General features: G+C 42.9%; 5 protein-coding genes and 1 long non-coding RNA gene across 8 annotated transcripts in view; 4 read left to right on the top strand and 2 right to left on the bottom strand.

Moving 5' to 3' along the window:
* nme4 (NME/NM23 nucleoside diphosphate kinase 4) overlaps positions 1–4831 on the top strand; it is a 28703-nt gene extending 23872 nt beyond the window's left edge. For both annotated transcript variants that reach the window (XM_029726983.1, XM_029726984.1), the window contains exons 4-5: positions 3902–4014; positions 4257–4831. In XM_029726983.1, coding sequence (XP_029582843.1) covers positions 3902–4014; positions 4257–4377 — 234 coding nt within the window. In that variant the 3' untranslated portion in view covers positions 4378–4831. The remainder of the gene's footprint in view (positions 1–3901; positions 4015–4256) is intronic.
* An 18598-nt stretch (positions 4832–23429) lies between these two features.
* ccdc137 (coiled-coil domain containing 137) lies at positions 23430–33777 on the top strand. Its single transcript, XM_029726980.1, has 6 exons — positions 23430–23606; positions 25445–25578; positions 25781–26024; positions 28711–28793; positions 28889–28968; positions 32755–33777. Exons 1-6 carry the CDS (start codon positions 23536–23538, stop codon positions 32953–32955), a joined length of 813 nt encoding a protein of 270 aa, XP_029582840.1. The 5' UTR covers positions 23430–23535; the 3' UTR covers positions 32956–33777.
* An 11253-nt stretch (positions 33778–45030) lies between these two features.
* Positions 45031–51970, bottom strand: LOC115170730 (G-protein coupled receptor family C group 5 member C-like). Of its 2 annotated transcripts, XM_029726977.1 has the most exons (5): positions 51616–51970; positions 49448–50451; positions 46055–46155; positions 45803–45925; positions 45031–45538 (listed from the first exon to the last, which is right to left on the bottom strand). In XM_029726977.1, the coding sequence occupies exons 2-5, from the start codon at positions 50442–50444 to the stop codon at positions 45506–45508; spliced, it is 1254 nt and encodes a 417-aa protein (XP_029582837.1). In that variant the 5' UTR covers positions 50445–50451; positions 51616–51970; the 3' UTR covers positions 45031–45505. The 2 variants fall into 2 exon arrangements, with proteins under 2 accessions (XP_029582837.1, XP_029582836.1); XM_029726976.1 differs by lacking the exon at positions 51616–51970 and having other exon boundaries at positions 49448–50521.
* Positions 51971–60852: 8882 nt separating this feature from the next.
* amdhd2 (amidohydrolase domain containing 2) lies at positions 60853–71726 on the bottom strand. Its single transcript, XM_029726978.1, has 12 exons — positions 71390–71726; positions 69354–69494; positions 69040–69176; positions 68683–68822; positions 67157–67211; positions 66722–66934; positions 66169–66257; positions 63413–63557; positions 63070–63177; positions 62928–62996; positions 62375–62476; positions 60853–61948 (listed from the first exon to the last, which is right to left on the bottom strand). Exons 2-12 carry the CDS (start codon positions 69434–69436, stop codon positions 61875–61877), a joined length of 1215 nt encoding a protein of 404 aa, XP_029582838.1. The 5' UTR covers positions 69437–69494; positions 71390–71726; the 3' UTR covers positions 60853–61874.
* A 6633-nt stretch (positions 71727–78359) lies between these two features.
* Positions 78360–82956, top strand: LOC115170740 (uncharacterized). Its single transcript, XR_003871085.1, has 7 exons — positions 78360–78771; positions 78881–78974; positions 79075–79159; positions 79423–79500; positions 81250–81360; positions 81652–81695; positions 81902–82956. It is a non-coding gene; the product is annotated as an uncharacterized LOC115170740 (long non-coding RNA).
* Positions 82957–137562: 54606 nt separating this feature from the next.
* LOC115170737 (noggin-2-like) lies at positions 137563–139449 on the top strand. Its single transcript, XM_029726985.1, has one exon. It carries the CDS (start codon positions 138440–138442, stop codon positions 139058–139060), a length of 621 nt encoding a protein of 206 aa, XP_029582845.1. The 5' UTR covers positions 137563–138439; the 3' UTR covers positions 139061–139449.
* The last annotated feature ends 4730 nt before the right edge of the window (positions 139450–144179 follow it).

The raw sequence follows: 144179 nt of genomic DNA on the forward strand, positions 1-144179 counted from the left end.
ATAAGCCACTTGACCCAATTTCTACTAGATTACACAGCCACAAAGTCGAAACAGCTTTCCAGTTTGACAACAGATGCCGCTATAAATCAATAGGCGAATATCACAGCCAATCACAACACTGGCGGGTAACTAATACTCTGAAACACTATAATTTTAGTATTACTGTAGATATATTATGGACATTTCCTGAAATTACAATGCAAAAATTATTTTTTTAAATCCTATGTGTAGAACCTTTAACAGAAAAAGTGTTGAGTTCACTTCTTGGCGACCCACCTGAATCAAAATCCAACAGTTCAAAATGTAGCTAGCTGTCTTGTCCTCTGACCAGTGATATACATATTATTCCCAGATTCTGTGTGGTTTTTGAGCTGTGTTCGTTTTAACAGGACATGTAACCTCATCTCTCCCCCTCTTGCACAATTTACTTTAATGCGATATCGATATGAGTGATTGACAAATAAGTGTTGCATTTCTCTTTCCGTTTTGGTGACCCTCAAATCAAAATACATCACCCCAAAATGTAACTGACTGTCTTCAGCGGGTTATTCTCTGACCAGTGATGTAAAAAATATCTCCAGTTCCCATGTGTTTTTTTTTAGCTGTGTAAGTTTCAACAGCGTGTAGAACCTGATTTCCCCCTAATCGATATCTGATTTATTACCAGGAAGATTTTATTTATTCACGGTACTGTACCTATGTGTGCACTTCTGTACACCCCCAAAAATATATGGGCCCTGGACTTTCTACCACCCTACGGAGTGGTACAGAGCCCAAAAATTGCCACTGCCTCCTATCCCCGCTAAACTAGAATCGTGTACAACAGTAGGTTTGGACTTGGGCCAACTTTTTCTCAGCTAATAGTCGGTAGCCCAATTTATAGGCCTTTACTACAAATTAAACACACTTTTGAACATCTGGTTAGTAGGCTATGCAATCAGTTCAACGTCAATACCATATCCTAATATGTTCAATCTGATTACACTGATAAAACACCCATGTCTGTATTAAATTCGTTTTTTTATATTTCTTTGTGCATTGATTGAGGAAAAACAGCTTGCAATCTAGAGAAAATGTCGCTCTGAAAAAGTCTCAAAAGAAAGGTGGATAATGAAAATAGAAGTTTCAGCAAAGAATGGGCAGAGAAATTTGCATTCTTACCATATTTCTCCAATGGCAAACCAGAGTGTCTTGTTTGCAACAAAACAGTTGCTGTTTGCAAAAAATGTAATATTAGACATCTTTATGAATCTATGCATGGCACTTTCAAAAGTTACCTTTCCATTCAGACAGAAGCTCAACCGATGCAGAAAAATGTAAGCTTCAACTGCTGATGACTCATCCATTGCTTAACCCAGAAAGTGAAAAGATAAATTAGTAGGGACAGAATAGCAAAGTCCAATTTGTGTCCTGCAGAATGTCCTAGAGACGAATCAATATATCCCCATATGCATCAGTCACGTCTTTTGTGGGCATTTTAAAGCTTATTTCTAGCATAAGGCATTAAGCATTGTAATAGATTGCTTTATATTATCTGGATACTTTTCATTTATTTATTTCAAAATATAAAGCTACAAATAGGTATCCTTTCTGCCGTTTTCTTTAACAAAGGGTGTGGCATAGGCTACCCTCACTCAATTTGAGCACTATTTTTAACACACCAAACCCTTCCTAGACATGGAGGTATTTAAGGAGTGCATGGTGACAGTATTGGAGGATTTGGCTACACTGAGAAATCTATGGATATTGCGTCTGTCAAACAGGTAGGCCTACCTCTTATTTTTTTTAGTAGGAAGAAATGGGCTCCAACAAAGCCCTGTTGTTAGTGAAGTCAAATAAAAATTAAGACTATTGTTGAAATGAATTACTTTCAGCACCATTTGCTGTCCACCTCTGTTTGATTATGCCGCAGCAGCTCTGATGTCTTGCCCGCTTGACTTTTTAGTTGACTTTCTCCCGCACCCTCTCATTAATAAGTTAATGATTTAAAAAGTGTCTGTCTCATGATATTGTAATATATTTGGTCCCCAGTCTATAGGCTACAGAAAAACCACATAGGCTACTACTCTTTCTACCGTAGGCTACATCATTTTATGAATTTGATGGAACTTTGGTGGAGGGCCGCAGCACTGCGTCTCTCCAACAGCACCTGGGAGAGGCGAGTTGGACAGGGACAAGCTAAATATAGTCGCAATCACTTAATTGCATGATTAAGTGATTGATTTACAATTTAAAAAGTGTGGTTTGAGCTACAGTGGCCGCCATCTTAGATATGCCATCTTGTCTGCAGATGTGTTACTGTTCTTGCTGGTAACACCAGCGACAGTCAATAACACCACAAACCTTTTTCTCAACGTAAGATTTTATAAAACCCTCAACAATTATATTAAAAAAGACTTATTCACTTAGCTGTCCGTGTCGGGGTGCCCAGCTCCGGTATTCGCAGCAGAGGGAGCAAACGTCGCCTCACGTACCTCCCCTCTATTACCATCCCCCGGGGTAGACCTCCTGGGATACCACAATAGATATGGCCGAAATTAGGTGCTGCTGAAAAGCAAAGACTCTACAGACAGTGCAGGGATGCTGACCCACACCGCAGAGCAGCCTCCCTTAAACAAAAACACCAGACTTACTTAAAGGATTTAGAGGATTTAAACAATTTCTTAGAAAAGGTTAATGACAATACTGTCTTTGATTATATATACAAATTAAAGACTGAAATGACATTCTAGAAAGCCTGAATTGTCATCTAAAATATAGGTAACACCAGTGACAAAAAGGCAGCACAAGCATTTTTTTAATGTAATGTAGTAAAAATAAAAAATGTTAAGCTGTCATTTGTTGATTTATAATGTTAAGCGCTTAACTATTATCTGGTTAAGTTTTGATTTAACTTTTTTATTTAACTTTTCTTTTTTTAAGTTGGCTGTTCAAAAAGCCACCATTTTCATAGAATGACCCATAAGTATTGACACCCCTGAGTCAATACTTTGTAGAAGCACCTTTGGCAGCGATTACAGCTGTGAGTCTTTCTGAGTAAGTCCCTAAATGGGTCAAATAATGGATTTTGTCTGAAAAACTGAAACTCCCCAGTCCTTAACGATTACAAGCATACCCATAACATGATGCAGCCACCACTATGCTTGAAAATATGGAGAGTGGTGCTCAGTAATGTGTTGTATTGGATTTGCCCCCGAACATAACACGTTGAATTCAGAAAAAAAGTAAATTGCTTTGCCACATTTATTGCAATATTACTTTAAGTGCCTTGTTGCAAACAGGATGCATGTTTTGGAATATTTGTATTAGTATTGTGGAGTATCTACAATGTTGTTGATCCATCCTCAGTTTCTCCTATCACAGCAATTAATCTCTAACTGTTTTTAAAATTGGCTTCAAGTAGGTGCCCTTTTTTGCAAGGCAATTACCTTACAGATAATTGTGTGGTGTACAGAGATGAGGTAGTCATTTAAAAAATAATGTTAAATACTATTATTACACACAGAGTGAGTCCAACCAATTTATGGATGAACTCCTGAACGTATTCTGGCTTGCCATAACAAAGTGGTTGAATACTTATTGACTCAAGACATTTCAGATTTTCATTTTTTATTAATTTGTAAAACAAAATTCCACTTTGACATTATTTTGTCACTTGCCTACACACAATACCCATAATCTAAATGTAATCCATTTTATATTCAGGCTGTAACATAACAAAATGTGGAAGAAGTCAAGGGGTGTGTATACTTTCTGAAGGCACTGTATCTGTTAAACTCCAAAACACCTAACCACTTGTGTATATCTGATTGATTCACTTTCAATTCATTTGCTGAATTGACTGATTTAAAATAGGATTTCCCTAATCCTGGAAAGCACTACATCCATTATTGTTGTCCAGGTGTGGGAGGGTCATAATGTGGTCCGGACATCCCGGATCATAGTTGGAGACACCAACCCATCCGAGGCCCAAGCAGGCACCGTCCGGGGGGATTTCAGCATTCACATCAGCAGGTGAACCTTTTCAATAAAGATTCAAATGAAAAGATCTTTCACTTTACAATAATTTTCACAATACCCTTTTAAACAAATATTTAAATAATTGAATTTTACAATATTAATTGAGGCATAAAAACAAATTAATATATAAACATGAAATTGATCATTGGTGAAAGTGTTTTGAAATTGGGTGAATAATTTCAATGCAAAATACTAAACTGGACTTTAATGAATGTAGGTTTGTATTTATTTTCCAGAAATGTGGTCCATGCCAGTGATTCAGTAGAGGGGGCTCAGAGGGAGATCCAGTTGTGGTTTCATCAAAAGGAACTGATGGATTGGGACTGCTATAACCACAATAGCACCTACGAGCTTTGAGAAAGAGATGGAAGGCAGAGATTGAAAGAGAGCGTGAACAAGGTAGAATGACCATCAGGAACAGTGGCACCATACCTAACTCTGGGTCCTGCTTGCAATACTCAGCCTTCTCCATTATGGGAGGCTCCAATACCCAAGAGCCCCTCGCCTACTCTTATACAGTAATGTATCGTCCTCAACATACGTTTTTGGATTTAAGATCAAATTATCCGTCTGACACATCATTAGTTTATTTGAGGCTGATTTAATGAATATCCATTTTACCATTTAGACATAAAAGCACTTTATATATTTAGTCCCTCCATTTGAAGAAATCACAAGTATTTGGTCCCATATTGCTTGGACCTAATGACTTCAAGTTTGCAACTCTACAAACTCATTGGCTGCATTTGCAATTAGTTTTTTTGTGTATTATGGGATGTCTTATCTAATAGTAACTAAATGGTGTCTGGAATCTTTTTCTTTCTAAATGAGTGGAGATGTTTCTGAACCCATCCGAATTGTCACACCCTGATCTGTTTCACCTGTCTTTGTGCTTGTCTCCACCCCCCACCATCTCCCCTCATTATCCCCTGTGTATTTATACCTGTGTTCTGTTTGTTGCCAGTTCGCTTTGTTCGTCAAGCCTAAGAGCGTTTTCACCCTTGACCCTTCTAAAGTTCCTGTTTTCTAGTTTTCCCGGTTTTGACCATTCTGCCTGCCCTGACCCTGAGCCTGCCCGCCGTCCTGTACCTTGTCCCACCACACTGGATTATTGACCTCTGCCTGCCCTGAGACTGCCTGCCGTTCTGTACCTTTTGGACTCTGATCTGGATTATTGACCTCTGCCTGCCCTTGACCTGTCGTTTTGCCTGCCCTCTGTTCTAGTAATAAACTTTTGTTACTTCGACACTGTCTGCGTCTGGGTCTTTCCTAAAACGTGATACTAATGCTGCCATGACTCAAAAAATTCATAATGATGAGTAGGAAAGTCACTTAGGAGCCGATTCAGAAGTCGGAAATGTACGCCTTTCTTACGCACTTCTCAGTGGTAGGTATTCAGACTAACCTTATGCAGTTGAGTAACGTGCTCTGCAGGTGTGGCTACCTTGCAAAAAAGTGTCTGATCTTGTAGATTATTTAGGGTTAAGAATGTATATGAATCATAAAAAAACAGGGTAACAAAGCATCTTTCACTCATGCTGCCAAACATACCGTAGTAAAACTAACCATCCTACCGATCCTCGACTTCGGCAATGTCATTTACAAAATAGCCTCCAACACTCTACTCAACAAATTGGATGCAGTCTATCACAGTGCCATCTGTTTTGTCACCAAGGCCCCATATACTACCCACCGCTGCGACCTGTACGCTCTCGTTGGCTGGCCCTAGCTTCATACTCATCGCCAAACACACTGGCTCCAGGTCATCTACAAGTCTCTGCTAGGTAAAGCCCCGCCTTCTCAGCTCACTGGTCACCATAACAGCACCCACCCGTAGCACACGCATCTCACTGGTCACCCCTTAGTCAATTCTTCCTTTGGCCGCCACTCCTTCCAGTTCTCTGCTGCCAATGACTGGAACAAACTGCAAAAATTACTGAAGCTGGAGACTCATATCTCCCTCACTAGCTTTAAGCACCAGCTGTCAGAGCAGCTCACAGATCACTGCACCTGTACATAGCCCATCTGTAAACAGCCCATCCAACTACCTCATCCCCATACTGTATTTATCTTGCTCCTTTGCACCCCAGTATCTCTACTTGCACATTCATCTTCTGCACAACTACCATTCCAGTGTTTAATTGCTATATTGTAATTACTTCGCCACCATGGCCCATTTATTGCCTTACCTCCCTTATCCTACCTCATTTGCACATACTCTATATAGACTTTTTGTACTGTATGTTTGTTTATTCCATGTGTAACTCTGTTGTTGTATGTGTCGAACTGCTTTGCTTTATCTTGGCCAGGTCGCAGTTGCAAATGAGCACTTGTTCTCAACTAGCCTACCTGGTTAAATAAAGGTAAAATAAATATCAGCTATATAACACATAACATTTGTCATAAGGACTGTTCATCCTGTTGTCATATGCTCTATCAACTGCTATTACAGTCTGCATGACAACTTATGTCATATGCTTCATAAGTGTCTGCATACCAGATGTTATAACGGGTTTTATCATTTATTAAACTCTGTCACTTAACATTGAATGGAATGATGCGCTACATAACCATGTCATATGCCATTATAGAGTGTGTACAGACACCTTAAGTAAAGTGACATTAATTTGTTATAAAACAGCTATGAATGTGCATAATACCACAGGATGAGTTGAGTATCACAAAACCATTCAGGATCTCCAAGAAACATGGGCAAATGAGAGGGGGTGTATCATCTTTGTGACTCCAACTTTCTCACTCGTCATTATTCATTCATGTTCATTTTTTTCTTATCATGACAGCATCCAAATTTATTAAGATTTTTCAACCCGAAAAAGTGATTAAAAAATGACACAACATTCACCATTCAGTTACTATTGGGCAGATATGACCCAAATCAAACTGCAAATACATCGAGTTCGTAGCCACAAGCTTGATGTGGTCATTACATGTGGGGGACAAGATGCGTAAAGTGCTTTTGTCTAAAGGGTAAAATAGACAATATTGTCAAATAAAAAGGTGACATTCTGTACTGTCGCCTCATATGAATCATTTGATTTCAAATCCAAACTGCTGGAGTACAGAGCCGAAATAAACATTTTTGGGGGCTTTCCCCTGACATGCCTAGTATATTGGTCCTGGATGTGTTGGGGTTCGTTCCTTGTCAATCATTGGCTCATTGGTGAAATTAGCATTTAGACAATATTTTTTATTAAATCATCAGAAGTTGACAACAGGAACATAGCAGTGCTGCAGAGACTACGTTCTCAGCTGTGGCCCTTGCTGGGTGAGCGGCTGCGGTGTCCCCCGCTCTCTCTCCCTCTCGCTGCGGTCCCTGGAACGGGAGCGATGCTTCTCCCTGGGGGGTGAGCGGGAATGCCTCCTCCTGTACTCTCCAGAGCGAGACCTGTGGGTGATCACATAGAGAGGAGGAAATATCTTAGGGGGACAGCATGTGAACACGAATGGTGGTTCGCTAAGTACTCGTTTAGCAACAAACTCGCACACAACCAATTTACACTTATGCATACGACCCCGTGGCACACAAAACCAGTTCCTCACCAACGCTTCTCTCGGCTCCAGTAAGCTCTAAATAATTAGTCCAGTACACATTTAAAATGTTTGCTTCAAAATGTAAGGTACCCTGTGAACATCCACACCCAGCAAAACTGTGCTCCAACATTTTCTTGTGAGATTTAGTCCTGATTAATGTTGGAAAGAGTCAAGGGTAAAAGAGAAAAATATGACTTGAGTTTCAGCAACAGCCTTCATCAGAACTTGCCCTGTGCATACTATTTTTGCATGTCCTGCTCAAACACACATGTTAACTGGCAACACATGCATTGACAAGTGACATGAGTTGATTTGATCAATCATTAACTGTTTCAACAACATTAAGACTATAGCTAACACGTTTGAACATTGCCAATGGCTTTGCAAAGTACATGGTCGGCTAATCCCTATCCACCCCCACCTCTTTTTCAAACGCTTCTCTCTCCTCCCTCTTCAGGTGATCCTGGTTTCTCTTCTCTTGCTTCTCCAGGACTGTTTTCTGAATCCCATTAGCATGCAAAACACACTGATTTTGCACACTCACGCACACACACACTCATTCACAGATAAAAGCCTTTTCAAATAATGTGGCTGAATCAACTATTTCTATTTGGAGTATTTTCCTATAAATACTATTTGAAACTATTTCCCAAAACTTGTTTCCAAATACATTTCAAATACCCCTAGGACAGACCAGGGTACAAATGCATGGGAGTACTTGTTGTGCATTTTAGTATTTTCAAATACATGCCAATACTTGCAATTGTATTTCCAAAGGCATTCTAAAAAAAAAAGAGAATGAAAACGGGAGAAAGATGTGTTGCATGCCTAAACCTCCAAGTACAAGGTCCATCATACGTCTACAAGAAACTTAACACTAAGTGATGGCATAAACAATGGGAACCAATGATGCTCGTGCATGACCTGACCAAGTGATGTAAATGCCTTTAAATCAACAATAAAACAATTATCATGCACGTGACCTTTTACTAAACGCTGCTTTGAGCGTTATTTGGCCAGTGTAAGTACAGATGTAGGATCTTAATTTGATCACCCTATTGCAGAATAACGTTAGTAAAACCTGTACTGTATTTAAGGTTTGAAAGGTCTTCTGAAGTTTGCCATTTCCACTTTGAAATTTCATTCTTGATTTTCCCCTATAAAAAAGGCCATTATAATCCATTTATAGTTTTAAATCATGTTTTTAGCCTATATAGTGTTTGTTTACATTTACTTTGTTTAAAAACATTGGAGTAAAACAAGCTTATATTTTGGGTTCTGATGGGGTATGACATTTAAAGCAAACTCATGAAGCCTTAATAAGTAATATTCTTCAAGAATCAATGGGTACATATAATTCATTTATAAATCCAAAAATAGTTGTAGCACCTGCTGATTGTCCCTTTAAGGCTGAACCTAGATGTTAGACATACTTCCCTACTCCCCCTGGTCTATAACCATTTATTCCCACCATCCCTTGCAGACAAAGCTTTTTCTATAAGGAAACAAGGCAGCAGTACACGGCATCCCAAATGAATGATGCAGCGCCCCCCCCCCTTGGGCCATTTGAGATATCACGTGTGAGAAACAAATTCTGTTATCGTGTGTGAAGATCTGCTGAAGATAACAGATTTTGGGCACAGTTATGCCTCTCGTTTCATCTGTTCCTCTCTGGTGACTCACACATTTCACTTATTAACCATAGCTCCCGCTTTTGGCTAATCAGTGTAATTTTGTAAATGCCAGATATCTATGGCAAGACACATCATTCATGCAAGTGCCAGTGATGTCTGAGATGTCGCATGTGACTTAAGTACGTGAGTGGGACAACTTGAGGACCTTTATAAAGATCGCACCTTTGAAACATTTGAATCTCTCAAGTAGATTCAAGATTCTAAATTCCCCAATTCTTTAGATACTTACAAGCCTGAGACTGGGCCCCAAAAAAGTACAAATGACTTCCCACTGGTACCATCTCACACCATTTTTTTTAACGATATATTCAAAACCAATCTGACTGCTATTTATTCAAAATTGACTGTCACTTCCTGCCTACAAACATTTAAATCAACTTGTTAACAGGATTTAGGAATTTCAATTTCAATTTCAATTTATAGTTTGGATTGTATTCTGGGAAAAAATGCTTTCTATTTATGTACCAGGCCTATGGTTACACTTTTCAAAGTGATACATAGAAGTCACTATACAAATGGCAAACTTGCTAGGTTGTTGGTAACTTACATGGAGTATAAAAAAAAACAAGGCACACCTGCTATTACCATGACAGACTGAGCAGCTGAAAGCTTTGAACCCTTACTGACATCACTTTTTAAATCCACTTCAAATCACTGTAGATAAAGGGGAGGAGACAGATTAAAGAAGGATATTTAAGCCTTGAGACAATTGAAACGTCAAATCAAACTTTATTAGTCACATATGTGTGTTTAGCAGATGTTATTGCGGGTGAAGCAAAATGCTTGTGCTTCTACTTCTGACAGTGCAGCAATATCTAACAATTTCACAACAAATTCCTAATACATACATATGTAAGTAAAGGAATGGAATTAAGAATACATGGACGAGCAATGTCAGAGCGGCATAGACTAAGATACAGTAGATAGTTTATACAGTTGAAGTCGGAAGTTTACATACACTTAGGTTGGAGTCATTAAAACTTTTTTTCAACCACTCCACAAATTTCTTGTGAACAAACTATAGCTTTGGCAAGTCAGTTAGGACACCTACTTTGTGCATGACACAAGTAATCTTTCCAACAATTGTTCACAGACAGGTTATTTCACTGTATCACAATTCCAGTGGGTCAGAAGTTTAATAAGTTGACTGTGCCTTTAAACAGCTTGGAAAATTCCAGAAAATGATATCATGGCTTTAGAAGCTTCTAATAGGCTAATTGACATAATTTGAGTCAATTGGAGGTGTACCTGTGGATGTATTTCAAGGCCTACCTTCAAACTCAGTGCGTCTTTGCTTGACATCATGGGAAAATCAAAAGAAATCCCAAGGATGAACCAGACTTGGCTGAGCAATTTCCAAACACCTGAAGGTACCACGTTCATCTGTACAAACAATGGTACACAAGTATAAACACCATGGGACCACGCAGCCATCATACCGCTCAGGAAGGAGACGCATTCTGTCTCCTAGAGACACAGGTTCAAAAGTATCTATATCCACAGTAAAACGAGTCCTATATCGACATAACCTGAAAGGCCGCTTAGCAAGGAAGAAGCCACTGCTCAAAAACCGCCATAAAAAAGCCAGACTACGGGTTGCAACTGCACATGGGGACAAAGATTGTACTTTTTGGAGAAATGTCCTCTGGTCTGATGAAACAAAAATAGAACTGTTTGGCCATGTTGACCATCGTTGGTGGAAAAAGGCGGAGGCTTGCAAGCCGAAGAACACCATCCCAACCGTGAAGCACGGGGGTGGCAGTGTCATGTTGTGGGGGTGCTTTGCTGCAGGAGGGACTGGTGCACTTCACAAAATACATGGCATCATGAGGAAAGATTATGTGGATATATTAAAGCAACATTTCAAGACATCAGTCAGGAAGTTAAAGCTTGGTCGCAAATGGGTCTTCCAAATGGACAATGACCCCAAGCATACTTCCAAAGTTGTGGCAAAATGGCTTAAGGACAACAAAGTCAAGGTATTGCAGTGGCCAGCACAAAGCCTTGACCCTACTCCTATTGAACATTTTTGGGCAGAACGGAAAAGCATGTGTGAGCAAGAAGGCCTACAAACCTGACACTACAATGCAAAATAAAAGCACTTTAATTTGTCCTTGTGAGAGAAGTGTCACATTTTAGTCATTTAGCAGATGCTCTTATCCAGAGCGTCTTACAGTAGTGAATACATACATTTCATTTTCATTTTATGCATTTTTTATTTTATTTATTTATTTTGTACTGGATCCCCGTGGGAATCGAACCCACAACCCTGGCGTTGCACACACCATGCTGGTGTTGCAAACACCATGCTTTACCAACTGAGCCACAGGCAGGCTACATACACATGTACTGTAGAGGAAAGTAGCAAATATTTACATCCAGCTCAAAAGAACAGATCTCTCTCCTTGGAGGCAATGTCATAGTCTGCCCAGAGAGCAAGGGCATGGGTCTTGGCGCCCAGGTCTATGAACTGAAAGGTAGATTAAATGCAAGATATCAATAAACTATTTGTGTACTGCGTAGACTTAGACCACTAAGTATTATCATTTTGGCCTACATGTAGAAAGCACTTTTGGATGCAAGTATTGTATTAAAGTACAGTGCATTCGGAAAGTAATCAGACCCCTTGACTTTTTTCACTTGTTACGTTACAGCCTTATTCTAAAATAGATTTTTTTATTCCCCTCAATCTACGCAATACCCCATAATGACAAGGCATAATATATAATATATATTCAGACTCTTTAAGTACTTTGTTGAAGCAGCTTTGGCAGCAATTACAGCCACAAGTCGTCTCGAGTATGACACTAAAAGCTTAGCACACCTGTATTTGGGGAGTTTCTCCCAGTGTCTGCAGATCCTCTCAAGCGCTGTCAGGCTGGAGGGGAGCGTAGCTGCACAGCTATTTTCAGGTCTCTCCAGAGATGTTCGATCGGGTTTAAGTCCAGGCTCTGGCTGAGCCCCTCAAGGACATTCAGAGACTTGCCCCGAAGCTCCTGCTGCGGTGTCTTGCACAGTAGTAAATAATGGCTACTTCTCAGAAAGTATAACTGTCAAGAGGAGTAAAACAAGGTTGTCGACTATCAGCATATCTATTTGCTATGGCCATCGAAATGTTAACTATTTAATTTAAAAAATAAACTCTCAAGGGGCTAGAAATCCAGGGTTTAAAAACAAAGGTGTCATTGTATGCCGATTCATGTTCTCTTTTTGATCCCTCCATTGCCTCATAGAGGATCTATAAGTGTATATATTACGTATTGAGCAACAACAACAAAAAAATTTACATTATCGTGTAGTTTTCCAATAAAATTGTCTGACGGTGAAGTGGACAGAAAGATATTCTCACTACAATACATTTAATAGAAAGTTACCAAATAGATCAAATCTTGCTACCATGGAAAAGAAAATACCTGTATTTGTGGGAAGAAAAAAATATCACCCTGATTAACTAGTTATATCACAGTTTACCTATTTGCTTATGGTTTTGCCTACACCTAGTGACCTGCTTTTAAAATTATATGAGCAAAAAAATATTCCATTTTATTTGGAATGGCAAGCCAGACAAAATTAAAAGGGCCCATTTATATAATGAATATGGAGGGCAGAAATGATTAAATAGAAAACGTTAGACCTCTCACTAAAGGCTTCAGTCATACTTAAATCCGGACTGGTTCTCTAGCAGATTAGTAAGAATGGCTCACCCCGTGTTCAAGCATGGATTTTTCGCCTTTGTTCAGATTACAACCTCACTTTCGGTTATTTGAAAATGAAATCTCCAAAATATTGCTATTTTGAAACAAGCCATAGAAAGTTGGTTGCAATTTCAGTTTAATCCACCAGAAAATACAGAACAAATATTATGGTTAAACTCAAATATACCAATATTATTTTTGGAAAAAAGTTGAAAGAAATCTGTATAATCTTTGTAAATGACATAAAGAGGACTGGTGGAGTTGTCACACATGCAGCTAACAAACATATGGAAATGTATACTCTATCCAAAATTACAACCAACTAGTTGCATCAGTACAGCACAAAGAGGCAAGTGGAAGGGGGAGAGAGTAAGGAACTTCTGTCGTCCCTGCATTAAAGACCAAGATTGGTTAAAGAAAAATGTTGATGAGTAAGAGTACACAAGTTTCGTTTAAGGACCAAAATAGTTGGAGATTTGTGATGTACTGATTCCATGGCACATGGTTTATGAACTGATAAACAAAACACCGGAGTTTTTCAATTTAAATTTTACAAAATTCTTGCACCCAACAGAATCTTATATATGAGGGATACAACCATCCCAGCTCTGTAGATTTTTCTGCAAAGAGACAATCATTAGATCCTTTGTTTTGGTACTGTCCATATGTAGCTTGTTTTTGGTCGCAGGTTCAGGAATGGCTGAAGTATTGCAACAGAGTATGTATAACCTGGAAGTAGAAGCATAAGTGTTGTCCATTAACTTACTCCAATTAGAGCAGGGGTGGTAGGGTTAGGGTAAAATAAAGGAATATACACTACATGACCAAAAGCATGTGGACACCTGCTCATCAAACATCTCATTCCAAAATCATGGGCATTAATATGGAATTGGTCCCGCCTTTGCTGTTATAACAGCCTCCACTCTTCTGGGAAAGATTTCCACTAGATGTTGGAACATTGTGGAGACTTGCTTCCATTCATCCACAACAGCATTAGTGAGTCAGGTAGTGAGGTCAGGCACTGATGTTGGGCGATTAGGCCTAGCTCGTCAGCAGTCCAATTCATCCCAAAGGTGTTCGATGGGGTTGAGGTCAGGGCACTGTGCAGGCCAGTAAAGTTCTTCCACACCAATCTCAAACCATTTCTGTATGGACCTCGCTTTGTGCACGGGGCATTGCCATTCTGAAACAGGGAAGGGCCTTCCCCAAACTGTTGCCACAAAGTTGGAAGCACAGAATCGTCTAGAATGTCATTGTATGCTGTAGCATTAAGATTTCCCGTCACTGGAACTAAGGGGCCTAGCCCGAACCATGAAAAACAGCCCCAGATGATTATTCCTCCTCCACCAAACTTTACAGTTGGCACTATGCACCAAACCTAGATTCATCTGTCGGACTGCCGGGTGGAGCATGATTCATCACTTCCGAGAACGCCTATGGCGGCAAGCTTTACCACTCCAGCCGACGCTTGCAATTGTGCATGGTGATCTTAGGCTTGTGTGGCTGCTCGGCCATGGAAACCCATTTCATGAAACTCCTGAACAGTTGTGCTGGTGTTGCTTCCAGGGGCAGTTTGGAACTTGGTAGCGAGTATTGCATGCTATGCTTTTCAGCACTCAGCAGTCCCGTTCTGTGAGCTTGTGTGGCTTGCCACTTTGTGGCTGAGCCATTGTTGCTCCTAGATGTTTACACTTCACAATAACAGCACTTAGTTGACCAGGGCAGCTCTAGCAGGGCAGAAATAACTGACTTGTTGGAAAAGTGGAATCCTATGACAATGCCACATTAATAAGTCACTGAACTCTTCAGTAAGGCCATTCTCCTTCCAATGTTTGTCTATGGAGATTACATGGCTGTGTGCTGGATTTTATACACCGGTCAGAAATGGGTGTGGCTGAAATAGCCAAATCCACTCATTTGAAGGGGTGTCCACATACTTGTGTGTATACACACACACCAATTTTATTTTTACATTTACCAGACATTCATCTTAAGACAGCTAGGTGGGACAACCACATATCACAGGAATAGAAAGTACATTTTTCATCAATAACGTAGCTTCGCAAGTCCTCAACTGGCAGCTTCAATAAATAGTACCCGCAAAACACCAGTCTCAAAGTCAACAGTGAAGAGGCGACTCTGGGATGCCACGCTGATCCTCAACACAGAGGCCCATCAGGGTGCGTGCTCAGTCCCCTCCTGTACTCCCTTGTAACGCTTTTGGTTTGGAGAGTTCAAAACAGTCTTGTTTACTCAAAAAACAAAGTCAAAATCTCCAACAGCAAAATAACAGGGTGAGGAGAAACACCTCCAACAACCACTGACAAAGAACAATCACGGACAAAACAGAAATGGAAGCCAGAGGCTTAAATAAGGAACATAATAAGGGAATTGAAAACAGGTGTGTATAGTTAAGACAAAACGAACAAGGAAACATGGATTGGTGGCGACTAGTAAGCCGGTGACGTCGACCGCCGCCCGAACAAGGAGAGGGGCCGACTTCGGCGGAAGTTGTGACAGTACCCCCCCTTGACGCGCGGCTCCAGCAGCGCGCCGACACCGGCCTCGGGGACGACCGGAGGACGGGGCGCAGGGCGATCCGGGCGGAAGCGGTGAAACTCCTGGATTAACGATGGGTCCAGGATGTCCCCCACCGGTACCCAGCATCTCTCCTCCGGGCCGTACTCCTCCCACTCCACGAGGTACTGAAGGCCCCTCGCCCGACGTCTGGAGTCCATAATGGCTCGTACTGTGTACGCCGGGGCCCCCTTGATGTCCAGAGGGGGCGGAGGAACCTCCCGCACCTCAGAGTGCTGGAGCGGACCAGCCACCACCGGCCTGAGGAGAGACACATGGAACGAGGGGTTAATATGATAATCAGGGGGGAGTTGCAACCTATAACAAACCTCGTTCAGTCTCCTCAAGACTTTAAATGGCCCCACAAACCGCGGACCCAGCTTCCGGCAGGGCATGTATTTGATCCCTCTGAAAAACATGACTTAGTACTTGGTGGCAAAACCCTTGTTGGTAATCACAGAGGTCAGACGTTTCTTGTAGTTGGCCACCAGGTTTGCACACATCTCAGGAGGGATTTTGTCCCACTCCTCTTTGCAGATCTTCTCCAAGTCATTAAGGTTTCAAGGCTGACATTTGGCAACTCGAACCTTCAGCTCCCTCCACAGATTTTCTAGGGGATTAAGGTCTGGAGACTGGCTAGGCCACTCCAGGACCTTAATGTGCTTCTTCTTGAGCCACTCCTTTGTTGCCTTGGCCGTGTGTTTTGGGTCATTGTCATGCTGGAATACCCATCCACGACCCATTTTCAATGCCCTGGCTGAGGGAAGGATGTTCTCACCCAAGATTTGACGGTACATGGCCCCATCCATCATCCCTTTGATGCGGTGAAGTTGTCCTGTCCCCTTAGCAGAAAAACACCTCCAAAGCACCTCCATGTTTGATGGTGGAGATGGTGTTCTTGGGGTCATAGGCAGCATTCCTCCTCCTCCAAACACGGCGAGTTGAGTTGATGCCAAAGAGCTCCATTTTGGTCTCATCTGACCACAACAGTTTCACCAGTTGTCCTCTGAGTCATTCAGATGTTCATTGGCAAACTTCAGACGGGCATGTATATGTGCTTTCTTGAGCAGGGGGACCTTGCGGGCGCTGCAGGATTTCAGTCCTTCACGGCGTAGTGTGTTACCAATTGTTTTCTTGGTGACTATGGTCCCAGCTGCCTTGAGATCATTGACAAGATCCTCCCGTGTAGTTCTGGGCTGATTCCTCACCGTTCTCATGATCATTGCAACCCCACGAGGTGAGATATTGCATGGAGCCCCAGGCCGAGGGATAACAAGCAGTTCTTTTGTGTTTCTTCCATTTGCGAATAATCGCACCAAATGTTGTCACCTTCTCACCAAGCTGCTTGGCGATGGTCTTGTAGCCCATTCCAGCCTTGTGTAGGTCTACAATCTTGTCCCTGACATCCTTGGAGAGCTCTTTGGTCTTGGCCATGGTGGAGAGTTTGGAATCTGATTGATTGCTTCTGTGGACAGGTGTCTTTTTTACAGGTAACAAGCTGTGGATAGGAGCACTCCCTTTAAGAGAGTGCTCCTAATCTCAGCTCCTTACCTGTATAAAAGACACCTGGGAGCCAGAAATCTTTCTGATTGAGAGGGGGTCAAATACTTATTTCCCTCATTAAAATGCAAATCAATTTATAACATTTTTGCCATGCGTTTTTCTGGATATTTTTTGGGGGGTTCTGCACGTTTGGGGGGGTTCTGCACGTGACGCCCGTTCGATGTCCGCGTCCACCTCCCATGCCACCGGTGCCACCAGGCAAGAAGCTGGAATTATGGGAGTGGGCTCTGTGGACCGCTCCTCTGTATCATACAGCCGGGATAGTGTGTCTGCCTTCACGTTCTGGGAACCTGGTTTGTAGGAAAGGGTGAAAACAAAGTGTGTGAAAAACATAGCCCACCTAGCCTGGCGAGGGTTCAGTCTCCTTGCTGCCCAAATGTACTCCAGATTTCGGTGGTCAGTCCAAATGAGGAAAGGGTGTCTAGCCCCCTCAAGCCAATGTCTCCACGCTTTCAGAGCCCCGACAACAGCCAACAACTCCCTATCCCCCACATCATAGTTTCGGTCCACCGGGCTGAGCTTCTTCGAAAAGAAAGCACAGGGGCGGAGCTTTGGTGGCTTACCCGAGCGCTGAGACAGCACAGCCCCTATTCCAGCCTTGGATGCGTCCACCTCAACTATGAACGCTAAGGAGGGATCAGGATGCGCCAGCACTGGAGCCGTGGTAAACAGAGCCTTCAGGTTACCTAAAGCTCTGTCCGCCTCAGCCGACCACCACAGTCGCAACGGTCCCCCCTTCAGTAAGGAGGTAATAGGAGCCGCCACCTGCCCAAAACCCCGGATAAACCTCCGGTAGTAGTTGGCAAACCCTAAAAACCGCTGCACCTCCTTTACCGTGGTTGGAGTCGGCCAATTATGCATGGCTGAAATGCGGTCAGTCTCCATCTCCACCCCTGATGCGGACAAACGGTACCCAAGGAAGGAGACGGACTGTTGAAAGAACAGACATTTCTCCGCCTTGACGTGAAGGTCATGCTCCAACAGTCGACCAAGCACCATGCGTACAAGGGACACATGCTCAGCGCGGGTAGTGGAGTATATTAGAGTGACATCTATATACACCACTACACCCCACCCGTTCAGGTCCCTGAAGATCTCATCCACAAATGATTGGAAGACGGATGGAGCATTCATTAACCCATACGGCATGACGAGGTACTCATAGTGCCCAGAAGTGGTGCTAAATGCCGTCTTCCACTCATCCCCTCCCTTGATACGCACCAGGTTGTACGCGCTCCTGAGGTCCAATTTTGTGAATAAGTGCGCCCCGTGCAATGACTCTGTCATACTAGCGATAAGAGGCAGTGTCACGTCCTGACCAGCAGAGGGAGTAATTGTATTAGTTTTGGTCAGGACGTGGCAGAGGGTTTGTGTTGTGTGTAGGTTCTAGGTAGGTTTTCTATGTGTAGGTTGGGTGCTGGACTCTCAATTGGAGGCAGGTGTTTTTAGTTGCCTCTGATTGGGAGTCCTATAAACAGGTGTGTGTTTTTCTTTGTGGTTGTGGGTAGTTGTTTGTGAGCACTGCTTTTGTTTAGCCTGCTACACTGTGCTTGTCGTGAGTATTGTTTATTGTTTTTTCCTGTGGATGCTTTGCTCGTGTTTTATTAAAAAGATGAGTATCCACATTCCCGCTGCGTATTGGTCCTCCCTTCAACACAACAACATTATTTGTGACGGAACTACCCACCATACCAGGACCAAGCAGCGGAGGAATTCTGGCGAGGACTGGGGAACACGGCGGGTAAGGGAGCCCGAGAGGCAGCCCCAAGAAAAAAAATGTGGGGGGCACAAGGGCTGTTTGGCGGGGAGAGATTGGAGACCCAGGCCAGCTCCCCGTACCCTTTTTGGACAGAAACAGACTGGACAGGTCCCGTGCTTTGGGGTAGGGAATGTGGTGAGGCCTGGTATTTTCAGGCCGGTACGCGCAGTACCAGCGCCCCGCATGTGCCAGGGGAGAGTGGGCATCGAGCCTGAAGGGGTGATTCCAACCCTGCGCTCGAGACCGCCAGTGCGCCTCTACGGTCCAATGTTTCCCGCTACACGCACTAGCCTTGAGGTGCGTGTCTCCAGGCTGGCACATCCTGTACCAGCCCCACGCATCAGGCATCTAGTGCGTCAGCCCAGCCTCGCCAGTCTGGGGCCGCCAGAGCTGCCCGCCAGTCAGGAGTCGCCAGAGCTGCCCGCCAGTCAGGAGTCGCCAGAGCTGCCCGCCAGTCAGGAGTCGCCAGAGCTGCCCGCCAGTCAGGAGTCGCCAGAGCTGCCCGCCAGTCAGGAGTCGCCAGAGCTTCCCGCCAGTCAGGAGCCGCCAGAGTGGCCCGTCTGCCCGGATCTGCCAGAGTGGCCCGTCTGCCCGGATCTGCCAGAGTGGCCCGTCTGCCCGGATCTGCCAGAGTGGCCCGCCGCGCCGGATCTGCCAGAGTGGCCCGCCTGCCCAGAACCGAGGGGGTCTGCCTGTGACCCGGAACCGAGGGGGTCTGCCTGTGACCCGGAACCGAGGGGGTCTGCCTGTGACCCGGAACCGAGGGGGTCTGCCTGTGACCCGGAACCGAAGGGGTCTGCCTGTGACCCAGAACCGGGTGAGTCTGCCTATGATCCGGAACCAAAGGAGTCTAGCAGCAACCCGGAACTGAGTAAGTCTATTAATGATCCAGAACTAAATATAAGTAACTGTGTTTCAAATGAGTCTGCCGACAGTGTGGAATGGAAGAGGTCTACCTACGATCCGGAACGAGGGGAGTCTGCCTACGGCCCGAAATGGATTAAGTCTGTCTGCATTCTGGAGGACAGTAGGCCGGCGCCTGAACCACCACCTGTATAGGTGGGTTGGGGAGGGGGGGTGTAGCACAAGTGCCGTTGGTGACGGCAGCCACCCTCCCTTCCCTCCCTTTAGTTTAGGGGGATTTTTTTGGGGAGGGGGGGTTTGTTTATTTATGAGGTGCATCCGGGGTCTGCACCTTTAGGGGGGGGGGGGGTACTGTCACGTCCTGACCAGTATAAGGGTTATTTGTTATTGTAGTTTGGTCAGGACGTGGCAGAGGGTATTTGTTTTATGTGGTTCGGGGAGGTGTTTTTGTAGAAGGGTATTTGATTCATGTATTCCGGTGTTTTTGGGCACTGTTCCTTGTTTATGTATTTCTATGTTAAGTCTAGTTAGTTGTATTTCTATGTTTAGGTAAATGGGGGGTTGGACTCTCAATTGGAGGCAGGTGCTTTCTCGTTGCCTCTGATTGAGAGTCCTATATATGGGTATGTGTTTGGTTTAGTGTTTGTGGGAGATTGTTTCTTGTTTTGTGTGTGTGAGCCTTACAAGACTGTTTTGTTGAGCGTTCGTTCTTTGTTTTGTTGTTTTTGGTGTTCTCTTCATTTAAAATAAATGATAAGAGGAGCATCCACATTCCTGCTGCGTTTTGGTCCTCCATTCCAGACGACAACCGTGACACTGTGTTGGGACCTGATTTAGAATGAGATTTTTACAGAAAAGCAGGTTGATTTTGTTAAGTTAATTTATTTTTTGTTAGTTTTTATGATATTTTATTTGTACCCAAATGTTTTCCTTTTTGTGTATCTTTATTATCCACCGCACAGTAGGTGGCGGAATGCACATTTAATTGTTGCCAACGCCATTATACCATAGAAGAAGAAGACGACGAGGACACTTTCCGAGGTGAGCAGGATGCGTATTAGATGGAGTTACTGTACGTTGAGCAGTGGTGGAAAAAGTACCTAAAGTAAAGACACCGTAATAGAAAATTACTCAAGTTAAAGTCACCCAGTAAAATATTACTTGAGTAAGTCTAAAAGTTTTTTTTATATATATACTTAAGTATAAAAAGTAAAAGTATAAATCATTTTCAAATTCCTTATATTAAGCAAACCAGACGGCACAATTTTTGTAACTTTTTTTTTTATTGACGGTTAGCCAGGGGCACACTCCAACACTCCAACATAATTTACAAACAAAGCATTTGTGTTTCATGACACTGCCAGATCAAATGCAGTAGGGATGACCAGGGATGTTCTCTTGATAAGTGTGTGAATTGGACCATTTTTCTGTCAAAATGTAACTAGTACTTTTGGGTGTCAGGGAAAATGTATGAAGTAAAAGGTACATTATTTGAGAAAAATATAAATAAAGTACAGATACACCCCAAAATACTTAAGTAGTACTTTAAAGTATTTTTACTTAAGTACTTTACACAACTGACATTGGGATGCCACCGTACTGCAGTCAAAGTGGGGGGAAGAGGAATATTGGGACAGGGAGGAATGGAGGGGAAAAAAGAGGCTGATGAAAATGAGGTTGAATTTAAATTTGAGGAAAATGGGGATAAAAAAATGGAGAGATGGGGTGTTGAATAAGATTGGTATTAAGTGCAAACATAGTGAGCCGAGCTTCATACCTTATTCTGGAGGTGAAATGGAAGTGAATGAGGTGGAAGGTGTGGTGAAGAGCTCGGAACCCGAGCCTGGCATCAATGGATATGATAAAGAAGAATTTGATAAAGAGATGCATTTGTGGTTTCAGGGTGGGTGGGAAAGCAGTTGAATCAGTGAAGGTAACCTGTAGTGGACTTGTGATATTTGTTTTTGTATTTCTTCTCACCAAAGGGAGCGAGTGCCACATGTTCGCAACTTGGGTCAAGATATGTTTCTTGCTTTGCTCTTAGAAACATGGCACCATTGAAAGGAGTGATTTCTGGGGTAGCGTTAAGTATGGAGGTGGAGCAATTGAAGTTGAAGATTCCTGGTGTCTGTGATGCCCACCGTTTGGTGCAACACAAACCCGGTGGTGAGCGTGGTTAAACAGAGGAATCACTGTCAGTCGTTTTGAGTCGGAGTCTTTACCCGACAAAGGCATGTTAGGATATATCAGTTATCCTGTTAGAGCTTTTGGGCCGAATCTACTACACTGTTTCAGGTGCAACGTTTATGGTCATGTTGCAGCAGTTTGAAGGAGGGAGATTCCAATATGTGCAGGAGGGCATGGGATAGAGGCCTGTGTAGTTTTGGTGGATAAAGTTGTGTGTGTCAACTGTAGGGGTGCCCATGTTGCTAAGGATCGGAAGTGTCCGGTGCGAGAGAGGTAGGTTGAGGTGGCTGTAGTCAGAGTAGTGCACAAGGTGTCGTATGCTGAGGCAGTGAACAAAGTAGAGGAGGATAGGTCAAAGGATCCTGAGAGAATCCCTGTGAGTAGTAGTTGGCCTATCAGAGTGATAGGCCAACGAGTAATATATGCTTCAGTAATGTTGGATTCTTAGAGTTCATAGCAATGGTTATCAACTGTACTGCAAAAATGGAATGTAAATCACAGAAAATAGATTTAATAGTCCTGATTCCTGTGACTAATACATTTTTGGCTATTTAACCTCTGAATATCAGCTAACCAACTTTATCAGGAGTTATTGCGAGCCTATTTGCAATGTGTTTACACAGTGGGAAATGCAGAAGTATTTTATTTTTCGCTATGATCAGCTTGTCAAAAATTGACGGATACAAACTTGAATCCACTGATCATGACAATGGGGTGAAACTCCTGGACAACAGTTGTGATTGCCCATTCTATATTGTCCATTTTACTTTGACCTGTCCTGTTTTTAGGATATGTTGTTTGTTAACATGACAGCTCATTAGTCAGGTTAGGCTATTTGATCAGAGAAACCTGCATGATGTAAAAAGTGTCCATCTCATTACATTGTCATACATTTTATCTCCAGGCTGTAGGCTACAGAAAAGGCCACATACTATTTTTTTTTTTACCATATCCTATATGTTCTACATTTTTGTTAGAGAATTTTCGGGATGGAACGTTGGTGGAGCGCTTCAAAGATGCATCTCACCAACAGCACCCTGGAGAGGCGCGCTGGGAATGGCAAAATATTTTGCGCCCCTGCTTTTGACAATTTGGGCACTGCTTATCAAAGGGCGACATCAGCGCTCACCTAAAAAGCCCATATGCAACTGGTTGAGAGAAATTGTCATTGTTTTGGGCAGAATTATGTGAGGTTTTATGTGTGTTGCTGGAAGTGCGTCTTGGTCAGTTTAGCTCAGAAAAGGCAATCTGCCGCCACCGGCAACTGCCTAATGAGCGGGCCGGCAGTGGGTATATGAGATTTGACTTCAGAAAAGTTAGAGGGTGTGTTGAGTGTCCCGTCCTTCCAGGCCGTTGGCATGGTGCAAGAGCAATAGGGTCAAAGTAGTGGAATAGGGTAGTGGATTTTTAATAAGTGTAGGGTTAGTTGGAAGGTTTTTCTTTTCCCCCTTTTGTATCACATGTACAATGGATTTATATTATAGTCCAGTTGGGGGCGGTAATGCAACATATTTGATGCCAACTGCAGTTTAACTCCAAAGAAGAAGGATTCCTCAACCTTAGCTCACGTGGGTTGTTGTTTCGAAGGAATCCGCGCTAGTTTAGCACCAATAACAAGAAAATCATGGGGAAAAATAAACAGACGAAACCCGCAGAGGCATTTAAACAAGGAGCTACGACTGGGCAATATCCAAGGTAACGCTGACCAGCTGGTTCGCTCTTCTTTGTCCTACAGGCTTGCTAGCTATCTAAGTTAGCATGCTAACTATCTTGAGAGTTAGTTACCCAGTTAGCAATGAGCACTCGGGAGGCCGGCGTCCCTCCAGTCCAGAATGGTCGCACCCCAAGCGACCGCTTTCTTGCCAATCGCCTTATTAACTGGGCGACCGCGATAAACCGCATTGTCAAGTGGCAGCGGTGCTAGTGCAGTTTTCCTCATCCGGCGACACTACAGCTGCCAGTCGGAGGCAAGACCCCTTTTCAGCAGCATACCTACTCCCTCACCACTTTTTTAATTAATATATATATATATATTTATATATCACACTCACACACACAGGGTTGGGTAGGTTACTTTATAAATGCAATCCGTTAGTTGCTAGTTACCTGTCATTGTAATCAACGTAACTTTTGGATTACTCAAACTCAGTAACGTAGTCTGATTACATTCAGTTACTTTTAGATTACTTTCCACTTAAGAGGCATTAGAAAAATACAAAAATGTATGTTACCAATTGAACCACATCTATTGCTTTTCAATGTTAAAGTTTATATAGCTGGCCATATATGGATGTTATGTAGGTTTTTTCTAACCCATGGCTTAATACTACATATAATAATCCGATTAAATTAGATTTGGTTTTTAATGTAAAGATATATCAGAATTCCAATAAATGTTATACCCCCTTGATCTTCAAGAATAGGACTTGGAAATGTGGAAGTATAGCATAGCTGAATTGTTTTACCTGCGCATAACCTCAAAACTATGGATTTATTACGCAGCCCTACTCTGTTGTTTATGATTTTGTCATGGAGGGCTGATTGGGCTTATTGATTCGAGTTGAAAAATAAATGCTGCGCTCATGGAAATGGCATGCTTGAGCACTACTGGAAAAGGCCATATGCTGCATTTGCTATAGGCCTAATGTTAAACATTTTGTTGGTGGCACTTTAATGTCTTGATAATCCACAGATGAAACAATAACAACGGTCGCCCTGTCTCTGTTTTGGTAAAAAAGCTGAGTGATGGGCCTGGAGAAATGTAACCACTCTCAGATTAATAGACAGAGCTGCAGTCAAAAGTTTGGACACACCTACATATTCCAGGGATTTTCTTTTTAATATTTTCTACATTGTAGAATAATAAGACATCAAAACTATGAAATAACACACATGGAATCATGTAGTAACCAAAAAAGTGTTAAACAAATCAAAACAAATTTGAGATTCTTCAAAGTAGCCACCCTTTGGTTTGATGACACCGTTGCACACTTTTGGCATTATCTCAACCAGCTTCATGGGGTAGTCACCTGGAATGCATTTCAATGTGCCTTGTTAACAGTTAATTTGTGAAATTTCTTTCCTTAATGCGTTTGAGCCAATCAGTTGTGTTATGTTGTGACAAGGTAGGGGTGGTATACAGAAGGTAAAAGACAAAGACCATATTATGGGAAGAACAGCTAAAATAAGCAAAGAGAAACAACAGTCCATCATTACTTTAACTCGCCAAAGTAAAGATGTTGCTAGAGTGCTGACACATTTTTATCTGTATGCTCAAGCTTCTATTTCTCACAAATATATCAAATATTTTGAGGACTTTGTTTAATGGCAAACTAGTTATGGTCCATGCAAATGCTGATGCACATTCCGCTCGTAGTGCACATTCAACGCAGGCGCATGTACCCGAGATGGCCAAAACATAATGCTGCCACAAATGACCATGTGACCAAATATTGTGATGACTTCTTGTTTACACATTATTTTACTTAGAATAAATAAATCTTTATTTTTCCATAAATGAATTGCCCCTCTAGCAAGAAGCCTAAACGAGATGGCAAGCCCAGACAGAAGGAACATCTTGAGCAGATTCCCTTCCGCCTTCGAGAGATTATGAAAAGCAAGGAGAGGATGAAGATGGGGCCCAGCAAGACCAAGAAGATGAAGAAAGGTCAGTCATCATGGAATTCTAACCTTTAATATTGTTCTAAATCCTTGATTAGGCCTATACATGAATGCCCGTAGTATTAGCGAAGGTATTTGATACTAATAAAAATTGACTTGTCTTTCTTAAAAGTTGAATTGACGCTCTGTCTTCCAGTACTCCTCATTTTCTGTCCTGTTCCTTATATTCTTTACTTGGATCCCATTAGCTGACGCCATCGCCCTCACTCCCAAACCCAAGCCAGGGGACGCTACAATCGGAGATATCCCTGTTCCACACTTCCGTAGAAAGAAGAAAGAGAGTGAGAAGGCATACCTGCGGAGGATGGGCAACGAGGCGCAGCACGTCCTCTTCCTCACCAAGAACCAGATAGAGAGACAGCCGGAGAGGGAGCTAGAGGAGCAGGAGAAACCTGCTGGCACCGGGAAATGCAAGTCTGACAAGAAGAAAGAGTGAGTGGAGCCAGACAAACATTCTGTCCCTCAATTCCACCCCAACCCCTAGCCCCTCCTTTCACATAGGCCTACACTTTTGTTTAAATTTTTTTGGACTTTGTTGTTTATTGGTTTAACGCAGAGTTTCCCAAACTAGGGGTCGCAAGAGAAACACTGAAATAGAAGGGGGGGGGGGGGGAATGCTTTGGTTCATAGAACCGGGGTTACATCAGTAGCAGCTAGATGCAGTTGTAATAAACAGCAGCTTATTTTTTTCTTCCGACACGTGGCTCTATCTATTGAACGGTTTAAGCTACATCACTGAAAGTTAAGACTCTAAGGAACGTGTATGTGTCTTCTGTTTCCCACTACCATGCCCACAATCCGGGCAGGACTCATTAGAACAGAGTATACAAGACCAGGCACTACATCAGACTGGAGAAAAAAGAACATCAATGTTCTTTTTCTGCACAGAAGATCATACAAAATGATTGCCTGATGATCTTTTGAACTTCCCAATGCCTTTCTAATGCATTTGTCACTTCAAACCATACTTTCTTCAGATTGAAATACTGTCAAGGGTAGAGGTCGACCGATTATGATTTTTCGACGCCGATTATTGTAGGACCCCCAAAAAAAGCCAATACCGATTAATCGGCTGATATTTATTTGTAATAATGACAATGACAACAATACTGAATGAACACTTTTATTTTAACTTAATATAATACATCAAATACATTTTGCCTCAAATAAATAATAAACCGTGTTCAATTTGGTTTAAATAATGCAAAAACAAAGTGTTGGAGAAGAAAGTAAAAGTGCAATATGTGCCATGTAAAAAAGCTAACGTTGAAGTTCCTTGCTCAGAACATGAGAACATATGAAAGCTGGTGGTTCCTTTTAACATGAGTCTTCAATATTCCCAGTTAAGAAGTTTTAGGTTGTAGTTATTATAGGACTATTTCTCTCTATTCCATTTGAATTTCATATACCTTTGACTATTGGATGTTCTTATAGGCACTTTAGTATTGCCAGTGTTACAGTATAGCTTCCGTCCCTCTCCTCGCCCCTACCTGGGCTCGAACCAGGAACGCATCGACAACAGCCACCCTCGAAGCATCGTTACCCATCGCTACACAAAAGCCACGGCCCTTGCAAAGCAAGGGGAACAACTACTTCAAGGTCTCAGAGCGAGTGACGTTTGAAACGCTATTAGCGCGCACTCCGCTAACTAGCTAGCCATTTCACATCGGTTACACCAGCCTAATCTCGAGAGTTGATAGGCTTGAAGTCATAAACAGCGCAATGCTTGAAGCATTGCGAAGAGCTGCTGGCAAACGCACGAAAGTGCTGTTTGAATGAATGCTTACGAGCCTGCTGCTGCCTACAGTCAGACTGCGCTATCAAATATCAAATCATAGACTTAATTATAACATAATAACACACAGAAATACAAGCCTTAGGTCATTAATATGGTCAAATCCGGAAACTATCATTTCGAAAATAAAACATTTATTCTTTCAGTGAAATACGGAACCGTTCCGTATTTTATCTAACGGGTGGCATCTATAAGTCAAAAAATTCCTGTTACATTGCACAACCTTCAATGTTATGTCATAATTACGTAAAACTCTGGCAAATTAGTTCGCAACGAGCCAGGCGGCCCAAACTGTTGCATATACCCTGACCCTGCGTGCAATGAACGCAAGAGAAGTGACACAATTTCCCTAGCTTAATATTGCCTGCTAACATGAATTTCTTTTAATTAAATATGTAGGTTTAAAAATATATACTTCTGTGTATTGATTTTAAGAAAGGCATTGATGTTTATGGTTAGGTACATTCGTGCAACGATTATGCTTTTTTCGCAAATGCGCTTTTAAATCATACCCCGTTTGGCGAAGTTGGCTGTCTTTGTTAGGAAGAAATAGTCTTCATAGTTTGCAACGAGCCAGGCGGCCCAAACTGCTGCATATACCCTGACTCTGTTGCACAGAACGCAAGAGAAGTGACACAATTTTCCTAGTTAAAAGAAATTCATGTTAGCAGGCCATATTAACTAAATATGCCGGTTTAAAAATAAATACTTATGTATTGAGAAAGGCGTTGATGTTTATGGTTAGGTACACATTGGTGCAACGACAATTCTTATTTCGCGAATGCGCTTGTTAAATCACCTGTTTAGCGAAGTAGGCTATGATTCAATGAGAAATTAACAGGCACCGCATCTATTATATGCAACGCAGGACAAGCTAGTAGTTAACTAGTGATTGTGTAGTTAACTAGTGATTATGTTAAGATTGTTTTTTATAAGATATGTTTAATGCTAGCTAGCACCTTACCTTGGCTCCTTGCTGCACTCGCATAACAGGTAGTCAGCCTGCCACGCAGTCTCCTCGTGGAGTGCAATGTAATCGGCCATGATCAGTGTCCAAAAATGCAGATTACTGATTGTTATGAAAACTAGAAATCGGCCCTAATTAATCGGCCATTCCAATTAATCGACCTCTAGTCAATGACCATGTTAATTTTCTCCGTGTGATAATAAAGTTGACAAACTAGCCAACCCCTTCAGATCTACAGTAGTGTCTAGGAAGGAGGGGTTAGGGGTTGATTTGAAATTAAGCCTTTGTATTTAGTCTAAAATGTAGTGGTCTCAAATTTCATCCATAGTCGTTTGTCCTCTCCTGTGTGACTGCAGATATGATAAAAGCCGGCTGGACAGGCTACATAAGAAGAAACTGGACAGGCAGGAAGAGAAGGCAGAAAACGACATGTTCATAGGTATGTATGGATTCTCAGCAGAGCATGCTGTATATCAGGTAATTAGATATGTATACATGCTGCCACCATCTTATTCTCTATCCCTTAACTTGTAGATGAAGTTGCCTTTGGAGAAGTTGCCATGGCACCACCGACTCTGAGTATCAAGCCCAGGAAGGCACTGATCAAGCCCCAGGTAAGTGTGTGCATGTGAGTATGTAAAAAGAGCTATCCTCATTTTAATTATATCACTCCCCAGAGGGGTATACTACGATGCAAGCTAGATTACTCGGGATTTGCTGAAGCTAGCTTGCTTCGGTTAGCTAAACATTCCAGCTCAGGCTTTATCCATGTTACAAAGGTGGATATTGATCGTGCACCTGCCGCCTGCTCAAGCCGAGCTTGTTACTGTGTGCTCATGCCGCACAAGGCTAAGTCATACAAAAGGTTTACTTTGCGTGAAGTTTCAAGTGCATCTTGTCATTATTAAGTGTATAATGGGATACCTTTTTTTATTAATAAAATATTTTAATTAGTCCTCTTCCTCAAATGACGAGCATGATGACGAGAGGGAGGGAATCTGATTTAATTGTTCCTCAACTCGCGGCTCAGGCACTGGGCTCCCCAGTGGCGCAGCGGTCTAATGCACTGCATCTCGGTGCTAGAGGCGTCGCTACATCCGGCCGTAATTGGGAGTCCCATAGGGCGGCCCGCAGTTGGCCCAGCGGCGCCCAGGGTTGGCTGGTGTAGGTCGTGATTGTAAATAAGACTGTGTTCTTAACTGACTTGCCTAGTTAAATAAAAAAAAAAGTTAAATAATTAAAATTTAAAAAGAATTCAGGTTAAGTGGAGTTAGCCCTGACTTAGACTGACGCGGAGCAGGTTAATTCTGAAGGATTCGTTGCCTGGTTAAAAGGTGAGCCACTTTAGTGTCACCGGTTATCCCGAGTTGAACTCTGAGTTGACCAGTGTTAGCTCGCTAACTCCTCTCTCTCATGTCGTAGTACACCACTCTGGCATCTTAGAGTAGTGCTGATCTAGGATCAGTTTTGCCTTTTAGATCCCAATGAATAAGATATATATTTCACCTTTATATTGACCGGGAAGTCATACTGAGACTAGGGTCTCTTTTACAGATGAACCCTGCATAAATACTATACATCAAATGTATACAAAATTACGAACCTTTTAAGAAATAGACACATTTATCAACATTGAGGTCTCCGATCATTACTCTGAATGGTCCAGGGGTGGACCAGAACATCTCATTTCAGTGAGTCCTGTAAGTTATTCCACACAAAGGGCGCAAAAAAAAGATAAACGCAGCTTTACCCAACTCTATGGAGAACGACGGGGCCAAACCCAGTCTTGGGCTTGGTTTATCTACAAAGCCCTCATGGAGACATTTCGTATCTATCGTCGTTAATTCAATTTAGACTTACAAATGACCAAACCCAGTCTTAGGCTTACTCTCTCCTTACATACAAAGAGGCCCAACCCACTTTTTGATACAAAAGACAATGGTGAGTTCTATAACCATCACCAGTAATAAACCTAAGGGCACAATGGAAAACAGCATCTAGTAGTTTAAGTGTAGATTATGCTGCATGCATATAGATAATATTATAGGATTTAGATGCACTATTGTAAAGTGTTTGTTCTACTGGATATTATAGGTGAATGCACCAATTTGTAAGTCGCTCTGGATAAGAGCGTCTGCTAAATGACTTAAATGTAAATGTAAATGTAAATAATATCCCCAGAATCTATAATAGACATAAGTGTCCTGGACAACTTCCTTCCTATTAACAAAAGTCAGACATGCTTTGTTTCTGTAAGAGAACACAACCTTGAACATTAACTTTATCAGCTCATTGACATGTTTTTATAAATGACAGTTTGTCATCAAGCCAGATACCAAAATATTTGTAGGAAGGAACTCGCTCAATTTGTGTACTGTTCAAACTAGTCATTTACACATTGTATTTAAATCTGGGTTATGGGAAAAAGCATGTTTTGTATTTAGCATTTAGTTTAGATCCAATAATAACCTCTGCAGTGCTTGAAAATCAGACTTCAAATGTGAAAAGGCTTGGCCAACTGATGGAACAATGCAATAAAACACAAATATATGTATTTTACAGCATTACCAATGTTATTTATATATACAGAACAAAAATATAAACACAACATGCAACAATTGGAAAGATTTTACTGAGTTCATATAAGGAAATCAGTCAATTGAAATTAATTAATTAGGCCCTAATCTATGGATTTCACATGACTGGGCAGGGGCGCAGCCATGGTGGGCCTGAGAGAGCATATGCCCACCAATCAGAATGAGTTTTATCACACACAAGGAATTTATTATAGACAAAAATATTCATCAGGTGTCCAGGTGGCTGGTCTCAGACGATCTCGCAGATAAAGAAGCCAGATGTGGAGGTCCTGGGCTGGCGTGGTTACACCAGGTCTGCGGTTGTAAGGCCGGTTGGATGTACTGCTAAATTCTCTAAAATAATGGAGGTGGCTTATCGTAGAGAAATTGATATTAAATTCTCTTGCAACAGCTCTGGTGGACATTCCTGCAGTCAGCATGCCAGTTGCACACTCCCTCAACTTGAGACATCTGTGGCGTTGTGTGACAAAATTGCTAATTTTAATGGCCTTTTATTCTCCCCAGCACAAGGTGCACCTGTGTAATTATCATGCTGTTTAATCAGCTTCTTGATATGCCGTAACTGTCAGGTGGATGGATTATCTTGGCAAAGGAGAAATGCACACTAACAGGGATGTAAAGAAATGTGTGGACACTGAGAGAAATAAGCTTTTTGTGTGTATGTAACATTTTATTTCAGCTCATGAATCATGGGACCAACACTTTACATGTTGCATTTATATTTTTGTTCAGTATAGATTGTAAACAGTATTGGGCTGAGTATCGAAACTTGGGCCACCTCTTTATGCGGGGCTTCCCGAGTGGCGCAGTGGTCTAAGGCACTGCATCTCAGTGCAATCCCTGGTTCGAATCCAGGCTGCATCGTGATTGGGAGTCCCATAGGGCGGTGCACAATTGGCCCAGCGTTGTCCGGGTTTGGCTGGGGTAGGCCGTCATTGTAAATAAGAATTTGTTCTTAACTGACTTGCCTAGTTAAATAAAGGTTAAATAAAAAATTATTATAATAATTATGTAACTCAAAGCTCTCAGATTTGACCCTCAGTACCCGACGCTATGGAGGACAGCTTATTCAACAGAATAACATGGTCTACAGTATCAAAAGCTTTTAACAAGTCTACAAACATGGCAGCACAATTCTTTCTATCTAAGTCATTTGTAAGATCATTTACAACAAGCATGGTAGGCGAAGTGGTGCTACGTTTGAATCCGGATTGATTAACATAGAAAATAACTTGGTTTGTTGACCAATGATTTTTGTAATTTTGCAAGATAAGGGAGCCTGGAAATGGGTCAATAATTATTATTATCGAGATCACCACTAGCCCCGCCCTTATGGAGTGTTATCACAAAAGCTGCTTTCGACACTTATGGAATATTTCCTGATAGTGTGTTACTGTGCCAGCAATGAGGGGCACTGCATACTTAAGCAAATACGGGTCAGCCCCTAATGATTTCTTGGTGGCAATAGCTAATAAGGCAGCAATAACTTATTTCTGTGATTTGCCAAAAAGAAAAACCCTGACTACCATTTCCCAAGTCACGTGTGATTGACTGACCAATGGTTCTAATATTTTCGCAAGACAAGGGAGCCTGGAAATGGGTAGATAATTATCAAGATCACTACTCTCCCCGTCCTTATGGAGTGGTAGCACAAAAGCTGCATACCACACTTTTGCAATAATTCCACGGATGATCCTAGATCAGCACTCCTACCTTGAGACGCTTTATGAATACAGGCTCAGATGAATGGCTCTAGACTATTGAATAATGTTAGTCCTTCTTCTCTCTCTCTCTCCCTTCCAGGGTGTGTGTAAGGGTCTCCTGCTGAACTCTCTGCTGGGCCAGACCCAGTTCTCCACAGCCAAGCCATCCATGGCCAGGCAGAGGATGATGGAGGAGGAGAGGCAGCGGGTGGTGCAAGCCTATCGCCACCTGAAGAAACAGAAGCAGCATCAGCAAGAGGCCAAAGCAGCTGGGATAGAGAAGCTAAAGAACCTCCAGTGAGACTCCAGTGGTCCTATTCTCTGCCTTGCTCCCCCAAGGTGTGCACTTCTCACTTACACTGTCCAAATAGAGTGATGCAACATTTTTTTATGTGGCTCTATACTCCAACTATTTTTATTTGAGATCAGGTGACAGTATTCCAATATTCCTTGTACACAATGACTACATCAAGCTTGTGACTCTACAAACTTGTTGGATGCATTTACAGCTTGTTTTGGTTGTTTCACATTACATATTGTCCAATAGGAAGTGATTGGTGAATAATGTATTTTGTTTGACTCACTTTTATTGTAAGACTAGATTACGTTTGTGAACACTTCTGCATTAATGTGGATGCTACCATAATTATGAATGAATGATCAGTGAGAAAGTTAGAGAGTCAAAGATCATACCCTCCAAATATGTTTGTCACCCATTATTGGGAATGGTGAGAGCTTGACATGCTTTGTTTTAGCCTCTAACTTTCTCACTCATCATTATTCATGATTAAATCATGTTTTTTCTTAATCGTGGCATTATCAGGATTGATTTAGAAGTGTTCAGAAACATCTTATCTACTCACTTAGAAGATAAAATTACTCCTTTCAGTAAATCAGATAAATATGAAAATACCCTCAAATTAGAGGTGACATTCTGTACTGTCACCTGATATGAACATTTTATCTCAAATCCAAAATGCTGGAGTATAGAGACAAATTTTAAATTGTGTGGACTGGTGTAAGAAATATGGTGGAAAGTCTGTAAACCCCTGTAGCCTATGCTTAAATCAATGATTTTTTATTAAATGGAGGTGAGTGAGGAAGTGCACATTTCAGGGTGAAAGATGGGGAATTTGGCTGCATTGAAGATGAAGCACCAAATCTAAGTGGAACCACATGGAGGGGACAAGGGTTAGCTCATCTGATCACCAAGCAGTTCATATTCCTTTCCCAATCAACAGTGAGTTTTTGTGGACACTGGGATGGATTCTGGCTAGTATTGAAAGGACCAGACCTCCTGCACATATGGATTGATTCACTGTTTCTCCTTGAATAAGTAGCTTTCTTACCTGCAGGCCTTGCCATTTATGTCAGGTACTTCTGACTGTCAGTGCCACTGTTTTCTGTATTAACTATCTTCTCTTGTGGCAATGCATGACTGCTATGACATGGACTAAATTATGACTCTTTGGGGACTTTAAAACCTCAAACTTTTCCATGCAGTTTGGATAGAATGAACCACATACAGTGCCTTCAGAAAGTATTCAGACCCCTTGATTTTTCCATATTTTGTTACGTTCGAGTTTTTCTAAAATTGATTAAATTGATTTTCCCTCATCAATCTACGCACAATACCCCATAATGACAAAGCAAAAACAGGTTTTTAGAATTTTTTGCTTATTCTAAATATCACATTTACATAGATATTCAGACTCATTACTCAGTACTTTGTTGAAGCACCTTTGGCAGTAAATACAGCATCAAGTCTTCTTGAGTATGACGCTACAAGCTTGGCACATCTGTATATGGGGAGTTTCTCCCAGTCTTCTCTGCAGAACCTCTCAAGCTCTGTCAGGTTGGATGGGGAGCGTTGCTGCACAGCTATTTTCAGGTCTCCAGAGATGTTCGATCGGGTTCAAGTCAGGGTTCTGGCTGGGCCACTCAAGGACATTCAGAGTTGTCCCGAAGCCCCTCCTGCATTGTCTTGGCTGTGTGCTTAGGGTTGTTGTCCTGTTGGAAGGTGAACCTTTGCCCCAGTTTGAGGTCCTGAGTGCTCTGGAGCAGGTTTTCATCAAGGATTTCTCTGTACTTTGCTCCATTCATCTTTGCCTCAATCCTGACGAGTCTCCCAGCCCCTACCTCTGAAACACATCTCTACAGCATGATTCTGCCATCACCATGCTTCACCGGAGGGATGGTGCCAGGTTTCCTCCAGATGTGACTCTTGGCATTCAGGCCAAATATTTCAATCTTGGTTTCATCAGACCAGAGAATCTTGTTTCTCATGGTCTGAGTCTTTAGATGCCTTTTGGTAAACTCCAAGCGGTCTATCATGTGCCTTTTACTGAGAGTGGCTTCCGTCTGGCCGCTCTACCATACAGGCCTGATTAGTGGAGTGTTGCATAGATGGTTGTCCTTCTGGAAGGTTCTCCCATCTCCACAGAGGAAGTCTAGAGCTCTGTCAGTGACCTTCGGGTTCTTGGTCACCTCCCTGACCAAGGCCCTTCTACCCTGATTGCTCAATTTGGCCGGGCGGCCAGCTCTAGCATGAGTCTTGGTGGTTCCAAACGTCTTCCATTTAAGAATGATGGAGGCCACTGTGTTCTTGGGGACCTTCAATGCTGCAGAAATGTTTTGGTACCCTTCCCCAGATCTGTGCCTCAACACAATCCTGTCTCGGCGCTCTACGGACAATTCCTTAGACCTCATGGCTTGGTTTTTGCTCTGACATGCACTGGCAACTGTGGGACCTTATATTGACAGGTGTTTGCCTTTCAAAATCATTGAATTGACCGCAGGTGGACTCCAACCAAGTTGTAGAAACATCTCAAGGATGATCAATGGAAACAGGATGCTCCTGAAGCTTAATTTTGAGTCTGACAGCAAAGAGTCTGAATACTTATGTAAATACGGTATTTCTTTGTTTATATTTAATAACTTTTCAAAAATGTAACTTATTTTTGTTTTGTCATGTTGGGGTATTGTGTGTAGATTACAGGATTATATTTATTTTATTTTAAATCCATTTTAGAACAAGGTTGTAACAAAGTGGAAAAAGTCAAGGGGTCTGAATACTTTCCTAAGGCACTGTATTATTTACGGCCCTGCTGTTCCGAGCAACAAAAGTTTGCATTCCCACTAGGTGGTAGTCAGGCCAGAAACATCATCGGGTGCTTCTTGTTATGTTATTAGTAATAATAATGATTATTTCTCGAGCGAATGTGGTATTGTTTTGAATAAAATGTAACATTGTAACTGCATACGGTTCCCAAATCATTAGGCTATAGCCTGTGTCATTTCTGCAGGTGCTGTTTATGTTATATTTGTTGCCAGTATGGCAGGTGGCTCAAATAATGCATTTCAATTGTATTTGTCAATATTTGTACAGAGATGGCAGTTTCACCACTCTTTAGTTCTAAAATCACATCAGACAGGTGTGGTTTTGTGTCAATGCAGAGGAGCTAATAATTGCATAGCCAATATTAATCTATAGGGGAGCTAATTGTAGAGGTTGGGCAGTAGGTAAGGCAGGGGTTTTCTTTTGTTAGACCTACGTAACAGACTCCCTCCACATATCTTAATGATGTCCCCAAGCCTAAACAAATCAGCCCGGGGCCCTCTGTTTACATCTGCAATCCCAAAAAAGGTTGATTTTACAAGACATGAAAGGACCCATTGTCTGAGGATCTTTGGCCTGGGGAACAACTAATGCAGCCGGCCGGACCTAGATATTTCTAGCTGGTTTGTTTAGAGCTTCTGCTGTGTAAGAATCTACAAACATCTCAGGTTACATGGACTTGTTGATATACTTTCTTTAAACCGAAAACAAATATTTACAAATCTTTGTTGGCCCTTTTTTTCCCCCTCCCCGCTTTATCATCCCTGTGACAAAGTGACCGTGTACAGCTATACAGAAATAATAGATTATTGAACAACACACTCTTCTACTGACTGTGGATGGATGAACTCTGCTGTTTAATCAGTTTGACTGTGGCCACACCTTTGAACATGCCTGATGTTGTGTAGGTCTGTCGAGTGTGTTGTCATGGTGACAGTAAATCCCTGTTGCCCAGTGAGAGAGACTGGACAGGTGGTTGTGATTTCTAGTGAAGGCTGGCTGACTGGACTGTATCTGCTAAGCTCAATGACCAATATCTTCATTGCTCATAGTTTCAGGGGGGTACTGTACCATAGAATTACATGTGAATAATCTCTATGTACCTTTTCAAGCCTTCATGTACCTTAGTCATTCAAGGGTAACTTTGAACACTAGTAGTGATTCACATGAAGTTTCTGTTCTGTAGATCAAGACTCAGCCTTTTATTTTCAGTTGAAGTTATTAAGCAGGGACGTGTTTGCTCAGGAAGAAGTAAACGGTAACATATGGAATGTTGCAGATGCAGTGGAAATGTCATGAATAGAGCTGACATGATTCCTTGTACTCTGTCAGAAATGCATGTCTGTTCTGCACAATCTATTTCTATCTGAATGGACTACTGCGCATGAACCAGGAATTCCCCATTGCTCCTTGTCTGTTTGGAATCTGTCTCCATGGAAATAACTCATCAGTTATGGGTTAGGGCTGTAATCTATGACCCATCATATTGGTGTGGTCAGGAGGTTCAACCACACTGTTGATATTTTTTTAATCAGAAAACAAGAGGCAAGGTGTGTCCCAAATGGCTCCCTGTATAGTGCACTACTTTTGACATGGGCCCCGGTCAAAAGTACTGCACTATTAAAAGGAATATGAGCCATTTGGGACATAACTGCAGTCTTTCTAGAGGTAATCTAGAGTAACTTTTTGGTCTTTATCTATGACATGTATATACTCTGTGTTCTTGAAGTGTTGACCTAGATGTAACAATGAGATACATGGGGACTCGCTAGGTAATGATTTGCAGGTGGTCTGTCCTATTCCTAACCATGTCTCATTTGTGTAAATGTAATTATGTATACATTCAAACAGGGCACACACGTCTTCACTGGGGTTCTAGTCCACAGAAACCTGCTGTTTATCACTGAGTTATGTAACTAAAAAGCTATTGTGAAGTTTTTTTATTTTAACCTTGATTTTAATATTTTTCCTATACTCTGACCATTTGCAGCACCAGTTTCTTGCTAATCTAAAACTCTGCATCCAAAAACAGTCATGCTATTGAAATGACAGATTGGGCCTTTAAGCGTTCAACATAATGCTGACTCATGTCTGCATGCATCTGACCAGTTTGTTTGTTTGCTATTAATGACCCCTAGAGTCTTCTCAATTCTGCAGCCTACTTGTCTCCTCTGTGTTTCCATGTGTTAACGATCCCAGGGCTGCTGACTGACTGAACAACACAGCCCAGCACAGGTCATGAGGACATGAGTGGGTGGGTGAGGAAGAGGTTTCTCAGCCTGCTGCTGCTAGGCAGCCATAGCTCAATGAGAGTCATTTTGTGTGTTTGTGTACGCCTGTGCATGCAGTGACAAATTACACATTAATAAATATCTTATAGTTACTTCTCCCAGTGGGAAGGGAGAACTCATTTTAATGAAGCGAACAAGAGGGCAGCTGCCTCAACCCAGACTGGGCCATGTTTAATGAAAAATCTAATAATACTGTGTGAATAGAATATGGCTCTGAACTTGTATTTTTTTACACAGCTGCTACTCTATTCATACAGCTGTTACCATTACCCATACACTTTTACATCCTGTGTAATATAGAAAATATAACAAACGTTCTTGTGTAGGTTGGTTGTGAGAGCGCTCTACTCGCAGCCCACTCAATTCCTTTTATATAACATGTATTCCTGCCTTCTAGCCCTGGATACCTCTGGATGGAAGACTTTTCTTGATGAATACACTGACATGACTCACCAGTTTCATAACCACAAGGACTTACCGCATCTTGAATTGATGTTTTCATCTCATTTACATTTTAGTCATTTAGCAGACGCTCTTATCCAGAGCGACTTACAGTAGTGAATGCATACATTTCATACATTTTTTTTTGTAATCTCAAATGGCACCCTATTCCCTTTATAGTGTACTACTTTTGACCAGAGCCCATAGGGGATATGCTGCCATTTGGGATGGACACTATCTACTGCATTAATGTACTGCATCATTCCACTGCCCAACAAAACTCGTATTATGAATCCTGTTCTCATATCCTTCTGGCTTGATTGAGGGGGATACACATATTCAGGTTCTTAGTTTCAGCTACTTCATTCAAGGAGAGTCTGATCTCCTCTATCAAAAGCAGTGTGGTTGGATAGTATACACGAGTGGACATGCAGTGTGTATCTGTGCAGTATTTATTTCATTTATGTTTAACCTTTTATTTTAACAGGAAAGACCTATTGAGACCTAGGTCTCTTTTACAAATGCACCCTGTGTATACAACAAATATACACATTATACCTAACATGTATAATACAAAAACACAGTCACAGGCTCCCCAAATCACCCAGAAAAACATTCCTCCACAACTATGCAGTGTGCCTGTGTGTAAAGTTGTATGTATCTGTGTAGTATGCAGTGTAGAGCTCTGCTATCTGAGCCCGATGGGCCCCGAGATTATGCTTTGGCTTGTTTTTTATATTTTTATCAATTACTAGGTTTACAGGTAGGACTCGGATATCACAAAATTGATCATTAACATTTGAAGCTTGTGCTCTGCTGCGCAGTACACATCATGATGTCAGAAGTGCGTCAACCTCGTCAAATATAATACCAGAACATTGTCCACAGGAGAGATTGTTCCAAGTGAAATACTTTTTATTTTATGATCATGTTTAGTATTGTGTTTTTTTATTGATGTGTGTGTTGTATTGTGCAGTGCTCATTTGAAAAAGAAACTTGGTCTCAATGACATCCTGTTTTAAAGGTAAATAATTACAATTGTGTGTAATGTGCAGTGGTCTGTTTAGTAGCAGTGGCGGCTCCTCAGAGGAGGAAGGGGAGGACCATACTTAACTTTGTTTCACTATTATTATGAAATTCATTATAATTTTTAGATAAAAGCATGCTAAATATATTATTTTGGTTTTATTAATTTATTGCCACGGGGCCTGCCGTAACTGCTAGCTGCTGACTGTACAATGTACTGCATGATTGTAGCGAGTTTACTAATGTGTTAGTTCTAGTAGCTATGTTGACTGACGTAGCAGCGACGTAGGCTGTGTGTACCGGTTAGGGTTTTTTATTTGCCTGGTTAGACAGCTGATGTGTTGTGCACTGAAGTTCACTTGCGAAGAGAAAAGGTGAGAGGAGGAGAGCGTGTAGATGCGAGAAGGAATTTTACAACGATCAAAGGGATCATGCTGTTTGTATGTGGCTGCTATGAAAGTGAACTGTGTTTGCGTGCAATTTGTAAGTCGCTCTGGATAAGAGCGTCTGCTAAATGACTTAAATGTAAAATGTAAAAATCAGGGGTGTATTCATTCCACAGATTCTGTTGAAAAGCCTTTCTGAAACGGTGATAAACATACCTGAATTTGTCCAAACTCTTGTTTGCAACTGTTGGACTAATGATTACAGCCAGTGGCATGGATGCCAAGGGAAGCCAGGCTTCTCCCCCAAAATGTAACAAGAAAAAAAAAGTTTCATCTCTGTGTTTCATAAATTTCCTTCAGTTTGCAAGAGGCTGAATATATCTCACCGGAGAAAGCATCTGAGCGAATGAAACAGCGCCCCTCTGTCTCAGTATGTGTAGTATATTTAGCTGATGCGGTCTAGTCAGAAAGAGTATGACATTGTTGCTGCCAATAGCATTGAATGCAAGGGAAGCCAGAGAGCATTTGGCCTCTAAAAATAAAATAATGGCCAATCAAAGTTGACCTAAACAGTGAGCTCAACTGTGAATGGTCCTGGCGCAATAAAAAAAAAAGTGTCAAGGGGAGCCAGTTTGAATTTGGCTTCAGACCAATCACATCACAGGTCAAACGTCGTTATTGACAGAAAAAAAATTGAATTGTTGCATCTCGTTGTGTTGTGCTCCGGTGGCTAGCTAGTTAGCTAAAATCGTCCCTTTCCTAAATTAACTATTGATGGAGATAGGGATTTGGACGTGGTTTTACTTAATTCTCCTTACTGGCCAATGATTTATAGCGGCGATTCTGATCCAACCATAAATTTATACATTGTGCCCCTGGCCTGAGGCTGGAGGTTCAACATGTAGCTAGATGTAGTATGCTAATGTTAATTAGCTGGCCTGGTGTATCGTTGCCCATGAAAGTAAGTTAGGCTAGCGAGCAAGTATTTTAGCCAGGTAGCCTAGGACAACACAAACTAAAAGTGTGTACTGTATGACAGAGTCATAGACAGTTTAGGCAATATGAAAGAGGATAGTATTGGCGTTGAGGGTGAGTCAACATGTTTTTTTTTTACTTGCGCGCAAGAAATCAGTACTATGGACAGCCACATATTTAGCTTATGTTGATTGGACAGTAGTTTTTGGTATCTTTTAGTTGTTACTATATTAGACTAAGCATAGGTGATTAGATGGTGCTGGAATAGCAGATCCTGTTTTCTTTGTGACTTGCGATAACTCTGGTTCTAAATCAATACCTTTAGTAGTCCGAAAATGTCTGAAACATTACTTTACTTGACCATGCTATAGGTCATGTAACTGACAAGCAATATGTTTTGTGGACTTCACCGGAGAGATGATGTTCTCCGGTTTTGTAATGAAACAAATGTGGTTGAATTTATTCTGCCACTGTGTCATCTTATTGTCTCGGTCTTCTATATCACGGTATATGAACTAACAGGTTATAGAGCAAACAATGCAATTATCACAACACATCGGTTGTAATATGGCTTTTTTCCTGGATTGGCTTCCCCAGGGATTTTACGCACGCACCTCTACTGATATCACCCTAGATCAGCTAGATGCAGGCAAGTGTTTCTCTCGACCTGTGCACCTACATTGTAAACATTCATAGGCTAGGTTGTAGCAACCTCATGATGGGTATAGAGAGAATTTGAGTATCATGTAGTAATTTAAACCTATCGATGTTACATTGAACTGGGTGAATAGAATATGAATGACTCATCCAATATGCTGTAATAGAAATAAGGCCATGTTCATTTAAAAAAAAAAAAATCATCCCTCATCTTAAACGGCACAGACCTGTGTGTGTGTGTGTAGTGTGCTTGTGTGTAGTATGCATGTGCTTGTGTGTGAATCAGGAACACTGATGCACACACACACACATCTCTGTCGGAGGCCCCAGCAGGCAAAGAAGCTTATCAGAGCTGTATGTAAATAACTCCTCAGAGGTGTATTTTCATCCCAAGGACACTTCCTCTTGCAATGTTCCCTACTACACTGTCTACAGTATCTGCCTCTTTTCCAGGTACAGTATTGGAGCTATTCCCACCTTTACCATTTTATCCAAGGGATGATATCAAACAATACTTGTAGTGTGAATTAGTTATTTAATGTTGAATGTTTCTATTGACAGAAAATGACAAGTTAGCAATATTTTCTATTATGGCTGATATGGTTAATAATTTAAACAGATTTAGTTATTACACTTCTGAACAGTAAAGTAAATACAGAAGCACCCAAACAAGTCCCTATAGAGAGAGGAATTCATAACCAATAAAATAACAATTTACAGTAGATACATGTGACAAATCAAACTAGAGGGAGAATATATACAGTCCTGTATATACATTTAAAGTTCAAGGTGAAAATACAATAAGTGATAATTTCCAAAATATGTAAAGACCTATATTTGGTGTATGGATCAGTGCCTTGGTGTTTTAAGCACAGAGATACAGTGTAAGACCAGTTTCTTAAACAATATCACTGTGTTTAGACAGGCAGCCCAATTATTATTTTTTTCACTAATTGGTATATTGAACAAATCTTGCTGCTGTGAAAAGATCTGATTTGATTGGTCCCCCCCAGAAAAATGGCAGAAATGCAGCTTAAAAGCCCTAGTTTGTTGATAAACTTGTTTGAATCCCTTACCTCCATTCCCTGTCCAATTTAACAGATCTAAAAGGAGACTCATTGCCATCCTGTGAAAGTCTGTCGATTTATAATAGGACAGCAGTGACCCCAGAGAGAACAGAAACGAAACACACTAGTCTTAGGGGTCAGGGGTGAAAGTGGATGCTAATAAAACAGGTAAGCGTAAGATAACAGACAACGTGAAAGAATCCATCCTCTCTCTGTCCATCTCTCGCCTTCCCTTTCTCTTCATTATGTGATTCTCAGTCACATTAATTTTACCCCCTAGATTCAATGTCCGTTTTAAGCTAGAGATATCTTGAATTGGATGCATCTCAATCCCCCACATCAGCCGATGTCGCACTTGCGGTGAAAGGTGACAGAGTGGTGTTTGTCAGACCATGAGACGTCCCGAAATACAACATTGTCTGTAGCATCCAAACGGATTGGCATACAAACTATTATAAAAGTTGAGACTCACGAACACGATGGTGGTCTCCGTTTTGCTCTATGACCCCCACAAGCGTCTTGGGACTTATCTGAAGTAGTTACAGCCGATCTGCCAATTTCTGTCTGTAGCGTCCGAAAAGTTTGGGCTACACACTAATAACCCCTCTGTGGAAAGGTGAGTCTCTCACAAACACGTATATGTTAGTCATACAGTGCCTTGCAAAAGTACTCATCCCCCTTGGCGTTTTTCCTATTTTGTTGCATTACAACATGTATTTAAATGGATTTTTATTTGGATTTCATGTAATGGACATACACAAAATAGTCCAAATCGGTGAAGTGAAATGAAAAAAATTACTTGTTTCAAACAATTCTAAAAAATAAAACATGGAAAAGTGCAAAAATGCATATGTATTCACCCCCTTTGCTATGAAGCCCCTAAATAAGATCTGGTGCAACCAATTACCTTCAGAAGTCATATAATTTTAAATAAAGTCCACCTGTGTGCAATCTAAGTGTCACATGATCTCAGTATACACACCTGTTCTGAAAGGCCCCAGAGTCTGCAACACCACTAAACAAGGGGCACCACCAAGACCAAGGAGCTCTCCAAACAGGTCAGGGACAAAGTTGTGGAGAAGTACGGATCAGGGTTGGGTTATAAAAAAATATCAAACTTTGAACATCCCACGGAGCACCATTAAATTCATTTTTTTTAAATGGAAAGAATATGGCACCGCAACAAACCTGCCAAGAGAGGGCCGCCCACCAAAACTCACAGACCAGGCAAGGAGGGCATTAATCAGAGAGGCAACAAAGAGACCAAAGATAACCCCGAAGGAGCTGCAAAGCTCCACAGTGGAGATTGGAGTATCTGTCCATAGGACCACTTTAAGCCGTACACTCCACAGAGCTGGGCTTTACGGAAGAGTGGCCAGAAAAAAAGCCAATGATTAAAGAAGAAAAATAAGCAAACACGTTTGGTGTTTGCCAAAAGGCATGTGGGAGACTCCCCAAACATATGGAATAAGGTACTCTGGTCAGATGAGACTGAAATTGAGTATTTTGGCCATCAAGGAAAACGCTATGTCTGGCACAAACCCAACACTTCTCATCACCCCAAGAACACCATCCCCACAGTGAAGCATGGTTGTGGCAGCATCATGCTGTGATGATGTTTTTCCATCAGCAGGGACTGGGAAACTGGTCAGAATTGAAGGAATGATGGATGGTGCTAAATACAGGGAAATTCTTGAGGGAAACCTGTTTCAGTCTTCCAGAGATTTGAGACTGGGACGGAGGTTCACCTTCCAGCAGGACAATGACCCTAAGCATACTGCTAAAGCAACACTCGAGTGGTTTAAGGGGAAACATTTAAATGTCTTGGAATGGCCTAGTCAAAGCCCAGACCTCAATCCAATTGAGAATCTGTGGTATGACTTAAAGATTGCTGTACACCAGCGGAATCCATCCAACTTGAAGGATCTGGAGCAGTTTTGCATTGAAGAATGGGGAAAAATCCCAGTGGCTAGATGTGCCAAGCTTATAAAGACATACCCCAAGAGACTTGCAGCTGTAATTGTTGCAAAAGGTGGCTCTACAAAGTATTGACTTTTGAATAGTGAATAGTTATGCACGCTCAAGTTCTGTTTTTTTGTCTTATTTCTTGTTTGTTTCACAATAAAAAATATTTTACATCTTCAAATGTTGTGTAAATCAAATGATACAAACTCCTGAAAAATCAATTTTAATTCCAGGTTGTAAGGCAATAAAATAGGAAAAATGCCAAGGGGGTGAATACTTTCGCAAGCCACTGTACATTTGCTCTAGGATGCCCAGAGGCTTTTACAGGACTCGTCTGAAGGTCCCCCAGTACCAAATGAATGGAAGTATATATGGAGACTGTTTAGTTCCAAAAAATAAGGGGTTAAATACAAGATTAAAAAAAAATAAAGTATTTCTTAGATATAGGACAGACACTTCAGAACAAACTTCCTTTAGATTTTTTACAGGGCTTAGACTGAAAGGCTTTTTCTTGAAACTGCCTCATTGTCCATTCCCTCTGGCCACACTGCTGTAAGTTGCTGTGTTGGTTGGATCTCCCATCAGTGCATGGCGTTGTGGCCTGGGTGTGGGGAATGCTGGCTTGGGAGATGGGTAGGTGGAGGGTGGCTAGTACTGCCACTGGGACAGACTGGATGAGACACAGGGAGATACACTTGTTCTGGGTGCACAGCACCAAGACTGTGGCCTCTCCTCTGACACTGGCTCCCTCCAGCCCTACTGTATGTACAGAAGAGCCTGGCCTCTACAGTGGTCAAAGGCTCTGGGTTTTCTCAGGGTCCAATCCTGACAAACACACCCAGGGGCTGCAGGGGAAACTAGAGCACAGAGTAGAATAGGGGAAGGGTCTAGAACAGGAACCAGGTTGTAGTAGCGTAGGGTAGATTCACCACAGAGGCTTCTTATACACACCATTTCCCTGAGAAAGACAAGGCAGAAGAATTAGATTTGAAATCCTTCCCCTTCCACTTATATACTTTTCACACTGTCGTGCCAACCCAAACTGTCCTGTGCAGGCTCAGATATGTTCTTTTCACATTGACTTTTCCAGCAACTATGGTGGATGCATAACCAGGCCAGCATAGTACAGCTCGGCTCAGTAGTTTTAAAAAGGGAAAGAAGACAGCAAAAACACCATGGATGCACAGTATCCTGTTGTGTATGATGGCAGTGAAGTGCTTACACTGACTGCTGGGGACAGTCCTGTGGTGGGTAGGGGCTCTAGAGAGCGAGGCAGGGAGCTGCTGCTCTGGTTTAGAGGGGGGGCCGTGGCCCTGGGGAGGCCAGTCTCATCGGACTGGTCCCTCTGTTGAGAGGACACGCACACACAGAGAATTAAAAAACGGATGGTTTCGGTATGTATTTCTTGGAGAATAACACTAGTGTAATAATGATATGAGAGTTTAAGTTCATGTATTGGGTAAAACCCACTCACATTTGCCAGGCTCTTGGTGATTAGAGCTAGTTCTGTGGGCTGGTACACACAGCTGCGGAGCTGACAGCTATAACCACCGTATGGAAATACAGGCTTGTTGGCTGCTAGAGAGAAGAGGGAGAGAGGAATGGAAGAAAGAAATTAAAATTAATTAAAACTTAAACTCAGCTGCAAGTGCTTCAATTGCTTTGGATCGCTGAGGGCTGAATGATCAAATACACACTGGGATTTTATAATAATGGGATTACATTTCTGACCAGTTCCCTTAAAGTTAAAAACTACCAGTTCATTACAAATAATTATAGTTTCAACTTTATCACCTGCGATAAGTACATGTCATAGACAAAGATAATATTCCATTTGGATATGTCACATACATCAAACACCTTTTACCCACCATCTGACATTATTTTAAAAGAATGCGTGAGCCACCGTCTCTATGGCAACATCATGGTGCGAATTACAGGGGAGAGGGGGGGCTCAGCTCCCCTAAATGAGACGTTAGCTCTCCTAAACACATGGTAATGGGACACATGGAAAAGCTATTCTCCATCTAGGGTCAGTTTGACCTATTCTAGGGTCAGGTTTACCTGTTCTGTTTGTAGAGCTTTACAGTACCTAATAGCATAATAACCTGTTATTTAAGAGGCTGGCTGCCTCACAAATGGCACCTTATTTCCTGTATAGTGCACTAGTTTTGACTGGGGCTCTGGGGGATCCATTTGACACGACGAGGGGATGTGCGGGCTGGGTTGTGAACTTTGACCCCAGTCAGATCAGGGACCATGTGATTGTCTGTTTCCATCCTAATCGGCTGTGATTAAACACACACTTTTATGTTTCTGTTGCCCAGAGTGAGAATTAACCCATGCCATTCGGGGTGGGCTCTGTATTTGAGTGCATGCGCTTGCAATTTTATGGGAATGTATGGAATAGGGTGCAATTTGGGACACAGCCCTATGTTGTCTGACAACTGAGATCAGTGGAAAGGCACATGCTCTCCTGTGTGTTTTAGTGGGCAGGTGAACAGGAAACAGAACAGTGTTACATTGGAAACTAGAGGCGGTTTAACGTGTCAGTCAGGAGATGGCATCCTCAAACAGGTTAAGCTGGCGTGGGATGACAGAGGGGCACACTTTTCTTACTCCATATCTACTACTGATATACACTGAGTATACCAAACATTAGTAACATTTGTGTGAATGGTTAGATATTACTGCACTGTTGGAGCTAGGAACACACGCATTTCGCTGCACCCGCAATAACATCTGCTAAATATGTGTATGTGACCAATAACATTTGATTAGACATACACAATCCATGTCTCAAGGCTTAAAAATCTTTCTTTAACCCGTCTCCTCACCTTCATCTACACGCGATTTCGGATTTAACAAGTGACATCAATAAGGGATCATATCTTTCACCTGGATTCACCTATACAGTCTGTCATGGAAAGAGCAGGTGTTCTTAATGTTTTATATACACTCAGTGTCCAGTCTATTAGGTAACGTTACACCACCAGATTCACGAAAATGGTTCACTCATACAGTCACATTGCCGTGGCTTGCTATATAAAGACAAACATCGAGTCATTCAGTTACTGTTCGATTGAACGTTAGAATGGGCAAAACGAGTGACTTAAGCAACTTTGAGCGTGGTATGATTGTCGGTGCCAGGCACTCCGGTTCCAGTATTTCAGAAACGGGTGGCCTCTTGGGCTTTTCACGCACGATCCGGTACTAGATGGGTGTACTTAAGAAATGTATATTTAAGTGATAATGCCTAAGAAGCCGGTGTTTGGAGGATATATTGGCATTGGTGGTGTTAGGCCTGAGACGGCACGGGTGTTGTTAGGCCAGTGTCAATATATCCTCCAAACACTGGCTTCAAGGGCATTATCACTTTTATACAACGGGTTACCAACATATTCAAATAATGATTGGAATATCTTCATTAAAAACGTTATTTTGATTAATTTATTCATACTTCAACAAGATATAGTCCCGACACAAATCTAGGCTTGCTAGAGACGCGACCCAGGCGTTCAGACTTTTTGTTCTGCATCTATGGACGCGACCCAGTCGTTCTTTCTTAATGTTCCATTGCCGTACTGGCTGGCAACGTTCTTATCCCTTGCATGCTAGCTCGCCAACTACGGCTAATGTACAGTCGCGTCAAAAAGTGCAGCCAGAATAACAGCAAAGTAGCCGCATTTGCATTTGTTTAAGATGTTTTCGAGTGACATTTATTTGGATACATCCATAACAATGAGCTAATGAGTCGCGATTTCGCCTGGAATAGAAAATGTGCTCACTCGTCAGGAAACTGTTGTTCAGAGGAGCTAGCCAACAACACAGCCACATTAACACAATCACTTTAAACTGAAGCTGCAAAGACTGCAAATTAGCTGTGTTTCGTTACACCTTTTTTCAATTGAATTTTTTTTGTATATATCCATTAAAATGATGCCAGCTGATTCATGATTTCGACTGGCTGAGAAACACTGCCTGTCTCGTCCCAGCTCCTGACACGTACATTACAATGGGACAGATGGAGATTGAATTTGAATATTGAAACAATGTTGCAAATGTTGGAGAGACAGACAGCGAGGTTTATACAAATCTCCGCTGTAAAAAAAGAAATGTTGGTCTAAAAGAAATGTGAGATAATGTCTAGATGCTTTTTATAGTGGATATCAAGTGTATAGCTGGGCTGATGAGACAGTGGATTACGCAGTCAGATGGAACAGGGTAAATAGGCATTTTAAATCATAGATTTAGCCGTGGAAATTTGTGGAATTGGCACGGGCTGGAATGCGGTTTTAACCAATCAGCATTTAGGATTAGACCCACCCGTTGTATAACATCATTTACATTACTGTAGGGTGAGAATGGGCAGATAATTGCTAGGACCAGAACAGATCAAACCTAGAAGAGCGCAAAACTATTTAACCAAGATTCATTTTTGTTTGTCCGCTTTGAATTGATCTCTGTCCAATCTATCCATAATAACACTGTGTTACTGCGTAGACCCGTTATGTAACTTGTCACTCTATACGAATACGGGAAAATCAATAAGAGCGTGAGAGACTGATAGTATTATTAGATAATGATTAAGCCCTGTGATAAATAAACATGGATACCGATGTAACAGAAAATATTCCAGGAAATCAGATGGAACAGATTCAAATTATTAAACCTACATGAAATACATTTCTAGTGGATGGAAATGTATTCATGATGCTATGATGGCACTGGCGTCACTCTCTCTTATTTTAAACGTTTGTATATTTTGTTGTTTTTATCCTGACTGCACTACACATTTCCAAAATGGGACAACAAAGATATTGATTGATTGATTGGTTGGTTGGTTGGTTGGGCCTTCCTACTGTACCTGTGTTGGGTTCGTCCATGGAGAAGGCCTTGTTCTCCATGTACATGTTCTGATGGGCTGCTGCAGTGTTCTGCTCCTTCAGAATGTTATCATAGACCAAGCTCCTGATCGGGTAGATAATGTGTTCCCCATCGCTGGGCTGCTCATCCCCCTCCTCCTGCTCCTTGGTGAGGGAGCAGATTTCTGGGATGGTGTATAGGACCAAGAACACCCAGGCATTGCTGACCAGGGCAATGGCCAGGGTGGGGTCGTCCCAGCTGGGGTCCCCGGCCACCTGGTTCCCATAGATGTACATGACGATCCAGACCACCCACACGGCCATGGAGCAGACCCCGGTGGCCAGGATGAAGGCTCCGTCCCGCCGCCAGGCCTTGTGTTTGTGTGTGAGTGAGGGCACGGCCATCAGCACCACGCCCAGCAGCAGGGCCATGACATAGATCAAAGCCATTACAAAGTCCTGGTTGGTGATACTGCAGGAGATGTCAGGGCTGCCACTGGCCGTCATTGGCCTCCTCTCCACCGTGATGATCAGCCACTCTGTATTGATGATGATCTCAACCAGCCAGAAGGCCAGGGCCCCCAGACACAGCATCCAGCCCCGGGGGCCCTGGCCCTGCTGGTTCAGGAGCACCAGCCACAGCCCATGCATCAGGAGGCAGGCAAGACCACCCGCAAACAGTACACCAAACAGGAAGCGGCGAGCGATGCAGCTTGTGAATTCCTGGCCCACGATAAAGGCAAAAGAGAGGCCAAAGAGACCAAGGGTGAAAACCAGAAAGCTGGCCTGCAGGGCCACCATACCTTTCCTCTTCCTGTCTGTCACGAAGGGAAGGCTGGCCATGAGGATGACGATGAGGACGAAGGCCGTCACCACGCCTAAAGCCGCCAGTGACTCTACCACGATGCCCCACACTGCAGTCAAGTCACACAGGTTGAAGTACAGGGAGCCCACAGAGGAGCCACAGCCTTTAGGAACGCTGGTGGTGGGGGCTGCCATGGCACTGCTGGGACACACACACACACACACACACATCAGAAATACATTCAGTACATCTAAAGCCTGAGCCCCCCTTTATCCCTTATTATGATTGAATCAGTCAAGTACTGGGGATGGCAGGTACTCAATGTGATACTTATCCATCTCATGGTAACCACTTAGCGACATGCAGTAACCTGGTCACTGCATCCTATAGGTTATACAGAATGTTCTCAGTGATTCCAACAGGTTATATTGAATCCTAGTGCTACCTATTCAACATTAAATGAAACACTGTGTGTCTTACATAAGCTGGTACATGACAGAGTGGCTGGCTGGATCAGAATGGCTTTAGTCCTTACAGTGATTACATCACCCGCATGGCGCCAGCTAGGTAATGGAAGGTGTCACACACACACCTGTTTCCTGGATAATTCTACCACTGATTAGAGTCACCACTGGCCAAGAAATCCCACACAACTGAAAGTGATCACTGCTCAGCTTATCAAGGACTGTGTGTCTACAGGTCTTTGTGAGAAGAGACCCTTAAACAGAAAGTAACCCGCTGGGCACACTGATTGAATGAATCAACGTTGTTTCCATGTAATTTCAATTAAATTACATTGAACCAATGTGCAATAGAGGTTGAATTGACATCTGTGCCCAGTGGGAAGAGTGTACGTTACATCCAAGATGGAATATCTGGGCAAGTATGGGGCTAGCTAACCTATATTTAAAAAGAACCAATGCATTGCCATAGTAACTATGTAGCAGGCAAGGAAGACAAACACACTGATACAGAGAAATACTTGTGTGTCTAACATAAAGGATGGGTGACTGACAGCCAGGCCAAAGCATCTGCTAAATACATTTGTCCTGTTGATCTGCCTCCATTTGAGGCAGTTCAACTACAGAAACATGATAAACAACCTATTTGAATGGTATTGATTAATCAATAATGAGCCATTTGATCAACTGAATACTAGTAATAGCAAACTTCCATAGAACACTAGTATGCCATTTGAATAATATTATTTTCTTATCAAGTATTTAATTGTGTTCCTAATTCTAATGAGTAGCCTATAGCCTAGTTATTATTTTAGGGCCTACTGATTAATACTATTAGGAATGATAGATAACCTTTACAACTCAGTTTCTAGTCATTTATCATTCTACTACGCCCGTTTATTACCTGCAGACAGGGATGATGATGTGAATACGCGCCGCTCCTATTTCTCTTCAAAAGCAGACAGAAGAATCCAGGTAATTTAGACTACAAACCTGTATTGATATTTACTCCAGAAAAATCTAAAAAAAATAAAAAATATCTTCCTTTTCGCAACGGGTGTTTATTTTCTATTGATTTCAATATGTTTTGACTTGAAATAGTTTATTCAATCTATGAAGAACAATCCGTAAAGACATACTGCCAGTTACACTCAATTTGACAGATTTCGCTCTACGTGTCCAAGTGTCTTCCTTTGGTGGTCAGTGTTCCGTCTCCAATAATTCGCAAAGATTTTGACGATGTGACTTCTTGACAACACAGCCAATATTTTTTTTGCCCACTCCCACTCTGCTATGATCGCCGGCCTACTAGGGCCGGCTTACCAAACGGGCACGCAGGGCACGTACCCCGAGACCGACCTGTGCGTTTGGATTGTTGTGTAGTCTAAAAGTTCTCTAGGGCTATTTTGGAAGGATGGGGAGGCTGTAGGCGGCAGGGCCAGACACATTTTGCTATCATATGCCATCTGGGGGGGCCCTGACCTCTCTCTCTCTACCAAACATACATAGAATGAAGGGATTACATTCAGCTGTGCAAACTGGGACAAGATACATGTGCATGTTATTAAGTACTTATTTTAATCTCCTAAAATATCTTAATTCAATTAAGAAACATGCCTTTAACCCTCTTTTTAAAATGTAATGATATGGTATAGAATACTAGGCTAATCCATAGATTTGCAAGGTGTGAACAAACATAATTAGTCTTAGTCTTGCAGGGCCACCTGGTGGATGATTATGATACAGGATTAACTGAGATTTTTAAATATGCCAGACATTTGATCATAACCACCTGTATTGCGCTGTCTTTAGCCTTGCTCATACCTGGGGCTGTGTGTCCTTTTTCCTGATCTCATATACAGTCAGAATGTCAACTGCGTGTGACAACTTTATTACGTTTTACATGTAAAACCTGAACATTTCAGGAAAATGTGTAACCCTATTCTTTTGGTGTCATTCTGCCAAAGAGTAGGAAACTAATCTAACCATCATCATTTATCAATTCAGAAGTAAAATTGTCACTCAATTAAATCATACAAAACATAACAAAATATAAAGAATACATTTGAGTATGTGACTTATGAGCAACGCAAATGCAAATATTTGTGCCTCTCAAATGTCTTTAAGGTAGGATATGTACTTGTACAGAAAGGATATACACATATCCTGTCTAAGATCACTGTTGTATCCCACCTGAACGTTCAACACCCTCCTGTGGATAGAAGATTTTTAACCACTGCGATGTTTTTATGCTTAGCACTACTGTAATGCCATACTTGATTTTTCCTAAACCAACACATCTGTTTGAGAGAGCGGGAGGTTTTACCGACATAGCAGAGCCCACATGGACATATAAATAACATGGGTGGTGGAACATGTAATAATGTCATTTATTTGGAACCGTTTTCCCTTGTGTGGGTGGCAGAAATATTCACACTTCATCATATTGTGGCACTGTGCGCATCCTCTGCATTTATAGATACCATTTGGTAGAGGGCGTAAAAGATATCAGCCAGGCTCTTTTACGCCCTCTACCAAATGGTAGCTATAAATGCAGAGGATGCGCACAGTGCAACAATATGATGAAGTGTGAATATTTCTGCCACCCACACAAGGGAAACCGGTTCCAAATAAATTACATTATTACGTGTTCCACCACCCATGTTATTTACATTATTAAATGTCCATGTGGGCTCTGCTATGTCGGTAAAACCTCCCGCTCTCTCAAACAGAGAATTAGTGAACATAAAAGTTCAATCAGGAGAAACGACAGGGATTATCCAGTCGCAGCACATTTTAATGATCTAAAGCATGACATTTCTACCTTTAGATTTTGTGGCATAGAGAAAGTTAAGATGACATTAAAGGTGACGTACATTGGTGCGAAAAGTGCAAATCAATCCCAGAACAACAGCAAAGGACCTTGTGAAGATGCTGGAGGAAACGGGTACAATATCTATATCCACAGTATCTATATCCACAGTAAAACAAGTCCTATATCGACATAACCTGAAAGGCCGCTCAGCAAGGAAGAAACCACTGCTCCAAAACCATCATAGAAAAAGCCAGACTACGGTTTGCAACTGCACATGTGACAAAGATCGCACTTTTTGGAGAAATGTCCTCTGGTCTGATGAAACAAAAATAGAACTTTTCGGACATAATGACCATCGTTATGTTTGGAGGAAAAAGGGGGACGCTTGCAAGCCGAAGAACACCATCCCAACCGTGAAGCACAGGGTGGCAGCATCATGTTGTGGGGTTGCTTTGCTGCAGGAGGGACTGGTAGACTCACAAAATAGATGGCATCATGAGGAAAGAAAATTATGTGGATATCTTGAAGCAACATCTCAAGACATCAGTCAGGAAGTTAAAGCTTGGTCGCAAATGGGTCTTCCAAATGGACAATGACCCCAAGCACATTTCCAAAGTTGAGGCAAAATGGCTTAAGGACAACAAAGTCAAGGTATTGGAGTGGCCATCACAAAGCCCTGACATCAATCCTATTGAAAATTGGTAGAACTTTTGGGCAGAACTGAAAAAGTGTGTGCGAGCAAGGCGGCCTACAAACCTGACTCAGTTACACCAGCTCTGTCAGGAGGAATGGGCTAAAATTCACCCACCTTATTGTGGGAAGCTTGTGGAAGGCTACCCGAAACGTATGACCCAATTTAAACAATTTAAAGGCAATGCTACCAAATACTAATTGAGTGTATGTAAACTTCTGACCCACTGGGAATGTGATGAAAGAAATAAAAGCTGAAATAAATCATTCTCTCTACTATTACTCTGACATTTCACATTCTTAAAATAAAGTGGTGATGATCCTAACTGACCTAAGACAGGGAATTTTTACTTGGATTAAATGTCAGGAACTGTGAAAAACGGAGTTTAAATGCATTTGGCTAAGGTGTATGTAACCTTCCGACTTCAACTGTATAACAATATATATATATACACTGCTCAAAAAAATAAAGGGAACACTTAAACAACACAATGTAACTCAAAGTCAATCACACTTCTGTGAAATCAAACTGTCCACTTAGGAAGCAACACTGATTGACAATAAATTTCACATGCTGTTGTGCAAATGGAATAGACAACAGGTGGAAATTATAGGCAATTAGCAAGACACCCCCAATAAAGGAGTGGTTCTGCAGGTGGTAACCACAGACCACTTCTCAGTTCCTATGCTTCCTGGCTGATGTTTTGGTCACTTTTGAATGCTGGCGGTGCTTCACTCTAGTGGTAGCATGAGACGGAGTCTACAACCCACACAAGTGGCTCAGGTAGTGCAGCTCATCCAGGATGGCACATCAATGCAAGCTGTGGCAAGAAGGTTTGCTGTGTCTGTCAGCGTAGTGTCCAGAGCATGGAGGCGCTACCAGGAGACAGGCCAGTACATCAGGAGACGTGGAGGAGGCCGTTGGAGGGCAACAACCCAGCAGCAGGACCGCTACCTCCGCCTTTGTGCAAGGAGGAGCAGGAGAAGCACTGCCAGAGCCCTGCAAAATGACCTCCAGCAGGCCACAAATGTGCATGTGTCTGCTCAAACGGTCAGAAATAGACTCCATGAGGGTGGTATGAGGGCCCGACGTCCACAGGTGGGGGTTGTGCTTACAGCCCAACACCGTGCAGGACGTTTGGCATTTGCCAGAGAACACCAAGATTGGCAAATTCGCCACTGGCGCCCTGTGCTCTTCACAGATGAAAGCAGGTTCACACTGAGCACGTGACAGACGTGACAGAGTCTGGAGACCCCGTGGAGAATGTTCTGCTGCCTGCAACATCCTCCAGCATGACCGGTTTGGCAGTGGGTCAGTCATGGTGTGGGGTGGCATTTCTTTGGGGGGGGCCGCACAGCCCTCCATGTGCTCGCCAGAGGTAGCCTGACTGCCATTAGGTACCGAGATGAGATCCTCAGACCCCTTGTGAGACCATATGCTTGTGCGGTTGGCCCTGGGTTCCTCCTAATGCAAGACAATGCTAGACCTCATGTGGCTGGAGTGTGTCAGCAGTTCCTGCAAGAGGAAGGCATTGATGCTATGGACTGGCCCGCCCGTTCCCCAGACCTGAATCCAATTGAGCACATCTGGGACATCATGTCTCGCTCCATCCACCAACGCCACGTTGCACCACAGACTGTCCAGGAGTTGGCGGATGCTTTAGTCCAGGTCTGGGAGGAGATCCCTCAGGAGACCATCCGCCACCTCATCAGGAGCATGCCCAGGCGTTGTAGGGAGGTCATACAGGCACATGGAGGCCACACACACTACCGAGCCTCATTTTGACTTGTTTTAAGGACATTACATCAAAGTTGGATCAGCCTGTAGTGTGGTTTTCCACTTTAATTTTGAGTGTGACTCCAAATCCAGACCTCCATGGGTTGATAAATTGGATTTCCATTGATTATTTTTGTGTGATTTTGTTGTCAGCACATTGAACTATGTAAAGAAAAAAGTATTTAATAAGATTATTTCTTTCATTCAGATTTAGGATGTGTTGTTTAAGTGTTCCCTTTATTTTTTTGAGCAGTATATATATATATTGTTTTGTCTTCAACAACCTATTTCCTCATTCATCTTGATGTGGGTGTGGCATGTGTGGGTGTGGTATGGCCAGAAGCATTAACACAAGTGAGATTCCTGAGAGCCCACTTCCAAAATGAGCACCACAACGCATACACACACACGTACACATGGATTTTGTATCGTATATATGTGGTAGTAAAGTAGTGGCCTGAGGGCACACACTTAATGTGTTGTGAAAAGTGTTATGAAATGTAATGTTAAGTAATATTGTATATAAATGGCTTAATGTTGCTGTACCCCAGGAAGAGTAGCTGCTGCCTATGATGGGGCTCCTTAATAAATTCAATTACAAACATCTAGTGTATTTGGCACACAGGAAAACACATCATCAACATCAAACCAGAATGTTTATGGATGTGTGCTGTTGGTGAGACTGTGGAGTTAAAAAAGTACTCGCACTCAAAACCATGAAAAGGAATAACCCAGAAGCTGAAATGCAAAAATAATATAATTAATTGAATCCATGCTCAAAAGATTGCAAAAATTGAAATCCTTCTATGAACAGCAACCATCCACAACATGGGCAACAGACTCCATTACATTTGACTCATGTAGAATACAAAATGGGTCATGGTTTGCAGTGTGGTGAAGAAGGCGCAACTACGCCTCTTCAACCTCAGGAGGCTGAAGAAAATTTGGCTTGGCCCCTAAAACCCTCTCAAACTTTTACAGATGCACAATTGAGAGCATCCTGTCGGGCTGTATCACCGCCTGGTACGGCAACTGCACCGCCTGCAACTGCAGGGCTCTCCAGAGGGTAGTGCGGTCTGCCCAACGCATCTCCGGGGACACCTACAGCACCCGATGTCACAGGAAGGCCAAAAAGATCATTAAGGACATCAACCACCCAAACCACGGCCTGCATAATTGCACACCCAGCTCACTCAGGTGCTTCGCTATATCACATTTGACATTGTCCGTAAGCTTGAGTTCATTTGCACACAACAACAAAAAATCATACAATGATGGAAAGACCTGTGTGTTGTCGTTGTTAATGCAGACAGAGAAGAGCTCCAACTTGTTAATCATAGCCTCAATTTTGTCCCGCACATTGAATATAGTTGCAGAGAGTCCCTGTAATCATAGATTCAGATCATTCAGGCGAGAAAAAAACATCACCCAGATAGGCCAGTCGTGTGAGAAACTCGTCATCATGCAAGCAGTCAGACAAGTGGAAATTATGGTCAGTAAAGAAAACTTTAAGCTCGTCTCTCAATTAAAAAAAACGTGTCAATACTTTGCCCCTTGATAACCAGCACACTTCTGTATGTTGTAAAAGCATTACATGGTCACTGCCCATATCATTGCATAATGCAGAAAATACACAAGAGCTCAGGGGTCTTGGTTTAACAAACTTAACCATTTTCACTGTAGTGTCCAAAACATCTTTCAAGCTGTCAGGCATTCCCTTGGCAGCAAGAGCCTCTCGATGGATGCTGCAGTGTACCCAAGTGGCATCGGGAGCAACTGCTTGCATACACATTACCACTCCACTATGTCACCCTGTCATGTCTTTTGCACCACAGATACCAACACATCTTGACCACCGAAGTCCATTTGATGTCACAAAGCTGTCCAGTACTTATAAAATATCCTCTTATGTTGTCCTGGTTTCCAGAAGAGGATGTCTTCCTTAATGGACCCCCCCATAAATGTAACAGACAGATACCAGGAGCTGTGCCAGGCCCGCCACGTCTATTGACTCATCCAGCTGTAATGCATATAATTCACTGGCTAGTATGCGAAGCAGCAATTGTTTCATAACATCTCCTGCCATGTCAATGATGCGTTGTGAAACAGTGTTGTTTGATGAAGGCATTGTCTGTATAGTTTTTTTGGCCTTTTTATGTTTTAATTATTATAATTTTTTTAGAACATAGGCTTTTCCCTCAGCCATATCCATGGCAGCAGGGAGAATTAAGTCCTCCACAATAGTTTGGGGCTTGCCTGTCCTAGTGACTCGGTAGCTCACCATATAACACACTTTTAGCCCCTTCTTATTAATGGTATGTTGCTTTTACATGTCTTACTACTCGAAAGTCGTCTTTATTCTCGCTCAAAAAACCTCTGTGGCTTATTTTTCAAATTGTCATGTTTCGTTTCTAGATGTCTGCGAAAGAGTGAAGGTTTGCCGCGAGAGAGTAACGGTTAATGTGATTGGATGTTAATTATTTGACTAGGCTACCTGTAATCGACATTGTGTTGTTATTCTGCTGAACACTAGATGTTTAATTTTATTTTTGGCAGTGAAGCGAAAAAGAAAAAAAAACTCACCCAAATGTATACCCCTGTTGGAAAAAATAAATGTGTTGTTTGAAAATATGAAGAAAAACTCATTTTTATTTTGCGTACGCCCAACGGCATTGCGTGTACTCCAGTTTGGGAATACCTGATCTAGAGAATCAAAATGTGAGACAAGTTTTTGAGCGGACTATTGCATCACTATTAGTCAGTCACTCTTAGGCCCAGAGCATAGCGGAGCAGAGTAGCAACATCAGGGATTTTCACCAACCGGACAACTGGTGAAAAGAAAACAGTTACAGGTGTGAGATAAATTAGTCTATTATAGTATTATATTAGATACAGCAGATATTTAACTAATTCTATAAAGGAAGTAAAATCATGCTTAAACATTGTACCTTGTTTAGGGTTTGGGAGCGTGGGGCATTTAACCCTGTGTTTGTACTTGAGTGATGGTCAGACTTGAATAAAGCATAAACAATCTCAGTGTCTAACAAGCAATTGTGAGCTCACAGCCAAAAAGGCATCTAATTATATATGGACTCTGGACCCTGATCTCTCTTTTGAAGAACATATCAAGACTGTTTCAAGGACAGCTTTTTTCCATCTACGTAACATTGCAAAAATCAGAAACTTTCTGTCCAAAAATGACGCAGAAAAATTAATCCATGCTTTTGTTACTTCTAGGCTGGACTACTGCAATGCTCTACTTTCCGGCTACCCGGATAAAGCACTAAACAAACTTCAGTTAGTGCTAAATACGGCTGCTAGAATCCTGACTAGAACCAAAAAAATTGATCATATTACTCCAGTGCTAGCCTCCCTACACTGGCTTCCTGTTAAGGCAAGGGCTGATTTCAAGGTTTTACTGCTAACCTACAAAGCATTACATGGGCTTGCTCCTACCTATCTTTCCGATTTGGTCCTGCCGTACATACCTACACGTACGCTACGGTCACAAGACGCAGGCCTCCTAATTGTCCCTAGAATTTCTAAGCAAACGGCTGGAGGTAGGGCTTTCTCCTATAGAGCTCCATTTTTATGGAATGGTCTGCCTACCCATGTGAGAGACGCAGACTCAGTCTCAACCTTTAAGTCTTTACTGAAGACTTATCTCTTCAGTAGGTCCTATGATTAAGTGTAGTCTGGCCCAGGGGTGTGAAGGTGAACGGAAAGGCTGGAGCAACGAACCGCCCTTGCTGTCTCTGCCTTGCCGGTTCCCCTCTTTCCACTGGGATTCTCTGCCTCTAACCCTATTACAGGGGCTGAGTCACTGACTTACTGGTGTTCTTCCATGCCGTCCATGGGAGGGGTGCGTCACTTGAGTGGGTTGAGTCACTGACGTGGTCTTCCTGTCTGGGTGGGCGCCCCCCCCTTGGGTTGTGCCATGGCGGAGATTTTGTGGGCTATACTCGGCCTTGTCTTCGGACGGTAATTTGGTGGTTGTAGACATCCCTCTAGTGGTGTGGGGGCTGTGCTTTGGCAAACTGGGTGGGGTTATATCCTGCCTGTTTGGCCCTGTCCGGGGGTATCATCGGATGGGGCCACAGTGTCTTGTGATCCCTCCTGTCTCAGCCTCCAGTATTTATGCTGAAGTAGTTTATGTGCCGGGGGGCTAGGGTCAGTCTGTTTCATCTGGAGTATTCTCTTGTCTTATCCGGTGTCCTGTGTGAATTTAAATATGCTCTCTCTAATTCTCTCTCTCTCTTTCTTTCTCTCGGAGGACCTGAGCCCTAGGACCATGCCTCGGGACTACCTGGCATGATGACTCCTTGCTGTCCCCAGTCCACCTGGCCATGCTGCTGCTCCAGTTTCAACTGTTCTGCCTGCGGCCACGGAACCCTGACCTGTTCACCGGACGTGCTTGTTGCACCCTCGACAACTACAATGATTATTATTATTTGACCATGCTGGTCATTTATGAACATTTTAACATCTTGACCATGTTCTGTTATAATATCCACCCGGCACAGCCAGAAGAGGACTGGCCACCCCTCATAGCCTGGTTCCTCTCTAGGTTTCTTCCTAGGTTTTTGGCCTTTCTAGGGAGTTTTTCCTAGGGAGTTTTTCCTAGCCACCGTGCCTCTTTCACATGCATTGCTTGCTGTTTGGGGTTTTAGGCTGGGTTTCTGTACAGCACTTTGAGATTTCAGCTGATATACGAAGGGCTATATAAATAAATTTGATTTGATTATATAGCTATGTCATGTTCCTACACAATTTCCTGATTTTCACAGGCCAACCACTTAGAAGTTAAATCATGGAAAATGTGAATTTTACCCACTAATAGAACATAGGCTTTCACCAAATTGACAGCTTTATGATTTTATTTATTGGGGTGGATTATCCCTTTAATAGACTGGTTTTATGCATAACAACTTTCTATCCAAGCTGGGAGAGATCGAGAACAGCTCATGTCATGCAGGTTCCGGTAGCCTATACTGGACAGTTGTACAATATATTTAAAAAAAAAATCAATTGGTAGCTGATTAGTATGCTGTTGCAAAGCAAATACATTTTACACTCTGCAATGTCTGAATTTACAACTTTAATTACATTATTGCCATCAGCCAGCAGTCAAAAAAATGTCAGCATTGCAACACCGTGTATAGCTTTGTGAAATGTTAGTCTTAACATGAGAAAATTATTACCAAATAGGCCTACCAATAAACATTGATCCATTAGCTAAAGCAAAGCTTTACATGCCCTGGCACCACAGAAATCCTGTCATCGATTCGATATGCATGCAGCTGCAAAGATATGTCACAATTCCAGCACCATGGACAACGATCGGTAGTCTATACTTCATGAGTGGCTGTCTGGCTGACACTTAAGATTTTGTTTTATTTTAGGGAGGGATTCAACCCTGCAGGGGTCCGGAGAAACTGCGTTACCCCAGTGCCATGTTCCCATGTATCAAACAGATTATTAAAATAATTTCACTGCAGTATATGTTGTGTTAAGTGTCTTAATGCAAAATGTCAATAAAAATGTAGCACAACACTATTGCATTCTATACTGTAGCATTTTACAAGTGGCTCCATTTTACCAGGGTGCAGCTCAAATAGCACCCTGTTCCCTACATAGTGCACTTCTTTGTGCTACATCACAAATTCTTCTTATAGAGTGGTGCCATCTAGGGTCTGAGATGAGTGTCCAGCACAATGCAGCCAGGAATTGACTGTGTCCCAAATGGCACCCTATTCCCTTTATGATGCTCTGTTCTGGTCAAAACTAGTGCACTATTTAGGGAATAGGATGCCATTTGGGACATGCCCGTTTGGTCCACGTGGGTGGGTGGGGCAGTGGTGGGGGACTGATTATTATGAGGTCATTTCCTCCACACTTCCTGGCCTGCGATGTAGGTGGCTCTGACATTGAGAGCATCATCCAGCAGAACGAGATCTAACGGAGGAGAGAGGGGGACATGTTTTACCATTTAGTGCTTCTTCCTACACCACACACAAGACCTAGACCAGTTGTTTTCAAACATCTCTTCGGGACCCCCAGACATTTCACAATTTTCTCACATTTGTGGAATAGTTAAAAACATGGAACAGCAAGGGGTCCCCGAAGAGAGGTTTGAAAACCCCTGACCAACACAACCAGTTGAGGAGACTAATCCTAACTAATCAATGACCTTAATCAATCAATTAAGTACAAGGGGGGAGAGAAAACCTGTAGACATTCAGCCCTCCAGGAATTGAGTTTGACACCCCTGGAGTAGACAGAGCGAGACCGCCCTCTGCTGTTTACTTTCTCACCTGCATCTGCCCCTAATCCAGGGGGCCTTTACAATTGCTTACTTAGGTGTGTGTGTGTGTGTATCACCTGCGTCTGCCCCATAGTCCAGGGTGCCTTTACAACGGCTGATGCCCAGGAGCTGGGCCGGGTGGAGCGACGCTGCCTCCAGGGCTTGCTCCACACTGCAGCCTGTCAACACAAACATACACACAGGGCCGGATTACCAAATGGGAATGCAGGGCACGTGCTCTGGGGCCCCCAACCTTCAGGGAACCCCCAACCAAATGTTATTAATTTTTATCTTTGGGGGGTTGGGGGCCCGCTGGAGGTCGGGGGCCCTGGAGCACATGCCCTGCATACATGGCAAAATTCTCTCTCAGCATCATGGTAAAATGTTTAGAATATCAGCTTTAAAACTGCTACAATAGCATTATAAAAGTGCCACAAAAAATGTTTTGTGTTAAAATGCAGGAAGTTAGCTATTTTCCTAAAAGGGGGTGGGGGGGCCCCCTGGAGGTCAATGACCTAGGGACCCAAATGTGGTAGTCCAGCCCTGCATACACACGTAGTAAGTAAGCACATATTTAGAAGGACTGAATAACTTTTGTAAGACAGTAAAAGGGCTAACACACACACTCACCTGACGCCTGTTTGAAGTGCCTGACACACATGTCCATTGTGGCTATACTGCCACTGAGTGTCTTGGTGCCTATGAGTAAAGACAGTTTTAGAGACAGCTTTGGGAAAAAGTAATGTTTACACCTTACAAAAGAGATTCTGACCTGCTACATAAGCATGGAGCCCCTGGATCTCAATGACTTGCTGACCCAAGGTGTGGTGGCCCGGAGGTAGACCCATTGCTGTGATGGCATCAGTCACCAACACTAGGCCTGTAGGACAAACACATTAAGCCAACACAAGCATTGCCATAGATTTATTGCAATTAGTATGCATATTATACCTGACATTGCTTGAACAATTTCTGGTTTCAAGACTGAAACCCACAACATTACAACAGAAGACTCCAATAAACACTCCAACACAACCCCCCCCCCACACAGAGAGAGACACACATCAGAGCACACACACACACACAGAAGCTGTGCGTGTAGTTCTTACACAGACCTGTAGGGTGTGCTCTGTGAGCAATACGCAGGGCGGCAGAGTTGGTGTGGATGCCATCAGCAATCATTCCGTAGAAGACTGTCCGGTCCTGGGGAACCTGGTCGCTGGTGAGGAGACCCACGATGCCCGGGTCTCGATGGTGGAACTAACCCACCATGGTCACCATGGCAACAGAGAGAGACGTCCATCTTTCATTACATTATTACAGTAGCATTGTGAAACTGTAGTTGAAAAGACTTGGCAAGGCATCTGAAGCATGTGTCCAACAGTATAGAGTAGGCAGTATGTCTGTGATTTGGCTGACCACACCCAGAGGTGGACAGGTTAATCATTGACCCCATTTACACTTCTCTCCTATTTATACTGTATGGTTTGAGAAACAGAAACTCTATCAGTGTAGTGATGCAGGTCTTTAGATGTTGAACACATGAAATTGTGTCATTCCAAATTTTATAAGCAACGTTACATTACATTTTGTATGTCTCCAGCAGTTTCCCCTATCCAGCTGTTCCATACTCCGTGTAGCCTGCTGCTAGAATGGACGGATATGTATCATTCAAGTTGCAAAAAATGGATTATAACGTTGCAGATAAAGTTGAAAGTGAAATCGCACAAGAAGTGTCTTGGTGGTAAAAAAAAGCAATATTCTCCTATAAGGGTTGTCCAGTAAAACGTCAGTCAGCGATGTTACTGGAGGGAGAAAGAGGATTGTACTACACTCAAATACAAAAACTAACATATACAGTACATACTAAAAATGTACAGTTGAGTCGGAAGTTTACATACACTTAGGTTGGAGTCATTAAAACTTGTTTTTCAACCACTCGACAAATTTCTAGTTTTGGCGCATGACATAAGTAATTTTTCCAACAATTGTTTACAGACAGATTATTTCACTGTATCACAATTCCAGTGGGTCAGAGGTTTACATACACTAAGTTGACTGTGCCTTTAAACAGCTTGGAAAATTCAAGAAAATGATGTCATGGCTTTAGAAGCTTCCGATAGGCTAATTGACATAATTTGAGTCAATTGGAGGAGATGTACCTGTGGATGTATTTCAAGGCCTACCTTCAAACTCAGTGCCTCTTTGCTTGACATCATGGGAAAATCAAAAGAAAAGACCTCAGAAAAAAAATTGTAGGCCTCCACAAGTCTTGTTCATCCTTGGGAGCAATTTCCAAATGCCTGAAGGTACCACATTCACATGTACAAACAAACGCTTGCGTCCCACCTACTCAACAGCCAGTTGAATCCCGTGGCGCGTTATTCAAATACCTTAGAAATGCTATTACTTCAATTTCTCAAACATATGACTATTTTACAGCATTTTAAAGACTCTCGTTAATCTAACCACACTGTCCGATTTCAAAGAGGCTTTACAGCGAAAGCAAAACATTAGATTATGTCAGCAGAGTACCCAGCCAGAAATAATCAGACACCCATTTTTCAAGCTAGCATATAATGTCACATAAACCCAAACCACAGCTAAATGCAGCACTAACCTTTGATGATCTTCATCAGATGACAATCTTAGGACATTATGTTATACAATACATGCATGTCTGTTCAATCAAGTTCATATTTATATCAAAAACCAGCTTTTTACATTAGCAGGTGACTAGCATGTGACTAGCATTCCCACCGAACACTTCCGGTGAATTTACTAAATTACTCACGATAAACGTTCACAAAAAGCATAACAATTATTTTAAGAATTATAGATACAGAACTCCTCTATGCACTCGTTATGTCCGATTTTAAAATAGCTTTTTGGTGAAAGCACATTTTGCAATATTCTAAGTAGATAGCCCGGCATCACAGGGCTAGCTATTTAGACACCCAGCAAGTTTAGCATTCACCAAAGTCAGATTTACTATAAGAAAAATGTTATTACCTTTGCTGTCTTCGTCAGAATGCACTCCCAGGACTTCTACTTCAATAACAAATGTTGGTTTGGTCCCAAATAATCCATTGTTATATCCAAATAGCGGCGTTTTGTTTGTGCGTTCAAGACACTATCCGAAAGGGTAAATAAGGGTTACGAGCACGGCGCATTTCATGACAAAAAAATTCTAAATATTCCATTACCGTACTTCGATGCATGTCAACCGCTGTTTAAAATACATTTTTATGCCATTTTTCTCGTAAAAAAGCGATAATATTCCGACCGGCAAAGCCTGTTTACATTCAACGAGAGAGAAAGTAAAAGCATGGGATCCCCTCGTGCACGAGCCTTAGTCTGATGGCCCTCTGATCGGCCACTATCCAAACGCGCTAATGTGTTTCAGCCTGGGGCTGCCTCGATATCATTCAGCTTTTTCCCGGGTTCTGAGAGCCTCTGGGAGCCGTAGGAAGTGTCACGTTAAAGCAAAGATCCTCAGTCTTCAATAAAAAGAGCCAAGATGAACAGGAACTTGTCAGACAGGTCACTTCCTGTATGGAATCTTCTCAGGTTTTTGCCTGCCATATGAGTTCTGTTATACTCACAGACACCATTCAAACAGTTTTAGAAACTTTAGGGTGTTTTCTATCCAAAGCCAATAATTATATGCATATTCTAGTTACTGGGCAGGAGTAGTAACCAGATTAAAATTGGGTACGTTTTTTATCCGGCCGTGTAAATACTGCCCCCTAGCCCTAACAGGTTAAATGTATTTGGCTAAGGTGTATGTAAACTTCCGACTTCAACTGTATGTGCTCACTGTGCTAAATGGAAAACATAATGCAATATGATGCCGTGTTATATTACTCACAGGCAGCATAGCATTGAAGAGATGTGTGATGAATGAAGCTCCGTTCTGCACAGCCTCCTCAGCTTGGGACAGGTTGGCTACAGAGTGTCCTACACATGGAATAGGTTGACAGGTACACTTAGTGATATCACATCATCCGACACAGTGTGGCAACCTCCTGCTTACAGACAGGAGATGTCTATTGGATTGCATCAACAGCCTGGTTTTCTGTTGTTTAAAATAAGTCTTCATAAACCCTTTATAAGGCCTATATAGATGCTTAATAAAAAACATTTGAGCAGATGTAATACATACAGTATAAAGGCTATGTCATTCCCAGCATACACACAAAGAGGAGTATCTAAGTCATACATGTAAATTATATTTTATTCCCATAATACTACACCTACCTAGAGACACAGTGATGTACCTCTAAGCCATCTCTGACCATATGACATAGATGATTCATAAAACATGCATAAGGCGTACATAGATGCTTCACAATTAAATCATGCATAAGCATATGTCATAGGCCTACATAAAGCGTATCCTATTCCCAGTTTAATACACCTACCTAGAGAAACAGTGATGCCCCTCTGAGCCAGCTCTCTAACCACCATCTCACTGTTGGGTAGCTCGGGGGCCAACGTCACCATGGCAACGTTATCCAGGGTCCCGTAGGTCTCAATCAGGTCCAACATGCCGCCCGACTGGAAGGAGCGCAGGTACTGCTCCGGGTGGGCTCCCTTCTTCTCTAAACTGATGAATGGACCTTCTAGATGACAGCCTTGAGAGAGAGTGAGGGGTGGGGGGGGATGGGTAAGACAGCGAAATGGACAAGAAAGGGCAGAAATATGAAATATTGACAGAATAGACAACATATTTCAGCATATCACACTGTTTTATAACATTTCCTCTATCACCATACAGTATTGGATATCATGTCCAGATATAAGGACCAATCAGACATATGAAAATGTGTCTACATCCTTCCTGACTGCATCCTTACCCAGAACTCCAGCTCCCTCCACTCCTCCACTTTGAACTTTAACCTCAGTCAAGACCTAGAAAACAGGTATTTTACTTGAAAGGTACGTGCATAAGGATTTCATAACACATGCATAAATATTGCTTTCATAAGCAATACATAAGAATTTGATCGAGCCTGCCTGGAGTGCCAGGCCAGGTAGGTGGGGTTTGCATATTTTAGACTATTTGGATCCAAATCAAATCACATTTTATTGGTCACATACACATATTAAGTAGATGTTATTGTGAGTGTAGCGAAATGCTTGTGTTCCTAGCTCCAACAGTGCAGTAGTATCTAACAATTCACATTGCGCCAGACAAGATCAATCCACCACAGCTCAAGTATTTGAAAGAAAACTAACACTATTTGAAACACATTTGAATGGGAGTCACTAATGACATACACTATATATACAAAAGTATGTGGACACCCCTTCATATTAGTGGATTAGGCTACTTCAGCTACATCCGTTGCTGACAGGCGTATAAAAATCAAGCACGTAGCCATGCAATCTCTATAGACAAACATAAGCAGTAGAATGGCCTTACTAAAGAGCTCAGTGACTTTCTACTAAAGAGCTCAGTGACTTTCTACGTGGCACCGTCATAGGATGCCACCTTTCCAACAAGTAGGTTCGTAAAATTTCTACCCTGCTAGAGCTGCCCTGGTCAACTGTAAGTGCTGTTATTGTGAAGTGGAAACATCTAGGAGCAACAAAGGCTCAGCTGCAAAATGGTAGGCCACAAAAGCTCAGAACGGGACTGCCGAATGCTGAAACGCGTAAAAATCGTCTGTCCTCGGTTGCAACACTCACTACAGTGAGGTAATATGTACATGTAGGTAGTTATTAAAGTGACTATGCATAGATAATTACAGAGAGTAGCAGCAGTGTAAAATGGCGGGAGGACAATGCAAATAGTCTGAGTAGCCATTTAATTAGATGTTCAGGAGTCTTATGGCTTGGGGGTAGAAGCAGTGTACACACTACCCTCTGTCGACGATTCTGTGCTTCCAACTTTGTGGCAACAATTTGGGGAAGGCTCTTTCCTGTTTCAGCATGACAATGCACCCGTGCATAACGCAAGGTCCATACAGAAATGGTTTGTTGAGATCGGTGTGGAAGAACTTGACTGGCCTGCACAGAGCCCTGACCTCAACCCCATCGAACAACTTTGGGATGAATTGGAATGCGAACTGCGAGCCAGGCCTAATCGCCCAACATCAGTGCCCCGCCTCACTAATACTCTTGTGATTGAATGGAAGCAAGTCCCCGCAGCCATGTTCCTACATCTAGTGGAAAGCCTTCCCAGAATAGTGGAAAGCCTTCCCAGAATAGTGGAGGCTGTTACATCAGCAAAGGGGGGACCAACTCCATACGCCCATGATTTTGGAATGAGATGTTCGACGAGCAGGTGTCCACATACTTTTGGTAATATAGTGTATGTGAGACAATGGTGAGAAACGGGGCATGTTGTTGAGAGGACAGGTGTAGAGGTGGTGCCTACCTTGTGGTAGATGTTTGGAGGGGAGGTGACTAGGGTGGGTAAAAAAGAGGTGACACCATGCTCCAAGATTTTCTTGGCTACTAGGGCCACACCTCCTCTGACATTACTGGTTGCTTGCGAGAAGTCGATGCCATATCCTCCTGTGGGTGTAAATCAATGGATCATCGATTGAGTTTGGAAAATCCTGTATCCAATGGGTTCCTTGTTCTGGTGAGAGAAACTGCTCGCAGGCTGTGTTAGTTTTAGCAAGGAACACTCCTCCAATAAAGCTTTAAGAATTCCATACCTGCAATTGAATTGGGGACAGTCCCTGGAGTGAATTGACCCCCCCCCCCCCCCCCCAAAAAAAAGACTAACCATTGATCTGAACGTCAATGAACCCAGGAGCGATGATGAGGCCTTCACAGTCAACACGTTGATCTGCGTAGCCTTCCTCATCAAAGAACAACTTCTCTGGGTCTAGGATCCTCCCTTCCCGCACCCACAGATCCTCTCTGGAGGAAAGACAGGAACAATACACACATTGTTACACACACACACACACACACACCCTGTCACACACACAGTAACAACGCTTGTTTTACATGTAACGGTATTTATTTTACATGTGTAACGGAGTGTGTATGTATGCATGTTCATATCCACGTGATTGTGTGTTCATTTGTGTGTACCTCTGCAGCTTGTGATCTCTTAGTATCCTGCAGTTGACGAACTGGGTGATCGGCGCCTTCGACACAGACTTATTGGTAGGCATCTTCCACAAGACGCTATGTCACCTCTCCTGAAGTGTAGTCACTTCAGGCAGACTCTCTCTATAAATAACAGCCAAAGAACAGTTATCAAAGAAAGCCTTTGAAGAGTTACACTATTACAGTACACTATTACAGTACCAACCTGTAAAACCTTGAATAGCCAACTGTTCTGTCTTTATTCTTCAGGTTACATATCACATCTGGGATAATCAGTATACCAACCCACCACCATAAACAGACACACCAATGTAAGAAACTTCCTATAACAACATTGTACAATGCTGAAGGTGCAACATTTGACTTTGACCCCCATGTTGTCATTGCATTTTATTTCACCCTAAAACAGATCTGATAAGAATCTAACAATAAAACCATTTGAATACAGTGTTGTTAGTCTATTAATGAATAACAGTGTGTAGGAAGGCAAAGACACCGTAAATTACATGATAACAGGAAATAAATATATTTCCATGACAGAATAAAAGCAATGTTGGACTTACCTTGCAGAGAGCATAGTTTCAAATACATGCAACTTAAAAGTTACATATCACAAAATGTGTATTTGAAATCTTTTGGACATCAGAGCAACCTTAAGGGAATCTTATTCGAGTCAGAAAATTATGTTCATATGACAGAGAAGATATACAAAACCTTGCAGAGAGTATATCCAACTGACAATCTCTTAGAAAAAAAAAAATCAACTATTGGAACCAAGACTTAATAAAAAGAACTGATGTTGGCACAAGGTGGAGGGAAAGCTGGAGCATAACTAACTAAATTAAAGTTTAAGAAAATCTACGCTTAATCCAGTATGAACGAATGTATAGAATTTATAATACAAAATTCTGAAATTCAATAGCACAACGGCAGTCATATCTTAAGTGTAAAACTATACTGACCAAAAATATAAACGCAACATGTAAAGTGTTGGTCCCATGTTTAATGAGCTTAAGGAAAAGATCCCTGAAATTTCTCTCAAATGTTGCACATTTTTTTGGGCATCCCTGTTAGTGAGCATTTCTCCTTTGCCAAGACAATCCTGACAGGTGTGGCATATCAAGAAGCTGATTAAACAGCATGATCATTACACAGGTACACCTTGTGCTGGGGACAATAAAACTCCACTAAAATGTGCAGTTTTGTCACACAACACAATGCCACAGATGTCTCAAGTTGAGGGCAATTGGCATGCTGACTGCAGGAAAATCAACCAGAGCTGTTGAATGTTCAATTCTCTACCATAAGCTGCCTCCAAAGTCGTTTTAGAGAATTTGGCATTATGTCCAACTAGACTAAAACCACAGACCATGTGTAACCACACCAGCACAGGACCTCCACATCCGGTTTCTTCACCTGCGAGATCATCAGCGACCAGCTACCCAGACAGCTGATGAAACGGAGTATTTCGGTCTGTAATAAAGCCCTTTTGTGGGGAAAACGAATTCTGATTGGCTGAGCCTGGCTCCCAGTGGCTGGGCCTGGCTCCCAAGTCATGTGAAATCCATGGATTAGGGCCTAATGCATTTATTTCAATTGACTTATTTCCCTATATGTACTGTAACGCAGTAACATCTTAATTGTTGCATTAATATTTTAGTTAAGTATATTTATATGATTCATACTTTCAGTTTTTCCGAACACACGTCACTCGCGCACAAGATCGTGATTGTACATGCGCAGAACAAATATACCGCTGGAATGCCGATTAAGCTGTTTACATGTCCGAATAATTCGAAAGATTTCGGCGTACGCTTATTTCAATTTTTACCTTACACCGAGTAAGATAAGCAGAGTACGGTTTTACATTACCATTTCCATAGTCGGCGTAAGCAGTTTAATATATAATTATTATGCATGTAAACGTACATCAATGTCTTACATGAAAACGTTGGTATGATCTCAGCTGTAAACGAATAAGATAGCTCATCTTTCTTTTGAATAAATCGAATACTTGCCCCATAGAAGACAGTCAAGTCGCAGTCAGTGAGAATTCCAACAACGGTAGACGGATGGAATCATGTGAGAATGCTGCAGTCAGCTGATCAAAACAACGAACGGGACTCGCGGAAGCGAAATAGCTAGGATACACGTAACAAAGAACAATGATGTTTCAGCGGATGTATAAATCTGAAGCATCCGGTTAGCGTTTCCACTCGGAGCAAAGCTCTCGTAGTAACTTGCGGATAGGAGGGTCTGAGGACTGGCAGAGAGCGTTAGCTCCAGAGGCGGCGGAGGATGGTGGTTGGAAGAGCGCCACGGTAGCTCTTGATAAAGACGAACATCGAGGCTGCGTGTCAAACTCAACCTACGGTCTAAACACTTAAAAAGACACCCCCTAAGTCCACTTACCCTTGCCTTATACCCTTAGGGGAATCCCCGTCGCCATCTTAGTGGGTGGTCCAAATGATTAGCCAAGCAAGGGACGTTTGCAACGTAAGCCGCGCAGCCCTCGTTTTTAGTCGGCTTTGCGAGTGTACAATTATGTTCACTCCGGGGCCTGAAACTCCCCATAATTCAATTCGCGACGATTGTACAAGTGGCGTCACTACAGTCCCTGGTTCAAATCCAGGCTGTATCACATCTAGCCGTGATTGGGAGTCCCATTGGGCGGCGCACAATTGGCCCAGCGTCGTCTGGGTTTGGCCGGGATAGGCCGTCATTGTAAATAAGAATTTGTTCTTAACTGGCTTGCCAAGTTAGATCAATTAAATACATGCATTTAATTAATTAAATACAATATTTAAAAAGTCCGGGAAAACCTAAAAACAGCATCAATGGAGAAGTCAACATACAAGTGTAAGTATAAACGAATGCAAATAAGTTATAAATTGTGGTACTAATGCAAAAAGTAAACGCTTTTTTGTTTGGTTATCATTTTCCTTCAGAAGTTCCAGCTAGGCATTCTAACGTTAGTTAGCTAATTAATTTGCTAGCTATCATACAGTGCAATAGGCGAATATTAATAATGATACATTTAATAAGTAAACATGCACTCATAATTGACTGCCGCGCATATAAAGCACCCACAAGCTACCGGTGCCTGAAAACACAATCATTGCAGGATGAACGAGTAACGAATTACCAAGGTAAAGTTGGTTTTATAGTCAAGTTCTTAATGTGCCATTGTTTTGTGAAATAAAAAGTGTTTATGTATTCAGACTCTAAAAATGTATTGCCAAGACCGATAGTTTCTTACGAATAGAAATTAACAGACGTACCAACAGACGTTCGCCAAAAGCCATTTAAAATGGTAAAAATCAATAACTAATTCATTGATTACCACAGAAACAAACAAAAAAATAGATATGATTTATTCTATAAATGTCTAGCATACTTTTACAACCTTTGTTTTGAATACAAATTCCAGTTTTGATTTGATAGAAATACATAGAATCTATCAAATGCCATTTAAAACTGTATAAATCAATAAGTAATTAATTGATTGTCACAGAAACATCAAACTATGTATTTATTCTATAAATGTCTAGCATACTTGTACAACTTTTTTGGCTAATCCATTTGTGGTTTCAGGGTGGGTGAAAACAGTTGGGTGCTATGGAATCAGTGAAGGTAACCAGAAGTGGTCTTGTGATAATTGTTTGTGTTTCTGCTGGTCAGAGGTAGAGGCGCTCTGTGTTAAATGAATGGGGGCAAGAGATGTGAATTGTTTTGCCCTCAAGAAAATGGTGCTATTGAAAGGAGTGATTACTGGGGTAGGGGTAAATATGTAAGTTGACCAACTGTAGGGGAAGATTCCCGGTGTTTGATGCTCGTCGTTTGGTGCAACGCAAACAGGATTTTTAAAAATTCCTTTTTTTTATTTCACCTTTATTTAACCAGGTAGGCCAGTTGAGAACAAGTTTTCATTTACAACTGCGACCTGGCCAAGATCGGATGGCGTGAGTGGTGAAACAGAAGAGTTGTTGTCTGTTCTTTTGAGTTATGATGTGGAGTCTTGGCCCGACAAAGTGATGTTAGGATATGTAAGTTATCCTGTACGAGCTTTTGTGATGAATACATTACGTTGTTACAGGTGTCAAGCTTATGGGCATGTGGCAGCAGTGTGTAGGGGGGAGGTTCCTGGCTGTGAGAAGTGTGCAGAACGGCATGAGACAAAATAATGTGTGGCATTGGGTGAAGTAGTGGTATGTGTTAATTGTAGGGGTGCCCATGGGACTGGGGAACAGAAATGTCCTGTGCGAGAGGCAGGTTGAGGTTACCAGGGTTAGAGTAGTGTAGAAGTCATATGCTGAGGCAGTGAAGAAAGTAGAGGAAGATGGGTCAAGGGGGAGGGACCATGAGAGGAGTGGTGTGAGTAGTAGGTCTGTACCAGTACAGAGGGATAGGTCAACAAGTGATATATGTTTCAGTAAGATTGGATTTTTAACATTTATAGCAATGGTTATCAACTGTATTGCAGGGATGGAACGTACGTCGCAGAAAATTGAGGTTGTGGTGGCAGCTGCAGTGTTATTTGGGTGTGCGAGACTTGATGCCAGAAGAGTTGGCCTGAACAAGGACTAAATAGATTTAAATAGTGGAGTAGGTGTTTTTATAGAAACTATATTTTTGTGAGTGGAGCTAGATGGGTGCGCACGCACACACATATACACAGTTGGAGGACCTGAGCCCTAGGACTACCTGGCATGATGACTCCTTGCTGTCCCCAGTCCACCTGGCCATGCTGCTGCTCCAGTTTCAACTGTTCTGCCTGCGGCTACGGAACCCTGACCTGTTCACCGGACGTGCTTGTTGCACCCTCGACAATTACTATGATTATTATTATTTGACCATGCTGGTCATTTACGAACATTTTAACATCTTGACCATGTTCTGTTATAATATCCACCCGGCACAGCCAGAAGAGGACTGGCCACCCCTCATAGCCTGGTTCCTCTCTAGGTTTCTTCCTAGGTTTTTGGCCTTTCTCAGGAGTTTTTCCTAGGGAGTTTTTCCCAGCCACCGTGCTTCTTTCACATGCATTGCTTGCTGTTTGGGGTTTTAGGCTGGGTTTCTGTACAGCACTTTGAGATTTCAGCTGATGTACGAAGGGCTATATAAATAAATTTGATTTGAAGTCGGAAGTTTACATACACTTAGGTTGGAGTCATTAAAACTCGATTTTCAACCACTCTACAAATTTCTTGTTAACAAACTATATAGTTTTGGCAAGTCAGTTAGGACATCTACTTTGTGCATGACACAAGTAATTTTTCTAACAATTGTTCACAGACAGATTATTTCACTTATAATTCACTGTATCACAATTCCAGTGGGTCAGAAGTTTACATACACTAAGTTGACTGTGCCTTTAAACAGCTTGGATGGCTTTAGAAGCATGTCATGGCTTTAGAATCTTATGATAGGCTAATTGACATCATTTGAGTCAATTGGAGGTGTACCTGTGGGTGTATTTCAATGCCTAGCTTCAAACTCGGTGCCTCTTTGCATGGCATCATTGGAAAAGCAACAAAAAAAAAGCCAAGACCTCAGAAAAAAAATTGTAGACCTCCACAAGTCTGGTTCATCCTTGGGAGCAATTTCCAAACGCCTGAAGGTACCACGTTCATCTGTACAAACAATAGTACGCAAGTATAAACACCATGGGACCACGCAGCCATCATTCCACTCAGGAAGGAGACGCGTTCTGTCTCCTAGAAATGAACGTACTTTGGTGTGAAAAGTGCAAATCAATCCCAGAACAACAGCAAAGGACCTTGTGAAGATGCTGGAGGAAACGGGTACAAAAGTATCTATATCCACAGTAAAACGAGTCCTATATCGACATAACCTGAAAGGCCGCTCAGCAAGTAAGAAGCCACTGCTCCAAAACTGCCATAAAAAAGCCAGACTACGGTTTGCAACTGCACACGGGGACAAAGATCACACTTTTTGGAGAAATGTCCTCTGGTCTGATGAAACAAAAATAGAACTGTTTGGTTGTAATGACCATCGTTATGTTTGGAGGAAAAAGGGGGAGGCTTGCAAGCCGAAGAGCACCGTCCCAACCGTGAAGCACGGGGGGGCAAGCATCATGTTGTGGGGGTGCTTTGCTGCAGGAGGGACTGGTGCACTTCACAAAATAGATGGCATCATGATGCAGGAAAATTATGAGGATATATTGAAGCAACATCTCAAGACATCAGTCAGGAAGTTAAAGCTTAGTCGCAAATGGGTCTTCCAAATGGACAATGACCCCAAGCACATTTCCAAAGTTGTGGCAAAATGGCTTAAGGACAACAAAGTCAAGGTATTGGAGTGGCCTTCACAAAGTCCTGACCTCAATCCCGTAGAAAATGTGTGGGCAGAACTGAAAAAGCGTGTGCGAGCAAGGAGGCCTACAAACCTGACTCAGTTACACCAGTTCTGTCAGGAGGAATGGCCCAAAATTCATCCAATTTATTGAGGGAAGCTTGTGGAAGGCTACCCAAAACGTTTGACCCAAGTTAAACAATTTAAAGGCAATGCTACCAAATACTAATTGAGGCTATGTAAACTTCTGACCGGCTGGGAATGTGATGAAAGAAATAAAAGCTGAAATAAATCCTTCTCTCTACTATTATTCTGACATTTCACATTCTTTAAATATAGTGGTGATCCTAACTGACCTAAAACAGGGAATTTTTACTAGGATTAAATGTCAAGAATTTATCTATTTATTTTTAGCAAAGTATAAGGGAATTATTCTCCAGCCTAGTTGGATGCGGTAATGTAACATTTGTTGGATGCCAACCGCCGTTAAACCTCATTGAAGAAGGCATTTTCACTCGCCACCAAATTTGGTGATGAGAGAGAACCCAGTAGCTGGCTGTGGGAGATGTAGCGAGATGGATTTTGGCTGACATTCTGCACATTTTCTCATCAATAAAACATTTGACCTCAATAGTTTTCTGTTCCCAAACTAAAGAGTGGACTATGTTTGTAGACTTTACCCTTTGCCAAAGTTAGATTATTTTAGTTGATTAGGATTTAAAGGGTGACTTGAGTTATTGCATACATGCAATTCACAGAGTAGGCGTTCCCTAATGGAAATATGCAATACATGCTCGATGCCAGGCACAACAGAACTGGGAACCCTGGAAATCTTTGACTTCCGACTTCAGTGCGTTCAAGAGAACTGGGACAGGAACGACCACCCACTGGCAAAAATAATTTTGAACGGTCATCCAACTCGGAACTCGGGCCTCTTTCTAGAGCTTCTGACTTAAAGATCACTGACATCATGATTTGACCTCATATTTTTCCAGACTTTCCAGTTGTCTTGAAAGCACCATGAGTACCACATTATGAGTCATAATACCCATAAACCCTAGCTGTAAAACCAAGAAATGGTAACATTTTATTTTTTTGTTGCCACATTTTTGTGTCTGGGATTTTAGAACTACTTCATATAAGGTCTGTGTTTCATGTAGGCTTACCCTGGCTTGACGTTTTAATAACCATTCAAATCTCTCTCAGACAAGGTAACATAGTAGGATTTTAGATGTGCAGATAGACCTAAGCCCAGTCTATTTTACCGTTACTATAGTAAGGTCTGTGGTTTAGGTGAAAATATAGACGTTAGTATTTTAGTAATCAACCTAGCTAGTAACTTATTTTTTGGTCTTTCAGATTGGCGGACCGGAAACCCAGTGACAACACTCGGGTCTGCAGCTGACATTTTCCGTTGGGAAAGAAAAATGGCCCTGTAATTGCCAGAAAATGTTGCGCATCTATCATCGCAGAAGAGGAAGAGTCATACACTTCCACAATGGCAGAAGAGGTAGATCCAGACACATTCAACATGGAAGACGAAGTTCCAGGTGCCTCGGCCACTGAAGAACGTAGGAGGCTGCTGTCTACACCGTTGCGGAATGTTCTCACTGAGGTGCATCTTGAGGGAACAGCGCAGTTGAAGGTTCTACAGGAGAATCGGCTGTATACCTGCAATAGGTATTCAGCATCACAGCTGTCTGATAAAGTACTTAGGATGGAAACAGGACTTCCAGACAAAGACATGTTCAACATCGTTGTTGAATACTTGGAATGTTAAAAGGACTGTGTTGTCTACTTTGCCAAGTGGAGGGTGAAGATGCTGTCATTTGAGGATCAAGTGTTTATGGCTCTTATGAAGTTGCATCACAGCTACATCAACTTGCACCTGGCGCAACTATTCTGTTGTAGTGCAATCACTGTCAGCAATGTTACCATCACTTTCATTCACGTGATCCACAAGCTTTTTTTCATTAGCATCATGAAGACTTCCAAGTCAGGAGAAGAACCAAACGTGCTTGCCTGCGTCTTTTCAGGGGTCCAGCGGAAACTGCAGGATGGTCATTGACTGTACTGACATGGAAGTTGCTACTCCAAGTCAGATGGATCTGCAGAAGCAAACCTAATCTGTGTACCATTCAATGCACTCCTTCTAGCTACTCCTGGGTGTTGCACCTAATGCAGTGATAACATACTGCAGTGATATGTATCTAACAAAGCAATTGTCCAGAAGTCGCGTTTTGAGAAGATTTTCATGTCTGGAGAGATGATTTTTGTCAGACAAAGGCTTCTTTTAATTTTTTACTTCTTTTTTTTCTCCCCAACTGGTAGTAGTTAGTCTTGTCTCATCGGTGCAACTCCCGCACGGACTAGGGAGAGGCGAAGGTCGAGAGCCTTGCGTCCTCCGAAACCCAACCCAACCAAGCCGCACTGCTTCTTGACACAACGCACATCCAACCCGGAAGCCAGCCGCACCAATGTGTCGGAGGAAACACCGTACACCTGGTCAGCGTGCGCTGCGCCCGGTCCGCCACAGGAGTCGCTAGTGCACAATGAGACAAGGACATATCCCTGCCGGCCAAACCCTCCCTAACCCGGACGACGCTGGGCCAATTGTGCGTCGCCCCATGGACCTCCCGGTCGCGGCCGGCTGCGACAGAGCCTGGGCTCGAATCCAGAATCTCTGGTGGCACAGCTAGCACTGCAATGCAGTTCTTTAGACCACTGCACCACCCAGGAGGCCCAGACAAAGGCTTCTTGATCCAGAGCTTGACGTGTGCAGGAATTATTGTGAACATTCCTCCATTCCTGAACCACGAAGGTTCACAGAGCGTGAGATGCATCTCACAAAAGACATAGCGAGAAACGGGATCCATGTTGACAGGGCAAATGCTCAACTAAAATATGTAAAAATCCTGAAATTCATCCCACCTTGTCTGCGTTATAGTAATGTGCTGGTGCAGACTTACTGTGCACTTGTTAACATCCAAGACACACTCATCAGAGAAGTAGCTGTTGGTTGGGAAACAAGAACAACGAGGCATGAGGGTTTGGTGTTGAGGGACGATTTGCCACATTGTCGAAGGTGGGGTTGTGTTAGGATAAACAATGCATTTTCTGTACAGATAAAGTTGATACAGCATTGAAAAAGACCCACTATTGGCCAAATGTCTCTTTGTTTTCCATTCCAACAGGAGTGCCTCCCTCAGACCATCCGGTGCACGGACATCCTGGGCCAGTGTGATGTGGTTGTGGAGACTACAGCACATCGAGCCTGTGGACGAACAAGTCAGTATCTCATCAAATATGATACAATATTGTGTAAAACATTGAATTTGTAGATCTCTCAATTTTGACTGTCCCCTTTTCCACATGTTTTATACATGAGACGTGACATGCGGAACATCAGGCTCACCCCACGAGAAGTATGATCCTGCATTTACCAGAAACTAAAGCTCCACACAGCAAAGGGGGTAAGAAATCATTTAAACTTCACAGATATAAATTCCCACTGTGCCCATGATAAAATGTAATGTGAATTGTGTTGTACGACTGAATGAAACTGTGAGGAGATGCACTCAGACCAGCCCTTGTGATTGAACTTACGTTAACTATGTTACCTTAGTTGGCTGCTTTGAGCAAAACTTGAATGTAATATAACCTATTATGGGAGCCTAGTGTGTGTGTGTGTGTGAACGATGTAATATTTTTGGACCATTTGCTTCCCGGAAAACAGGTACTGACAGGTGGTGCGAAGAAGAGCTGATCCAGTGCCCCCCCCCCCCCAAAAAAAACATTGGAATAAAACATCAAGGTAAGTAAAAATATGTGCAAAAAGTATTTACAGATGTTCACTGTTGCGGTGTCAACTTTGGGAGCATGTGGTCCTTGAAAAACTCCTCCAGTCCAGCAGTATGAGTCTGCCAGAGGTTGTCACACTGGATGGGGATGGTAATGGAGACTTTGGTGGTCCACACAAAGAAGAAGCAATTGTCCCTTCCAGTGATGTGGCGCTGCCCTTGGACCTGGTGCCGGTAAGGATGGCCTTCATGAAGGCTGTAAGACCCTCCCTCCTCCTGGATATAGAAATCCTTTGACATCACTGCCTCTTCAATGGAAAGGTCCCTGGACTTCCTGATGGGCAGCCCCCAGGTGGTAAGGTTAGGTAAAAACACATCTGCCACGCTGATCCTCAACACGGGGGCCCCTCAGGGGTGCATGCTCAGTCCCCTCCTGTACTTCCTGTTCACTCATGACTGCATGGCCAGGCACGACTCCCAACACCATGAAGTTTGCTGATGACACAAGTGGTAGGCCTGATCACGACAACAATATGACAGCCTATAGGGAGGAGGTCAGAGACCTGGCCATGTGCCAGGACAACAACCTCTCCCTCAATGTGATCAGGACAAAGGAGATGATTGTGGACTACAGGAAAAGGAGGACCGAGCACGCCCCCATTGACGGCGCTGTATGGAGTAGGTTGAGTGCTTCAAGTTCCTTGGTGTCCACATCACCAACAAACTGACATGGTCCAAGCACACCAAGACAGTCGTGAAGAGGGCACGACAAAACCTATTCCCCCTCAGGAGACTGAAAAGATTTGGCATGGGTCCTCAGATCCTCAAAAGGTTCAACAGCTGCACCGTCAAGAGCATCCTGACTGGTTGCATCACATCCTGGTATGGCAACTGCTCGGCCTCTGACCGCAAGGCACTACAGAGGGTTGTGCTTTCGGCCCAGTACATCACTGGGGCCAAGTTTCCTGCCATCCAGTACCTCTATACCAGGCGGTGTCAGAGGAAAGCCCTATGTTTCTAGTCTTTGACTGATCTCTCTGCTACCGCACGGCAAGCGGTACCAGAGTGCCAGGTCTAGATACAAAATGCTTCTACCGGCAAGCCATAAGACTCCTGAACAGCTAATCAAATGGCTACCCAGACAATTTGCATTGCACCCCCCCCCCCCCCCCCCCTTTTTACGCCTCTGCTATTCTGTTTATTCTCTATGCATTCCACTGAACCTGCCCCGGAGACGGTTCCTTAGACACTGAAGATCCTTCTCTGTGGGCTCTTGGGACAGAGGGTTGTTGTCTTAAGCCAGGTACAGATCCTCCACTGACTCCACCTGGTTGGGCACGGCTGGCTCCCTCCACTTGCATTCCACATCCTTACAGCCGATATTGTGAACTGCAAAAATAGCCAATGGTGCCGCCTGGCTACACTTATAACCTCTATGGGGACATTCACATGTGGTAGAGAGAATCCCCTGGTCACCTGTAGAGATCTGCTAAGAGGAAAGATGTTAAGTGCCATATGCCTTTCAAAGCATGACTTTGAACAGCTTGAAATGCATTTGTTTTCAGAAATGTGCTATATAAATAAAGTTTGATTTGATTGATGACATTACAGCTGTAGAACTTTTTTATAAATTGTAATTTTCACGAGGACAAGTGCAGTTTTTCCATTACATTTTTATTGAAAATTTGGGATTTTATCACTTGACATCAATTTGTAGATGCATCGAAATGTTGACTTTATGTCCCCTTTTCCCCACGTTTTAGAAATGAGGTGTGGCTTGCAGAACATCCTGCTCACCCCATGAGAAGCAGAGCATGATCAACGCCACTTGCAGCAAGGAGATCTTCTGGAATGGATGTACTCTCTCTCTGGGGGTAAGATAATTTAAACATCACAGATCTAAAATCCTACTGTGCCCTTGATAAAATGCAATATGATTTGTGTTGTACTACTGAATGAAACTGAAGAGATGCACTCAGACCAGCCTTTGTGATTGAACTTACGTTAACTATATTACTTTAGTTGGCTGCTTTGAGCAAAGCTTGAATGTAATAACCTATTCTAGGAGCCTATTATTTGTTTACAGACAACACCCTATCCAACAACTGTGAACACCTTGAAATGCATCTTTATTCATTGTTCACTTGTTTTTTCGACAATGTCAGGTAGAGGCAGGAATGACTGGGTTCTTCAGCAAGTAAGACACGGGGTAAGAAATAATTTAAACATCACAGATATAAATTCCCAATGTGTCCATGATAAAGTTAACTACATTACTTTAGTTGGCTGCTATCAGCAAAAATTGTATGTAATGTAACCTATTCTGGGAGACTAGTGTGTGTATGTATGTACAATGTGGAATATTTTTGGACCATTGGCTTCCCTGAAAACTGAGACTAACAGGAGGATCAATAGGAGTCTACCAGAGGTCGTCACGCTGGATGGTGATGGAGGTTTTGGTGGTCCACACAACGAAGAAGCAGGTGTCCCTTCAAGTGACGTGGAGTTGACCTTGGACCAAGTGCCAGTAAGGATGGTCTTCACGGAGGCTGTAAGACCCTTTCTTCTGGATATAGAAATCCTTTGACTTCACTGCCTCTTCAATGGTAAGGTCCCCTTGCACCATAGGGGCATTTGACCTCCACCAATGCTGTGGTGCCCACCAGACCATCTGGTGAGGCACCCAGAATCCCAGACCCCGTGACCCAAAGCCCTGACTCCTGCACATCCATCCCTGTAGCCATTTTGAATGCCTTGATGCCCTCCTCTTTATCTGTGCCCCACTTTTTTGAAATGTATGCATATTAAGAAATGTGATATAAAAATAGTTTGATTTGATTGATGACTACAGCTGTAGAATATTTAATAAACTGTAAAGTGCAGTTTTTCCATAAACTTTTAATTGATAACTTGGGATTTTGTCACTTGACATATCAATCATACAGTGGTAAGGATCCTATAAATCAAGACTGTGTGGATGCATGTACCTCTCCGAATAAATAAATACAAAGACTGATGTCTAAACAAAGTCAATTCTGAATGTCAATTAGTTTTGGATTAATTCTCATCAATGACAACATTCTAGAACTGAGTTATCACTAATCGAAGTCTGGTATCCGGGGTAATCTGGTTATTGATTATATGATTAAGTGTCTCTTTCCTTATAGAATGTTGACAGCTGTATAGAACAAATTGTATTGCTATGATGCTCAAAGGTTGCATGTTCAAATCCAGCGATAGATTTTTGTTTTAAGCCTATCCCAAACCTTAACCATTGTGGTAATGCCTAACCTTAAGATTTCAGAGTAAATGACTGAACTTAACCTTAAACACTTCGAAATTTGACTTTTGAGAAACATGGATGAACATCTACTCCTAACTTGAGACTGTGGGAGCTTGTTGACTTTTTTTTGCATGTGACTACTCATGTTTGTTAATAACAAATAAACATAAATAAATGTGCACAATGAGCACTTGTTCTCTTTCAAATACATCATTAGAGTTGTTGGTTAGCTAGTTAGTGAATTTTACATGGAGAAAATTGGGCTTCTGAAATGAAAATGGATGGCCCTCCCTTCAGTAAAATATATTTTACCTAAAACTTCCCTGAACGCTTGGAAAAAAAAAAAAGTGACAGTCCCCAATACCCAAAATATTAATTAAAACAAAGTCAATAGCAGAGAACATTTCTACCGTTTACCCTCACTTCTTGGACAGACCAGAGCCTTCGTCCTGTAAGCATTACATGGCAATGCAGGAATTTTGATCGCGCACAAGGCTGCGGGTCAGATGCGTGTGTTCGCAGACCACCATGGACAAGAGTAGGGTTGGAAAGATCTCCTTTATAGTTAAAAGCATTGCATTCATCTGTCACCATATTTGCAGGTCAGAGAAAAAAAATTGCCTTTCATAAACATTTCATGCAATTCTGTCATTTTACATATCAGAATCTTTTTTTAATACCCCAAATTGCAGGCTAAGAATGGACAGGAAGGGAGTCCTGTGTTCATCTTATCATATTTCTTCAATGCCAAATCAGTGTGTCTTGTTTGCAAGAAACTTTACCTGTTTGCAAATAATTAATAATCTGAGACGTCATTAGGAATTTGAGCATGGTACGTTCAAAAGTTAGGCCTATCTTTCCACCCCAGACAGAGTAGGCCTACCGACACAGAAAAATGAGGTAGGCTATTTAAAGAGTGCATGGTGGGTGGTGGAATTGACCTGAAAAATCTATGGATACTTTTGGTGATGTAGTGTATGTGGACACCTGCACATTGAACATCTCATTCCAAAATCATGGGCATTAATATGGAGTTGGTTTCCCCCCCCCTTTGCTGCTTTAACAGCTTCCACTCTTCTGGGAAGGCTTTCCACTAGATGTTGGAACATTGCTGCGGAGACTTGCTTCCATTCAGCCACGAGCATTAGTGAGGTCAGGCACTGATGTTGGGCGATTAGGCCTAGTTCGCAGTCGGTGTTTCAATTCATCCCAAAGGTGTTAGATGGGGTTGAGGTCAGGTCTCTGTGCAGGCCAGTAAAGTTATTCCACACTAATCTCGAGAAACCATTTTATTATGGACCTTGCTTTGTGCACAGGGGCATTGTCATGCTAAAATAGGAAAGGGCCTTCCTCAAACTATTGCCACAGAATTGCCAAGAATGTCATTGTATGCTGTAGCGTTAAGATTTCCCTTCACTGGAACTAAGGAGCCTAGCCTGAAACATGAAAAGCAGCCCCAGACCCGTATTCCCCGTCATGACTCTCTCTCTTGGGTGAGGATCATAGGCACCAGATCAGCTCGGCACAGGGCTGACAGATGTCTGGAATGGTTTGTGGGGGTCCAATAATGTCATATCATTTAGCATTGTGTGATGTCATTACGAATGGCATAACAAGATAACTGTATCTTTAAAAGCTTTCAATGTAGATATTAGATATATATCTAAATGTTGTAAAACTTACATGATTAAATTTGAAACAATTTGTGAAAAGATAGCAATGTGATTTTAGCCTTCTAAATTATAATTGTTTTTCATATGAACTTTTGCCAAGTCAGTAACAATGCCCATGTGAGCACAGACATTGTGGCAACGTGATGGAACCGCCCTCCAAGGCGAGTGCTTAAAAGGACTCGCTGAAAAATTAACATACTAGACCAAAACATGCCGGGTTGCTGCCGGTGTGTAAAGTGGTCCTATCTGTACCCTGAATCATCAACCATTGAGACTAGTATATGTGCAGCGCAACCTGAATACGTTGAAATGGTTGCAATTTAAATACACACCAGACAGCGTGGAGCGGTGGCTAAATGGCTGACAAATGGTTTAAAACTACCAGACCAGAAAATGGTAAGACTCTGAAACTCTCGAGTGAAGAAGATAAAGACTACATCGAAACATTCAGTCTGCTGCTGTTTAACCTGTCTGGGATAGGGGGCAGTATTTTCAGACGGATAAAAAACTTACCCGATTTAAACTGGTTACTACTCTTGCCCAGAAACGAGAATATGCATATTATTAGTAGATTTGGATAGAAAACACACTGAAGTTTCTAAAACTGTTTGAATGGTGTCTGTGAGTATAACAGAACTCATATGGCAGGCAAAAACCTGAGAAAATTCCAAGCAGGAAGTGGCTAGCTAGCTAGCTAGTTAGCCTAGTATTGGCTAGTTAGCCTAGTATTGGCTAGTTAGCCTAGTATTGGCTAGTTAGCCTAGTATTGGCTAGTTAGCCTAGTATTGGCTAGTTAGCCTAGTATTGGCTAGTTAGCAAATGTTAGCTGACATTTTTGTTCTGCCTACCAACTAAGTAGGCTGGACACATTACATTTTTAACAATGATAAAAACTAGTTCATTGCATCTGCCATGGAGCCCAGTTTCATAGTATTACCATATGTCCCAGCTGCTTGCTGTAGTTTTGAAATAATCACAATTTTTAAAATTATTTCAGGGCATTTTTCACCCTGCCAGCTCCTATTAGTTCTATTGAGCACCGTGGCACCAACTCGCCTTCCGAACGTTCTACTCCCAGCCCATTGTTCTAGGTCCCAATGCCTGCTTCGCTATTGTTGGCAATGAGAACTGCCCACGTTGAAACGTAAACAACAAAAAATTACTCATGGAACTCTGAGGTCGTCCCATTGTTTCCTATAGGGGAAATATAGGTATGTTTGTCTATTTCGTCAAATATCTCGCAATGTGTATATTTTGCCTTCTTCAAATCCAACACCATTTTAATCATGAGAATCTCCTCTTTCTGATTATGTAAGGCTGGGCAGCGTACTCCATTGTCATCAAATGCTAGCCCCAAAATACCTTTTGCCCTTGGAACGCTGAGCTCCCCCCATTGTTTTCCTATGGAGAGGCATGCTGGTATATTTCGCCAAATATCTCGCAATGTGTATATTTAGATTTTTTTCAAGTCAGACACCATTTTAATCTGAATAATCTCCTCTTTCTAATTACATAAGGTTGGGCAGCGTACTCTTATGTCATCGATTGCTAGACCAGAAATAGTCCGAAGTTGCAATTTCTTTCTTACTTCCTCGTTATGCAGACATAAGCACACTTGGCACCATCGAGGTGCGGATGTTTACGTTCTACACAAGTTGTTATTTTTCAGTTTTGTCCTCAGAACAGATTGTAGTGATAAAATAAAAAGGATATATTTTTTGTTACCATTTAGGCGAAATGGAATTCTAAGCATCACTCCTGTCAGAAGAGACTCTACAAACATTCGATTCAGTTCATTTGCTATGAGCTCGCGGTAGTGTTCCAGCTTAGCCAATGTTTTTTGCCATTTTTCAGCCCTGGGTGAATTTTGACTCGTTCTATTGTCCAGCCTAAACTATGCTACTTAGCTAGATAGTTACCATCTACATAATATACTTTCCATGCACTCTGAGACCTTTGTGGTAGAGAATAAGTATATATGAACATTTTGCATAGACACTATTACCCCTAGATAGCATCATGATTTCTATGGTTTAGGCATATAGCTAGCTAGTTTTTGTGTTATCCCGCTAGCAATAATAGTGCCTGCTAACACTAAAGTTAGGCAGAGTTTTTGGGGATTAGCTAGCATGATGGGTAGCTAGCTAGTTTCCTAACCTTGACTAGATAGCTAGCTACCTTAAACTGGTAATTATGCTATGGTTGCTACTCGTTAACTAACATTAGCTGGTTGTCTTATCTTCCCTGAACATTGTTCTCAGGGTATCCGTACCCCAAGAGTATTACGTGAGACATACCCAACATGGGAATGTTAGCTAGTCAGCTAGCTAGCTAATTGTGTCAACACTCTATGACTAACTGATGTTCATGTTAAGAGGTCTGTGTGTACCTTGTGTCGAGGAGTCAGGCGCAGGACAGCAGATATAAGTAAATAAACGTAATTTACCCAAAATTAGGCAAATACAATACAAAATAGGCAAGCCCACAATAATGGACCGTAAAACATACAAACAATTACTAACAAACAAACATGGGGGAACAGAGGGTTAAATAATGAACAAGTAATTGGGGGATTGAAACCAGGTGTGTAAGACAAAACAAATGGAAAATGAAAAGTGGATCGGCGATGGCTAGAAGGCCGGTGACGTCAACCGCTGAACACCACCAGAACAAGGTGAGGGACCGACTTCGGCGGAAGTCGTGACAGTTCATTTTCAATGTAGCTAAACAATAGGTAACTTTAGTGTTAGCAGGCACTATTATTGCTAGCGGGATAACACAAAAACTAGCTAGCTATATGCCTAAACCATAGAAATCATGATGATGATGCTATCTAAGGGTAATAGTGTCTATGCTAAATTTTATATTATATTCTTATTCTCTACCACAAAGGTCTTAGACTCCAGGATGGGAAAATGTTTACAATTAAGAAACGGATGAAGACAGAGACAGTTGTCGATTTCCATTTTGTAATGTTAAAAAGGGAAGAAAAAGATAATCCAGTTTTTCTAAATGAGCTACCTAGGCCAGTGTTTCCCTACTCCAGTCCTGGAGTACCCCCAAATGTAGTCCCATGGAGCTCAGTTGGTAGAGCATGGTGCTTGCAACGCCAGGGTTGGAATTTGACTGCCTTCATGACTCGTGTAATACGGTAACCGTAACAGCCCTACTCACTACTGTAAGTTGCTCTGGATAAGGGCGTCTGCTAAATGACTGAAATGTAAATGTAAAAGTACACCTTTTTATTGAAACCCCGGACAAACACACCTGATTCAACTTGTCAACTAATCATCAAGCCCTCTATGTTGAATCATGTGTGTTTGGCCAGGGCTTCAACAAACGTGTACTTTTGGGGATACTCCAGGACTGGAGTTGGGAAACAATGATCTAGGCTACTCACCATACCATAGGATACAGATTTGTTATTGTGTAATTTTGCTTCATCTAATTAAGACATTTATTAAAATACTTATTATTTTGTAAGAAATGAAAGGTCTTTTTACGTTGCAATAAAGTTGACTAAAGTAGAAGCTCATCTTTTGTAGGTATTTTCACTTGGTAATGAGTAATAAGTAATTACATAGAACTACACTTCATTTTAACTAGCTAAATCCTATTAATTACATTGTACTTATGCAGATATTTAATGTAGTCTGTGGTGTACATGGATGGTACTTCCAGAAGCTTTAAAATTAGTGCCAGGTTGTCAGGGTGGGTAATGTACAATATAAGTACACATTATTTACAAGTACGTACCCCACAAGGTACACTTAATTTTAACTAGCTAAATCCTGTATGACACCTAGTAACTACATTGTACTTATGCAGCTATTACATGTACTCTGTGGTGTACTTGTGGGTTTATCCTCTCACATGGATGGCAAGGAGGTTCAGGTTGTCATAATGGGTTACATACACATTAGCTATACGTATTTATTTTTATATTCTGGACCTACGCCCATATGGTAGACCCCAGTAAGTGAGGTTGACCTATATTTGATCTGTTTTTGTAAACTCAACCAAGTTAATTAACCCAGAAGGTAAACTTTTTGTTGGCAAGCGCTAGCAATAACATTGAGAGATTTTGAAGAGTGTGCGTTCACAGGTAGGTAATTAGAGCCTATTGATCCTCCAACCTTTAATCTCTGACTCCCAGTGCATCTCTCCACAAGAGATTACAACCTTGTGACAGTTATTACTGAATCAGATGCAGCTGAGAAGAAACTAAACACTAAATTGGTGAATTTAGTGGAAACCTGCCCATTTATAACAAACATGGTAACAAACATTTGTTGTTACACCTCTATAATTAGACTGCAATTACCACCAGTGACATGTTATTACAGAGTAACTATCAGTTATAACAATTAACTACAATATTGTAAGTGTAAATTCAGATGTAATTACACTTTAATAAGGACCCCTTAAAATGAAGTGTCACCATATATTTTTTTTAAACATTTTCTAAATGTATTTATTTACTTACTTGAATAGGTTCACACCAATGAAGGGGCCAATCTTTTGGAGCGAAGCATTATCAAGCGGAGGTGCCGTTCTGGTCAAAACGTACAGTAAAGCATGCAATGGTATTGTGTTGTTAGTCATTGATATTTCTCAACTGAACTGCACAGACACAATTCAAAGACGACCTGGTGCTCTCTTTCACGTTCAGCAAACACTTGAATTTGGGTGACAACTCAATACTGCCATCTACCGTAGACTAAGGGCAGACTAAAGGTGTGTGTGTGCTTAAGTTTCAACTTTATTTGTCCCAGAGGGCAATTGGTTTTGCAGCAAAGTATAAAAAACTACATTGAACAAAGTGCCTTCAGAAAGTATTCACACCCTTGACTTTTACCATATTTTGTTGTGTTTACAAAGTCGGATTAAAATGGATTTGTCATTTTTTCTAAACGATCTACACAAAATACTCTAATGCAAAAATGGATTTTTTTTTAAATTTGTAAATAAGTCATGAAAAATAAAACACTAAGAATTTAACCCCCTGAGTCAATACATGTTAGAATCACCTTTGGCAGGGATTACAGCTGTGAGTCTTTCTGGGTAAGTCTCGAAGAGCTTTGCACACCTGGATTGTACAATATTTGCACATTATTCTTTTGAAAATTCTTCAAGCTCTGTCAGGTTGGTTGTTGATCATTGTAGACAGCCATTTTCAAGTCTTGCTATAGATTTTCAAGCCAACTTAAATCAAAACTGTAACTAGGTCACTCAGGGACATTCAATGCCGTCATGGTAAACAACTCCAGTATATATTGGCCTTGTGTTTTAGGTTATTGTCCTGCTGAAAGGTGAATTTGTCTTCCAGTATCTGTTGGAAAGCAGACTGAAACAGGTTTTTCTATAGGATTTTGTCTGTGCTTAGTTCTATTCTGTTTCTTTTTATCCTAAAAAAACTCCCTAGTACCTATTTTTTTTATTAAAATGTTGTATTTATTTGCACAAAAGAAAACAAGTGATAGACAACAATACTGTCACGGATACCCCCTGTACTGCTGCTCATTCCGTTCACCAGCTCCGGTGGTCTACGTCACCGGCCTTCTAGGCTTCACTGAACTGGATCCTTACTACCAACCCCGGACTGTCTTGTCTCATTACGTACACCTGGTTCCCATTCCCCCTGATTAGTATGCGTATATATGTGCCCTCTGTTCCCCATTGTCCTTGTTGATTATTGTTCCATGTCCGTTGGTCTTGTATCGGCTTGCGTGTTACCGTGTTAGTGTGCACTTGTTATTACGGGTCTCGTCCCTTGTGTTTATTTGAGGTTTACACTTCGCTCTTTGTTTTGGTTACAGCCCTGTGTTATGTGTGTGTGTTTGTTTTGGGCTTCGTCCCTGTCATGTTCATGACGTACGCTATTTTGGGTAGAGAAATAAAAAAAAGCTATTTTTGTATTCCTGCGCCTGTCAACCTATCATTATACAACGTGACAGAATAACCAACCTATCTAATGGAGACAGCAGGAAAGGCCGAGCTGGCGACCATCGTAGGGACAGTCCATCATCACGAGGACTGTCTCTCCAGACTCGGCAGCGCCATGGACAGTGTACTGGCAACCATCTTGCACTTGGAGGGGAATGTGCAGTCCCTCCAGTCTCCAGCACCGGTTCCGGCACCAGCTCCCACACCACCACTACCTGCCTCCGTCCCATCTGAGCCAGTCCGCGGAATAACCCTGTCCCTCCCGGAGCGCTTTGACGGCGCGCCAGCGAGATGCAAGGGATTCCTTCTGCAATGCGACATGTACCTCGCCTCCACCGGATGGAATGAGTCGGCTTTGGTCACCGTTTTCCGCAGCGGACTACGGGAAGAGGTACAGAAGGAATTAGCCTGCCACGATGACAACCTGTCACTCGATCAGCTCATCAGCATGGCAATCTGGTTGGACAACTTCCTGCGGTCCCGACGAAGACCTGCGCAGAATCCAGAGCCCATGGCTACACCTGCTCCGTGGCCAGAGCCGATGGACGTGGGCTCTGCACGTTTGCCCGAGACAGCGCGTAGAAGGAGAAATCTGGGCCTCCGCTCCTATTGTGGAGAAAATGGTCATTTCTCCCCGACCTGCCCTCTATCTGCCCTCCAGACGAGCTTCAATGCCATTCAACTCTCCTTCCGTGGTCTCCAACTGCTCCTAAACACAAGTAAAACTAAATGCATGCTCTTCAACCGATCGCTGCCTGCACCTGCCCGCCCGTCCAGCATAACTTCTCTGGACGGTTCTAACTTAGAATTTGTGGACAACTACAAATACCTAGGTGTCTGGTTAGACTGTAAACTCTCCTTCCAGACTCACATCAATCATCTCCAATCCAAAGTGAAATCTAGAATTGGCTTCCTATTTCGCAACAAAGCATCCTTCACTCATGCTGCCAAACATACCCTCGTAAAACTGACCATCCTACCAATCCTCGACTTCGGCGATGTCATTTACAAAATAGCCTCCAATACCCTACTCAACAAGCCGGATGCAGTCTATCACAGTGCCATCCGTTTTGTCACCAAAGCCCCATATACTACCCACCACTGCGACCTGTGCGCTCTCGTTGGCTGGCCTTCGCTTCATAATCGTCGCCAAACACATTGGCTCCAGGTCATCTACAAGACCCTGCTAGGTAAAGTCCCCCCTTATCTCCGCTCACTGGTCACCATAGCAGCATCCACCTGTAGCACGCGCTCCAGCAGGTATATCTCTCTGGTCACCCCTAAAGCCAACTCCTCCTTTGGTCGTCTCTCCTTCCAGTTCTCTGCTGCCAATGACTGGAACGAACTACAAAAATCTTTGAAACTGGAAACACTTATCTCCCTCACTAGCTTTAAGCACCAGCTGTCAGAGCAGCTCACAGATAACTGCACCTGTACATAGCCCATCAATAATTTAGCCCAATCTACTACCTCTTCCCCTACTGTATTTATTTATTTTATTTATTTTGCTCCTTTGCACCATATTATTTATATTTTAACTTTGAACTTTCTTCAAACTACAAATCTACCTTTCCAGTGTTTTTCTTGCTATACTTTATTTACTTTGCCACCATGGCATTTTTTTGCCTTTACCTCCCTTATCTCACATCATTTGCTCACATTGTATATAGTCTTATTTTTTTCTACTGCATCATTGATTGTATGTTGTTCTACTCCATGTGTAACTCTGTCGTTGTATGTTGTCGAACTGCTTTGCTTTATCTTGGCCAGGTCGCAATTGTAAATGAGAACTTGTTCTCAACTTTCCTACCTGGTTAAATAAAGGTGAAATAAATAAATAAATAAATAAAAAATATCCACTAATAGGCGAGGAGGTGACAAGCCAGATAATTCCCCTGCTCCCACCCAGGGAGGATGCAAGATCTCCTCTCCTTTTCTGTCAACTCAACCAGTGTGTTTTCCCATTAAATTCCCTGAATATCCTAGCTCCTCACTCCCGTTAGCTCTGATTGATTCTGGAGCTGCCATGAATCTTTTAGATGGCGCGCTGACCTCTGCATTACGCATTCCTTTGGTTCCCCTACAGTCATCCGTTCCGGTTCGTGCCCTAGATAATCGTCCAATAGGGACAGGGCTCGTACATCACTGTTCCCATTTCTCTGCTGACCCATGACACTCATTTAGAACAGATTACCTTTTTGATTATAGACACCCCCACGCACCCCGTTGTTTTAGGTTGTTTTGATCCATCTGTGCCCAGTTTAAGACACCCAGACACCTCCCTTATGGAAAGCTTCTTCCCCTGCCAGTTCCACAACGACCCTGGCCTCACCTCTTGGTGGACTTTGTCACTGACCTTCCCCCCAGCCAGGGGAACACCACTGTTCTTGTCGTTGTGGACCAGTTTTCCAAAGCTTGTCACTTCCTTCCTCTGCCTGAGCTCCCGTCGGCCATACAAACCGCGGAGGCTCTTTTTACGCACGTCTTCCGGCACTATGGGATCCCGGAGGACATTGTGTCAGACCGTGGCCCTCAGTTCACCTCGCTTATGGAAGGCGTTCATGGAACGCCTGGGGGTCACGGTCAGTCTCACCTTCGGGTACCATCCTCAAGCAAATGGACAGGTGTAGAGGGTCAATCAGGAAGTGGGCAGGTTCCTGAGGTGTTACAGTCAGGTCCGACGGGGGGGTGAGCGGATTTTCTACCTTGGGCTGAGTACAGTCAGGTCCGGCCGGGGGAGTGCATAGTTCCTCCATGGTCCTGGATACTCAACAGACATGTCACCCATTGAGCATGTTTGGAATGCTCTGGGTCGACAGCGTGTTCCAGTTCCCGGCAATATCCAGCAACATCGCACACCCATTGAATTTTATTTATTTTACCTTTATTTTACCAGGTAAGTTGACTGAGAACACATTCTCATTTACAGCAATGACCTGGGGAATAGTTACAGGGGAGAAGAAGGGGGATGAATGAGTCAATTGGAAGCTGGGGATGATTAGGTGGCCATGATGGTATGAGGGCCAGATTGGGAATTTAGCCAAAACACTGGAGTTAACACCCCTACTCTTATGATAAGTACCATGGGATCTTTAGTGACCACAGAAAGTCAGGACACCAGTTTAACATCCCATCCTAAAGACGGCACCCTACACAAGGCGATGTTTCCCAATGAGATATTTTATTTTAGACCAGAGGATAGAGTTCCTCCTAAACCTCTCCCATCCAGGGACCAACCAGGACCAACCCTGATTAGCTTCAGTGGCAAGCCAGCAGTGGGATGCAGGGTGGTATGCTGCTGGCCCATTGAAGAGGAGTGGGACAACATTCCACAGGACACAATCAACAGCCTGATCAACTCTGTGCGAAGATGTGTCGAGCTGCATGCTGCAAATGGTGGTAACACAGGATACTGACTGGTTTTCTGATCCACACCCCTACTTTTTTTTAAGTATATGTGACCATCAAATCCATATCTGTATTCCCAGTCATGTGAAATCTATAGATTAGGGCCTAATGAATGTATTTAAAATGGACTGATTTCCTTATATGAACTGTAACTCAGTAAAATCATTGAAATTGTTGCATGTTGCGTTTATATTTCTGTCCAGTGTCGTAGAATTGCAACATTATGTTAATCACATTACTTTTATATTAGAATGTATCTCTATATTAGTACATTCCCACTGTCATATCTAATAGGCAACATAAGTGTTCTTAGAACTCTATGTGTCTGTGTGAATTGAGAGGAGCCGCTGAGATATTAACACTGACAGTAGATTTACGATGGCTTGGTGAAAAGACAACATTCCATTCTATGATTGGTGTCTGTGTGCCTGTTTGTCTGTGCCAGGGACATCCAATCTCCTTTTCCTCTCCCATATGGCAGATGAACACTGAACTTAATCGTTTGAGGGAATGACCTACTGTCTATGTTACATTAGTACTTCTGTATTAACAAGCAGTAAATGACCAAGAGACAAACTTGTTGCGACATAATCTTGATGTCTGTTGCATGAGAGCACAATGTACCTTTGTATAAATTCTCTCATCTGTGATTTGTCATGAACATCCAGGAGGATGGACTTTACTATAAAATGCTTTGCATTAGTCCCGCTGGTTGAGTTCTCAGTCATCACCTCCAGGGTGGTTATCGCCCCCCTTTTTCTTTTTTTTTACAGTGGGATGCCGGAGGGTAGTACGTTGAACTTGTGTAGGGCGTGGGCACAGTCAAACTGGATGGATGTCTATGTCTTTGTCTCTGTGTCTCGCTTCATCAATTAAAACAGTCACCAATCAATTTCATTAATTCGGGGAGAGTGGGGTAAGTTGAGCCATGTTTTACATTCAGCATCACTTCGTCAAGGGAAATATAGTATTATTTCTAACAAATAGGCCTTGAGAAGGTTTTCACACCCCTTGACTTTTTACACATTTTGTTGTTAGCCATTTTTTTTACATTCAACATTACTTCATCAAGGGAAATATAATATTCTTTCTAACAAATTGATCTACAGTGCCTTGAGGTTTTCAACCCCCTTGACTTTTTACACATTTTGTTGTGTTACAGCCTGAATTTAAAATGTATTAAATTTAGATTTTTGGGGGGAACTCGCCTACACCGATAAGGTCAGTGGAATTATGTTTTTCAAACTGTTTACAAATTAATAAAAAATGAAAAGCTGAAATGTAATGACTCAATAAGTATTCAACCCCTTTGTTATGGCAAGACAAAATAAGTTCAGGAGTAAAAATGTGAGTAACAAGTCACATAATAAGTTGCATGAACTCACTCTGTGTGCAATAATAGTGTTTAACATAATTTTTGAATGACTACCTCATCTCTGTACCCCACTCATACAATTATTTGTAAGGTCTCTCAGTCGAGCAGTGAATTTCAAACACAGATTCAACCTCAAAGACCAGGGAAGTTTTTCAATGCCTCGAAAAGAAGGGCACCTATTGGTAGATGGGTAAAAATAAAAAAGCAGACATTTATTCACCAATGTCAAATGTGACATATCCATTATGTTGAATATGATAACACGTGCTTTAAGGGTGACATGTTGAAGGATGATATGTTGCTCTGAAGGATGGCACCTGCTCTAAGGTAAAGCTTCTGAGTGGTACTGCATCTCAGTGCAAGAGGCATCACTACTGTCCCTGGTTCGAATCCAGGCTGTATCACATCCGGTCATGATTGGGAGTCCCATTGGACAGCACATAATTGGCCGGGGCAGGTCGTCATTGTAAATAATAATTTGTTCTTAACTGACTTGCCTAGATAAATAAAGGTTAAATAAATAAAATAAAATAAAAAAGTAATCTTAATTTAACATTTCATCTTCAATTGATGTCCCAAGGACCAACGCATCAAATTTGGCCTTCGTTAGCCAATACAGGGTGCCGGGAGAATCTCCCAGCGCATTAATCATTGGCTTAATCTACAAACCAATCATCTCCCACAACACCTTCACCCATGTGTCTTGTGCACCTCTGTTGTATTGGTCTGACGTCTTGGCAATAAAGATATTGTGTTTGTAACTCTGACACACATCGACCACAGTTTCTAAGGGTGTAGTCTTTCTTCTTCTTGGTGGAGCCATCAGCTAGCTAGCTCTGTCCATTGCTAATTAGCTAGCTGGAAGGTAGGACCTGTTTTTTTTTTTTTTAATAACACAGACACAAAGTCAAAATTGACTATATCGTACAAATTCATGAAAACTAAAATTTGCTTTTTGGTCTTAATTTAATATGGAGGACCAAACCTGCCGTAATTAGAATTAAATAAATGCACACATACACTGCCTTTGAAAAATATTCAGACCCCTTGACTTTTTCCACATTTTGTTACGTTACAGCCTTATTCTAAAATGGATTAAATAAAACAATTTCCTCAGCAATCTACACACAATACCCCATAATGACAATGTGAAAACAGATTTAATTTTTAAATTTATATAATAAAACAGAAATGCTGTCACAGGTGTAGCCATGTTGAAGTGACCAAATCGCAGGCGGGATGTGAATACTCATCTTTTAATGATAATGAATAAAGAAAACACAGAAAACAAGAACAACTAAAGACAGGTTAACAGGCTATACTTACAATAATAGCAGTACTAACAAAAACAACCCCAAGAGAAAAAAACACACCTAATATATGACTCCCAATCAGGAACAACGATAACCAGCTGTTCCTGATCGGGAGTCACACAGACTAACACAGAAACAGAACAACTAGAAACTACATACAACACACAACCTCTGCCACGTCCTGACCAATACTAAACAACACTCCCTCTGCTGGTCAGGACGTGACAAATGCACCGTAAATGCACTGTAAATAGATACATAAATAAATCGAGACATAATTAAATAAATGAGAAAGGAAATAAGAAAAAAACTGACGACAATGTATTAATTTGCGCTACATATCTCTATTTATTTAATTATTTATCTATGTATTATCTAATTATTCAAACTTGAATTTAATTAATTTATATATTTATTAATTTATTTCTGTATTTCTTCCTCCAATATGATATGGGTGTGTCAATGAAACGTCTGTGGGTGGTATCTAACACACCATTGGTTGATCGATGTCACGGTGCATTGCTCGACTGATTTTGCCTGATTTTGCACCATGGAAACAAGATTCATAGGTAAGGCTGTATATGTGTGTAAACTATTCACAGTTGTGTTCTGTGGGTGTCACTGAATAGGCTGATTCACAATTCCATTGATCCACAATTCATAGGTAAGGCTCTACAGTGAAATATACACGGAGTATACAAAACATTACATGGACTGACCAGGTGAATCCAGGTGAAAGCTATGGTCCCTTATTGATGTCACTTGTTAAATCCACTTCAATCAGTGTAGATGAAGGGGAGGAGACAGGTTAAAGAAGGATTTTTGAGACTTGAGACATGGATTGTGTATTTGTGCCATTCAGAGGGTGAATGGGAAAGACAAAAGATTTAAGTGCCTTTGAATGGGGTATGGTAGTAGGTGCCGGTGCACCAAGAACTGCAATGCTGCTGGGCTTTTTCACAGTCAACGGTATACCGTGTGTATCAAGAATGGTCCAGCACCCAAAGGAAATTCAGCCAACTTGACACAACTATGGGAAGCATTGGAGTCAACATGGGCCAGCATCACTGTGGAACGCTTTCAACACCTGGTAAAGTCCATGCCCCGATGAATTGAGGCTGTTCTGAGTGCAAAAGGGGGGTGCAACTCAATATTAAGAAGGTCTTCCTCATGTTTGGTATACTCAGTGTAAGTATGCCCCAATTCAATTATGAAGACTAATACATCCACAGTGCGATTTTAAATGATTTTCCTTTTTGTCAAATTAATTCATTATTGTCTGTTGTTGAATTTATATAAAAACATTCCAAACTTGTTAAGTATTTGGAACTGATTCCACTATTTGTATCCGTTTCAATCAGGGACTTTTATTTTAAAGGCAGACTGCAAATTCCACTATTGTGGCTGATCTTTATTGTGAATAGCTTCATATACAGTGCTGGCCACTGCTGAAAATGAAGGTTATGTATGTAACCATGGCTATGTGAGCTATTGGATCACTCCAATATGGTATCCTTCTGCACGGTAGGATGCATTTCGAGTAAAAATTTCAAATTAGTCCCATGCTGCTGCCGCACTACTTCCACCTCGTGTTCTTTTCGAAGCACCGTAGATCGCTGACAAAGAGGATTGGAGTGATCCAATAGCTCACATAACCGTGGTTAGATACGTAACCTTCGTTACGTAGCACTATATTGGATCACTCCAATATGGTATCACAATACCAGATTAATCGGTGACTCTGATCAGGCTCACCCCCTTTAACAGGAAGGAACGGGATAGCCACTTCGATAGGGTCCTCAAACATGCACTCATCACCAACAGTTGACGGTGTTGTTTTGGGTGCCGGCTGTGGGAGTGGCCTGATTGAGAATGCCCAGCGGAACCAACAGTGAAGTCACCGTCAGTAGGCCAACTAACTGTTGGCCCTCTAACACCGACGGCTCACCGAGCCGAAATCGGTTGAGGTAGGTTAAGATTTTGCTACTCTTACCTGTGGGAGACGTGCCCTCATGAGAGTCAAGTCTATGGACATCCTGAGGTAGATCACCTTCCGTGAGGAGGTCAGGTGACTCTTCTACTCGTTTAGGGGGAGGCCCATAATTTGATTCAAGAGGGTCCTCGTGTCCATTGTGGCCTGTTCCCTGGATGGGGCAGATTATCCAATTGTCCAGTTAAGGCAGTTTGTAACGATGTGCTCTGAGAGTCGGGAAGCAAGTTCAGGGAGTGAGTGTTTTAATAAAATAAACAGAACATAATACAAAACAAGAAACCCTAACAGCACACAGACATGAAATTGAAACAGAAACACCTGGGGAAGGAACCAAAGGGAGTGACATATATATAGGGAAGGTAATCAAGGAGGTGATGGAGTCCAGGTGAGTGTCATGATGTGCTAGTGCACGTAATGATGGTGACAGGTGTGCTCCATAATGAGCAGCCTGATGACCTAGAGGCCGGAGAAAGAGCACACATGACAGTACCCCCTCCCTGATGCGCGGCTCCAGCCGCAGGACGCCAACCAAAATGACGATTCCAGGGATCGGGAGCGGACCGGACACCTCTGCAGAGGCGCGGGTAACCTGTCAATCTGGCTAAGACGCAGGAGCATGGCGACCTAGAGCGCCGGAGAGAAAGCATACCTGACGGTATGCAGGTGCAGGACGCCAACCCAAGGGACGATCCCAGGGATCAGAAGCGAATCGGTCACCCCTGCTGATGCATGGGAACCTGTTGGCTGGGACACGGGGACATGACAGACTGGCTGAGGTAGGGGAGTATCTTCTGTTTCCAGAAGGTGTCAAAGTTATCAATAAAAGTGACTCCAGCAGAGCTACAGTAGTCTTTTAGCAAGATGTGTAATGCCAGCAGTCTGCTGAATCTTTCACACCCAACGATGGTACTGGACCTGAAATTAGTGGCCATTTTTTGGAGTCTTTTAATGCTGAAATCAGTTCTTGATAAATTGTGCACAATGACATGTATATTTAATTGTGCAAAAAAAGTATTTAGGGTGTCAGACTCATATTTCAATGCACCGAGCTGTCTGTCTAAACTACTGGCACACAGCTCGGACACCCATGCATACCCCACAAGATATGCCACAAGAGGTATCTTCACAGTCCCCAAGTCCAGAACATACTATCGGAGGCACACAGTACTACATAGAGCCATGACTACATGGAAGTCTATTCCACATCAAGTATCTGACGCAAGCAGTAAAATTAGATTGAAAAAAAAAACAGATTCTAAAACACCTTATGGAACAGCGGTGACTGTGAAGCAACACAAACATTGGCACAGACACATGCATACACACATACACACACATACACACACACACACACACACACACGATAACATACACACTATACATGCAGATGGATTTAGTACTGTAGATATGTGGTAGTGGTGGAGTATGGACCTGAGGGCACACAGTGTGTTGTGAAATCTGTGAATGTATTGTAATGTTTTTAAAATTGTATAAACTGCCTTAATTTTGCTGGACCCCAGGAAGAGTAGCTGCTGATTTCACAGAAGCTAATGGGGATCCATAATAAATAGAAATACAAATGAAAGTTAACCAAATCAATAATGTGCTAGTTAAGTTGTAATCATTTTGCTGCAGGCTACACACATTATCATGATGAAACTGTGTGAAATTATATCCAATGTTATGTAAGCTAGTTGGACAGAAAACTGAATATTGTCGCCCTATGTGTAATAACATACCAGGCAACATAGCAACATAGGCTAACAAACATAAGTGTTATACTAGCCTATTTCATTACATGCATAATATTATACTCATAAAGAGATGACATAGCTGCATACCTTTATCTTTTGTGCGTTTCTCCTCTTCTTCTTTCCTCTTTTTGCTAAACTGGGCACCTGATGGCTTAGACCTTTTCTTATCCATTTGTTTTGATTTGGCACTCGAGCATCAATACATTACCCATCCCCCAACACTGTCAACCAAGAGTCAAGACTAAACCAATTCACCTTGGTGGTGTGCAGACTGGTTTTATATTATTCTTAACGATTTTGCACAAACCAGAAGAAAATGCCTGTGAAACTAAATATTCACAGCATTATGAATGAATTGTGGTTTATTTGGCAGCATTTCTTAGTGTGACTGATTTTACTAATTGCATTAGTACTGTACAAAGTTAGAGGTGCGCTATTTGATAGATTCCTCCACTCCCCCTACCTCGGGCTTCCAGTGGGGAGACCTGAGGTCAACCTACCCCCACCCCCCTCCCCATCTCGTACTTCTGAGTGGGAGACCTTCCCTGGCAGTAGCCTGCCTAGCTCACAAACTAGAATCAGGGCGCCCACTCAGACAAGGTTAATGACCCACAGTCCCACGCAGTGACATGATATCATTGACGTGATGTGCAAATGAGCGATAGAAACCCTAACGTGCAAATGTCACCATTCCAAAAAATGTTGTGCCTCCGGCAAGATGCCGCCCTGGGCGGCTGCCCATGTCGCCCATACTTAAATCCGCCGCTGCCCGAGGGGGAAAAGGTGTTGTGCCCTCTTCACAACTGTCTTGGTGTGTTTAGAACATGATACTTTGTTGGTGATGTGGACACCAAGGAACTTGAAACTCTTGACTCGCTCCACTATGGCCCTTTCAATGTGAATGGAGGCATGTTCGGCCCTCCTTTCCCGTAGTACACGATCAGCTATTTTGTCTTGCACACGTTGAGGGAGAGGTTGTTGTCCTGGCACCACACTGCCAGGTCTCTGACTTCCTCCCTATAGCCTGTCTCATCGTTGTCGGTGATGAGGCATACCACTATTGTGTCGTCAGCAAACTTAATGATGCTTTTGGAGTCGTGCTTGGCCATGCAGTTGTGGGTGAACAGGGAGTACAGGAGGGGACTGAGCACTCACCCCTGAGGGGCCCCAGTGTTGAGGATCAGCGTGGCAGATGTGTTGTTGCCTACCCTTACCACCTGGGGGCGACTCTTCAGGAAGTCCAGGATCCAGTTGCAGAGGGAGGTGTTTAGTCCCAGGTTCCTTAGCTTAGTGATGAGCTTTGTGGGCATTATGGTGTTGAACGCTGAGCTGTAGTCAATGAACAGAATTCTCACATATGTGTTCCTTTTTTCCAGGTTGGAAAGGGCAGTGTAGGGTGCGATTGAGTCATCTGAGGATCTGTTGGGGCGGTATGCGAATTGGAGTGGGTCTAGGGTTTCCGGGAGGATGGTGTTGATGTGAGCCATAACCAGCCTTTCAAAACACTTCATGGCTACCGAGGTGAGTGCTACGGGTCTGTAGTCATTTAGGCAGGTTACCTTCGCTTTCTTGGTCACAGGGACCTATGACACATGCATGCAAACACAAAATAACACATGCACTATACACACACACACACATGGATTTTGTGTTGTAGATTAGGGGCCTGAGAGCACACAATTAATATGTTGTGAAATCTGTTGTAAATTTATGGTAATGATTTAAAAAATGTATAACTGCCTTCATTTTGCTGGACCCCAGGAAGAGAAGCAAAATGGGGATCCATAATAAATACAAATGCAAGCATAGTAAGTACACTTTTCCTCAATAAAGTAGTTATCATCAAATTACATGGCATACATGTGAATTCATAGCTGGCTAATATAATTCTATTTTGGCCCCACGTCTTACCTCACTAACAATTGCTAATGCGAACAGCAAATTCCACTATTGTGGCTAATCGATATTGTGGCTAGCTTCACATAGAGGATTTATTCCATCATGACAACATGCTCCTCCTTATTTGACTGTAGTTAGCTAGTTGCTAGCTCATTAATTAAGTTTCCACTCTATTTCTGTGACGGTCATCGTAAGGAGAAGACCAAGGTGCAGCGTGGTAAGTGTTCAAATTTCTATTTAACTAAATCAAAATAATAAACAATGAAAAACCAACGTCACGTTCTGCAGGCTTACTGAGCTGTACAAAAACAAGATCTCACACTGAAGGAGGGAAAAAGGGCTGCCTAAGTATGATTCCCAATCAGAGACAACGATAGACAGCTGCCTCTGATTGGAAACCATACTAGGCCAATCAAAGGAAAAAAACAACATAGAAATATAACACATAGAATGCCCACCCCACACCCTGACCTAACAAAATAGAGAAATAAAACGTCTCTCTCAGGTCAGGGCGTGACAGTACCCCCCCCCCCCCCCCACCCCCAAAGTTGCGGACTCCCGGCCGCAAACCTGAACCTATAGGGGAGGGTCCGGGTGGGCATATACCCATAGTGGCGGCTACGGTTCAGGGCGTAGCCCCCACTCCACCCACTGATCCCTCCGCTTTTGTGCCACCGGACCGTGGATCGTCGGAGGAGGCTCTGGGCTGCACGCTGCCACTGGAGGCGCTGGGCTGCACGCCACCGCTGGAGGCTCTGGCTGCAGGCCGCCGCTGGAGGCTCTGGGCTGCAGGCCGCCGCTGGAGGCTCTGGGCTGCAGGTCGCCGCTGGAGGCTCTGGGCTGCAGACCGTCGCTGGAGACTCTGGACTGCAGACCATCGCTGAAGACTCTGGACTGCGGGCCGTCTCAGGAGGTTCCGGACTGCGGGCCGTCTCAGAAGGTTCCGGACTGCGGGCCATCTCAGGAGGTTCTGGACTGGGGAACGTCACTGGAGGTTCCGGACTGGGGAACGTCCCAGGAGGTTCCGGACTGGGGACCGTCGCTGCAAGCTCCATGCCATAGATCGTCACTGCAGGCCCCGCGCCATGGATCACCACTAGAGGCTTTGTGCCATGGATCATCACTGGAGGCTCCGGGCCATGGATTATCACTGGAGGCTTTGTGCCATGGATCATCACTACAGGCTACGTGCCATGGATCATCACTGGAGGCTTCGTGCCATGGATCATCACTGGAGGCTTCTTATGTGGAGCCGGAACAGGTCTCACCGGACTGGGGAGACGCACTGGAGACCGGGTGCGCAGAGCAGGCACAGGGTATACTGGGCCGTGGAGGCGCACTGGAGGTCTGGAGCTTAGGGCTGGCACAACCCGTCCTGGCTGGATGCTTACTTTAGTCCGGCAAGGGCGGGGCGCTGGCACAGGACGAACTGGGCTGTGCAGGCGCACTGGCGACACAGTGCGTAGAACTGGCGCAGGATATACTGGGCCGTGGGGACGCACTGGAGGTCTGGAGCTTATGGCTGGCACAACCCGTCCTGGCTGGATCCCCCCCGTAGCCCGACAAGCGTGGGGCGTTGGAAAAGGCCGCATTGGTTTGTGCTGGCGAACTGGGGGTACCGTGCGTAGAGCTGGCGCAGGATAACCTGGGCCGAAGAGAGGCACCGGAGACCAGGAACGCTGAGCCGGCACAATCCTTCCTGGCTGAATGCCAACTCTAGCACGACCACTGCGGGGAGCTTGCACAGAGCGCACCGGGCTGTGGTTGCGCACTGGAGACACCTTTCGCATTACCGCATAACCCGGTGCCTGACCAGTCCTACTCTCCCCACGGTAAGCACGGGGAGTTGGCTCAGGTCTCCACCCTGACTCTGCCAATCTCGCTGTGTGCCCCCCCCCCCAATTTTTTTTGGGGGGGGGGCTTGCCTCTCGTGCTTGCCTCGTGGTTGGTATAGGTCCTCGTAATATCGCCGCTCCTCTCTCGCTGCCTCAATCTCCTCCCTCGGACGGCGATACTCCCCAGCCTGACTCCAAGGTTCTTTCCCGTCCAGAATCTCCTCCCATGTCCACTGGTCCATACCACGCTGCTTGGTCTTATTGTGGTGGGATCTTCTGTGACGGTCGTCGTCAGGAGAAGACCAAGGTGCAGCGTGGTAAGTGTTCATATTTCTATTTTATTTAACTCAGAACACTAAATCAAAATAATAAACAATGAAAAACAAACGTCACGTTCTGCAGGCTTACTGAGCTGTACAAAAACAAGATCCCACACTGAAGGAGGGAAAAAGGGCTGCCTAAGTATGATTCCCAATCAGAGACAACGATAGACAGCTGCCTCTGATTGGAAACCATACTAGGCCAATCAAAGGAAAAAAACAACATAGAAATATAACACATAGAATGCCCACCCCACACCCTGACCTAACAAAATAGAGAAATAAAACGTCTCAGGTCAGGGCGTGACAATTGCTTAATAAGTGAAATAGTTAACGTGAGCTAGCCAGCATGCATTGCTTCTGACATGCCACGATCCTGCTTGCTTTACATCTGACAGATATTTAGCTACCGTAGCTAGCTAGAAAGTAATGGTTTATGGTAACTGTAATTTAGGTAATTAACTAGCTAGCTAGCTAAGTGTAAAACTGAGAGTCTGGCTTTAAAATGCCGCAAGTTGCCAACTCGACTTTATCAGTTGTAACCAAGCTAGCTAGCTTGATACTCAGTAACGTTAGCTTACCATGCTTTTCTGGCCAAACGGACATTCCTTTCGCTCATCCCGATCGACTCCTTCTTGCCTACTCCCCTCTCTTGGTCTTCTTCTAGGTTCAATAATAGTCTGGTGCCCTATTGTCAAAAGCAACCCATTCCACACAGCCACCTGGTGCAGGCAGTCAATGGCTCAGTGTTCCAAAACTGTTCATATGTTTATATGCAAGCAAGGACAACGTTACATTTGTTTTTTGTGTGTTTTTATGGTGCACGTGCAGTACAGCAGCATATAATATATTTTATTTTCAATTTCCCCCGAAAATGTGACATCATATTGATACATAGCTATATGCGCTACACATTATTGTTTGGGGGTTGCTAATGTGAAACATGGCCTTTAAACTTTAAACATATTCTGTCATACTGAATGCAGCCCAGGCAAATGCAATTGATCAACGTGCCATGGCACTGACCTCATTATCAGGAACAAATACAGAAATAACTAAATTAATAAAATGAAAGAAAGTGTGATTAATTATTTAAATAGTTATTTATCTATTTATGTGTGCAATAATTTGTCCATTTATTTATGTATCTATTTATGTGTGCATTTGTTAATTTATCTATTTATATATGCATTTATTTATTAATGTATTAACCTATTAATGTGTTATTTTATTTATTGATTTATTGATTTAATTTCATTCTAATTAAGGCATGTTTGGTCCTCCATAATTTAAGGTTAGAGTTAGGCATAAGGTTATCCATGTCATGTCCTGACCAGTAAAGGGGTCATTTTGTTATTGTAGTTGGTCAGGACGTGGCAGGGGTGTGTTTGTTTTGTGTGTTTCGTTTTTTTGGGGGTTATGTTCTATGTTAATATATTTCTATGTTTGTTCTAGTTCTTCTATTTCTATGTTTAGTTTATTGGGTTGACCTTCAATTGGAGGCAGCTGTTCCTCATTGCCTCTAATTGAAGGTCCTATTTAGTAGGGGTGTTTTTCCATGGGTTTTGTGGGTAGTTATTTTCTGTATAGCTGGTAAGCCTTATAGAACTGTTTTGTCGTTGTTTGTTATTTTTGTTAAGTGTTCATGTGTATCCAAATAAAATAAGGAAGATGAGCATGATACCTGCTGCGCATTGGTCCACTTTTTACGATGCACATGACAATCCATGTGGTTAAAGTTAGGGTTAAGCTTAGGGTTAGGTTTAAAATAATGTTTTAAGAAGGTAATTGTGTAAATGGGCGGGATTTAACCATAATTATGACTTTGTGGGTGTGTTAACAAGTGACAACCAGGGGCAATGTTTTTGCTAGGTCACTCCCATAGAATTCTATGGTCACTCCCACTAAGGCCGACTTTGTATGGCTGATATCCAAGGCTTATGTACTGTGTGCGCAATAGCCTGGAGACAAAGCCCCCTTCATAAGGAAATGTAAAGTGATTTTCTTCTGAAACCAAGTTAGATGTTCCTCAGAACACAAATATGCATGAACAATATAACGAGCCATACTGTGTGGTGCTTATTTAAATGTGCAACAGAAAGAGGTGTGAAGACCTTCACAATCAGTACTTCTTTGTTTAGTTTTTTATTCATAAAAAAAATCTATAGTTTGTCTTGGACCAAAATATTGGAGTCGGTTATTTAGATCAAGTGGGTTGAAATCCCAATTTATTCCATTTTTAGAGGCAGCGAAGACTGTGCAAGGGTGTATAGACTTTCACTGGGCGCTACTTAGGCCTAACTGTATACCAGTAACACTATTATGCCATATGATGTTAAACTAGACCTTTGATAATGAGGGTTAATCTAGCCTCTTTCTTAGCCTTTTGGGTTAATTATATGTACAGTAGTATCATCAATGTACTATCAGGAGAGGAGCACTTTAAAATAATCATAAAAGAGAACATCCCTAGCTCTTGCCCTGACAACACTATTACCAAAGTCATACTGATACAATATAAAATGTAGCCATATAGTTATTCTGGTTATTTGTCTGTATATTTTGTTTATTGTCAAATTCCTGGTACATGTAAATGTCTTTAGTGAACAAAGATTTTTCTGATTTTCAGCGTTCTATTTAATTCTGTGGCAATGACTCCCGAGTGGTGCAGTGGTCTAAAGCACTGCATCTCACTGCAAGAAGCGTCACTGCAGTCCCTGGTTCGAATCCAAGCTGTATCATATCTGGCTGTGATTGGAGTCCTGGGTGGTGCACAATTGGCCCAGCATTGTCCAGGTTTGGTGGGGTAGGCCATCATTGTAAATAATAATTTATTCTTAACTGACTTGCCTAGTTAAATAAAGGTTAAATAAAATGTGTAAAAAAAATTATGTACAGGTCCTGTCCTCTTCCCTCTGGACAGACGTGGTGAGTGACTGTGGCGCGAAGATGACTCAGCCACAACTGCGTCACTGGGGCCCTGAACAACCCTGCAGCCCACCATAGGCCATCACCGAGCTCGCCTCAGCAGCCAGAGTGGCAGACCAAGCGCGGGGGTGTTAAAGGTGAGTGGTGCCACTCAGATCAGCAGCTTCACACACTCCTCAGGGGCTGACACACACATTAGTACCAAGCCATGTGTGAAATTTGATTAGACTATACAGGAGGGGTCCTCTGTCCCAAATGGTACTACTTTGACCAGTGCCCATAGGGAGCTTCCTTTCCTTTCCTTCTCATTCTTTATTCAAACAGGGTGTTACCATTGAGACCAGGGTCTCTTTCACAAGGGAGCCCTGCACATACAATTCATCAGACAAAATGAAATTAAAATCAGATACAATGTAAAACAAACTAAAATACAGCACAAGAAAAACAATTATATTCGTCAGTAAGAAGGTCCCCAATCAAAAAAAGAGGATGCTGAAAGTAGACAACGCTAGGCTGAAATTTAAAAATCATATTGAAATCTTTCTACAAAATGTAAATCATGGCTATTTGTATTTTTGTATTTGTATTTGTTAAGGATCCCCATTAGCTGCTACTCTTCCTGGGGTCAAGCAACATTAAGGCAGTTATAAACAATTTAAAATATCACATGACATTACATTTCATAACACTTTACCCAATACATTTAATGTGTTCCCTCAGGCCACTACTCCACTATCACATATTTACAATACAACATCCATGTGTACGAGTGTGTAGAATGCTTGTCTTATCATGTGTATGTGTGTCTGTGCCTGTGTGTGTCTCAAATCAAATCAAATTTTATTTGTCACATACACATGGTTAGCAGATGTTAATGCGAGTGTAGCGAAATGCTTGTGCTTCTAGTTCCGACCATGCAGTAATATCTAATAAATAATCTAACCTAACAATTTCACAACAACTACCTCATACACACACAAGTGTAAAGGAATGAATACGAATATGTACATAAAAATATATGAATGAGTGATGGCCGAACGGCATAGGCAAGATGCAGTAGATGGTATAGAGTACAGTATATACATACGAGATGAGTAATGTAGGGTATGAAAACATTATATAAAGTGGCATTGTTTAAAGTGGTTAGTGATACATTTAATTACATCAAGATGGCTAGATGCAGTAGATGGTATAGCGTACAGAATATATACATATGAGATGAGTAATGTAGGGTATGTAAACATTATATAAAGTGGCATTGTTTAAAGTGGCTAGTGATACATTTATTACATACATTTTTCCATTATTAAAGTGGCTAGAGTTGAGTCAGTATGTTGGCAGCAGCCACTCAATGTTAGTGATGGCTGTTTAACAGTCTTATGGCCTTGAGATAGAAGCTGTTTTTCAGTCTCTCGGTCCCCGCTTTGATGCACCTGTACTGACCTCGCCTTCTGGATGATAGCGGGGTGAACAGGCAGTGGCTCGGGTGGTTGTTGTCCTTGATGATCTTTTTGGCCTTCCTGTGACATCGGGTGGTGTAGGTGTCCTGGAGGGCAGGTAGTTTGCACCCGGTGATGCGTTGTGCAGACCTCCCTACCCTCTGGAGAGCCTTACGGTTATGGGCGGAGCAGCTGCCATACCAGGCGGTGATACAGCTCGACAGGATGCTCTCGATTGTGCATCTGTAAAAGTTTGTGAGTGTTTTTGGTGACAAGCTGAATTTCTTCAGCCTCCTGAGGTTGAAGAGGCGCTTCTGCGCCTTCTTCACCACGCTGTCTGTGTGGGTGGACCATTTCAGTTTGTCCGTGATGTGTACGCCGAGGAACTTAAAACTTTCCACCCTCTCCACTACTGTCTCGTCAATGTAGATAGGGGGCTGCTCCCTCTGCTGTTTCCTGCTGTTACATATAAGGTTTGATAATTGGCAATATCAGTGGGTTTTGTGATGAATGAGCCATCTGATTCAATGAATGATGGAGCTGAGTTTGCCTTTTTGGCCAAAATATAATTTAAGGTGCTCCAAAGCTTTTTGCTATTATTCTTTATGTAATTTATCTTTGTTTCATAGTATAGTTTCTCTTCTTTTTATTCAGTTTAGTCACATGATTTCTCTAATTTTTGTACGTTTGCCAATCGGTTGTGCAGCCAGACGTATTTGCCATTCCTTTTGCGTCATCCCTCTCAACCATACAATATTTCAATTCCTCATCAATCCACTGGGATTTAACATTTTTTTACAGTCATTTTATTAAGGGGTGCATGCTTATTAGTAACTGGAATAAGCAGAGTCTGGTTGCTCCTCATTACACACCACAGACCAACCAATATTTTTTACATCAACATAGGAATCATGACAAAACTTATTGCTTGACCTCTTATACACTATACTAGGCCCAGCCTTTGGAACTTTGGTTTTCCTAGATATGACTACTATATTGTCATTACTACATCCGATGGGTTTGGATACTGCTTTAAAGCAAATTTCTGCAGAATTAGTAAAGATGTGATCAATACATATTGATGATTTCATTCCTGTGCTGTTTGTAACTACCCTGGTAGGTTGACTGATAAGCTGAACCAGGTTGCAGGCACTTGAGTGGGCAGCTTGATGAAAGCCAGTCAATATTTAAATCACCTAGAAAATATTCGATATCACCTACATGATCAAGCATTTCACACGTTATCAAGATACTGACTGTTAGCACTTGGTGGTCTATAGCAGCTTCCTAAAAGTATGCTCTTTAGGTGAGGCAGATTAACCTATAGCCATATCAGAGTAACCTACATTTTTAGTAATCTTGCATGATACCTAAAGACTCACTTTAGCATCTGAGCTCATGCCTATCCCTCTTAGAGAGCTAACACAGTCATGTGGCGTGCAGGGCAGGGGACCCAGGTAATGTCCCAAATAAGTCACCCTGGTCAAAGTAGTGCATTGGGAATAGGGTGCCATTTGGAACGCAGCCCCAGGTTTCGAACCCATTGGTCACTACTGCTGCTGTGCGACAGTAGTTGATCACACTGGTCACTATTGCTGTGAGATAGGTCTATTCTGGACTGCTCAAGGCTGTCTGGAGTTGCCAATGCCCTCTGGAGCGTCCGAGAGCTCCACTAAGCTGCAGCCAGGGCCCAATAAACTGAAATTAGTGCAGGGGTGCTAACATAAAGAGCGATGATCAAACAACTTCTATCTTTTGTACCCAACTTTGAGGCTAACTTTAGCATTAAGTATAAGGGTATTACTGCTAAAATTCACACACACTCGCTAGGAAATAAGTGGAAAATATGCTCAGTGTTTGATGTTTTTTGGTGTGTGTTGCAGTGAATATCCATTGAGGATTTTGGGTGGATTATTGGATTATAATCCTTCTGTGTGTGTGTGTGTGTGTGTGTGTGTGTGTGTGTGTGTGTGTGTGTGTGTGTGTGTGTGTGTGTGTGTGTGTGTGTGTGTGTGTGTGTGTGTGTGTGTGTGTGTGTGTACATGTGCGTGTGTGTGTGTTCTCCAGTGTGGTGCGTCTGTTTCAGGGAGTGGGGGAGGGGGGCTGGAGATGAAAGAATCAGAGATCAAGGAACAAGGGTGTTTGGGGTGGTGGGTCACAGGGGTGGGGGGGGGCTTAACCCCTTTATCCTGTATGGGGGACTTCAGCTGTCCCCTGCCCTGACTGTCCCCTTCAATATCTGTCTGTCGGGCTACCCCCATCATCATCCAATTTTATGTATGTCTCTGTCCCCTCTCATCTCTTTCTTTCTTTCCCTGTTCTATCCCCTGTCTCGGTCCTATCTTTCTCTTTCTCTCCCTGTCCTCTCCCCTGTCTCTGTCCCCTCATTCCTTCCTTTTTCTCTCCCATTTAGACATGTGTCAGTGTGGGACACGTTGGCCTTCCTAGTATATCCTGGTATATCTATTCTTCACTGCCACAGCCAAACCACCATCATCCATCCACATCTACGTATCATAAAAGTTATATTAAGATCCACCACTTCCTCTTCAGCACCTTTTTACACACGGGCCACGCAGACGCGGCCAAGCAGAAACCTGAGACCACCACCCACTCAGGCCTTGAATGTCACAGGAAAACTGGGTATCCGTGCTGTTTTTAGTGACACGTCTTCACCGTGGCGTTATGCACCGGTGTTTATTGGAGCTGAACAGCTAACAATTCTAGGATGAGAGAACGTTTTTGTAATGTTAGACGTAATGTTCCCCTAATGTTTGAGTATACAGCTTTCCTTTAGTTAGGGGAAGAAAAACCTGCAAACATTTGTATTATGTTGTGGTGTTAAAGTTAGAACATTCCCTTAATATCAAGCTGAACTTATGTAGAACGTGGTTACAATGTTCTCAGAATATGCAATACTAATGTTCTAGACACGTTTCATGGGACGTTGCAAGAACATTCATGTGTCCAGTTTTCTGAGGGTTAGGAGAATATTTCATCAAGGTCCCACCAATCATACACAGGACATGGTTGCCATGTTCTCAGAATATACAATGCTAATGTTTTAGACACGTTTCATGTGACGTTGCAAGAACATACAGCACCTGTTAAAAGTTTGGACACACTCATTCCAGGGTTTTTCTTTATTTTTACTATTTTCTACATTGTAGAATAATAGTGAAGACATAAAAACTATGAAATAACACATATGGATTCAAATAAAATACATTTTAAATACAAAATTATGAGTCACACGCCGAATACAACAGGTGTTTCACCTTACAGTGAAATGCTTACTTACAAGTCCCTAACCAACCACGCAGTTGAAAAAATATGAATAAGAATAAGAAATAAAAGGAACAAGTAATTAAAGAGCAGCAGTAAAATAACAATAGCGAGACCATATACAGGGGGTACCGGTACAGAGTCAATGTGCGGGGGAACCGGTTAGTCAAGGTAATTGAAGTAATATGTACATGTAGGCAGAGTTATTAAAGTGACAATGCATAGATAATAACAGAGTGTAGCAGCGGCGTAAAAGAGGGGAGGGGGTGGGGGGGGGGGGCAATGCAAATAGTCTGGGTAGCCATTTGATTAGATGTTCAGGAGTCTTATGGCTTGGGGGTAGAAGCTCTTTAGAAGCCAATTGAACCTAGACTTGGTGCTCTGGCACCACTTGCCGTGCGGTAGCAGAGAGAACAATCTATGACTAGGGTGGCTGGAGTCTTTGACAATCTTTAGGGCCTTCCTCTGACACCGGCTGGTATAGAGGTCCTGGATGGCAGGAAGCTTAGCTCCAGTGATGTACAGAGCTGTACGCACTGCCTTCTGTAATGCCTTGCAGTCGGAGGCTGAGCAGTTGCCATACCAGGCAGGGATGCAACCAATCAGGATGCTCTCGATGGTGCAGCTGTAGAACCTTTTGAGGATCTGAGGACCCATGCCAAATCTTTTCAGTCTCCTGAGGGGGAATAGGTTTTGTTGTGCCCTCTTCACGACTGTCTTGGTGTGCTTGGACCATGTTAGTTTGTTGGGGATGTCGACACCAAGGAACTTGAAGCTCTGAACCTGCTCCACTACAGCCCTGTCGATGTGAATGGGGCCATGCTCGGTCCTCCTTTTCTAGTAGTCCACAATCATCTCCTTTGCCTTGAATCATGTAGTAACCAAAAAGGTGTTAAACAAATCAACATTTTAGATTTGAGATTCTTCAAAGTAGCCACCCTTTGCCTTAATGACAGCTTTGCACACTCTTGGGATTCTCTCAATCAGCTTCATGAGGTAGTCACCTGGAATGCAGTTCAATTAACAGGTGTGCCTTGTTAAAAGTTAATTTGTGGAATTTCTTTCCTTTTTAATGCGTTTGAGCCAATCAGTTGTGTTGTGACAAGGTAGGTGTGGTATACAGAAGATAGTCCTATTTGGTAAAAGACCAAGTCCATATTATGTCAAGAAAAGCTCAAATAAGCAAAGAGAAACGACAGTCCACCATTACTTTAAAACATGAATTCAATACAGAACATTTCAAGAAAGTTTCTTCAAGTGCAGTTGCAAAAACCATCAAGCGCTATGAGGAAACATGCTTTCATGAGGACCGCCACAGGAAAGGAAGACTCAGAGTTACCTCTGCTGCAGAAGATAAGTTCATTGGAGTTACCAGCCTCAGAAACTACAGCCCAAATAAATGCTTCACAGAGTTCAAGTTACAGACACAAATCTCAACATCAACTGTTCAGAGGAGACTGCATGAATCAGGCCTTCATGGTCGAATTTATGCAAAGAAACCACTACTAAAGGACACCAATACGAAGAAGAGACTTGCTTGGGCCAAGAAATATTAGCAATGGACATTAGACAGGTGGAAATCTGTCCTTTGGTCTGATGAGTCCAAATTTGAGATTTTTGGTTCCAACCACCGTGGCTTTGTGAGACGCAGAGTAAGTGAACGGATGATCTCTGCATGTGTGGTTCCCACCATGAAGCATGGATGAGGAGGAGGTGTGATGGTGTGGGGTGCATTGCTGGTGACACTGTCTGTCATTTATTTAGAATTCAAGGCACACTTAACCAGCATGGCTACCACAGCATTCTGCAGCAATACGCCATCCCATCTGGTTTGTGTTTAGTGGGACTATCATTTGATTTTCAACAGGGCAATGACCCAACACATCACCAGGCAGTGTAAGGACTATTTGACCACAATCACCTGAACTCAACCCAACTGAGATGGCTTGGGATGAGTTGGACCAGTGCTCAGCATATGTGGGAACTCCTTCAAGACTGTTGGAAAAGCATTCCAGATGAAGCTGGTTGAGAGAATGCCAAGAGTGTGCAAAGCTGTCATCAAGGCAAAGGGTGGCTACTTTGAGGAATCTAAAATATAAATGTATTTTAATTTGTTTAACACTTTTTTGCTTACTACATGATTCCATATGTGTTATTTCATAGTTTTCATGTCTTCATTATTATTCTACAATGTAGAAAATAGTAATGTCACGTCTAATCCCGCTCCTCCCCTCCAGCGTTCGACGTCGCCGGTTTACTAACCACCGGACCTGGCATTCATCATTACGTGCACCTGGCATTCATCATTACGTGAACCTGTGCTTCATCAATAGGCACACCTGGACTCCATCACTTCACTGATTACCTCCCCTATATCTGTCACTTCCTTAGTTCCATTCCGAAGGCAGTATTGACAATGTGTTTCATGTCTGTACACTACTCGTGTATCTTGCATTGTTCCATGTTTATTATTAAACTCACCACCTGCACTTGCTTCCTGACTCCCAGTGTCCACATTACAAGGAAAAATAAAGAAAAACCCTTGAATGAGTAGGTGTTCATACTTTTGACTGGTACTGTACATGTGTCCAGTTTTCTGAGGGTTAGGAGAATATCCCATCAACGTCCCACCAAACACACACAGAACATGGTGGCCATGTTCTCAGAAAATAAGTTATTAATGTTCTAGACACATTTCATGGGAACGTTGCAAGAACATTTCTGTGTATCAGTTGTCAGGATTGAGCCTGATGGAACAAAATAAATGTTCTCCACCAAAAAATAATAATTGACATTGCGCCTTGTTACTGTTGCCGAACCAGTCAAGGCCTTGAGTGGTGAACCACTGACCCATTCACAGCTCTTCGTCTGTTGGCAAGGTTAGGGATACTCACACACAATGCTTTTAATAGTGTTTTCAGCCTACATTTGGAAAGTATTCAGAATCCTTGACTTTTTCACGTTACAGCCTTATTCTAAAATTGATGAAATTGTTTCCCCCCCTCATCAATCTACACACAATACCCCATGACAAAGTGAAAACAGGTTTTATATACATTTTTGCAAATGTATAAAAAAATATCACAATTACATAAGTATTCAGACCCTTTAATCAGTAATTTGTTGAAGCACCTTTGACAGCGATTACAGCCTTGAATCTTCTTGGGTATAATGCTACAAACTTGGCACACCTGTATTTGGGGAGTTTCTATGCAGATCCTATCAAGCTCTGTCAGGGTGGATGGGGAGCGTAACTGCACAGCTACAGAGATGTTTGATCGGGTTCAAGTCTAAGCTCTAGCTGGGCCATTTAAGGACATTCAGAGACTTGTCCCGAAGCCACTCCTTCATTGTCTTGGCTGTGTGCTTAGGGTCATTGTCCTGTTGGAAGATGAAACTTCTCCCCCAGTCTGAGGTCCAGAGCGTATCAAGGATCTCTCTGTATGTTGGTATTTTGCTCTGTTCATCTTTTCCTTGATCCTGCCTAGTCTCCCAGTCCCTGCTGCTGAAATACATCACCACAGCATGATTCTGCCACCACCATGCTTCACCGTAGGGATGGTGCCAGGTTTCCTCCAGAAGTGACTCTAGGCATTCAGGCCAAAGAGTTCATTCTTGGTTTCATCAGACCAAAGAATCTTGTTTCTCATGGAATGAGAGTCTTTAGGTGCCTTTTGGCAAACTCCAAGTGGGCTGTTATGTGCCTTTTACTGAGGAGTGGCTTCTCTCTGGCCACTCTACCATAAAGGCTTAATTGGTGGAGTGCTGCAGAGATGGTTGTCCTTCTGGAAGGTTCTCCCACAGAGGAACTCTAGAGCTCTATCAGAGTGACCATTAGGTTCTTTGTCACCTCCCTGACCAAAGCCCTTCTCCTCCAATTGCTCAGTTTGGCCATCTGGCCAGCTCTAGGAAGAGTCTTGGTGGTTCCAAACTTCTACCATTTAAGAATAATGTAGGCCACTGTGTTCTTGGGGACCTTCAATGCCGCAGAAATGTTTTGGTACCATACCCCAGATCTGTGCCTCGACACAATCCTGTCTCGGAGCTCTACAGACAATTCCTTCAACCTCATGGCTTGGTTTTTGCACTGACATGCAGTGTCAACTGTGGGACCTTATATAGACAGGTGTGTGCCTTTCCAAATCATGTCCAATCAATTGAATTTACCACAATTTACCATAATTTTGATGGACAGCATCCCAGAGTCGCCTCTTCACTGTTGACGTTGAGACTGGTGTTTTATGGGTACTGTTAAATGAAGCTGCCAGTTGAGGACTTGCGAAGCGTCTGTTTCTCAAACTAGACATTCTAATGTACTTGTCCTCTTGCTCAGTTGAGCACTGGGGCCTCCCACTCCTCTTTCTATTCTGGTTAGGGCCAGTTTGTGCTGTTCTGTGAAGGGAGTAGTACACAGCATTGTGCGAGATCTTCAGTTTCTTGGCAATTTCTCACATGGAATAGCCTTCATTTCTCAGAACAAGAATAGACTGACGAGTTTCAGAAGAAAGTTCTTTGTTTCTGGCCATTTTGAGACTGTAATCGAACCCACAAATGCTGATGATCCAGATACTCAACTAGTCTAAAGAAGACCAGTTTTATTGCATCTTTAATCAGAACAACAGTTTTCAGCTGTGCTAACATAATTGCAAAAGGGTTTTCTTTTTTATTTAACTGGACAAGTCAGTTAAGAACAAATTCTTATTTTTAATGACGGCCTAGGAACAGTGGGTTAACTGCCTTGTTCAGAGGCAGAACGACAGATTTTTACCTTGTCAGCTCGGGGATTCGATCTTGCAACCTTTTGGTTACTAGTCCAATGCTCTAACTACTAGGCTACCTTCCGCCCCATTTTAAAATTCTACACTTGGATTAGCTAACACAACATGCCATTAGAACACAGGAGTGATGGTTGCTGATAATGGGCCCCTGTACGCCTATGCAGATATTCCATTAAAAATCTGCCGTTTCCAGCTACAATACAAATTTACAACATTAACAATGTTTTTACTGTATTTCTGATCAATTTGATGTTAATATAATGGACAAAAAATGTGCTTTTCTTTCAAAAACCAGGACATTTCTAAGTGATCTCAAACTTTTGAACAGTATACTGTATTCTACTCTACTGTATTTTAGTCAATGCCACTCCGACATTGCTCGTCCTAATATTTATATATTTCTTAATTCCATTCTTTTACTTTTAGATTTGTGTATTGTTGTGAATTGTATTTGAAAAGTGTTGTGAAAAGTATTTGATCCCATGCTGATTTTGTACGTTTGCCCACTGACAAAGAAATGATCAGTCTATAATTTTAATGGTAGGTTTATTTGAACAGTGAGAGACAGAATAACAACAACAAAAATCCAGAAAAACGCATGTCAAAAATGTTATAAATTGATTTGCATTTTAATGAGGGAAATAAGTATTTGACCCCCTCAATCAGAATGATTTCTGGCTCCCAGGTGTCTTTTATACAGGTAAGGAGCTGAGATTAGGAGCACTCTTAAAGGGAACGCTCCTAATCTCAGCTTGTTACCTGTATAAAAGACACCTGTCCACAGAAGCAATCAATCAGATTCCAAACTCTCCACCATGGCCAAGACCAAAGAGCTCTCCAAGGATGTCAGGGACAAGATTGTAGACCTACACAAGGCTGGAATGGGCTACAAGACCATCGCCAAGCAGCTTGGTGAGAAGATGACAACAGTTGGTGCGATTATTCGCAAATGGAAGAAACACAAAAGAACTGTCAATCTCCCTCGGCCTGGGGCTCCATGCAAGATCTCACCTCGTGGAGTTGCAATGATCATGAGAACGGTGAGGAATCAGCCCAGAACTACACGGGAGGATCTTGTCAATGATCTCAAGGCAGCTGGGACCATAGTCACCAAGAAAACAATTGGTAAGACATTACGCCGTGAAGGACTGAAATCCTGCAGCGCCCGCAAGGTCCCCCTGCTCAAGAAAGCACATATACATGCCCGTCTGAAGTTTGCCAATGAACATCTGAATGATTCAGAGGACAACTGGGTGAAAGTGTTGTGGTCAGATGAGACCAAAATGGAGCTCTTTGGCATCAACTCAACTCGCCGTGTTTGGAGGAGGAAGAATGCTGCCTATGACCCCAAGAACACCATCCCCACCGTCAAACATGGAGGTGGAAACATTATGCTTTGGGGTGTTTTTCTGCTAAAGGGACAGGACAACTAGTAGTGAATGGACCAAGGCACAGCGGGTCGAGTGTTCATCTTAACTTTATTTGTGAACACTTAACCTCTCTGGCGCATGTGGGACGAACTCGTCCCACCTACGTAACAGCCACTGAAATCCAGTGGCGCGATTTTTGAATCGTTAGAAATACTATTACTTCAATTTCTCAAACATATGACTATTTTACAGCTATTTAAAGACAAGAATCTCGTTAATCTAACCCCACTGTCCGATTTCAAAAAGGCTTTACAACGAAAGCAAAACATTAGATTATGTCAGCAGAGTGCCCAGCCAGAAATAATCAGACACCCATTTTTCAAGCTAGCATATCATGTCACATAAACCCAAACCACAGCTAAATGCAGCACTAACCTTTTATGATCTTCATCAGATGACACACCTAGGACATTGTGTTATACAATACATGCATGTCTGTTCAATCAAGTTCATATTTATATATAAAAAAAAGCTTTTTACATTAGCATGTGACGTTCAGAACTAGCATAACCCCCGCAAACTTCCGGGGAATTTACTAACAGTTTGCTAAATTACTCACGATAAACGTTCACAAAAAGCATAACAATTATTTTAAGAATTATAGATACATTACTCCTCTATGCACTCGATATGTCCGATTTTAAAATAGCTTTTCGGATGAAGCACATTTTGCAATAATCTAAGTACATAGCCCGGCATCACAGGGCTAGCTATTTAGACACCCACCTAGGTCAGCCTCCACCAAAATCACATTTCCTATAAGAAAAATGTTCTTACCTTGCTTGTTCTTCGTCAGAATACCCTGCCAGGACTTCTACTTCAATAACAAATGTTGGTTTGGTCCCAAATAATCCATCGTTATATCCAAACAGCGACGTTTTGTTTGTGAGTTCTAGACACTATCAGAATGCTTCATCACGGTCTCGCGCATGGCGCATTGGCGTGACAAAAAATGTCTAAATATTCCATTACCGTACTTCGAAGCATGTCAACCGCTGTTTAAAACCAATTTGTATGCCATTTATCTCGTAGAAAAGGGATAATATTCCAACCGGGAATATGCATTGAGCCTAAACAGCCGAATTAAATTTCTCCTCAGGAGTGAATCGTGCACGCGCCTCATTCAAAGGTCCTCTGAGCCGCCACTTACCAAAGCCGATAATGTGTTTCAGCCTGAGGCTCCCTCGTCAACCTTCAGGTATTTCCCGGGTTCTGAGAGCCTATCGGAGCCCTGGGAATTGTCACGTTACAGCTAAGATCCTTACTTTTCAATAAACAGATGCAAGACGCACGACTCCTTGTCAGACAGGGTACTTCCTGCTTGAAACCTAGGAGTTCTGTTATACTCACAGACACCATTCAAACAGTTTTAGAAAATTCAGAGTGTTTTCTATCCAAACCTGAACAATAATATGCATATTCTAGCTTCTGAGTTGGTGTAGGAGGCAGTTAAAAATGGGCACATATTTTTTCCAAAATTCTCAATACTGCCCCCTATCCCCAACAGGTTTAATAAACAAAACAAGAAACTAACTAACAGTCTTGCAGGCTAAATACAGCAGTGCAAAGAACACCCTCCCACAATACCCAAAACAAACATACTCCTAATTATAGGACCTTCAATCAGAGGCAACAATAAACAGCTGCCTCCAATTGAAGGTCCCATACCCAATTACTTAAACAAAGATCTAAACACCCTAGAATAGACATAGGAATATACAAACATAGAACAATGACCAAAACCCCCGGAATACATAAATCAAACACCCCTCTACATAAACACACACTCAAAACCATATAAAACAAATACCCCCTGCCACGTTCTGACCAAACTATATTAATAATCTTCATCAGAAGGCACTTCCAGTAATCAGGTCCACAACAGGTCCACAACGAATCAGGTCCACAACAAATGTTTTTTTTTGTTGATGAGTTCATAATTTATGTCCAAATAACTCCATGCTGTTCCGTGTTGTTAGCGCGTTCGGTAGGCTACTCAAAATGGGAGGGAAAAGTCACGACGAAAAGTTAAAAAAAACATCTATTTACGTTCGTTCAAACATGCCAAACGTTGTTTAGCATCAATCTTTTGGTCCATTTTTAACGTGAAACATCAGTAATATTTCAACCCGACCTCTCCTGTGTCTTGAAACAAGTTTTGAAAAATGTCTCGCCTCACATGAATGCGCATGTGCGCACAATAATGAAGTGACGACCTCCCAGGGACGTCAACTTCCCTTCCTTCTCATCCGGTCTCTGTTCATCATAGACGCTTCAAACAACTTTATAAAGATCGTTGACATCTAGTGGAAGCCATAGGAAGTGCAAAATGAATCCTTTGTCACTGTGTGATTTATTACCAATGACTTGAAAATAGTACAGCCACAAAAATTTTATTTCCTGCTTGTATTTTTTCTCAGGTTTTTGCCTGCCATATGAGTTCTGTTATACTTAGAGACACCATTCAAACAGTTTTAGAAACTTCCGAATGTTTTCTATCCAAATCTAATAATATGCATATTCTATTTTCTGGGCCGGAGTAGTAACCTGTTTAAATTGGGGCCGTGAAAATACTGCCCCCTAGCCCCTAGAGGATAACAAATAACCCCTTTACTGGTCAGGATGGGACAGTACCCCCCCCCAAAGGTGCAGATCCCGGATGCACCTAACAACAAAAAATATCTACAAAATAAACCCCTAAACTAAAGGGAGGGAAGGGAGGGTGGCTGCCATCACCGACGGCTCCCGTGCTACATCCCCCCTCCCCAAACCTCCTACAGTGGAGGTGGCTCAGGCTCAGGCCTTAGTCCCCCACCTGACCAGTCCACCCCTACTGAATACCTTGGCCTGAAGCATGTCGCTGTAGACCCTGGACTGTACTCTGGGAGCTCCAGACTGTAGGGCGATTCTGGGAGCTCCGGACTGTAGGGCGACTCTGGGAGCTCCGGACTGTAGGGCGACTCTGGGAGCTCCGGACTGTAGGGCGACTCTGGGAGCTCCGGACTGTAGGGCGACTCTGGGAGCTCCGGACTGTAGGGCGACTCTGGGAGCTCCGGACTGTAGGGCGACTCTGGGAGCTCCGGACTGTAGGGCGACTCTGGGAGCTCCGGACTGTAGGGCGACTCTGGGAGCTCCGGACTGTAGGACGACTCTGGGAGCTCCGGACTGTAGGACGACTCTGGGAGCTCCGGACTGTACGGCGACTCACTCGGTTCCGGACTGTAGGCCGACTCACTCGGTTCCTGGACTATAGGCCGACTCACTCGGTTCCGGACTGTAGGCCGACTCACTCGGTTCCGGACTGTAGGCCGTCTCACTCGGTTCCGGACTGTAGGCCGTCTCACTCGGTTCCGGACTGTAGGCCGTCTCACTCGGTTCCGGACTGTAGGCCGTCTCACTCGGTTCCGGACTGTAAGCCGTCTCACTCGGTTCCGGACTAGTAGGCCGTCTCACTCGGTTCCGGACTAGTAGGCCGTCTCTCTCGGTTCCGGACAGTGGGCCGTCTCTCTTGGTTCCGGACAGTGGGCCGTCTCTCTTGGTTCCAGACAGTGGGCCGTCTCTCTTGGTTCCAGACAGTGGCCGTCTCTCATGGTTCCAGACAGTGGGCCGTCTGTATGCGGGGCACTGTCGCCGGAAGCTCTGGACGAGGCACTGTTGCCGGACACTCTGGACGAGGCACTGTTGCCGGAAGTTCTGGAAGAGGCACTGTTGCCGGAAGTTCTGGACGAGGCACTGTTGCCGGACACTCTGGACGAGGTACTGTCGTCGGAAGCTCGGGACTGGGCTGACGCACTGAAAGCCTGGTGCGTGGGGCTGGTACTGGAGGTATCAGACTGGAGACACGCACCTCAAGGCCAGTGCGAGGAGCGGGAACAGGATACACTGGGCCGTGAAGCATTACTGGCGGTCTGGAGCATACAACCCCTACGGCCTGAGTGCTCACTCGAGCATGGCACTTGCGAGGGGCTGGAATAATTTTCACCGGACTGTTCGTGCGCATAGGCAAAATCGTGTGCACTTCTGCATAGTACGGTGCTCCTCTGATCCTCTGTTCCCCATAATAATCACGGATAGTTGGCTCAGGTCTACTGCCTGCCCTTGCCAAACTTCCCGTGCAATAATTTGCATTTTATTGCATGACATAAGTATTTGATACATCAGAAAAGCAGAACTTAATATTTGGTAGAGAAACCTTTGTTTGCAATTACAGAGATCATACGTTTCCTGTAGTTCTTGACCAGGTTTGCACACACTGCAGCAGGGATTTTGGCCCACTCCTCCATACAGACCTTCTCCAGATCCTTCAGGTTTCGGGGCTGTCGCTGGGCAATATGGACTTTTAGCTCTCTCCAAAGATGTTCTATTGGGTTCAGGTCTGGGGACTGGCTAGGCCACTCCAGGACCTTGAGATGCTTCTTACGGAGCCACTCCTTAGTTGCCCTGGCTGTGTGTTTCGGGTCGTTGTCATGCTGGAAGACCTAGCCACGACCCATCTTCAATGCTCTTACTGAGGGAAGGCGGTTGTTGGCCAAGATCTCGCGATACATGGCCCCATCCATCCTCCCCTCAATACGGTGCAGTCGTCCTGTCCCCTTTGCAGAAAAGCATCCCCAAAGAATGATGTTTCCACCTCCATGCTTCACGGTTGAGATGGTGTTCTTGGGGTTGTACTCATCCTTCTTCTTCCTCCAAACACGGCGAGTGGAGTTTAGACCAAAAAGCTCTATTTTTGTCTCATCAGACCACATGACCTTCTCCCATTCCTCCTAGGGATCATCCAGATGGTCATTGGCAAACTTCAGACGGGCCTGGACATGCGCTGGATTGAGCAGGGGGACCTTGCGTGTGCTGCAGGATTTTAATCCATGACGGCGTAGTGTGTTACTAATGGTTTTCTTTGAGACTGTGGTCCCAGCTCTCTTCAGGTCATTGACCAGGTCCTGCCTTGTAGTTCTGGGCTGATCCCTCACCTTCCTCATCATCATTGATGCCCCACGAGGTGAGATCTTGCATGGAGCCCCAGACCGAGGGTGATTGACCGTCATCTTGAACTTCTTCCATTTTCTAATAATTGCGCCAACAGTTGTTGCCTTCTCACCAAGCTGCTTGCCTATTGTCCTGTAGCCCACCCCAGCCTTGTGCAGGTCTACAATTTTATCCCTGAAGTCCTTACACAGCTCTCTGGTCTTGGCCATTGTGGAGAGGTTGGAGTCTGTTTGATTGAGTGTGTGGACAGGTGTCTTTTATACAGGTAACGAGTTCAAACAGGTGCAGTTAATACAGGTAATGAGTGGAGAACAGGAGGGCTTCTTAAAGAAAAACTAACAGGTCTGTAAGAGCCGGAATTCTTACTTGTTGGTAGGTGATCAAATACACTGCTCAAAAAATAAAGGGAACACTTAAACAACTAAATGTAACTCCAAGTCAATCACACTTCTGTGAAATCAAACTGTCCACTTAGGAAGCAACACTGATTGACAATACATTTCACATGCTGTTGTGCAAATGGAATAGACAACAGGTGGAAGTTATAGGCAATTAGCAAGTCACCCCCAATAAAGGAGTAGTTCTGCAGGTGGTGACCACAGACCATTTCTCAGTTCCTATGCTTCCTGGCTGATGTTTTGGTCACTTTTGAATGCTGGTGGTGCTTTCACTCTAGTGGTAGCATGAGACGGAGTCTACAACCCACACAAGTGGCTCAAATAGTGGCTCAAATAGTGCAGCTCATACAGGATGGCACATCAATGCGAGCTGTGGCAAGAAGGTTTGCTGTGTCTGTCAGCGAAGTGTCCAGAGCATGGAGGCGCTACCAGGAGACAGGCCAGTACATCAGACATCAGGAGACATGGAGGAGGCCGTAGGAGGGCAACAACCCAGCAGCAGGACCGCTACCTCCGCCTTTGTGCAAGGAGGAGCAGGAGGAGCACTGCCAGAGCCCTGCAAAATGACCTCCAGCAGGCCACAAATGTGCATGTGTCTGCTCAAATGGTCAGAAACAGACTCCATGAGGGTGGTATGAGGGCCTGACATCCACAGGTGGGGGTTGTGCTTACAGCCCAACACCGTGCAGGACGTTTGGCATTTGACAGAGAACACCAAGATTGGCAAATTCTCCACTGGCGCCCTGTGCTCTTCACAGATGAAAGCAGGTTCACACATGTGACAGACTTGACAGAGTCTGGAGACGTCGTGGAGAACGTTCTGCTGCCTGCAACATCCTCCAGCATCACCGGTTTGGCGGTGGGTCAGTCATGGTGTGGGGTGGCATTTCTTTGGGGGGCCGCACAGCCCTCCATGTGCTCGCCAGAGGTAGCCTGACTGCCATTAGGTACCAAGATGAGATCCTCAGACCCCTTGTGAGACCATATGCTGGTGTGGTTGGCCCTGGGTTCCTCCTAATGCAAGACAATGCTAGACCTCATGTGGCTGGAGTGCGTCAGCAGTTCCTGCAAGAGGAAGGCATTGATGCTATGGACTGGCCCGCCCGTTCCCCAGACCTGAATCCAATTGAGCACATCTGGGACATCATGTCTCGCTCCATCCACCAACGCCACGTTGCACCACAGACTGTCCAGGAGTTGGCAGATGCTTTAGTCCAGGTCTGGGAGGAGATCCCTCAGGAGACCATCCGCCACCTCATCAGGAGCATGCCCAGGCGTTGTAGGGAGGTCATACAGGCACGTGGAGGCCACACACACTACTGAGCCTCATTTTGACTTGTTTTAAGGACATTACATCAAAGTTGGATCAGCCTGTAGTGTGGTTTTTCACTTTAATTTTGAGTGTGACTCCAAATCCAGACCTCCATGGGTTGATAAATTGGATTTCCATTGATTATTTTTGTGTGATTTTGTTGTCAGCACATTCAACTACGTAAAGAAAAAAGTATTTAATAAGATTATTTCATTCATTCAGATCTAGGATGTGTTATTTTGGTGTTCCCTTTATTTTTTTGAGCAGTGTACTTATATCATGCAATAAAATGCAAATGAATTACTTAAAAATCATACAATGGGATTTTCTGGATTTTTGTTTTAGATTCCGTCTCTCACAGTTGAAGTGTACCTATGACAAAAATGACAGACCTCTACTTGCTTTGTAAGTAGGAAAACCTGCAAAATCGGCAGTGTATCAAATACTTGTTCTCCCCACTGTATATATGCATTTTACATTTTAGTCATTTAGCAGACACTCTTATCCAGAGTAACTTACAGTAGTGAATACATACATTTCATGCATTTTTTTTGTACTGGCCCCCTGTGGGAATCGAAACCACAACCCTGGCATTGCACACACCATGCTGGCGTTGCAAACACCATGCTCTACCAACTGAGCCACAGGGAAGACTAGAGTAACACGCACGTATATATATATATATATATATATATATACACACACACACAGTTGAAGTTGGATGTTTACATACACTTCGGTTGGAGTTATTAAAACTCGTTTTTCAACCATTTCACAAACTTCTTGTTAACAAACTATAGTTTTGGCAAGTCGGTCAGGACATCTACTGTGTGCATGACACAAGTAATTTTTCCAACAATTGTTTACAGACAGATTATTTCACATATAGTTCACTGTATCACAATTCCAGTGGGTCATAAGTTTACATACACTAAGTTGACTGTGCCTTTAAACAGCTTGGAAAATTCCAGAAAATAATGTCATGGCTTTAGTAGCTTCTGATAGGCTAATTGACATCATTTGAGTCAATTGGAGGTGTACCTGTATTTCAAGGCCTACCTTCAAACTCAGTGCCTCTTTGCTTGACATCATAGGAAAAATCAAAATAAATCAGCCAAGACCTCAGAAACAAAATTGTAGACCTCCACAAGTCTGGTTCATCCTTGGGAGCAATTTCCAAATGCCTGAAGGTCCCGTCGATGAAAATGGAGGTGTGCTCGGTCCACCTTTTCCTGTAGTCCACAATCATCTCCATTGTCTTGATCACGTTGCGGGAGAGGTTGTTGTCTTGGCACCACACGGCCAGGTCTCTGACCTCCTCCCTATAGGCTGTCTCATCGTTGTTGGTAAATCAATTTATAACATTTTGACATGCGTTTTTATGGATTTTTTTGTTGTTATTCTGTCTCTCACTGTTCAAATAAACCTTCCATTAAAATTATAGACTGATCCTTTCTTTGTCAGTGGGCAAACATACAAAATCAGCAGGGGATGAAATACTTTTTTCCCTCAATGTAGATAGCTACGGAAAATACAGATGAAAGCCATAGCACATCCATTTTTCCATCAGCAGATTATGATCTATAATGTCAAAAGCCTCACTGAAGTTTAACAAAACATATCATACAATCTTTTTATAATCAGTTTCTCTCAGCCAATCATTAGTCATTTATGTTAGTGACATGCTTGTTGAATGTCCTTCCCTATAAGCGTGCCGAAAGTCTGTTGTCAATTTGTTTTCAGCAAACATAATTTTTTCCAGAATTTTTGGTTGGTAACAGGCTGATTTGTCGGCTATTTGTGGGCTTTACTATTCTTTGATAGCAAAACTACTTTTGCTTCCCTGCAGGCCTGAGGGCACACACTTTCTAGTAGGCTTAGATTGAAGATATGTCAAATAGGAGTGGCAACATTGTCCACTTTTATCCTCAGTAATTTTCTATCCAGGTTGTCTGGCTTGTCTGGCTTGTCATTGTTGTTGTCATTGTTATTGTTGATAGACAGCAATAATTTTTTTGCATCTTCCACACTCACTTTACGGAATTCAAAATGACAATGCTTGTCCTTCATAATTTGATCAGTTATACTTTCATGTGTAGTGTCAGCGTTTGTTGCTGGCATGTCATGCCTAAGTTTGCTTATCTTGCCAATGAACAAAATGATTAAAGTAATTGGCAATATCAGTGGATTTTGTGATGATTAAGCCATCTGATTTAATTAATGTAATTTAAGGTTCTCCAAATCTTTTTACTATTATTCTTTATGTAATTTATATTTGTTTCATAGTGTAGTTTAGTGTAGTTTCAGTGTAGTTTCAATCCACTGGGATTTAACCTTTTTTAAAGTAAATTTCTTAATGGGTGCATGGTTATTAGTAACTGGAATAAGCAATTCATAAATGTGTCAAGTGCAGCGTCTGGTTGCTCCTCATTATACACCACAGACCAACAAATATTCAGCAAATTAGGAATCACTACAAAATGTATCACATGTCCTCGTATACACTATATTTGGCCCAGCCTTTGGAACTTTGGTTTTCATAGAAATTGTTACTATATTGTGATTACTACATCCAATGCATTTTGAAACTGCTTTAAAGAAATGTTCTGCAGCATTAGAAAATATGTGATCAATACAGGTTGATGATTTCATTCCTGTGCTGTTTGTAACTACCCTGGTAAACTGATAACCTGAACCAGGTTGCAAGCACTAGTTACAGTTTGATGCTTTTTGTTGAGTGGGCAGCTTGATGAAAGCCAATCAATATTTAAATAACCCAGAAAATACTTAGGTAGTCTAGTAGTTAGAGTGTTGGACTTGTAACCGAAAGATCAAATCCCCGAGCTGACAAGGTAAAAATCTGTTGTTCTGCCCCTGAACAAGGCAGTTAATAACCCACTGTTCCTAGGCCGTCATTGAAAATAAGAATTTGTTCTTAACTGACTTGCCTAGTTAAATAAAGGTTAAAAAATAAATACAAATATCACATGCATTTCACATTACCCAGATACTGACTGTTAACATGTGGTGGTCTATTGCAGCTTTGCACCAGAAGGGGCTTTAGGTGGGGCAGATGAACCTGTAGTCATATTACTTCAACAATATGTAACTCTTAGCACTCTTTACAGGACTGTGGTTCTGAATGTGGCAACACCTCCTTCTGCATTTCTGTCTTTTCTGTAGATGTTATAACAATGTATTGCTACCATTGTGTCTTCCAATGCCCCTGGGATAATGTACATTTGCTAAAGCATTATGACAACTCAGCGACACAATGGTAGGGATTAACTGAGCTGGGCTTGGGTCATTGATAAGTCATTGTCTCAATGCAGGCTTGAAAGGATCCAGGAGCCCAAATTATTTGGGTGTATCCTATCCTCCTTATAAAACAATCTTGTTTCCAGAATGTATAAAACTTGTCAATAAGTGTTACACCCACAGAGCTGCAATCATCTCGTAGCCAATTATGGAGCTCTAAACGTCTGCCGAAACATTCACTACCATGATTTAGGGAGGGCACAGGGCCAGATATTATGGGGCATTTGTTGGTGTCAAGCAGAGACACAATCAGTTCTTTAAAATCCATCTTCAGCTGTTCTGAGCTGCCCTTCATAACGTCATTGAATCCCACATGAACTATAATATATTACATTTCCTGATGCAGGTTTAACATGTTTGGGAGCAGCTTATTGATGTCCTGTACTTGTGCTCCTGGATAGCAAAATGTTTTTGCTCCAGGGACTGAGACATGGGATGGAGAAATCCACCCATTTCTACCCCTCAAACAATTCGTTTAACTATTCCCGGGCCCACGAGAAGCAGGTTAGCCTACGTCCGTTGCTCCAGGCGATAGGTCCAGACCTCTCACAGCAGACAGGGCCTCGTCAGATCCAGGGAAAGGGAAAGGAGCCGAACTCTATGACAAAGCCGCTGCTGGAGTCAGCATAGTTGGAGTCAGCAAAGCCGTCGCAGACACAGACAATCCCAACGATGTAGGCACAGGTAGATCAGGTAACAGTGCAGCGAAGCTATTCCTTATGTCAATCTGCTTCCAACTTCTCACAGACACTCGAGTCGGCTTAGTATCATGCCGCTGCCTTTGGTTTCCACGATTTGTGACATGGGACCAGCACTGATTTGTAGAATCCTCTTGCTGTTCTCCGTCTACTCCACTACAAGATGGAGGGGGAGAAGCAGATGGAGACGACTTCCTTGGCAGGCTAGATCCAAGTAGCACAGGCAATTTGGATAGGGACAGACAACATGGCGGGGCATCCACCAGGCCCGAGTGACGTCCAGCCACAGGTGTTGAGAATGATAAACTTTCCATTTGCGTTTCCCCACAATTTCCCGCAGACTTGAAATTTGCTTGCTAAGGATAGCCACCTAATTTCTTTAATCCTCTGCAAGCAAACAATTGCCCCATTGGAACTCTGGATTGGCAATATTTTCCCGGACAAAAGCGTAATAAACACAGCTTCTACAGTGCTGGAAATATTTGTTAGCTATTCCAGGCGAAGCAGGCTCCATTGCAACCTAGCTAGCCAGCTAGATGCCTAGTTGTAAAAAGTGATGCTTTATATAAGAAATAGACTGCCATTTGGGATGCAGACCTTAGATAGGTCCATGAGACAATTAATAGGTCACAGAAGTGGGTCTGTGACACTGTTTGAGAATATTTTTTATTTAAGCTTTATTTTGCCAAGGAGCAACTTTGGTAAACTGCGTACAGTAAGATATATAGTAAGTGTATCTTTTGTATTTGAAAATGTTTCTCACTCATGTAAGTTTAGTTCCAAATGTTGCCAAAACCGTATTGCAAGCGAGGCGTATTTGCATTTAAACAGAGCGTTTGGGCAGTGTCCAGACCAGCGTTGCAAGGTCTGGACATTTACTTCGGTTGGCATACAGTGGCTTGTGAAAGTATTCACCCCCTTGGCATTTTTCCTATTTTGTTGCCTTACAAAACGGAATTAAAAATGATTGGGGGTTCGTATCATTTGATTTACACAACATGCCTACCACTTTGAAGATGCAAAATATTTTTCATTGTGAAACAGACAAGAAATAAGACAAAAAAAACTGAAAACTTGAGCGTGCATAACTATTCACCCCCCCAAGTCAATACTTTGTAGAGGCACCTTTCGCAGCAATTACAGCTGCAAGTCTCTTGGGGTATATTTCCATAAACATCTAGCCACTGGGATTTTTGCCCATTCTTCAAGGCAAAATTGCTCCAGCTCCTTCAAGTTCGATGGGTTCCGCTGGTTTACAGTCATGGCCAAAAGTTTTGAGAATGACACTACATTTTCACAAAGTCTGCTGCCTCAGTTTGTATGATGGCAATTTGCATATACTCCAGAATGTTATGAAGAGTGATCAGATGAATTGATATTAATTGCAAAGTCCCTCTTTGCCATGCAAATGAACTGAATCCACAAAAAACATTTCAACTGCATTTCAGCCCTGCCACAAAAGGACCAGCTAAAATCATGTCAGTGATTCTCTTGTTAACACAGGTGTGAGTGTTGACGAGGACAAGGCTGGAGATCACTCTGTCATGCTGATTGAGTTCAAATAACAGACTGAAAGCTTCAAAATGAGGGTGGTGCTTGGAATCATTGCTCTTCCTCTGTCAAAACATGGTTACCTGCAAGGAAATACGTGCCGTAATCATCGCTTTGCACAAAAAGGGCCTCACAGGCAAGGATATTGCTCCCAGTAAGATTTCACCTAAATCAACCATTTATCGGATCATCAAGAACTTCAAGGAGAGTGGTTCAATTGTTGTGAAGAAGGCTTCAGGGCACCCAAGAAAGTCCAGCAAGCGCCAGGACCGTCTCCTAAAGTTGATTCAGCTGCGGGATTGGGGCACCACCAGTACAGAGCTTGCTCAGGAATGGCAGCAGGCAGGTGTGAGTGCATCTGCACGCACAGTGAGGCAAAGACTTTTGGAGGATGGCCTGGTGTCAAGAAGGGCAGCAAATAAGCCACTTCTCTCCAGGAAAAACATCAGGGACAGACTGATATTCTGCAAAAGGTACAGGGATTGGATTGCTGAGGACTGGGGTAAAGTCATTTTCTCTGATGAATCCCCTTTCTAATTGTTTGGGGCATCTGGAAAAAAGCTTGTCCGGAGAAGACAAGGTGAGCGCTACCATCAGTCCTGTGTCATGCCAACAGTAAAGCATCCTGAGACCATTCATGTGTGGGGTTGCTTCTCAGCCAAGGTGGGCTCACTCACAATTTTGCCTAAGAACACAGCCATGAATAAAGAATGGTACCAACACATCCTCCGAGAGCAACTTCTCCCAACCATCCAGGAATAGTTTGATGACGAACAAGGCCTTTTCCAGCATGATGGAGCACCTTGCCATAAGGCAAAGGTGATAACTAAGTGGCTTGGGGAACAAAACATCAATATTTTGGGTCCATGGCCAGGAAACAGCCCAAACCTTAATCCCATTGAGAACTTGTGGTCAATCCTCAAGAGGCGGGTGGACAAACAAAACCCCACAAATTCTGACAAACTCCAAGCATTGATTATGCAATAATAGGCTGCCATCAGTCAGGATGTGGCCCAGAAGTTAATTGACAGCATGCCTGGGCGGATTGCAGAGGTCTTGAAAGAGAAGGGTCAACACTGCAAATATTGACTCTTTGCATCAACTTCATGTAATTGTCAATAAAAGCCGTTGACACTTATAAAATGCTTGTAATTATACGTCAGTATTCCATAGTAACATCTGACAAAAATATCTAAAGACACTGAAGCAGCAAACTTTTTGAAAATTAATACTTGTGTCATTCTCAAAACTTTTGGCCACGACTGTACAGCAATCTTTAAGTCATCCCACAGATTCTCAATTGGATTGAGGTCCGGGCTTTGACTGGGCCATTCCAAGACATTTAAATGTTTCCCCTTAAACCATTCGAGTGCTGCTTTAGCAGTATGGTTAGGGTGATTGTCCCGTTGGAAGGTGAACCTCCGTCCCAGTCTCAAATCTCTGGAAGACTAAAACAGGTTTCCCTCAAGAATTTCCCTGTATTTAGCCCCATCCATCATTCCTTCAATTCTGACCAGTTTCCCAGTCCCTGCCGATGAAAACACCCCCACAGCATGATACTGCCACCACCATGCTTCACAGTGGGGATGGTGTTCTCGGGGTGATGAGAGGTGTTGGGTTTGCGCCAGACAGCGTTTTCCTTGATGGCAAAAAGCTCAATTTTAGTCTCATCTGACCAGAGTACCTTCTTCCATATGTTTGGGGAGTCTACCACATGCCGTTTGACGAACACCAAATGTGTTTGCTTATTTTTTTCTTCATGCAATGGCTTTTTTCTGGCCACTCTTCCGTAAAGCCCAGATCTGTGGAGTGTACGGTTTAAAGTGGTCCTATGGACAGATACTCCAATCTCCGCCTTGGAGCTTTTCAGCTCCTTCAGGGTTATCTTTGGTCTCTTTGTTGCCTCTCTGACTAATGCCCTCCTTGCCTGGTCCATGAGTTTTGGTGGGCGGCCCTCTCTTGGCAGGTTTGTTGTGGTGCCATATTCTTTCCATTTTTTTAATAATGGATTTAATGGTGCTCCGTGGGATGTTCAAAGTTTCAGATAGTTTTTTATAACCCAACCCTGATCTGTACTTCTCCACAACTTTGTCCCTGGCCTGTTTGGAGAGCTCCTTGGTCTTGGTGGTGCCGCTTGCTTGGTGGTGCCCCTTGTTTAGTGGTGTTGCAGAATCTGGGTTCTTTCAGAACAGGTGTATATATACTGAGCTCATGTGACAGATCATGTGACACTTAGATTGCACACACTTAGATTGTACTTTATTAACTAATTATGTGAATTCTGAAGGTAATTGGTTGCACCAGATCTTATTTAAGGGCATCATAGCAAAGGGGGTGAATACATATGCACCCACCACTTTTCCATTTGTATTTTATTTTGAATTTTTTGAAACAAGTATTTTTTTTTCATTTCAATTCATCAATTTGGATGATTTTGTGTATGTCCATTACATGAAATACAAATACAAATCCATTTTAATTACAGGTTGTAATGCAACAAAATAGGAAAAACGCCAAGTGGGATGAATACTTTTACAAAGCACTGTATACATTACATGACCAAAAGTATGTGGACACCTGCTCGTCGAACATCTCATTCCAAAATCATGGGCATTAATATGGATTTGGTCTCCCCTCTGCTGCTATAACAGGCACTCTTCTGGGAATGCTTTCCACTAGCTGTTGGAACATGGCTGAGGTGACTTGCTTCCATTCAGCCACAAGAGCATTAGTGAAGTCAGGCACTGATAATGGGTGATTAGGCCTGGCTCACAGTCGGTGTTCCAATTCATCCCAAAGGTGTTCAATGGTGTTGAGGTCTGGGCTCTGTGCAAGCCAGTCAAGTTCTTCCACACCTATCTCGACAAACCATTTCTGTATGAACCTCGCTTTGTTCACAGGGGGCATTGTCATGCTGAAACAGGAAAGTGCCATCTCCAAATTGTTGCCACAAAGTTGGAAGTACAGAATCATCTAAAATGTAATTGTATGCATTAAGATTTCCCTCATTGGAACTAAGGGGCCTAGTCCGAACCATGAAAAAGCCCCAGACCATTGTTCCTCCTCCAGCAAACTTTACAGTTGGCACTATGTATTTGGGGAAAGTAGCTTTCTCCTGGCATCCGCCAAAGCCAGATTTGTCCATCGAACTGCCAGATGGTGAAGTGTGATTCATAACTCCAGAGAATACGTTTACACTGCTCCAGCATCCAATGGCGGCGTGCTTTACACCACTCCAGCCGATGCTTGGCATTGCGCATGGTGATCTCAGGCTTGTGTGCGGCTGCTCGGCCATGGAAACCCATTTCATGAAGCTCCCGACGAACAGTTATTGTGCTGACATTGCTTCCAGAGGCAGTTTGGAACTCGGTAGTGAGTGTTGCAACTGAGCTACACGCTTCAGCACTCGGCGGTCATGTTCTGTGAGCTTGAGTGGCCTACCACTTCGCTGCTGACCCATTGTTGCTCCTAGAACTTTCCACTTCACAATAGTGACTGGGGAAGGTCTAGCAGGGCAGACATTTTACGAACTGACTTGTTGGAAAGGTGGCATCCTATGACGGTGCCACGTTGAAAGGCCATTCTACTGCCAATGTGTGTCTATGGAGAGTGCATAGCTGTGTGTTCAATTTTATATACCTGTAAAGAACAGCAGAATCCACAAATTTGAAGGGCTGTCCACATACTTTTGTATATACACTGTATAGTGTAGGTACGTGGAATGACCCAATGCAATTATAGTCATGATAAAGACAACCTTGGTGGCTAGAGTGGTCCTCCTCAGTGAGGTGAAGAGAGCTACTTTGGTGACTAGTGTGTGCCTCCTTGTTGATGGGGGAAAAAAAGAGCTACCTAGGTGGTAAAGTGGGCCTCCTCAATGGGCCTTCTTGATGGCTTGTGTGGTCCTCCTAGGTACGCAGGGGGGCCCTAATGCAGGGGTACTCAAGGTACAAAACTTTTGAGAAATGAAAGAAAGCCTCTATCATTCTGCGAGTAGTAAAGTATCACACTGTTGGAGACAGACGTGCATCTGAAATGGCACCCTATTCCATATATAGGGCACTAATTTTGACCAGAACCCTAAAAGTAGTGCAATAGGATGTTATTTCAGACGCAGCTAGAGACAGGCGTGACCTTTTCTCTAGAATGGGACTAATTGGGTCTCCAGCATCATAAGTAAACAACATGAGCTCAGAGACTATGTGTGTGTTCCCCTCAGGGTGTGTGTGTGTGTGTGTGTCTGTCTGTCTGGTGCCAAGTATCAGATTTCACTTTCCCTCTAACCACCACATTTAGAGCAAGACACAATATCTGTTTCCCCTCACCCTCTCGTCGCTCTCTCTCATTTAACCACCTCAGCAGCAGCAGCATCCTTTATCTTTTTACTCTCCTTTTCACTTTACCTCACTGTTACCTACTGACTTTTCCTTCATCCACCCCCTTCCGCCCTCTCTGCTTCTCTCCTGCTACAATTTTATGTCCAACTTTTTAACTTTACTACAAAGTTAATCTCTTGCTACAAGTTAACATGCTACATAGCAGCCATTGCTTTAGCGTATTGTTAGTGTTCCATCATTGTAGCTTCTCCTGTTAAGTTTAACCTATGAAATGAAGCTTCAAGTAGCCAGGAATAGCTCTACTAGCTGTCTAACCTGGGTGTCAGTCTGTTTTGGCTTTGTCATGCCAAATAGACTGGACTCGCTGCTATCTCAATGCGTACCTGTTCCTGTATTTCTGAGCTTGAAGAGAAGAAAGAGTACAGCAGGTCCTTATCTTGATGAAATAATTCATAGTTTGCCATATGAAGAACAAAAGAGCGGTACATTGGCAATCATCATCTAAATGAAATCTTCATCAACATCTTCCTCATCCAGTACCCCAGTGGATGTCAGGGAAAGATAACAGGTTACAATTTATACCACACAAAAAGATATGGGATCAGTACATTTATTGGGTGGGTTGTGTCCAAATTTTGACACCTTCTAATTTAGAAATGAGTAGTCTAGTCCAGGAAGAGGCAGGATGAGGCATAATGCTAATTCCAGTTCCTGGCACCCTCCAATATACCTCTGGGAAACATTCCAGAAAACTCCACAAATAGCCCTGAAAGATTCACCTGGCCTGGTCAGAAGTATAGAGAGATCTGATTCCATATAAATAAAATCATTAATCAAAAAGTTTATTATTCGCGTACAGAGATTTGCAGATGTTATCACAGGTGAAGTGAAATGCTTGTGTTTCCAGCTACAACAGTGCAGTAATTCTGAGCAATACTAAACGATATACAATGCACACACAATCCAAAACCTACTCATTCCATTTATTTACATTTTTTAAAACTTTTTTCTACATTTTAGAATAACAGTGAAGACATAACTATGAAATAACACATATGGAATCATGTAGTAACCAAAAAAGTGGTAAACAAATCTAAATATGTTTTATATTTGTGAATCTTCAAAGTAGCCACCCTTTGCCTTGATGATAGCTTTGCACACTCTTGACATTCTCTCAACTAGCTTCATGAGGTATTTAAATTAACAGGTGTGCCTTGTTAAAAGTTAATTTGTGGAATTTCGTTCCTTCTTAATACGTTTGAGCCAATCAGTTGTGTTGTGAAAAGGTAGGGGTGGTATACAGAAGATACTATTTGGTAAAATACCAGGTTCTTATTATGGTAGGAACAGCTCAAATAAGCAAAGAGAAATGACAGTCCATCATAACTTTAAGACATGAAGGTCAGTCAATACAGAACATTTCAAGAACTTCGAAAGTTTCTTCAAATGCAGTCGCAAAAACCATCAAGTGCTGTGATGAAACTGGCTCTCATGAAGATCGCCACAGGAAAGGAAGACCCAAAGTTACCTTTGCTGTAGAGGATAAGTTTATTAGAGTTACCATCCTCAGAAATCAGAAATTGCAGCCCAAATAAATGCTTCACAGAGTTCAAGTAACAGACATATCTCAACCTCAACTGTTCAGAGGAGACTGGGTGAATCAAGCCTTCATGGTCGAATTGCTGCAAAGAAACCTCTACTAAAGGACACCAATAAGAAGAAGAGACTTGCTTGGGCCAAGAAACACGAGCAATGTACATTAGACCGGTGGAAATCTGTCCTTTGGTCTGATGAGTCCAAATTTGAGACTTTTGGTTCAAACCGCTGTGTCTTTATGAGACGCAGAGTAGGTGAACGGATGATTTCCGCATGTGTATTTCCCACCGTGAGGTATGGAGAAGGAGGTGTGTCAACCATTGCGAAAGAACAGTCACCTCTAGTGATTCTATTTTGCACCATATCTATAATATGCAGCACAACAAACACACAGACACGTTGATATGGGCAGGTTTTCACATGCCTGTAACCGTTCATAGTGTGATGTTTAAAGCCACAATGTGTAATTTTTCCATATTTTGTCATACTATAGAGAGAAATAGTAATGCCATCTTTTTGTAAGCATTTATTCCGCCATGGTTCATTGGACAAAGCCTCTGTGGAAATGTATGGTGTTTTTTGGGGGGGAGGGGGTAAACGTTGAAAATTAGGTCTGTGGTAAACACAGGCTTAGGAGATCTTATAACGTTTTGTTCTGAGATAATCTTCAACAGCTAACCTTACTTTTTGTGAATTTTAAAGCATTTATTTCATGTAAAAATGCACATAAAGGCTTCATAATTAAAAAAGGAAGTGTTAACTGACTGATATTATCTCAGAACATGTGACGCTTGTCCTAAGGAGTAGACCAAGGTGCAGCGTGTTGAGTGCTCATGATAAATATTTATTATTATTATACTCAGAACACTATACAAAACAATAAACAAAGAAACACGAACGTCACGTTCTGCAGGCTTCACTGAGCAATACAAAATCAAGATCCCACAACAAAAGGTGGAAAAAAGGGCTGCCTAAGTCTGATTCCTAATCAGAGACAACGATAAACAGCTGCCTCTGATTAGGAACCATACTCGGCTCAACACAAAGAAATAGGAAACATAGAAATGAACATAGAAATACAAAATCTAGAATGCCCACCCAAATCACACCCTGACCTAACCAAAATAGAGATAATAAACGGCAATCTAAGGTCAGGGCGTGACAGAACAAAACGTATAAGATCTCCTAAGCTTGACCTTATTTTCGGTGTGTATCCCAAAACCCTATAATTTCCCCATTAACTTTCACCATATATCCCAATTGTCATGAATATACAAATATTAAACTCCATCAATACCACCAAAACAAGGTGGTGACTATTAAGCGCCATGTCAACCTCAGGACCACTATTAAGCAACTCCAGAGCGCGCCGTTTGTAACCCGTCTGTGTTTAGGACCATGTAGCCATGCGCGCTGTCAATCATAGTGAAAGTGAAGGCGTTGACTGCTTGACACTTCGGAATTGGATATTTAACTTGAGAGTGGGGTCCACTTTCTACAGAAGCAGTTACTCTCCCGCATTGGAAATGGGTGAAGGTGTCTAGGAGCTTCAGCAAAATATAATTATAAAATAGAAGCAACTATCCTATAGGCTACAGCATTCACGACAGACTCTCCATGAATGGATTACTTTCAGAAACAGAGGTGTATGCATCTTAATCTCGGGTGGCATCTCCTCCGGTGATAAGGATTTTGAGTTTTCTAAAGGCATGTTTAGGAGGTTTTGGCTTATTTATCCTCAAAGCACTGCGAGGAGGCACAGATGAGAAGAGAAAAAAAGAAAACTCTACTGAGTTTGCGTGTGGTGGAACATTGATGGAAATCCGTTATATCCATTTAATGAACTAGGACGCTCATGGCTCTATGGTCAAAGGGAATGGTCTGTATTGATGTATTTAGTTTAGTGATGGTTACCGTTCTCTTCCTCACTTAGTAACTTTATACATTGGCGATTTCTGCGCTACAACTGGGACGGATATCTTATTTAAGCACACACCACCTTTCCAATCCAAATGTCAAAGTGGGATACTAATGCAGCACTTGCTCTTTTGCTGTAAGTGAAAATAATTTGCGTAAATAACAGCTCGAGCTATAGAACATGGGGATTTCTCCGGCGGCTCTGCTCTATGTCATAGCGACCATCCACCTCGGTGTCTCTCAGCATTTTTTGCGTCTGCGCCCTTCGCCCAGCGAGCATCTCCCAGTGCCCGGTCTTAAAGAGGACCCTGACCCAAAATACGACCCGAGGAAAGAGGACCTGGCCGAACGGACACTGAAGAGGAAACTCGGGAGAAACTTTGACCCCGTCTTCATGTCAATCAACAGCCCCCCTGTTGTGGAGAACCGGACTGCCCTTGAAGCACAGCCCAGACTAATGGGACCTATTCCCAACCAGCTGAAACAGCTGGACCGGGTGACAGTGGGCAAGAAAGCCCGTCGGAAGTTTTCACAGTGGTTGTGGGCATACACGCACTGCCCCGTGGGCTATGTATGGAAGGACTTGGGCGTGAGGTTCTGGCCGCGTTACGTCAAGGAGGGACAGTGTCTGAATGAGCGCTCTTGTTCGTTCCCGGCGGGGATGTTTTGCATGCCCGACAAGTCAGTCACCAAGACATTCCTCCGCTGGTACTGCCAGGGCTTTCTCAAAAAGAAATACTGCATGTGGATACAGGTCCAATACCCCATCATATCCGAATGCAAGTGTTCCTGTGTAGAATAGGCCATCTAACTCGGGGTAAAACTATTTCCATTCAACTTGAATTAAACCCTCATCATACAAAATCGTATTTTATTAATTAAAAAGCTAATAAATTAACATATTGTTTCAGATGTAAACATTTAGCTACAATAGCTTACATCAAGTGTAATAGGGGCAATTTCAATTGGAATTGGAAAATGGAACATGTACATGAACGCATGAACGTCTTCACAAAGTTTGTGCGTTTCTTTGTTTTTTATGTCTGGCACAGGATGGAGAGTGTATCACGTTATAGGCTACTGTTAACAGTTTTTATTTATTACCACAGCCATTGTTAGTATGAAACTATGATTATGTATAGATGTTTATGAGTGTTTCTCTGAAGGCTAATAAAAAGTATCAATAAAAAATGGTTTCGTTAAGAGGTTAATTTTGTCTTTAAATTTGCCAAGAGAGTCATATTTCCATATAGGCCCGAATTGTATGACAGCAACAACTGTTAACTGTTTAAGAGCATCCAATACAATCATTTTTACGTGCGTTTTGGCGTGAAAATATGACATGATATGGGCTCAATAACTTTCTGAGGTTCTAACCCAAATGGCACCATATTCCCTATATAGTGCACTTATTTTGTTCAGAGCCCTATAAAGGGAATATGGTGCCATTTGGGATATCACCACTCTTAAGAACTAAACAACCTTGTTCCTGACACGTGGAAAAACACAGCTGTTAGACGGAGGCTTGGAGAGGATAGAGATAGAGAGAGCAAATAATTAATGTGAACCGCCAATGAGGCCATGCATTGTGTAGACTAGGCACACCATTCCTGAGATGTTTCCATAATAGTCAAACATGTCTCAAACTATGTGCGAAAAGACTAATGGTGAGAATCGCGCCAGCAAACGCATCTTCGCCCCTCTCTCGGACTGACGCAAACATACAATATGCATGGTACGGTTCTCGGCTGCAGAGCCTGATGCTGATAAGGCTATATCCGCAGTGTGGTTTTTATTACATAAATAGGCTACTGGATATATTATACTACACGACGACCTGTCAGCTACAGAGAGGGAGGGAATTGGGTTAGGTAGTTTCAACAAAACACCTCTGTTACACATCCATAGCTCTGTCCCCAGCGAACCACTCAGTTTACCAAAGTGTCAGGGTCAGGCTTTTGAAAATGCAGATTGTGCCTTTGGTAGCCTAACTTATATTGGCCTACTTTTATTAACGTTGATTAACTTCGGGGTTGTTAGAGATCATGATTAAATATTTTTTCTCCTTAAACATTGGATTGGTGTCACGGGTGTCGTAGGTTAGAGACCAAGACGTAGCGGGAAAATATATACTCATCTTTTTTATTTGGTGAAGAAGTGAAACACAATAAACGTATACAAAACACAAACGAACTGGACAGTCTTGTCAGGCACACAGCTAAACAAGCACAATCTCCCACAAAATCCCATGACAAACAAACTCCTAATTATAGGACCTTCAATCAGAGGCAACGATAACCAGCTGCCTCCAATTGAAGGTCCAACCCCAATAAACTAAACATAGAACTACAATAAACTAGATAGAAAAACTAACAGACTAACAAACCCCGAACCACATAAACCAAACACCCCTCTACCTAAATACATAGCCCAAACCACATGAAACAAACACCCCCTGCCACGTCCTGACCAAACTATAATAACAAATAACCCCTATTACTGGTCAAGACGTGACAGTACCCCCCCCCCCCCCCCCCCCCAAAAGGTGCAGACCCCGGATGCACCTCACACAAATAACCAAAAATAACCCCCCAAAAATAAATACCAAATCTAAAGGGAGGGAAGGGAGGGTGGCTGCCTGTGCTACACCCCCCCCCCCTCCCCAAACCTCCTACAGTGGAGGTGGCTTAGGCTCAGGCCTTAATCCCCTACCGGACCAAACCACCCCCACTGCATACCTCTGCCTGAGGCTAGTCACTGAAGACCCTGGACTGGGCTCTGGGAGCTCTGGACTGTAGGGTGACTCTAGGAGCTCTGGACTGTAGGCCGTCTCACCCGGTGCCGGACTGTAGGCCGTCTCACCCGGTGCCGGACTGTAGGCCGTCTCACCCGGTGCCGGACTGTAGGCCGTCTCACCCGGTGCCGGACTGTAGGCCGTCTCACCCGGTGCCGGACTAGACACTGTTGCCGGACACTCTGGACGGGGTACTGTTGCCGGACACTCTGGACGGGGTACTGTTGCCGGACACTCTGGACGAGGTACTGTTGCCGGACACTCTGGACGAGGTACTGTTGCCGGACACTCTGGACGAGGTACTGTTGCCGGACACTCTGGACGAGGTACTGTTGCCGGACACTCTGGACGAGGTACTGTTGCCGGACACTCTGGACGAGGTACTGTTGCCGGACACTCTGGACGAGGTACTGTTGCCGGACACTCTGGACGAGGTACTGTTGCCGGACACTCTGGGCTGGGACTGGGCTGATGCACTGGAAGCCTAATGCGTGGGGCTGGTAGTGGAGGTACCAGACTGGGGACACGCACCTCAGGGCTAGTGCGGGGAGCAGGAACAGGACAAGTTGGACTGGGCTGACGCACTGGAAGCCTGGTGCTGGTTTAGGAGACGCCAGACTACACACCTCAGGGTCAGCACGAGAAGCAAGTACTGGATACACCGGGACATGGGTATGCACTGGAGGTCTGGAGCGCACCTCTTGCACAACCCATCCTGGCTGGATGGAAATAGCAGCCCTGCACAAGCGAACTGGGCTGTGCAGAGGCCTGATGGTTGCCGTGCGTAGAGCAAGCGTAGGGTAGCCTGGGCCTAGGAGGCGCACTGGTGGCCAGATGCACTGTGCAGGCATCCTCCTTCCAGGCTGGATGCCTACTCTAGCACGGCACTTGCGAGGGGCTGGGATCGCTCGCACCGGACTGTGCGTGCGCATGGGCGAGATCGTGCACACTTCCGCATACACCGGCACTCTCCTCTCCAGTTGCTTCCCATAATAAGCACGGGGAGTTGGCTTGCGGCTCAATCCTGGCCCCGCCAAACTACCCGTGTGCCCCCCCCAAAAAAAATTATTGGGGGTGCCTCTCGTGCTTCCCCATCGGCGTGCATAAAGCCTCATACCAACGCCGCTCCGCCTTTATTTTATTTATTTTTTATTTCACCTTTATTTAACCAGGTAGGCAAGTTGAGAACAAGTTCTCATTTACAATTGCGACCTGGCCAAGATAAAGCAAAGCAGTTCGACAACATACAAAAACACAGAGTTACACATGGAGTAAAACAACATACAATGATGCAATAGAAAAAAATAAGACTATATACAATGTGAGCAAATGATGTGAGATAATGGAGGTAAAGGCAAAAAAAATGCCATGGTAGCAAAGTAAATAAAGTATGGCAAGAAAAAAACACTGGAATGGTAGATTTGTAGTTTGAAGAAAGTTAAAAGTTAAAATATAAATAATATGGTGCAAAGGAGCAAAATAAATAAAATAAATAAATACAGTAGGGGAAAAGGTAGTAGTTTGGGCTCAATTAAAGATGGGCTATGTACAGGTGCAGAGATCTGTGAGCTGCTCTGACAGCTGGTGCTTAAAGCTAGTGAGGGAGATAAGTGTTTCCAGTTTTAGAGATTTTTGTAGTTCGTTCCAATCATTGGCAGCTGAGAACTGGAAGGAGAGACGACCAAAGGAGGAGTTGGCTTTAGGGGTGACCAGAGAGATATACCTGCTGGAGCGCGTGCTACAGGTGGGTGCTGCTATGGTGACCAGTGAGCGGAGATAAGGGGGGACTTTACCTAGCAGGGTCTTGTAGATGACCTGGAGCCAATGTGTTTGGCGACGATGATGAAGTGAAGGCCAGCCAACGAGAGCATACAGGTCGCAGTGGTGGGTTGTATATGGGGCTTTGGTGACAAAACGGATGGCACTGTGATAGACTGCATCCAGCTTGTTGAGTAGGGTATTGGAGGCTATTTTGTAAATGACATCGCCGAAGTCGAGGATTGGTAGGATGGTCAGTTTTACGAGGGTATGTTTGGCAGCATGAGTGAAGGATGCTTTGTTGCGAAATAGGAAGCCAATTCTAGATTTCACTTTGGATTGGAGATGATTGATGTGAGTCTGGAAGGAGAGTTTACAGTCTAACCAGACACCTAGGTATTTGTAGTTGTCCACAAATTCTAAGTTAGAACCGTCCAGAGAAGTTATGCTGGATGGGCGGGCAGGTGCAGGCAGCAATCGGTTGAAGAGCATGCATTTAGTTTTAGTTGTGTTTAGGAGCAGTTGGAGACCACGGAAGGAGAGTTGAATGGCATTGAAGCTCGTCTGGAGGGTTGTTAACACAGTGTCCAAAGAAGGGCCAGAAGTATACAGAATGGTGTCATCTGCGTAGAGGTGGATCAGAGATTCACCAGCAGCAAGAGCGACATCATTTATGTATACAGAGAAAAGAGTTGGCCCAAGAATTGAACCCTGTGGTACCCCCATAGAGACTGCCAGAGGTCCAGACAGTAGGCCCTCCGATTTGACACACTGAACTCTGTCAGAGAAGTAGTTGGTGAACCAGGCGACGCAATCGTTTGAGAAACCAAGGCTACTAAGTCTGCCGATGAGGATGTGGTGATTAACAGAGTCAAAAGCTTTGGCCAGGTCAATGAATACGGCAGCACAGTAATGTTTCTTATCGATGGCGGTTACGATGTCGTTTAGGACCTTGAGCGTGGCTGAGGTGCACCCATGACCAGCTCTGAAACCAGATTGCATAGCGGAGAGGGTGCGGTGGGATTCAAAATAGTCGGTAATCTGTTTGTTGACTTGGCTTTCGAAGACCTTAGAAAGGCAGGGTAGGATGGATATAGGTCTGTAGCAACTTGGGTCAAGAGTGTCACCTCCTTTGAAGAGGGGGATGACAGCAGCTGCTTTCCAATCTATGGGAATCTCAGACGACACGAAAGAGAGGTTGAACAGGCTAGTAATAGGGGTTGCAATAATTTCGGCAGATAATTTTAGAAAGAAAGGGTCCAGATTGTCAAGCCCAGCTGATTTGTAGGGGTCCAGATTTTGCAGCTCTTTCAGAACATCAGCTGAATGGATTTGGGAGAAGGAGAAATGGGGGAGGCTTGGGCGAGTA

The sequence above is a fragment of the Salmo trutta genome, chromosome 32, assembly GCF_901001165.1.
Source record: "Salmo trutta chromosome 32, fSalTru1.1, whole genome shotgun sequence".
Classification (NCBI taxonomy): domain Eukaryota; kingdom Metazoa; phylum Chordata; class Actinopteri; order Salmoniformes; family Salmonidae; genus Salmo; species Salmo trutta.

Excerpts from the sequence above, each read along its gene's own strand:
- ccdc137 (XM_029726980.1), top strand. The coding sequence starts at position 23,536 with ATGGGGAAAAATAAACAGACGAAACCCGCAGAGGCATTTAAACAAGGA. Across the intron at positions 25,579-25,780 it reads GACCAAGAAGATGAAGAAAG|CTGACGCCATCGCCCTCACT; the intron begins GTCAGTCATCAT and ends GGATCCCATTAG. Across the intron at positions 26,025-28,710 it reads AAGTCTGACAAGAAGAAAGA|ATATGATAAAAGCCGGCTGG; the intron begins GTGAGTGGAGCC and ends GTGTGACTGCAG.
- LOC115170730 (XM_029726976.1), bottom strand. The coding sequence starts at position 50,480 with ATGTGTGTGTGTGTGTGTGTGTGTCCCAGCAGTGCCATGGCAGCCCCC. Across the intron at positions 46,156-49,447 it reads CATGGACGAACCCAACACAG|CCAACAAGCCTGTATTTCCA; the intron begins GTACAGTAGGAA and ends TCTCTCTAGCAG. Across the intron at positions 45,539-45,802 it reads GACTGTCCCCAGCAGTCAGT|GGAAATGGTGTGTATAAGAA; the intron begins GTAAGCACTTCA and ends TGTCTTTCTCAG.
- amdhd2 (XM_029726978.1), bottom strand. The coding sequence starts at position 69,436 with ATGCCTACCAATAAGTCTGTGTCGAAGGCGCCGATCACCCAGTTCGTC. Across the intron at positions 67,212-68,682 it reads CTCCAAACATCTACCACAAG|GTCTTGACTGAGGTTAAAGT; the intron begins GTAGGCACCACC and ends CCTGTTTTCTAG. Across the intron at positions 62,477-62,927 it reads GCACTTCAAACAGGCGTCAG|GCTGCAGTGTGGAGCAAGCC; the intron begins GTGAGTGTGTGT and ends TTGTGTTGACAG.
- LOC115170737 (XM_029726985.1), top strand. The coding sequence starts at position 138,440 with ATGGGGATTTCTCCGGCGGCTCTGCTCTATGTCATAGCGACCATCCAC.